The 123954-nt window shown below is 57.5% G+C and overlaps 4 protein-coding genes and 4 long non-coding RNA genes across 9 annotated transcripts; 7 read left to right on the top strand and 1 right to left on the bottom strand.

Annotated features, from left to right (window-relative positions):
• Window positions 1–496: 496 nt before the first annotated feature.
• LOC136017392 (uncharacterized) lies at window positions 497–6009 on the top strand. 2 transcript variants are annotated; one of them, XR_010613926.1, is made up of 4 exons: window positions 497–787; window positions 902–1209; window positions 2002–4122; window positions 4224–6009. It is a non-coding gene; the product is annotated as an uncharacterized LOC136017392 (long non-coding RNA). The 2 variants fall into 2 exon arrangements; XR_010613925.1 differs by having other exon boundaries at window positions 2002–6009.
• Window positions 6010–7765: 1756 nt separating this feature from the next.
• Window positions 7766–18798, top strand: LOC136017218 (ras-related and estrogen-regulated growth inhibitor-like). Its single transcript, XM_065685314.1, has 4 exons — window positions 7766–7946; window positions 14177–14233; window positions 16208–16281; window positions 16911–18798. Exons 1-4 carry the CDS (start codon window positions 7850–7852, stop codon window positions 17394–17396), a joined length of 714 nt encoding a protein of 237 aa, XP_065541386.1. The 5' UTR covers window positions 7766–7849; the 3' UTR covers window positions 17397–18798.
• A 4726-nt stretch (window positions 18799–23524) lies between these two features.
• LOC136016651 (SITS-binding protein-like) lies at window positions 23525–46259 on the top strand. The gene is made up of 13 exons (XM_065684207.1): window positions 23525–23562; window positions 25248–25470; window positions 26200–26321; window positions 27282–27785; window positions 30389–30560; window positions 31317–31524; window positions 31725–31875; window positions 32605–32802; window positions 33255–33523; window positions 35179–35315; window positions 36826–36947; window positions 38172–38351; window positions 45924–46259. The coding sequence occupies exons 4-13, from the start codon at window positions 27327–27329 to the stop codon at window positions 46095–46097; spliced, it is 2070 nt and encodes a 689-aa protein (XP_065540279.1). The 5' UTR covers window positions 23525–23562; window positions 25248–25470; window positions 26200–26321; window positions 27282–27326; the 3' UTR covers window positions 46098–46259.
• A 2561-nt stretch (window positions 46260–48820) lies between these two features.
• On the top strand, window positions 48821–49638 carry LOC136017235 (uncharacterized). Its single transcript, XR_010613866.1, has 3 exons — window positions 48821–49007; window positions 49289–49496; window positions 49587–49638. It is a non-coding gene; the product is annotated as an uncharacterized LOC136017235 (long non-coding RNA).
• A 13272-nt stretch (window positions 49639–62910) lies between these two features.
• On the top strand, window positions 62911–64901 carry LOC136016629 (uncharacterized). The gene is made up of 2 exons (XM_065684151.1): window positions 62911–62939; window positions 63030–64901. The coding sequence occupies exon 2, from the start codon at window positions 63270–63272 to the stop codon at window positions 64899–64901; it is 1632 nt and encodes a 543-aa protein (XP_065540223.1). The 5' UTR covers window positions 62911–62939; window positions 63030–63269.
• Window positions 64902–75546: 10645 nt separating this feature from the next.
• On the top strand, window positions 75547–76639 carry LOC136017163 (uncharacterized). Its single transcript, XR_010613851.1, has 3 exons — window positions 75547–75945; window positions 76227–76434; window positions 76525–76639. It is a non-coding gene; the product is annotated as an uncharacterized LOC136017163 (long non-coding RNA).
• Window positions 76640–78911: 2272 nt separating this feature from the next.
• On the top strand, window positions 78912–80775 carry LOC136016881 (uncharacterized). Its single transcript, XR_010613736.1, has 3 exons — window positions 78912–79564; window positions 79950–80293; window positions 80570–80775. It is a non-coding gene; the product is annotated as an uncharacterized LOC136016881 (long non-coding RNA).
• A 26246-nt stretch (window positions 80776–107021) lies between these two features.
• On the bottom strand, window positions 107022–108455 carry LOC136017096 (protein bassoon-like). Its single transcript, XM_065685099.1, has 2 exons — window positions 107676–108455; window positions 107022–107625 (listed from the first exon to the last, which is right to left on the bottom strand). Exons 1-2 carry the CDS (start codon window positions 108330–108332, stop codon window positions 107395–107397), a joined length of 888 nt encoding a protein of 295 aa, XP_065541171.1. The 5' UTR covers window positions 108333–108455; the 3' UTR covers window positions 107022–107394.
• Between the last annotated feature and the right edge of the window lie 15499 nt (window positions 108456–123954).

Raw genomic sequence — 123954 nt, forward strand, 5'->3', positions numbered from 1 at the left:
CTCAACATAAAAAGGACATGGAACTGTTGGAACAAGTCCAGAGGAGGCCACGAGGATGCTCAGGGGCTGGAGCACCTCCCGTATGAAGACAGGCTGAGGAAGTTGGGGCTGTTCAGCCTGGAGAAGAGAAGGCTGCGTGGGGACCTCAGAGCAGCTTCCAGTACCTGAAGGGGGCCTATAGGGATGCTGGGGAGGGACTCTTCATCAGGGACTGCAGTGACAGGACAAGGGGTAACGGGTTCAAACTGAAACAGGGGAAGTTTAGATTGGATCTAAGGAGGAAATTCTTTCCTGTGAGGGTGCTGAGGCACTGGAATGGGTTGCCCAGGGGGGTTGTGAGTGCTCCATCCCTGGCAGTGTTCAAGGCCAGGTTGGATGAAGCCTTGGGTGGGATGGTTTAGTGTGAGGTGTCCCTGCCCATGGCAGGGGGTTGGAACTGGATGATCTTGAGGTCCTTTCCAACCCAAACCATTCTGTGATTCTATGATTCTACGATACACTGTGTGCGTGGTACCATCAGAACAAGGTGCCAGGGGCTCGGGGCGTTTCAGGCTTCACACACTTGGTGCTTGACCTGCTGAGAGCATTTTCATATCCAGAGCTCAGCCGCTCCTCTCTGCTCGGGAAGCTGAGCACCCGCACTGAGCAGCACGTGTGCGGCCAGGCTGAGCTGAGCGCCACGTGGGCTTGTGGGCTGGGATAAGACCCAGGAATGGTTTCCCAGTAACAACCAGGCAGCTTCCCGGAGCTCTCGCCAGGCTGTTGGAGCCCCTGCAGCTACCCTGAGGTGAGTGCTTCCTGCTCCCCTTGGCACTTCCCAAAGGAACACCTTGCCTCCAATGGGTCGGGGGGAACTGCTCCGTGTGGCTGGCCTTGTGTACCCTCCGTGACTCCTCCACAGGCCCATGATCTGTGCGAAGGGACAGGTTGGTTTGGAACATATCTCCGGGTCTTGTCCTGTCTTCCAAAGCTCGCGCATCCATGCAGACCTTCAGGAGATCACTTCAGGTGATCCAGCACCAGGCTTGGAGGCTGAGGTGCTTTTCCTCTTGCCTGGCTTCAGCTGGAGAGAGATGCGGGCGTGCTTGGGGTAAGGAAGTTCTGCAGGCACTGGGTCATCTGCAGAGCCTGACTCCTCTCTTCCTCTTCAGGATGCTGGGCAGGAGCAGCCCTTGGGCGATGCTGTTCCTTCTGCACTGGCTGTTACTGGTGAGTGGATGCCCGGATTTCCAGCTGCGATGGAATCACGGAGGCAGGGACCCTGATGGTGTGGAGGGGAGGGGATGGGGGCACCCCCAGTCAGGTCACAGATGACACCAGGTTGGGTGTGGGTGTGCTGGAGGGCAGGAGGCTCTGCAGAGGGATCCATGGGATGTGCCAATGGGATGGGGTTCAGCAAGGCAAAGGGCTGGGTCCTGCCCTTGGGCCACAACAACCCCCTGCAACTGAGGGGGTTCAGGTGGAGAAGAGAAGGCTCAGGGGGGACCTGATGGCTCCCTACAAGTGCCTGACAGGAGGATGGAGCCAGGAGGGGCTGGGCTCTGCTCCCAAGGAACAAGGGATGGGACAAGAGGAACCGGCCTCAAGCTGCACCAGGGCAGGTTCAGATGGAGCTGAGGAACAATTCCTGCCCCAGAGGGTGCTCAGGCATTGGAACAGGCTGCCCAGGGCAGGGCTGCAGACACCGGCCCTGCAAGTGCTCACAAACCCTATAGACAAGGCCCTCAGTGCCATGGGTTAGGGGTGGCCTTGGCAGCGCTGGGTACGGTTGGACTGGATGGGCTTGAAGGGCTCTTCCAGCCTGGTTGGTTCCATGGCTCTGTGACCAGCTTGGACCCAAGCCCGTACAGTGAAAGGCAGCGTGGGGATCCCTCCAAAGTCCCCTCCCGGCTCTTCCCCTGCTCCAAGGGTGTCTCCGGTTCCACTCCAGGGCAGTGAATCCCCGCACGCCGCGGGCTGGCGCAGGCGCTGTCCCAGCACATCTCCTGTTCCGCTCCGCAGGGGGATGGCGCTGGAAGCTGCGGGAATTCTGCTGGAAACCTGCGTTTCCCAAGGCACTGAGAGAGCCGGGGCTGCGGAACAGCAGGGGAGCAGCACGGGAGCAGCTCGGCTGGTTGGGGGGTGAGGGGAACGTTCTGTCCTTCCTGGTTACAGGAATGCTTTGCAGAGCCTCAGGACGCAGAATTCCAGCAGGAAGAGCCCAGAGCTGGTTCCAAAGGAAAAGCAAAGGTCTTCGGTTGATGTGTAACAGTGGCCATTGGGTAGGGTGCTCCTAAGGCAAGGTAGGAAGTGAGGGTGGCTCCACAGCAGTTTGGGGGAGAAAAAGGCAGGAAGGAAAAAAGCAGGAAGGAAAAAAGCAGGAAGGAAAAAGGCAGGAAGGAAAAAGGAAGGAAAAAGGCAGGAAGGAAAAAGGCAGGAAGGAAAAAGGCAGGAAGGAAAAAGGCAGGAAGGAAAAAAGCAGGAAGGAAAAAAGCAGGAAGGAAAAAGGCAGGAAGGAAAAAGGCAGGAAGAGCATCAGGAAGTGCTGGGTTTGGTTTGCAAATGGTGCGATACAAAATCAGTGCTGAGCATTCAGGGTGTATTCGGGTGATGCATTGGGACTGAGGCGGTCGGAGCTGACATCTTCTCCGGGGGGATTTACGAGAAAAGCCTTTTGCCATTCCAGGTGGAAGCAGAAATCCCTTAGTCTTTCTCCAGAGGGAAGTCACAAGCCTCCCTTTGGCCTCACGTGTCAGGGGTGGCTGATGGGGATCCCCTCTCTGGCTGCTGGTTTTGCCACACTCGCATACACAGGAGCAGCGCTGCCTCAACAGAGAGGCACTGGTTTTCCCCCCCAGGCACTGATTCGGAGCTGAAGTTCATCCCTTAGGCCAAAACCATGGTGCTGGGCAGCACATCGGGTCCTGGAATGTAAGCGGTGCTTTGCCCAGGTCTGGAGGTTCAGCACCCACACGGCTCAGCCAAGAGCCGGGCTGCAGCCTCGAGCCACCCGTGGGTGCTTGTGCCCCTAACGTCCCTCGGGGCTGTCCCATGCTGTGTAAATCGGGCTCCACTGCCCAGGGGAGAGCAGGAGCGGATGGAGCCGGATTCCAGGGTGCTGAGGCACTGGAATGGGTTGCCCAGGGAGGTTGTGAGTGCTCCATCCCTGGCAGTGTTCAAGGCCAGGTTGGATGAAGCCTTGGGTGGGATGGTTTAGTGTGAGGTGTCCCTGCCCATGGCAGGGGGTTGGAACTGGATGATCTTGAGGTCCTTTCCAACCCTGACTCTTCTTCCAGCGCCTGCTCCCTGCTCCGGACACAAGGGCTCCGGCTGGTGTGGGTCCTCCGAGTGCTGCCGAGGGCGGCCCCAGCACCGTGCTCTTCCCATGGGATGAGGGGCTCTCAGTGCCACCATTCCCTGCAGCAGGACCGGGTTGTCTCATTGCTGGCAAAGCTGAGGAGGGGCTTGTTCAGAGGCCTCACATCACTTCCATGTCCCCCGTTCCGATCACAGGAGCCAGGGAGCAGCAAACCCCATGGATCCCGGGGTGCGGATCCCAGGGCAGCCCTGTCCGGCTCCTGTTCCCTCTCCAGCGGAGCCGGGGGGTGTTTGGTCAATCCCTGATCACGCGCACGCCGCGGCACCGAGCAGGATGTGCTCCTGCACAGCGATCCGTGAGGGTCAGCGCAGCCCCGTCCTCACCCTTTGCAGAGCAATGGACCCTGGCACCTTAACTCATCTGTGGCCTTTAATTCATCCCAGGGCCAGGCTGGATGGGGCTTGGAGCAAGCTGCTCCAGTGGAAGGGGTCCCTGCCTGGGGCAGGGGTTGGAGCTGGAGGAGCTTTAAGGTCCCTTCAACCCAAACCAGGCTGGGGTTCTTGTGTAGTTCTTTTTTCCCTCCCCTTCAGAGGCTTCAAGGGCTGGCTTGGATGGAGGTTTCAACCACCTAAAGGCTCGTGCTGCTCTCCGAAACGGGATGCAGTGATCCTGGCACCACGGGTGCGAAGTCTGCAGCTTCAAGGTGCTGGGATTTGGGTTTCGCATCCCCATGAGCTCAGTCAGAACCAGGAGAGCATCGCTGAGGTTGAAGGGGAACAGCCTGTGCTGATCGCCCTGCAGCGCATCTCCAGAGCTCTGTCTGGGTGAGTTTTAACACCCCCCTCCACCATGGCAGGGCTCCTGGTCCCTGCCTTCAGAAGCCATTCTGTGCCCTGAACCGAGCTCCGTTCCTCGCGGCGTGGAGCTCCCCGCGGTGAGCGGCAGCGTCCGTGCAGCCCGATGGAGCTCGACAGGCGCGGTGAGCGCTGCGGTGCCCTCGCTTCAGCAACCCAGGAGGCCTGAAACCCCCTCCTTGGGACCCGAGGGCCACAAAGGGCTTTGGTGACCTGGCTGTGATCCCTGCTCCACCGGGAGCTGCCGGCGCTCCTCCGGATGAAGGGGCAAAGCAGCTCGAGCGGTTCCTAGGACGCGTTGTTCCGGCCTCCGGGGTGCAAGGGGGCCGCTCTCCATCCCCCCCTTTGCTGTGATTTCACCCCCATCAGCTTTCAAAGGCGTCTTTGGGCTCTGATGTGGGGCCGGATTCGTTGGCTCCGCACGATCCAGCCCCACTCCAGCAACCAGGCAGGGATGGGGCGGAACACCAGGAGCAGACCCGGGCTCGGCTCTGCTGCACCCTTGTCTCTGTGGCTCTCAAAAGCAGCCCCGTTACGAGGAAGAGGAAGGGAAGGTCCCCATGGGGCCGCGCTGAGGCCGCCCGGAGCAGGCAGCAGGCAGCCAGCCCCAGCGCGAGCTGCTCCTATCTGGTTCCTCTCTCCCTATTTATAGAACATGGGAGAAGCGGCCGGGATCGGGATCTGTGTCCCTGCTCCCACCACGGCTCTGCCTGGCTGGAGCCACGGCAGGGGCTGATGTCGGTGGGGTGAGGAAGGAGAGGCCGTGAAGGCTGAGAGCCCTTCTCAGTCGTGTGATGGCTCTGCTATAGCAACCCAAAGCGCGTGCACTGAGGGCAGCGTGACTTCAGCTGTATCCTTGGAGAGCATTCCCTGGTGGCCCCATCCGGCATTAACTCCCAAGAGACCTGCTGGCCACAGAGCTTGAGTCTTGATGGGAGCAACGTTTGCGTGGTCACTAGTGGGTGGTGGTTAAACGGGACGCATGGGTTGGAAAGGGGGATCAGCCCTTTGAGGGGATGCTCAGGAGACGAACTAAACGCTGTGGGACCAAAGCTTTGGAATACCGTGATCCTTTGTGAGAATAGGATGCAGGCTCCAAAGCCAGCTTGAGACTGGGTTGGTTTCCATCAGCGCCCCGCACCTTCAGGTCCTCTAATGGAGAGAAAAGGGAGCAGCTTTCATTTTATCTTCCCTTTCCAAAGGATGAACCAAGCATCGCACTTCCCTCTCAGGAGCAGCGACGTTCGAGTTGTTTTGGGAGCTCTCAAACGAGCCGATGATCCAACAGGGACCCAGTCTGGACCGCGGAGCAGGACTCCGGTGATGCGAGGCTGCACCTGCGCTGATTCGGTTCTTCAGGACAGCGTTTTCCTTCTGCTGGGTTTGCGGCTGCAGGGACGTGATTCATGGGTGCCTTTGGGCTCTTTCCCGGCGCAGGCTCCACGTCTCCAGACACCGGCAAGCAGGGAACGGCCTGACCACAGCTATGTCAACAGAAACCGGTACCTACCCCACCTCTACCAGTACCTACCCCACCTCTTCCCCCGGCACCGCCGCAGGGGCCTGGTTACACTGGAGGGGGCTGATTCAGCGATTGCAGGTGATAAAGTTGTGTCTCCATCACACCCCTTCCACTGGAGCAGGGTGCTCCGAGCCCCTGTGTCCAACCTGCCCTTGGGATGGGGCAGCCACAGCTTCTCTGGGCACCCTGTGCCAGCGCCTCAGCACCCTCCCAGGGAGGTGTCTGCCTAAGAGCTCAGCTCAGTCTCCCCTCGGGCAGGTTCAAGCCATTCCCCTTGTCCGTTCCATGATGAATGTACCCAAAACCGGTATTAAAGAGGAGCAGGCGAGACAGAACTTGACTGCAGCGATCTCATTTCCTTAGGAAATCAGGCTAAAAATAGGACAGGAACATAACGGAGCCTTCTTTCTCCTGTCACTGCCCAGCTGGGAATCAGCTTTTGTCCTGAAAGCTGAGTTTATTGCTCTTATTCCTGCTTCTGGGCTCCAGATGTTGCCAGGCATGGACGTGCCTCCCATCCGTGGTGGGAACACGGTGGTAAGCGGATGATGTGCAGGAGGACCCGCACTGGGGATGGAGGGAGAGCTTCTCTCCCAGTCTCCCATTGGAGATGATGCCCCTGAGGGTGCTGCCTGCGTGCTCAGGCCTCCTGCAGGCACCCACCGCAGGAACGTCTGACACATGATATGGTCTATAAATACCTTTGGTTCCTGTTACCCTGAGCTCCATGCAGGGCGGTGCGGATGCGCTGTGCCCTGCTGTGAGCCAGGGCACCGGAGGTGGTCATTCAGAGCTCCCCGTGCCAGGCAATGAGTGAAGCCCTTGGAAAAGGGGCCAGATCCTGAGGGTAGGCACTGCCTGTGCTGTACCCCTGTGCTGGTACAGGTCTGCGCTGCTGGGTTCGCAGTGCTGGTGCCATCCACGCTGCACAGGCAGGCTCCATCCTGCAGTTTGCTGAGTGCGGTCAGGATGTTCCAGGTCTTTTCTCCTGTTTCCAGCAGGACGTGTCAGTGCCAGCACGCACCCGTTACCTGTGCTCACGCTTGTGTGTGCACACGGACACAGCCCCATGCTCCTGGTGAGAGCACACTGGTATGTAACAGCCTCCCAGTGCTGCTGCTCCAAAGCACGTGTAAAGCGGTGAGGTCTGAGCGCTTGGATATCATAGAACCATGGAGTCAACCAGGCTGGAAAAGAGCTTTAACCTCACCCAGTCCAACCATTCCCAGCGCTGCCAAGGCCACCCCTGCCCCATGGCACTGAGGCCTCGAATCCACGGTGTGTGAGCACTTGCAGGGCCGGTGCCTGCAGCCCTGCCCTGGGCAGCCTGTTCCAATGCCTGAGCACCCTCTGGGGCAGGAATTGTTCCTCAGCTCCATCTAAACCTGCCCTGGGGCAGCTTGAGGCCGGTTCCTCTTGTCCCATCCCTTGTTCCTTGGGAGCAGAGCCCAGCCCCTCCTGGCTCCATCCTCCTGTCAGGCACTTGTAGGGAGCCATCAGGTCCCCCCTGAGCCTTCTCTTCTCCATCTGACCCCCCCAGGTCCCTCAGCCGTTCCCCAGCACCCTTGGGCTCCAGGCCCTGCACCAGCTCCATTGCCCTGCTCTGTCCCCGCTCCAGCCCCCTCAGGGTCTCCCTTGGGGTGAGGGGGTTCAGCCGCCGGTTTGGGCAGAGCCAGGATTCGCTCCTTGCCTTGTGCTGGGTGATGTGCGGAGCGTGCGGAGCGGCTCGGCTGGGTTTGGGACCACGCTGTGCCTGGAACATGGAGCGAGGGAAAGGCTGGGGCCGAGCCAGCTCCTGTCTTGTCCTCATTAACTCCTCTCGCACGCAGGAGCAGCCGAAATCAAGCCGGGATTGCCGGGGGGGGGGGGGGGGGGGAGGCAGCCCCGGGCCGTGCTCCCCCGCCTTGGGGAGCTGGTTTGGGGCCGCTCCGCTCTTCCCTCTCCCTGCCCCGCTCAGGGCAGCAGCTCCTGGGGCTGCCGCTGGCACCCGCCGGAGCTGTTTGCGTGCGGGGAAACTGAGGCACGGAGCCCGCCCCGCCCCGCGGAGGGAGGAGGAGGAGGAGGAGGAGGAGCTGGGGACCGCCCGCACCGACCCGCGGCCGAGCCCGGCCCTCGGGGCGGAGCCGCCGGAGCAGCGCCCGCCGGAGCGGGGAGCGCCGGAGCCGCGGCCCCGGGATGAGCTTCCCGCGGCCCCTCCGCCGCTCCGTGAGCCTCAGCCCGGCCCGGACCCTGCGCCTCGTTGTGCTGGGGCAGAGCGCAGTGGGCAAGACAGGTAGGGAGGGGGCCCGGCATCCCCCCCCCCCCCCCCCGGTATCGCACCCGGTAACCCCCGGTACCCTTCCGGAAACCCTTTCCTGTCACCCGCTGTCCGCTCCGCGTTCCCCTGCCCCAGGTCTCATCGCCGGAGTCGAGCCCCCGGGGCAGCTCGGTCGCGCCGGGATGGGGATGGAGGGATGATCCCTGTGGACCCGGGTCGGTTTAAGGGCATCCGGCTTGCCGGGATCCCTCGGGCTCTGCAGCGGGGGCTCTTCCCGGGGCTCGCAGGAGCCGAGCTCAGGCTTGGGTTTGCGCCGGTGCCTTGAGTCCGGGGCTCGCTTGGAGCGAGGCGAGGTTTGCGGAGCCTCCCGGAGCAGCGCTGGCTTTAGTTTCCCTTTAGGAAAAGTCCCATTCCCAGCGCTTCCCTCGGTGCTCCCACCTGTGGGGATTGGGATGCTGAGCCGGGAGCACCTGAGCTGCCTCCTCCATCCCCCTCCTGCCCAGGAATCTCCCTCCCGTTCCTCCATCCATGTGGTGAAGGCGTCCAATGCTCCCGTTCTGGGCAGCATCCAGCGTTCCAGGAGCAGGGATGAGGGGTGCTGATCACCGAGGGACCAAAGGTGCTGTCCGTGTGGGTCCGCCTTGTTTCCATTGCAGCGGGGCGGGGGAGCAGGGATGCCCGCAGAGCCTGGGGACACGGCTGTGTCCTTGGGCAGGGCAATGTCCCGCTGCCTTCCCTCTCCATAGAGGAATAACCCCGGCAGCGGTGGCACCTCCGCCTGGCTCGTGGCCAGCGGCTCTGGCTGCTGGTGCTGCTGTGTTTCCATATACAGTAACCGGCCAGCTTCCAGCCCGGAGCCACTGGAAAACCAGGATTCCCTGCTTGAATCAAAGCAGGAGACTCCCAGGTCTGGGTAAGAGCCCGGCACTGGGAGCGCGGTCCAGCTCCAGGGGTACCCAGAGCGCAGGGGGGGTCCCTGCACTGTGTTTGGCCTCGAGCAGAGGGAGCTGAGTGATGGTTGCACAGAGCGGAGTGCTCCAGCTCACCCCCTCCAGCCTGAATCCATGAATCCCACCGGCGTGCAGCCGGCATCTGGGAGCTGCGGGTCCCTCCCGCAGGCACACAAGAGGCTGCTGTGCCTCCTCCATAGGGTTGGATCACGCCGAGGGTTTTCCATGGCTCCCGGTGGCCGGGTGTCTGTGGGTCTGCCCTGCAGTGGCTCAGCTCCCTTGTGCCCTCAGCAGTGTGGGTTTTGCTGTCCCTCCGGGCTGTGCTGGTGACACAGACCATGGGATCGGGGCAGAGGGAGGGGATCCATACCCGACTCATGCAGAGAAGAGCTCGGAGCATGCCAGGAACGTGGAGCAGCCCCTTGGAACGGCAGGAACATGATCCCCTGCAGCACTGACACCGGTCTCTGCCCCCTTGGGTGCCTTCCCTGCACGTCCTCCCCTGCAAAGGGACACTGGGGCATCCCCACTGGGTGCTGTGCCCAAGGGCTGGGTCCTTCTGGCTCTGAGCCCCTGCACCCACTGGAGCTGGGGACCAGGACACCTCTGGCTGGGGAGGATGGGCTGCAGGAGGCAGCTGGTCCCCAAGGCAGGGGGAGGAAGGGATGTGGCATATGGGGATCCCCTGTTTTGGGGAGGGGTGCAGGGGGGTGAGGGTGGCTTCCATCCGAACCCATCCCTGAGCCACCAAGCTCCTGGTCCTGGCAGGATGCTCAATGCTGGAGCATCACCCGGGTGAGCTGTTCACATCCATCCCTTGGGAAGCAGAATCCAGGTTGGGAAAGCTGAGGGGGCCGAGATGGGTGAGAATCAAAAGGGGAATTAACATCCGGAGAGCTGCAAAAGTGTGTGTGTGGGGAACCCCAAACCCTCCATTCTCAGCAAAAGAGTTGGATTTTGGAGCAGTTTGGAAATCTTTGTATTTCCCTCCAAGTCTTGGGATCCTCCGAGCAGGTTTGGGTGCAGCCCCATGGCTGAACCCCACCGGTAGTTTAAAGACTTGGTCTGGGTGTAAATCACCTGCGGAGGCTGCAGTTACCTCCACCAGTGTGAACCGTGCCGTGCCTCCGAGGAAAGCTCTGCTTAGGGACCACCAGCTGGAGCTGAATCGATGCTGGTCCAAACGGGATATGAACTTAACCTTTCCGCTTTGGGGGTCACCAAGAAGAGCCCTTGCTGAGGTTACTTATGCTCAAGATGGAGGGGAAAAGGCCCTATACAAGGCTCATGGATGCGCCAATGTCTCTGCCTGCATCCGCGCCTCCGGCTGGCAGCTCCACTCGTGTTCTTGTGCTCCAGCCAGCTTTTAATCAATGTAATTGGCTCCCCTTCTCGCACAGCACCGTGTGCTCCAGGCCTGGTGCTGCCTGGTGCATGACACAGAGTCAGGTGCCTTCTAGAACCCGAGCCTGGCTTCCCTCGTGCTGCCCCTGCTGATGCGGTCACCTCCTTGAAGCTGCTGATAGGAGCCTCCTGCGGGATCCTCGCTTATCTCCATGGAGCGCTTGTGGTAACTGACATGTTTGTTCCATCAGATCCCTGGCTCGGAACCCAGGGGCGGCTTGGAAGGAGAAGGGATGCTGAATGCCCCAGGCAGGAGATGCTGGGGCTGAAGGAGCAAACAGCCCGGCTCTGGCTGGAGCCTGGGATGAACACACAGATCCTGCCTGGCTTGGTGTGGGGGTAGGATGTGGGGGACATAGGAATGGCTCTAACCTGCCTGAGGGGAGACTGAGCTGAGCTCTTAGGCAGAAGCTCTTCCCTGGGAGGGTGCTGAGGCGCTGGCACAGGGTGCCCAGAGAAGCTGTGGCTGCCCCATCCCTGGCAGTGCTCAAGGCCAGGTTGGACACAGGGGCTTGGAGCAAGCTGCTCCAGTGGAAGGGGTCCCTGCCCGGGGCAGGGGTTGGAGCTGGATGGGCTATAAGGTCCCTCTCGCTGTTGTTTTTCCCTGTTCCCACTCATTTTCCACCAATTTCACTCTCTGCTCCCATCACCTTTCCAAGCCCCTTCCAGCCTCTCCGCTGCCTTTCACTCTCTGCACAGCCTGTTCCTTACCGTCAATAACCCCGCTAATGACCCATTACCGTCATTAACACCTTCCAGGGCTCCAGCATCGCTGCCATCAGCTGTGCTCCCCCCAGCCGCCCAACCACGGGGTTCTCCGCCTGCATCTGGGTGCATTTTCCCCGCAGCAGCACTGACCAGATGTGATGCACAAGAGGCCACGCAGAGGGTGTTGCATCGAACCAGCACATCCACAACCTCAGCTCATGGAGCAGCCCCCAGGCACTCTGGATTAGTTTAGAGGTCCAAGCGTGAAGATGAGTTTTGTGGCCTCCCCCTTTCCAAAGGCAGAGCGAGGTGTTCCTGAAACCACCTCTGAGAGGGTGCTTGTGCTGCCGACTGTTGTCCCCAGCAGGCATCTCCCCTTCCTGCTGCGCAGGGAAGAGCTGAGAGCTAGAGGGAAGCTCACTTGGTCTGCAGGGCTGGAGAGATGCTTCTGGGGATGCTTCTGGCCCTTTCCTGGTCCATCTTGTTGTGTCCTAAAGGCAATTCCCTGCAGAAAGGTGTTGCAAAGGGTGGGGATCATAGAACCAACCACGTTGGAAAAGACCTTTAAGATCATCCAGTCCAGCTGTGGATGGTGAAGGTGAGCAGATGAATAAGCCCTTGGCGTGGCTGGGGAGGCCTTCCCCAGCAGAAGGGCTCTCGGCAGATGCAGTGGGTCTCTTCCCCGAACCGGTCACTCCTCCTCCAGTGCAGAAGCTCCTCCAGTGCTTCACTGGGGCAGGACCGGGCCCTGCACCGCCTCCTTTGAGGTGTTCTGGTGCGCGCAGTGTTTGAGCCTCCCGTTGGGATCGCTCCGTTCCTGTTTGAGCTCCGTGGCCCAGGGCTGGTCCCTGCAGCGCTGCCCTTATGGGGCTGCTCCTGAATCATCCCCGGGCAGCCGATGCTTCCAAAGCATCCGACCCAGAGCTTCCCTTTGGTCCAGGCCGAGCTGTGAACCCACATCCCCGCCTGTTCCCTCGGTCTCTGCCAGTTCACCACCACCGTCATTATCCGTGCTGGGCGGGGTGACCCGTTCCAGGCAGGGGCTGTGCTTTGTGCCCTTGTTCTGTTGTTGTTCCTTGGCTTTGCTCTTGTTCCTCCTTCCCTGGGAAAGGCCAGGAATGACCGCTTGCCCTCTGCAGCCCTCGGCTCCAAGCTGTGGGATTCCTTTCCCGGGGAAAAGGAGTTCTCTCTCCGTAAGCCCCTGGTGCACCCTTGGGGGCAAGTTCTCTGCTGCTGCTGAACTGATGCAGCCAAGCACCGCCTCCGGGCTCTCCCCTTCATCCCGAGCATCATCACGGCCTCCTCACAGCTCTCCCGGGGCTGGTCCATGGCGCGCTCGAGGCTTGTGAAAAGCCAAGTTAAAATGTGCCAGCTTTGACTGCGCTGTTTTCCTGCATCTTCCCATGGGATGCTGCCGTGCTCTGCCTGAAATGACGCTGGGAACAGCTTGGTACCATCTCACCTGCTCTGCCCATTTTCATGCGCATCAGTGTCCCCTTGTCAGCTCCTTGTGCCACCCAGGGCGCTGGCATGGGCACCGCAAGGGGCCTGCTGCGGTGCCAGGGAGGCTTCCGCATGCTCCAGAGCAGGAGATGGGATACACCCCAGCACACGCCAGGGACAGACGCGGGTTTGGGTCCCTTTGGACCTCTATCCGAGCTCAGTGCTCTGTTAGCAGCGGTGATGGGAGCGCTCCGGCTGCCTCCCTGCCCCGCTCAGCCCAGCAGGGATTCCAGCACCTTCACTGCTTAGAAAACCTTTGCTTTTCCCCCTGCTTCCCCTTCCTGACCGCTTGCCAGCTGAGCCTCAGCCCTGTCACTTGTCCTCACACCCTATAGAGACCGTGCACCATGGCCAAGGAGCCTCTGGTTTTGGTTTGCAGCCCCAGAGGTCCTGCCCACCTCCAACATGTGCTTGCTCTGGAGCTGGTCTCTGTGTCCTTCGGCCTGCAGCGAGGTGCTGAGCTGCGGCACCCAGTGAGGAGAAGCCGCTGCCGGTTTGATGGAGCTGTTGGGCAAGCCTCCAGCCCCGCACACCTCCAGCAGCCTGGCATTAGGGTGGAATTTGGCCTTCCCATCTCCGGTCTCTGGTGCGGGGATGTGGTAACTGCATAAAGGGGTTGAATTGCCCCCACTGACTTGTGTGGCTGCTCCTGCCATCCCTCGCCCCTGCAAGGAGGAAAAGAGGGGCCAAATGATTCACTCCCTGCGTTGATGCTGTGCCAGCAGATGGAGGATGGTGCCTGCCCCATCCCTGGCAGTGCTCAAGGCCAGGTTGGACACAGGGGCTTGGAGCAAGCTGCTCCAGTGGAAGGGGTCCCTGCCCGGGGCAGGGGTTGGAGCTGGAGGAGCTTTGAGGTCCTTTCATCCCAAACCAGGCTGGGATCCTGTGGCTTTCATAGCAGGGGTTGTTTCATCCCCTGCATGCTGAGAGGTGCCAGGATGCTCCTTGCAAGGATGAAACAATGATCCCAGCTTGTGCCCAGCATCCCTGTGCCGGGAACACCAATTCCTGAGCGCAGGCATAGCAGGAAGCTGATGTGCACCGGGATGGGCTGCTCCTTGCTCAGCTCCTCCTGGTGCCGGGCACCTTCCCAGGGCTGGCTTTGGCAGCACATGGCTGGGGCCAGGGGCACCTCCACATCTGCTGTGTCCGGTGCTCCTCCAGCTTTGGCTTTCTGATGAGCCCCATGGGATCTGGTGCCAGCACCTCCCTCGCTCCCTGCTGTGAGCCTGGGCTGCCTTAAACCAGCAGTGCTGAGGTTCATGGGACCCATCCAGGCAGTTACAGCACCAGCACCAGCAGAGCCTGACCCAGCACCGACGTGCCCCGTGTTGAGCTCATCAGTGAGGGCATCGCTCCCCCGGCATAAACTTCAGCGCGTGCATAAATCAGCGCAGGGTGAGCCAGGAGATGCAGGTTATGAACCCCCCCATGCAGGTGTCTGCTGCTGCCGGCGAGCAGGCAGCTGAGGGCAGAGGCCTCTTCCTCTGCCTGGAGCATCCCATCTTGGTTTTGGTCCTCGATGCCAACGTTTGCAGCGTCGCTGCTGGGAAGCCTGCTCCTGGTGCCCCCCCGGAGCCTTTCCATGAGGCCGGGGCAGGTCTTTGCTCCATCCCTCACCCGCACCAGCTGCTGGTTCTCTGCACTGTGCCCATCACTGGTTTGTTGTGTTTCTTACAGCGCTGACCGTCAGGTTCATCACCAGGAGATTCATTGGAGACTACGACCCAACCCTGGGTAAGTGAATCCTTTCCCCTGTTGCTGCTGCCCCTCGGCAGCCCGGGGACCCTGATGCACCCAGCTCCGGGCAGAGCCCACCCTGCTCCCAAGCTCACCGTGTCCACTGGCTCTTGCAGCCCCTTTTCCTTCTCTGTTGGTTTTGTTAAGGCAAAAACCCGCTGGGGTGAGCCGTTGGCATCGCGAGGAGGCACCGCGTGCTCGGCCATCCTCTGCGGTTTGCTCTGGGGGGGGCTTTAAGGCGAAGGAGGTGTCTGAGCCCCTGGGGCAGTGGGAAGGGGCCGCCTGTCCTCTGGGTTTGAGGTTTTGGGGTACTGAAGCCACAGCCCTGCCGAACGCCCCCAAAGTGCCGGCTCAGGGGCTGCGCATCCTCCTGCCGCATCCGCTGCCACCCACCGGGCTGGGAACTGGGGGCTTCTCTGTTCCAACGCAGCTGGTTCCTGGGGAGCCTGAGGGATGGGGCTGGTTTGAAGCACAACCCCTCAGCCACTGCCCTGTGCGTCTGTTCCATGCCCTCCCCACCTGATGCCATGAGCGATGCTTCCCCTGGAGCACTTTGGTCTTCCTATAGAATCATAGAATGGTTTGGGTTGGAAAGGACCGCAAGATCCTCCAGTTCCAACCCCCTGCCATGGGCAGGGACACCTCACACTAAACCATCCCACACAAGGCTTCATCCAACCTGGCCTTGAACACTGCCAGGGATGGAGCACTCACAACCTCCCTGGGCAACCCATTCCAGTGCCTCAGCACCCTCACAGGAAAGAATTTCCTCCTTAGATCCAATCTAAACTTCCCCTGTTTCAGTTTGAACCCGTTACCCCTTGTCCTGTCACTGCAGTCCCTGATGAAGAGTCCCTCCCCAGCATCCCTATAGGCCCCCTTCAGGTACTGGAAGCTGCTCTGGGGTCCTCTCTGCCTCCATGCAATGTGAGGAACCACAGAGCCCACATGTGCGTGTTCCTGGTGCTGCTTGTGCCAGAGGAGAGGGAAAGTGCCTGTTTATCCCATAGCAGCCAGGCAGGTTCCTGCCCTGCCGTGCCCAGCACATGGGCACGGTGTGAGCGGGCTGCTCCATCTGCCCGAGCACAGCATCCTGTGAGCGTGTGGTTGCCGAGCAGAGGGATGGTGCTTTCGGTGCTGATGATGTTAGTGAAGCTCGAAGGGGTTTTGTGCTCCAGGGCTGCCCACAAACACTTTCATTGCTTGGTTACAAAGGAGCTGCTGCTTCGGAGCAGGAGCTCAGTGCTGGACGGGCAAAGGGCTGGTGAGGAGCGTGAGTCCTCCATGGAGAGGGGCTTTGGGCAAGGGCCTGTAGGGACAGGCCAAGGGGAATGGCTTGAACCTGCCCGAGGGGAGACTGAGCTGAGCTCTTAGGCAGAAGCTCTTCCCTGGGAGGGTGCTGAGGCGCTGGCACAGGGTGCCCAGAGAAGCTGTGGCTGCCCCATCCCTGGCAGTGCTCAAGGCCAGGTTGGACACAGGGGCTTGGAGCAAGCTGCTCCAGTGGAAGGGGTCCCTGCCTGGGGCAGGGGTTGGAGCTGGAGGAGCTTTAAGGTCCCTTCATCCCAAACCAGGCTGGGGTTCTGGGATTCTGTGAAAACAAACCCAGCTTCTCACGCTCTCCTGCTGCTCTCTTCCCTTGCAGGAGCATCACTCCATGACCCCTTTTTGCTCCAGCACTTGGGTTACTGTAAACCTTTCATTTCCAGTAAGGCAAAATCCAGCTGGGCACTGACTGGGGCTCTGTACCCATCAGAGCTGCTGAGCTCAATGCCATGGGCACAGGGTTGCCCTTCCAGGCACAGGGACAGGCTGAGGACCAGCTCAAGACGTGCCCTCACAACAGAGGCCGCACGGGCTGTGGGTCGCAGCAAGCAAGAATCAACTTCTCCAGCACAGCACCGAGTGCGCCCGGGTGCTCACGTCCTACCTGGGGCTCCTCTCACGCAGGCTTCTCTCTCTGTCCCGCTCCAGAGATGATTTACAGGCACGTGGCTGTCATTGATGGGGAGATGGTGCACTTCGAGATCCTCGACACCGCGGGACAGGTGAGCTCCTGCTGCTTTTCGCACCTTTGGTCCGCTGCAGCCAAACGAGCCTGCCCCATCCCTGGCAGTGCTCAAGGCCAGGTTGGACACAGGGGCTTGGAGCAAGCTGCTCCAGTGGAAGGGGTCCCTGCCCATGGATGAGCTTTAAGGTCCCTTCCAACATAAACCAGGCCGTGGGTCTGTGTTTATCTTGGAAGAAGGATGCTTTGGAGAATTCATGTGTCCCTAGCATCAGTCCCAGTGTCTTCAGCTCAGTGTTTCCCCATTCCCGTTCCTGATTGAAGGAGACACCAAGCCCTGAGATTGCAGCAGGGGAGAGCCCTGTGCTGGCTTCCCATGTAGCAGCATCCCTGCCTCTGGGCACCCGCTTTAGCAGCACCAACTCTCCCTTTCCCATATCAGGATGGGATCACTGTCACTGATCACTGTCTCCGTCTTCCACGTTGCTCCCCCCATCGGATCCAGCCCTAGGTTACCCGCGTGCTCTGCACATCACTGCCGTGCGCAAGCCCATGGCCAGAAGCCTTCAGGGAGGTGGTGATGACCCCCCCGGGAGGTTTCTGGGGTCCACCCCGCAGTGCTGGTGCAGGGAGGTGTTTGGTGTTAACAGGAGCTTGTGTGCCCGGCAGGAGGAGGACTCGCTGCAGATAGAGGAGAAGATCAAGTGGGGCGACGGCTTCGCCGTGGTCTACTCGGTGACGGACAGATGCAGCTTCGACGAGGTGATGCGGCTCTGCTTCCTCATCAACCACATCCACTCGAGCCCCCGGCGCAGCAGCGCGAGCGAGCAGCCGCCCGTCGTCATCGTGGCCAACAAGAAGGACCTGCAGTTCGACCGGATGGTGTCCACCGAGGACGGCGAGAGCCTCTCCAAAGCCTTGAAGCTGCCTTTCTATGAGATCTCCACGCGGGACAGCTACGAGGAGCCCGTGGCCGTGTTCAACGCCCTCTACCAGGAGCTCATGAGGCAGGGGCATTTCTCCCCGGGCTCCTTCAAGAGGAGGACGGTGTCGAAGCTGATGGAGAAGATCCCAAAGATGCAGGCGAGCTCCACCTCGCACTCGGCGGGACGGAGCCTCAGCTTTAACTCCTTCAGGGACTACATCCCCGAGTGAGCCGAGGCGCGGACACACGGACAGGTCTTATCCTGCCGCTTCAGCCCCAGGGCCGAGGGGCAGCGCGTGGGGCTGTGCTGGCTCCAGGAGGGAAGGGTTAGAGATGGGGAGGGTGGGATCGGGGTTCAGCAGCCTGTTTGCACAGACAGGCCTTGCGCCAGCAGGGACGATGCTCTTCGCCCATCCGTGGTCCCTCGTCCTCCTCCTGCCTGGCTGCAGTCGGCAGTGAAGCTGGTTCGTGGGGCCTTGAGTGGTGCTGGGTCAGCCCCTGGGGGCTCCGCAGTGTTTCAGCAGGGATCAGACCCTGCACAGACACATCTCTGCGGGATTCCCCTCTCCCCTGACAGAGCTGGGTCTCTTTGTGCCCTGGGGCGTGCACCCACAACACTGGGGTGACCCCAGGGTGGCTCCAGCTCCGGGGCAGCCATCGGCCAGCCCTGCCTTGCTCAGCGGGTGGCGGGGGGAAAGCCACGTCCCCATGGTCCCCACAGGGAGCCCGTTCAGCCTCTGCAGCCACCAGCATCCATCTGTCCAAGCCCAGCACTATGTTCCCATCGCCGTTCTCCCTTGGGCTGTGACCCGAAGCCACTGCAGAGGGGCAGAATCCCCGTCCCCCTGCCTATGGAGGAGCTCTTCCATCCCCACTGCCCATGGGCTGTCACCAAGGGCGTGTTTAAAAGCAAACCAGGGATTTGGGGGGGAAAAGCCTCTTCATCCCTGGCTGGTCTGGAAACCCCGTTCTCGATGTTTCAGGCTCCTTCTCTGACCCTGTAAGTACCGTCCCTGCGTAGGGCAGATGCTGATGCTCCATCGCCAGCTGGAGCCACCACATCCCCAGTGCTTTGCTGGGTGCTGCCTTTGAGCCTGCCCTTGTTTTCCATCTCCACCTCCACCTCACCCAGGCAGCCCTCCTGCGAGGGGAGGCACATGGAACACACTGGATTGCTGATGCACATTGGAACCTTAGGCTGGGATCACGCTTCTGCATCCGAGAGGAGCAGTGTTCCCAGGGCAGCTTCTCCTGTTCCTGCCTTTGCCCTGCACCCCTCTGTGATATGAGCAAACCAATGGGTGCCAATTTGAACCATGGATGCAGGGAGCTGAAAATGATGCTCCGTGCAGGGACCCCTCTTTTCTGCCCCATTCCCACATGGAAATCCACTTGGGCTGGGAGTTTGTCTCTGCTCAGAGCCGGGGCAGTAAAGGTGGAGGGAGCAGGGCTTGCAGACAGCAGCATCTTCTCCCCGCAGCATCCTTTCTCTCCCTCCATCCCACCCGATGCCCAGCGCTGCCACGCGGGGTGCAGGATGACCTGTGGGGTTACACCGTGTCCCCCCATAGTGACCTGTCACACCCTCTGCTGCTGCTCCTGTGACAATAAAAGCCATGTTGGCAACTGCCAGCGATGCCTCGGGCCTGCCAGTGCGGGGTGGGGAGTTTTCTTGTGCTCTGTCCCTTTTGGGGCCACTGTAAAGGGTGCAGGGAGGGGAAATGAAACCTCTATATTAGGGCCGGGCATCTCTGTTGTCATCTCTGTGCCTCCTCTGGAGCCAGGCTGAGAGAGCTGGGCTGGGGCAGCCTGGACAAGAGAAGGCTCCTGAAGGGGAGACCTCAGAGCAGCTCCAGTGCCTAAAGGGGCTGCAGGGAACCTGGAGAGGGGCTTGGGACAAGGGCCTGTAGGGACAGGCCAAGGGGAATGGCTTGAACCTGCCCGAGGGGAGACTGAGCTGAGCTCTTAGGCAGAAGCTCTTCCCTGTGAGGGTGCTGAGGCGCTGGCACAGGGTGCCCAGAGAAGCTGTGGCTGCCCCATCCCTGGCAGTGCTCAAGGCCAGGCTGGACACAGGGGCTTGGAGCAAGCTGCTCCAGTGGAAGGGGTCCCTGCCCGGGGCAGGGGTTGGAGCTGGAGGAGCTTTAAGGCCCCTTCCAGCTCTAACCCACCTGGGATTCTGCTGTGAGTAGTTTATACCAAGTAACACAGGTTTCTGCATGGCCAGCACCGCTCTGGGCTGGAGCCCCAGGCAGCGAGGAAATCCATTGCCTTGGGAACATCAGGGATTTAAGCAATATCCTGAAGACACCAAAACCTCCGTGGCTTGGCAGAAGGCTGGAGCAGACAGTCAGCATCCCAATGGGGTTTAATCCTCTTGAGCCAGGCTGTTATCCCAACCCCACGCTGCTGGGTTTGGGGTCAGAGGCTCTGGCTGCCAAAGCACGACCTGAGCCCTGCAGCAGCGTTCAGCTCGCTTGAAGATGCCATAAACCCCTGAAATGCACCCAGACGAGAGCCCCGCCAGCCCTGGCTTCCCCTTGGACAGATCCCTGAGGATTCAGTGCCCCAAACTGTGCTCTTGTGGTGAGCAAACAGCAGCCGCAGCCGCACCTCCCACTGCTGGCGCCCAGGGCTTTAATTAGGGCGCTGGAAAGGAGCAGTTCTAAACCGGTCCCTTGGCCTGACCCCTCGACAGGGTTCATTTCACCCCACCGGAGGGCTGTGGGTGTGTGAATGGAAGTGGGATTTAACGGAACCCTTGGAGAGCAAGCGCTTGGCTGCACGCAGGCAGCCGCAGGGCTCGTCTGTGGGAGCAGTGAGAGGGGCAGCGGGGTCCGTGTGATTCCAGAGCAGGGAGGGCCGGTGGGATACGCGGCTCCCCAGGCTGGGATGCTCCGGAGGAAGCCCCAGGCACACACCTCAGCTTCACGCCCTGCTGAGAGGTGCAGGAAGGCGGCCGGTGCTGGGGCGGGCAGGGAGGGAGATGACGCTGGTTTGGGATGAAAGGACCTTAAAGCTCCTCCAGCTCCAAGCCCTGCCCCGGGCAGGGACCCCTTCCACTGGAGCAGCTTGCTCCAAGCCCCTGTGTCCAACCTGGCCCGGAGCCCGATGGACCGGAGCAGCATCCTCCCCGGCCCGGCTCCCGGGGGGCAGCGCGGCGCCGCGGGGATCCCCGTCCCGAGCTCGCTCCGGCGCTGGGTTTATCCCACAAGGAATGCAGGGAGGTTTCCCAGCCAGAAGCTCCGTGTGGCCGCTGCTGCTTCCAGGCGCAGCCCCTCGCGGGGCCGGGAGGCAGCTTGGCCCTTGCCCACGGCTGGAAGTAGCCAGGAGCCTCTTTGGGATCAGGCTCAGCTGCATCCAGAGAGGCCGAGGGGCGGCTCAAGCCGCTCAGTGCTAATCGCTGCCTGCCGGGAGCCTGCATTGGTCTCCCGGGGCGTTTCCCCACCCCGGTATAAACCCTGGCCCTCAGGGGTGGCAAAAGGTCAGGTAGGGAGGGGCACCATTGGGGGGGATGGATGGGGATGCCCCCATGAATCCGAAATGCTCGTGGTGGGAATTCTGCAGGGCTCATGCAGAGAGGAGGAGGAACGAAAAGAGGAGGAATGAGGAAAAGAAGAGGGAGGAGGAGGAGGAGGAAGGTCTCTGCCTTCCCTGTAGCTCTGGAGGCTCAGGGAGGCGGGTTAAAGCCAAGTCCCTGGAGAGAAAGGGCTTAGAGCTGTCCTTGGATGTCTTGCAGCCCCTTGGAGGTGTTTGGTTCTGTGCGGCTGCAGCCTTCCCCTGTCTGAGAAGGGCAATGCCACTAAGGTAACATTTAAGGGGATTTGGGGGTGGAAGCCAGGGCTGTGTGGTTTGGTTTGCCCTGGAGATTGCTAATAAACCCCCACCCTTATGGAGGACCAGGCTTCAGGGCTGCTTAATGCCCCACACAGGAAGGAGAGATTGATGGAGCTGGGTATCCTGCACTGATCCTCTGGACCAATGCTCCTGTGTGCGGATGGAAATGTCACCCCTCTGGGGACGTGTGGGTGCCCAGGAGGTTGTCCTGCACCCAGGGGCCATCAGTACTTCGATGTCTGCGCTGTGATGGCTCAGCCCCATGGGGAGAAGCTGGAGAGTTTTGGTCTCCTCATCCCAAAGGCATCTCCAGGGCAGTGATTTAATTTGGCAAGGGCGCAGGCTGCAAATGTGGTTACCAGATTGCTGGGAAGCTTGGAAGAGACAAGTGAGCCAGAAGCATCCTTTCCCCACAGCTCCCTGGCCTGCTGCTCACCACCAGCAGCTCCCTGGCATGCCGAGCCTCCTTGTTATCCCCCCTGAACCCTGTCTGCTCATGCCTGTGCTGGAAAAGCCAGAGGAGGGGATGATGTGTGGGCTGAGACTGGTGCCTATGGCTTTAGCTTCTCCCTGTGTTGCACTTGGGTTGAGCCCTCCTGAGTGACAAGGGGCAGGAGGTCTTTGCACTGATGCTCAAGTCCTCTTGGTACCTGCCGCTCTGCTTGCATACCCTATGTGGGTTTGGGGATCTTCCTTACATATTAAGGCCGCTGCAGGGCTGGGATTCAACTCCAGCAGCCAAAGCCTTGCCCAGAAAGATAAACCTGTGCTTCGATGGGGATGGTAAAGCTGGATTTGGCAGGAGATGGGATCACCTCTTAGCAAGGTGCACAGAGAAAGCCTAAGAGGTGGGATGGAGCTGCACCCTTTATCATCGATCTTGTGCCTTTAGTTGTGTGTATTTGTATGTGAAATAGAGGGTTTGGGCTTTCTGAGGGCTTTTCCTGGAGGAACAGTGTGTGGATCTGGCCTCACTGCAGCCCCAAACCAGTTGTGGGGGGTGATGGGGAAAGCGGAGCTGCTGGCAGCATCTTCCAGGCAGGTCCTGCTTTTAGACACCCAAACCAGAGCAACCTCTCCCTTCACCAAAGCTATTCACTAGGCTCACGGCGCTTGCCCGGGTCATGCAATGCTCCCTCTTGTTGAGGTGCCCATGTTGGGTGCCTGGGGGCTGCTGGGTTTGGGGGTGCCGGAGGGCAAGAGCCCAATGCAGGTGGTTTTCCTTGGCACAGCAGCTCCTCAATCCCGAAGCAGCAGCTTTAGGGCAGTCTCCTGCAGCGAGCGAGGTGGCTCAGGGGCTCAGTCCCTGTCACCTCCTCACCCCCCCTGCCCCCGGTGTTCCCTATAGATCAGGGTTTGCTTGGGGTGAAGGCAGGGACAAAGGGGGCTGTTTCCTGGTGCAGGGGACACGCTGGGGTTGGGAAGGGACAATGCCTGAGCGGCTCTTTCCAACCACTGCTGCTATTTCTGTGCCCGCGTTTTCAATGCGAGTCCCGCTGCTCATTTATTGCTGTTATAAATAGCTGTGGAGCTGCCTGGGAGTTCATGGAAATTCAGGGATGCTTCCAGGGGGAATCTGGGGCTGAGATCTAGGGGGTTTGGAGCTACATCCCCCTTCTTTCTTGCTTGCTTTTAAGCTATTCAATAGCTTAGCTCTAACAAGGAGCAAAGGCTCTGCAAGGCAAAGAGAGTTTTAGCGCAGCCAAAGGCTTTTGCTGGCCCTGAAAGGAAAAGCTGGGAACTGCAATGGGGAGAAAAGCAAGAGGAAACCCCCCTCCACAGCCCAGCAGCTGCCTTGCTCCTGGGTTTCATTTCTAAGGCATCACCCCCCGGTCAGGCAGCAGCAGATGGACCACGGGCAGGTACCACAGTGGAGGTGAAGGCAGGAGGAGGGCGCACAGGATAACAGAGTGGTTTGGGTTGGAACGGACCTTAAAGCCCATCCAGCTCCAACCCCTGCCCCGGGCAGGGACCCCTTCCACTGGAGCAGCTTGCTCCAAGCCCCTGTGTCCAACCTGGCCTTGAGCACTGCCAGGGATGGGGCAGCCACAGCTCCTCTGGCATCCCCGCTGTCAAGCTCCGGGCAGTCTGCTTTGGCTCATGCCGTGTCTCCTGGCCTGTGTGTACAGTGGGGTTTGGGTGCAGGCATTTAAGGTAACGTAGGATCCATTCCCACTGCAAGAGCTTGGCCAGAGCCTGAGGGATGAGGCTGCTCCCTCAGGGAAGATCAAGGAGAGACGCCAAGTCCTGGAGGCTCTTCGCTGCTCCAAGAGTTTCCTTTGTTCTGGGCCAACCACACATCTTTCTTCTTTCCTTCTGCTTTCTCTTTTCTCCTTTCTCTCTTTCTAATGATAACATTTAAACCCATCCAAACCGGGCTCCCCAGTGCAGCCTGGCCCCACCACTGGGGAGCTCTAGCTGCCCTCACTGGGGCTTTGAGGCTGTAGGAAAACACTGATGCTGAGGACTGGTCCTCCCCGAGTGCAGCCGCTGCTCCTCACCTCGCGTGCATGGAGGATCCCTGTGGATGCTGGTGCTCTGCTTTTCCAGGCAGCCTGACAGGTAAGGACAGGGCTTGTTTTCAAAGGATGTGGTATGTGGTGCGCAGGGCATACTGCCAAGGCAGCCGTTCCTATGGGCTGCTCAACCTAAATCCCAGTGGGAATAAGCCTGACTCCCTGTTTTCTGGGTGTTTTGCCACAGTTTTGACTCCTGAGCTCTGCTTATTGATGCTGATGGGTTAAACGTATTCCCAGGCACCCACTGCATCCCTTCCCTGGCACCAGCAGCCTAAGGGAGCTGCATCCACCTACCCAAGCCAAAGCCCTCGAGGCTTGGGATCGAAACCCTTTGGAGGTGGCTCGGATGTTCCCATGGGATGTAAAATGGGAGCCTCGGGGTCTTTTCAGAGCCGCAGAGTCAGGAAGGGGGAAAAAGATTCCCTACTTTGCAGCGGAGGAGACAGAGCTGCAATAAACCCTCAGCAAGGAGAGGGGCTGTTGGCTTGCTGGGGGCCCTGTGAGCCACCTGAAACGTGTTTTCCTGCTGGGGCTGGTCAAGGAGAGATGCTTTCCCTTGGCACTGGGAGGAAGATGAGGTGGGGCTTTGAGCTGTCTGTGGGAGCAGGGTCGTGCTGTGATTTGGGGCGGGCAGGAACACTGGCAACACCATTCCTCCCCTCCAAAGGGTGGGTGGGAAGGGGGCTCAGCCCCAAATCCCCCAGTGCCTCTTTGCAGAGCTGGTGGGGGGCACTTTATTGCGTTGCTGGGATCTCCAGCAGGATTTTCCCTGGTGCAAGGGGGATTCGAGCTGCTCTGAAAGAAAAGCTGTATAAAACCCCACTGTTTCACTGGGATCCCACCCGGGAATTCCACACACCCCCCCCCCCCCAGCCCCTGCATCAGCAAGCACCGCGCTCCCCATCCCTGGGCTCTCTAATCCCACCCTGGAGCGGGTCACGGCCCCTCTGCCGTCCCGTGGATGGGATTTAACGTGTGCCATGTGACGGGGCTTTGCCTGGAGCTGCCGCTGCCAAGCAACCCCCTCGCTCGCCCCCGGCCTCTTCTGGGTGAGGAGTGGGGAAGGGCTGAGCCCTGAGCAGCTCCCGTGGGTTCCCGGGGCTGCTGCCGCATCCCCTCCTCTACCCCGGACAGGAGGATTGCCCCCCCCCCCCCCCGCCATGCAACGAGGACCACAGCCCCATCCCAAAGAGCACCCTGATCTCTACCCCGGCTCTCCCTGCTTTGAGCCGAGCCGTGCCAGATGGGTTTATAAAGCCCATAAATGCCTCACCGGGAACTTGGCATTTCAGGTTTATGCTGCAGCTGAACAGCTCCGAGTCCCGGGGGGGGGTGTGGGGGGTGTGTGTGTGTTATTAACTTCCACTTGTTGCCTTCCTGCAGGCTGTGGGGTGTGTGGGTCCCACAGCCCTGCCCAGGACTTCCCTGCTGGAGGAAGCATCCTTCTTCCTTCTCTTGCAGCGATCTGCCCTGTATTTTAACTCCTTTGAAATAACCCTGACACCTTTTTGGGGAGGATCCCATGGGAATCGTGACCTCTTTCATATGCACCTCACACCCAGCCCTGTCTCCATCCCCTGTAGCTTTGCCATAATCCCTCCTAACCTGGCAGCTTGAGGGAGCCCTTTCCCAGGTGATCCCAGTCCCGGTTTGGACGGACATCATCGTCCCCATCTCCTCTCCAAGCTTGCAGTAAAGCCTCATCCTTCCTCCGTATCCCGCATCCAGCCTTTTCTCCCTGCCCCGGAACCCCTGCCAGTGGCTTGGAGATGCTCGTCCCGATATGATCAACCCATTTTCCCCCTCATTCCATACTGGATATTGCCCCAGCCAAGACCACAAATTAATCCTGTGCGAAAGGCCCCTCCAGGGGCTTACTTGGGCTGCAGGCAAGAATTTTCCCTGTGGATTTGGCTGTCCCGAGACCTTCCCAAAGAGCAGCATCCCCAGGGTGAGTTGTGGGTTTTGTCTTTGGCTTCAGGGCTTGGGGGTGTCCGGGTTTTACCTGGTGCAGGAGGGGGAAACTCTTGGAAGTCTCAGTCTGGGATTTGGCAGCCAACAGATTGCAATATCCCATGTAAAATCCAGGTGGCAGGGGGAGGACTGGTGGGATGAGTGTGAGGGACAGGGAAAAGTGGATGGAAATCCCAGCTTTCCAGTGTTTTCTGCACTGGTGGGGATTGAAACAGTCCCAGGCAGCTGCTTGGCTCTGCAAGGGTGCTCTGCTTTGGGTGCAAGCAGCACCCTGTCCTGCAGCACCCACTTCTGCAGCCCTGGAGGTGACACTGGGACAGGGACGGGACACGGACTTGGGACACAGCAGCTCATTTGGGGTGGGAAAACAGGGAGAAAACCCCACAGATGTGCTAGGAATAACAATCGGGATACAATGCAGAGCAGGGAGGCTGGGTGCTGCCGCTAATGTGTGGATTCTCGGGTGTGTAGGAAGGGCTCAACCGCAGCCATCTCAGTAACTCGGCAAAAAATCCCCTTAGAACGATGCCCCTCTAAATAAATGCTTCTGAACGGGGCATTCCTGGGGTCCTGCCCGTTTTCCATGCCAGTGTTTGGGATCCTGCTGCCCGCAGGGAGGGAGGGAACGCACCGGGTCCCGTCTTGGGTAACGCTCCTGGGTCAGTTGGGATCAAGTTGCCTCAGTGAAGGTGTCTGATGTGGCCAGGAGGAAAAACTACCCTGGGAGAGAGGAGAGGATCCTGACAGGGGGAAAACAGCCGGAGCAGGAGCGCTCGGGCACCGAGGAGCACTCGGGGGCTGCTGAAGCATCTTTAGATCTGCATTGAGGTAAAGGAGAAGCAGCTCCTTCGCTGGGAGATGGGGCTGTGTGAGGGGGGCTGAGCTGAGCGGGGGGAGGCAGGACCCGGCCCTGAAAGGCAGTGAAGTAGTAGGGAAAGCAGCAGCAGTTGGGGCAGCTGGGATGCAGGAGGAGGCAGCAGGGTGGGATGCAGAAGGCATCCCACCTTGTGATGCCATCGCCGTGGTGGTCCCCTGCCTGGGCTGGAGCACTGGGTGCCTGTTCCTTTGAGTGAGGGTTGTGCCCGTGGGTATCTTTTCTCCCTGCTCTGTCCATCATAGAATCCTAGGCTGGTTTGGGTTGGCAGGGACTTAAAGCTCATCCGGCTCCAAACCCCTGCATGGGCAGGGACCCCTTCCACTGGAGCAGCTTGCTCCAAGCCCCTGTGTCCAACCTGGCCTTGAGCACTGCCAGGGATGGGGCATCAAATACCAAATCCGGTGAGATGGAAGGAGGCTGGTGTCGCATCCCCTCTTTCTCCAACCACCCCTGCAGTCCATCTCCTGCACCCCCAAGCTATTCACTGCCTCTTTGCACACCAAGAGGTGAAGCCATGCTGCAGGGACAAGCCAGACCCCAAAGGCCCATGGAGGCTCGAGCACTGCTGTGCCTCCCCTCAGCCACTGTCCCAGGCTCTCTGCCACCCGTGCTCTCCTCCAGCTCCCCTCTGGCATCGCTGAGCCGGTGCTGCCGATCATGCCAAGGGGTTGAGCTGCCACCGGCACCGGGTCTTGTGCTTGAGCTGCATCCACAGCCAGCACCGAGCCTCGCAGCAGGGTTTGCTGCGCAGCAGAGCACACAGGGGGGCTGCAAAGAGAGCTCATCCACCTTCGGGTTGCCGCAAAGGGAAAAGAGTCGGGACTTCAGTTTTTTCTCTTGAAACGTTCCTTTGGAGCAAAACCAGAGGTTTTGGTGCAATCCAAGGGGGTTTCTTTCTTGTGCTGCTGCAGGAGGCGAGAGGAAGAGGAGCTGGGACATCCCCCTGTGCCAGCGCCATGCCCCTCTCCCGCCCCACCGGCCAAATGCCCGAGGCCACTTGGACGCTGGGCTTCAGGGAGATGACGGAGCCCTGGAAAGGCACCGTGGGCTGCCTCGGCGTCGCCGTGTTCTTCGCCATGACCATCGGCATCATCTCGTGGCAGGCGCTGGAGCAGCCGCCGGAGGAGTGGGTGCTGCGGGGCCGGCGGGGGGGCCTGCTCTGGGAGCGCCGGCGCGGGGCCCTGCTGCTGCGGGCGCTGCCGGCGGGGCGCTCGGTGGTGGCGGTGGCGGTGGGGGGGGTGCCGGCCGCGGAGCCCCCCCCGCCCCGTGACCGCTGCTGGCACGATGGTGGCCAGTTCTGCTACGCGTGGGAGGAGGATGCTGAGCTCCGGCTGTCCCTCGAGCCCCCGCCGGCGCCCAGCACCGAGTGCTACAGCGTCCGCTGGACCCCGCTGCGCCCCGACGTGATGCTGAAGGTAACGGGGACCCTGGAGACCTCAGAGCGGCTTCCAGTGTCTGAAGGGGGGTACAAGGGTGCTGGAGAGGGGCTCTTCGTCAGGGAGTGGAGTGATGGGACAAGGGGCGATGGGTTCAGACTGGAACAGGGGAAGCTCAGGTGAGATATAAGGAAGCTCTTCCCTGGGAGGGTGCTGAGGCGCTGGCACAGGGTGCCCAGAGAAGCTGCAGCTGCCCCATCCCTGGCAGTGCTCAAGGCCAGGTTGGACACAGGGGCTTGGGTTGATAGAGTCTAATGTGAGCTGTCCCTGCCCATAGCAGGGGGTTGGAACTGGGTGATCTTCATATGCTTTCCAACATGAACCATTCTGTCATTCTGTGACCCCGTGCGCCGCTCTGAACTGCGGCCTTTGGGGTAAAATGAGCTGAAACGCAGAGGCACTGCCCTGAACACCCCGTTTCCCACCACGCCTGCGGGTCACACCGTGGCTGGGGCTCCCCATCTTCCAACCCTGCATGGTTCTGGGTGGGGAAAGCATTCGGGAAGCCTCATGCCTTGGTGCTGAGCTCCCAAACCACGGAGGAGCCGCTGCCTCCCAGCGCTGTGTTGGTAACCCCGGGGTGGGAGCTCCGTGTTTATGGAGACTGAATAAACACCACTGAGGATCACAATGCTGGCAAGGACCACGAGGAGCGCGGGGGGGTCCCCTCCAACCCCAGCACAAGGCGGCTGCTGCAGAGACTCACGGGGCTCCCTCTCTTCTTGTATCCTGCCCGGTTTTCTCACCCACTGAAATAAAAGCAGATGCCAAAAGCGAGCCTTAGGGAGGGGAAGGAGAAACCCCATCGGAGCGAGGTGCCCTCAGGAGCAGTGAGGGAGCAGATGGGATCCTGTGGGGATGGGGCATTTTGTCCCTTTCGCTGTTGATGCTGGCTTGAGCTGTGGAAGGTGTTGGCCTGAGCGCAGCTGCTGTGGTGGGGCTGGGTTCCCTTTGCTGCCATCACTTTGGGGAGAGGACGAGCAAAGGAGAGGAGGGCTTTTTCCCACTTGTTAGGAAAACCAAGCCCCGGACCACTGGAAAACGCGATGCAGTGAAATGCAAGCGTTAAGAAGGGCCCTTTCCCCCTCCCTTTCCCCCTCCCTTTCCCCCTCCCTTTCCCCCTCCCTTTCCCCCTCCCTTTCCCCCTCCCTTTCCCCCTCCCTTTCCCCCTCCCTTTCCCCCTCCCTTTCCCCGCCTGTGTAACCTGCTCCGCTGACACCCGGCACTGCTGTCCCGAGCCTCCCGGCTTTCCACTTTAATAATTCACATCTCCTCTCCTCCCCCCTTGGCGAGATTCAACCTCCCGCTGCCCCCAGGGCAGAGCCGAGCTCGGGGGCTCCAGGCTGGGGTGAATGAACATGGGTTGTGTCGAGCTGGGTCCTTCTCTGCCCGCCCCAGCACCCCCCCGAAGCCCCATGGGCAGTCATGCGGGATGCTGAGTCCTGCTAATCCCGGTTTAGGCAGAAAGAGGGCAGTTTTGGAGGCTTTGAAGTGAAAACTGATGGTTTCTGAAAGGAGACGGGTTGAGGATAGGGATGTCACTGGGACCGGGAGCTCTTGGGGACGGCTCATGGCTCTGTCCTGTCAGCCCTGTGGGAAGTGCTCCAAATACCCCCCTTGATGTAGTCTCACTGGGGGAATGCACTCATCATTAGTGCCATTATATTCCCATAATACCAGGGAAGTACTTCTTGTCACCAGCCCACAGGGAAGAGCGAGGCTTTGCCTTGGGAGAGAGCAGAAAACCCATAAGGTACCCCAGGGACACTGCGGTGCTATAGAGGTGAATGGCAGGGTTGGAACTGGACGAGCTTTAAGGTTCCTCCCATCCCAAACCATGCAGTGATTCCATGAATTTCAGCGTTAGTTTTGTACCTGGAAGCACAGCTCTTGGTCTCGTGGAAGAAACACTTAGCCCCAGGTGTGCTCTCCCACGAGCACCCACTGCTTTTCATGGAACTGCTGGAACAAGTCCAGAGGAGGCCACGAGGATGCTCAGGGGCTGGAGCACCTCCTGTATGAAGACAGGCTGAGGAAGTTGGGGCTGTTCAGCCTGGAGAAGAGAAGGCTGCGTGGGGACCTCAGAGCAGCCTTCCAGTACCTGAAGGGGGCCTATAGGGATGCTGGGGAGGGACTCTTCATCAGGGACTGCAGTGACAGGACAAGGGGTAACGGGTTCAAACTGAAACAGGGGAAGTTTAGATTGGATCTAAGGAGGAAATTCTTTCCTGTGAGGGTGCTGAGACACTGGAATGGGTTGCCCAGGGAGGTTGTGAGTGCTCCATCCCTGGCAGTGTTCAAGGCCAGGTTGGATGAAGCCTTGGGTGGGATGGTTTAGTGTGAGGTGTCCCTGCCCATGGCAGGGGGTTGGAACTGGATGATCTTGAGGTCCTTTCCAACCCGAACTATTCTGTGATTCTATGACTTGGGATTTCTCTTCCCGGGAAAGGCCCCATCCCACGACCGCTCTGACAGCACTGGAATAACTTGCAGGGGGTTTGCCTCTCAAATGCAACTATTCCCGTGTTCATCCTCACCCCGAGGTGCTTCTCACCCCCCCGATGACTCTCTCTTGGCTGCAGGATTGCTTCTCCATGGCCAACATCTCCTGGTATGGAGGGGTGAGCCTCCCTGCCCAGCGCTGGCCACTCAATGGAGCCCAAAGCCAGGCGCAGCCCTTTGTCAGTGGAGCCTTCAGCAAGAATCCCGCAGGATACGGCCCTGTTCTGGAGAGATACTTCTTGGGCTCCACAGGTAACTGCTTCCTTCCCCATCCGGCTTCCTGTTCCTTCAATCCCTGTGTTTCTCCATCCTCTCCTCATCTATAAAGCAACCGGTTTAGCAGCAGGGTTGATGCCTCGAAGGTTAAAATATCCTTCCAATGCAATGCCAACTGGCAGCGGGACACAAGGGATGGATGCCACATTGCCTCATCCCTATGGAAAAGGCTATGATGCTAAACCTCAGTGCCTGAGAGGATGGGGTTGGCTCAGCTCACCCCAGGGAAGTCCCTGCACTTGGTGTGTCTTTAGGATCTGTTTAAGCAGAGATCTGTGTCCATTGCCAGCTCCTCCAGCACCACTGGAGTGGCTTCATCCTGAGCTCCCAGGTCCCTGACACTGCTCTGGGATGCTGCATGAGAGCTTAGTGGCTGTTGTCATCTCTGGGTGGATATTTGGGTTATTCTGCAGCACTCCCCACTTCAGCCATTGCCCCTCATTAATTGATCTTCAGCTTCCCTGCAGTGATGAAGCTGAAGCTGCTGCCTAAGCCGAATGCAGAGCAAAAAGGCAGGAAACGGAGTAAACCCAGCCCTCGAAAGGCATTTGGGTTTAAAGGGAATAGCGAAAGCAGAGAGCAGGGATTTGCCTGCGTGGCTGGGATCAGTGCAGGAGCTCCTGGCACCAGTTGGCTCTGCCCTGTCCATCCCCATCCCTGTGATCACCAGTGCGAGGACGGACACAGGGCAGGCGCCCGCTGAGACGCCGCCTTGCCCTTCTCTCCCCCAAGGCGTGACTGTGACCGTGCCTCCCGACGTGCCCGTGCTCCTCTCGCTGGAGAGCAACCGGCACTTCTGCCTGGCATCCCCGGTGGGCAGAGCCGCCGAGCCCCTGCACTACACCCTCTGTGCCAGCACCGACATCGCGGCCGCGCACCGGCACGTGGGCACCCAGCTCGGCGCGCAGGAGCGGGCGCTGCCGGATACAGCCCTGATGGGGTAAGGTGTTCCCCCGGGCAGGGGCCCCTTCCACTGGAGCAGCTTGCTCCAAGCCCCTGTGTCCAACCTGGCCTTGAGCACTGCCAGGGATGGGGCAGCCACAGCTTCTCTGGGCACCCTGTGCCAGCGCCTCGGCACCCTCATGGTGAAGCATTTCATGCTGGCACAAGGTGCAGCCACCAGCTCTTTCCACCGCGCAGGTCTCCAGTCTGGAGGTATTCTGGCCCACAGGGTTCAGCGGCCAAAATAAAACGAGGTTTGAGGTCACTGGCGAGGAGGCTGAAGAGGCATCATCTTCAGGAGGGGGTCCTGGTCCTGGGGGAGCACTGCACTGCCATCCTCGCTGCTGCGGTATGTCCTGTCCTGCTGGCCTTTGGGATTGAGAGGGAAATGGAGTGCTGCCATTAGCCCTGCTCTCAGAACATACATTAGATCTTAAATTCATGGAATCCCAGCCTGGTTTGGGTTGAAAGAGCCCTTAAAGCTCCTCCAGCTCCAACCCCTGCCCCGGGCAGGGACCCCTTCCACTGGAGCAGCTTGCTCCAAGCCCCTGTGTCCAACCTGGCCTTGAGCACTGCCAGGGATGGGGCAGCCACAGCTTCTCTGGGCACCCTGTGCCAATGCCTCAGCACCCTCCCAGGGAGGAGCTTCTGCCTAAGAGCTCAGCTCAGTCTCCCCTCGGGCAGGTTCAAGCCATTCCCCTTGGCCTGGCCCTACAGGCCCTTGGCCAAAGCCCCTCTCCAGGTTTCCTGCAGCCCCTTTAGGCACTGGAGCTGCTCTCAGGTCTCCCCTTCAGGAGCCTTCTCTTGTCCAGGCTGCCCCAGCCCAGCTCTCTCAGCCTGGCTCCAGAGCAGAGCTGCTCCAGCCCTCGCAGCAGCTCCGTGGCCTCTCTCCAACAGCTCCATGTCCCTCTGGTGCTGCTGTCCCAGAGCTGGACTCTCCAATCCCTATGCGTAAAACGCCAGAGCACCCATGCTACGGGCTGGGGACTGAGCCATGCGGGTGTCGACACCAGCAGCTGGTGCTCGGTGCCTTTGCCACTCCGACAAAACCCCTTTTCCTGCCTGTCCCTCCCAGCAGGACCAGGCACCCTCAGAGCGGAGGAAGAGGCAGGACCAGCGCCATGCCTGGGACCCCCCTGTGCTGGCCCCGCTGCAGCTCGCTGTGACACTGTCGCCGTACACCAGCATCTCCTCCCCGCTGTTCCTGCGCACGCTACGGGATGGACACGCAGGGACCTACTGGCTGAGCCTGCAGCCCCACGTCCTGGGCAGCCCGGTACGAGACCTTCCTCCAGCCCTGAGCCTGCTCCTCAACCCAAACCCGCTTTAAACCTGAATGAACACCCTCACTAGGGCGACAGCCTGATCCTCCTGCGCTGGGGACCAGCCTGATGCTGCAGAGCGATGCCCAGGGGAGCAACTTTTCTGTTTCTTAAGGAAATAGCTTTCAAATTCCCACTTCCAAGAGATATTTCTAAAAGTTGCTGGTGCTCAGAACATCCCGATTCCCCCTTTTTTTTGCAGTCATTCTAATGACCTGCCCCTTTTCCATCAACTCAAAGGTGGTTTGGGGTTGGTTGACAAAGGGTTGACTCTTTTATGCATGGCACGGTGATGGTGCAGGTTGTGGTGGGGTGGGATGGGGACACAGCAGCCGTCTCCAGCCTTGCAGCCTGGGCTTGCAGGGCATTTGCTGGCTCTGACAGGAATCTCCCTGGTCTCCTGCAGATCCCGCTGCTGACCACATGGAAGGGGCAGCTTTGTGTCCGCCTCAACGTCACCAGCGAGGCGGCACTGACCTGGTACCTGGCACGCGCGCGGCGCCTGCGGCAGGCACTGGGTGCCACGTACATGGTGTTTGAGGGTGCTGAGGGCAATTCCTTCCTGGAGCAAGCTGTGCCCCCTCCCGCTGAGCTGGAGGGAGACCGGTACACCGGGGTGTTGGCAGAGGCACTGGCAACACTGGGAAACGCCACTGTCATCAGTGCCGGTGCCAGGTGGGTACCACTGAGACGATGCTTTGCTGGAGCTGATGGATGTGGGAACTGCTTGGGAGTTGCTGGAGATGATGCTTTAAATGTGCCCTTGGGGTGCTCAGCACCCAGGGAAGCAGGGTGGAGGTGGTCTAGGGTAATGGGTAGAATCATGGAACCAGCCAGGTTGGAAAATACGTTTAAGACCATCAAGTCCAACCATTACCTCAGGACTGCTGAGAGCACCACTAACTCACGTCACTGAGGGCCTCATCTGCATTATGGGAAGGGGCTGCTCTTGTATCTCTCTCTCTTTCTCTCTTTTGGAGCAACTTAACGTTGTTTTTAATGTCTTAAAGGACAAAAATGTTTATTGCATCAGGCATCGATGCATTTAAAGACGCATCTTGTCACTCATGGCCATTCAAGCCCCAGCCTGCCGCCTCTCCTGCAGAAGGAAGGAGGTGAACCTTGCAGTCTTGGCTAAATCCCTGCGTTGGAATTGCTTTGGTATCAAACAACTGCAATTCTCTGACTTCCCATGCTTGTGTAGCACAGAACAGGGTTAATCTATCAATAAGCACTTGTAACACCCCTCGAGACCCTTTGGTTAGGGGCACTGAGAAGCGTTACTTGTCCTTTTACCCATTATGGTTATGCTTGGCAGATGCAAAAGGCCATCAGGCTGTTTGCAACGTGGCTTGTTTCCTGTTGGGGATGAGGCATTGACGGTAAATTGCACGAGAAGGCAACTTCAGAATCGCTCCTTTCCAAAGAACAAGCAACGTTTCACATGCTGAGGTGGTGACAGGCTCTCACTCAGCCGCCTGCCAAACCACAGTGGTGGGGACGGCCCCTTTCCCGACCATCTTCTAGTCCATCCAGGATCGTATCTTCCTGGGGGGCAGCTTCTGTAGCAGAAGTGTTCTAGAAATCACATCAGCCTTAACTCCTCCTAAGATGAAAGTGTCCCTGGAGACCTCAGAGCAGCTTCCAGTACCTGAAAGGGGCCTATAGGGATGCCAGGGAGGGACTCTTCGTCAGGGACTGCAGTGACAGGACAAGGGGTAACGGGTTCAAACTGAAACAGGGGAAGTTTAGATTGGATCTAAGGAGGAAATTCTTTCCTGTGAGGGTGGTGAGGCACTGGAATGGGTTGCCCAGGGAGGGTGTGAATGCTCCATCCCTGGCAGTGTTCAAGGCCAGGTTGGATGAAGCCTTGGGTGGGATGGTTTAGTGTGAGGTGTCCCTGCCCATGGCAGGGGGCTGGAACTGGATGATCTTGAGGTCCTTTTCAACCCTGACTATTCCATGATTCTATGATTCTAAGTTAGCGGGGGGACAAGGAGGAAACCAAACTCCAGGAACAAGAGGTCTTGGACCAAAACCCCCCTTCGCTTCGATCAGCTCCCAACCGTTTTTCAAGCTAAAGCTCATTGTGAAGGTCCATATTTGACCCTTTTTGGCCACCAGAAACAGTCTCCTTCACTGGGCTGCTTGCTCACATGAGCCTCTCCTCCCCTCCAGGTAAACACAAGGCATAGAAACGCTCTTGGACAGGAAAGAAGAGCACTGGGGTGGCAGTGATTTCCCTGCAGTGGAGATGCCAAGTGGCCGAAGAAACCCACACCTCCCATGGGCCCCCTCTAACCGCCAGCTCTGTGCTTGTTCCCCCCCAGATCCAGTCACCTCCCTCTCTTCATCCAGATGAGCCCCCTGCGCTCAGACTGGAGCCATGCTGGGCTGAAGGGGATTATTCCCTCTGTGCTGCACTACAGCCTCTTGGGCTACAACTTCTTCATCCCCGACGCAGTAGGTACGCAGGTTAGCATCCCTTCCCTGCAGAGAGCTCTATGGGAGGTGAGGTGGGAGGGGTGCAGGAGGTAGCTTGCACCATGTGGCTCGGGTGTGCTGTACCGAGGCGTGAAGGGCTTTGCTCTCCATACCCCGTTTTCTGGCTGGATTGGGGTGAATGTTACAGGGAAAAGACTGAGGGATTGAAAACAAAGCCCAACAGGCAGTAAAAGTGAGCAGCCGGCCCTGGAGGCAGGCAGGTCTCTGGGGATGCCCTTTGCATCGCTCCTTAACCACAGGCTGAGGGCAGCTCCCTGCCCCTCGCAGCTTCCCTGGAGCTAAAACCCAGCCAGCAGAAGCCAAAAGGGAGCCCACAGGCAGGGAAGAGCATGCCCAGGCCGCCGGCTGGGAAGCAGCCGCGCTCCAAGGCTGTGTTTGTGCTCCAAAGCGCAATGCTCGAGGAACCCTGAAACAAGAATGTCGGAAGAGGCCAGGACCAGTCCTTCAATGGGAGCCAAGCAGCTCGGCTTTCCCCTCCTCTTGGAGGTGACGGCGTTGTTTGTGCTCAAAGCGTGCCACGAGCACGTGGAGGCTGCACGTGAAGTGTCAGAGGCAGAGGGCAGAGCTGCAGAGAGCCCTGCTAAAGGGGTCAGGGAGCAATCCTTCAATCCTTGGCCTCTATTTTTGGGCAATTTTCCTTAGAAAACAAGGCTTGGGCAATCACAGCGCAGAGAAGCTGAACCCGCTGGTGTGCGGTCCATGGGGCTGCGGAACCTCAGCCCAGGGGCTGCTTGGGATGCAAAGAGCATCCGGAGGGAATGGGGCTCTGTGGGTGCTTTGGGTGAGCCCTTGGCTCCGTTCTATGTGGCATTTCTATGCAAGCTGAGCCAGATTTTCAGAGCGAGGATGCTCCAGCTCCAATGGCTTCATCTCCCTTTCCCTGGCCCTTCCCATCCTCTCCTGTCCTTCCCAAGCCCCTCTATGGTGTTTCAGAGGGCAACTGGAATCCCCTTCCACTGCATATTGCTGACAGCAATACTCTGCTTCTGCACTGCTGTGCACTATGGAATTGAAGGGAGGCAAAGCACGGGAGTATTCTCCCGTGGTGCTTTGTCTCTGCACACCATCGTGGCAGGAAAACCCAGCACCTCCCCAACGCTTTTCTTCGCAGGCAAGAAATCCCTTTTTATATGTTCTGATTAAACGCAGAACTTCCTGAGACACCTGGTCCTGAAACGGCCAACGATCACAGGGTCAGAGCGGTTTGGGTTGGGAGGGAGCTTAAAGCTCCTCCAGCTCCAACCCCTGCCACGGGCAGGGACCCCTTCCACTGGAGCAGCTTGCTCCAAGCCCCTGTGTCCAACCCAGCCTTGACAGGGATGCCTGATATTTGCTGCTGGTAGCCAAGGAAGGAAACCATGGATGGGCAGAACTCGGCCCCTCTCGCAGTGGGGTAACTTGTCCTGCCCTTATGGAGAACCCCTTGACTGAGATGCCCCTGGGTGGCTTCACCGAGCCCTTTGTCCCCGCAGGAGGGAGCCTGGCCGGTGACAGCCCGGGGGACACGGAGCTCTACGTGAGGTGGCTGCAGATTGTGACGTTTCTCCCGGTGATGGCCTTCAGCACCCCGCCCTGGCTCTGCTGCCATGCCGGGGTACGTACCCCCGTGCCCCACGACGAGGCTGCGGTGTCACCGCTGTGACAAACACCCCCCAGGCCGTTAATGTCCCTCTACGGGGGAAAGCCGAGGCTAAAACCCACTGCCCCTGCTCAGCCGTGTCGCTGCGTGTTCTCAGCGGTGGTTTTGCTGTGAAATGAATGTTTTTCATAGAATCATAGAATCATAGAATAGTTCAGGTTGGAAAGGACCTCAAGATCATCCAGTTCCAACCCCCCTGCCATGGGCAGGGACACCTCACACTAAACCATCCCACCCAAGGCTTCATCCAACCTGGCCTTGAGCACTGCCAGGGATGGAGCACTCACAGCCTCCCTGGGCAACCCATTCCAGTGCCTCAGCACCCTCACAGGAAAGAATTTCCTCCTTAGATCCAATCTAAACTTCCCCTGTTTCAGTTTTAACCCATTACCCCTTGTTCTATTACTACAGTCCCTAATGAAGAGTCCCTCCCCAGCATTCTTATAGGCCCCCTTCACGGCTTAGTGCAGCCCTGGGGTCAGTGTCCATAGTGCCCGTAGAAGGGACACTAATAGGCACGTGTGTGTGTCCTTCCCTTTGCTGCTGGGATGGTTTAGTTACAGCTTGACCACATACTGAGTGTCTACAGCAGAGTGAAGAGCACAGATTCCCATTCAAGATCTTTTTAAACAGCTGGAAGCATTTCCATAGAATCCCAGCCTGGTTTGGGTTGGAAGGGACCTTAAAGCTCCTCCAGCTCCAACCCCTGCCACGGGCAGGGACCCCTTCCACTGGAGCAGCTTGCTCCAAGCCCGTGTCCAACCTGGCCTTGAGCACTGCCAGGGACGGGGCAGCCACAGCTTCTTTGGGCACCCTGTGCCTTCCTTTATATCTAGCTTAAATCTCCTGTTTCGGTCTGAACCCATCACCCCTTGTCCTATTGCTCCAGTCCCTGATGAAGAGTCCCTCACAAGCACCCTTGTAGCCCCCTTCAGACACTGGAAGCTGCTCTGAGGTCTCCACGCAGCTCCTCTTCTCCAGGCTGAACAGCCCCAATGTTCTCAGCCTGGCTCCATATAGGAACTGCTCCAGGCCCTGAGCATCCCCGTGGCCTCCTCTGGACTTGCTCCAACAGCTCCGTGTCCTTATGCTGAGGACACCAGAACACAAAAGATTCTTGCTTTGCTCTTTCTTGGGTTAAGCTGGTCACAGGTTTCTCTTTTCTCCCCCATGATGCAGGTCCTGAACCTCACCCGCCGCTGCATCCAGAGGCACCGGGACTTTGTTGTGCCACTGCTCATCAAATACAGCTCGGAATGGCTCAGCTCGGGGTATCCCATCTTCCGGCCTGCCTGGTGGCTCAGCCCCACGGATCCAGCCGCTTTTACCATCGAGGATGAGTTCCTCATTGGAGACGAGGTAAGGAATGTGGGGCTGAATGCTCTCCCAGGGTAAATGGGTAAATAAGGTGCCCCCTGCACTTGCCCATCCACCTCTTTGCATCCTGCCTGAGTACAGCACTGTGGTAGAGGTGGTGGGGAACCATAGGGCTGGTGGGACCCTGTGGCTCCTTCAGCTTCGCAGTGTATTCAAACCGAGTAGTTGGCAAGGCTTCTTTCATAGAATAGTCAGGGTTGGAAAGGACCTCAAGATCATCCAGTTCCAGCCCCCTGCCGTGGGCAGGGACACCTCACACTAAACCATCCCACCCAAGGCTTCATCCAACCTGGCCTTGAACACTGCCAGGGATGGAGCACTCACAACCTCCCTGGGCAACCCATTCCAGTGCCTCAGCACCCTCACAGGAAAGAATTTCCTCCTTAGATCCAATCTAAACTTCCCCTGTTTCAGTTTGAACCCGTTACCCCTTGTCCTGTCACTACCGTCCCTGATGAAGAGTCCCTCCCCAGCATCCCTATAGGCCCCCTTTCCTTTTGGCTTTTAATATCAGGGCATTTTTCAGGCCTTTCTGCTTGAAGACACCCCCTGATTGTCAGCAGCTCTTTCCCCCCTCTTTTCAGGCTGTTCATCCCATTACTTGAAGCTACAGCTTGGTAGTTTCATGCTGGAAATGCTCCCTGCAAGTCTGGTGTGCTCACACTCTGGTCACGTAGCGGGAGTCTGTCCCTGCAGATGTGTCCATCCCACTGCTGCTCCTGAGGTGCTCCTTTAGATGGCCTGATAGTTGATGTGGCCTGTGCTGCTTCAAACCAAAAAGGTCTTGGAAAAGCAACTCAGGCCTTTGGAAAAGACTTTCCTTAAAGGAAACCGTGCCTCATCCTCCCATGGCTGTAAGGAGCCTCCACGCTGGGCAATGGCATCACTTTATCTGCATCCCTTCTGCTTTGCCTGGGTGCAGGATCCCAACAGCTCAAGACTTTGGCAGCTCCTACTGGGTTTTTTTAGTCCATTTTCAAGAAGGGGAAAGTGGAAGCCCAGGGAGGTTGTGAGCGCTCCATCCCTGGCAGTGTTCAAGGCCAGGTTGGACGAAGCCTTGGGTGGGATGGTTTAGTGTGAGGTGTCCCTGCCCATGGCAGGGGGTTGGAACTGGATGATCTTGAGGTCCTTTCCAACCCGAACTATTCTATGATTCTATGATTCTATGATAATGCTCAGTTCATACCACTGAATTCATTCTGCAGGGACGCATTGGGCTGTCTTTACACAGGGATGCTGCTAATCATGGGGCTATCACCTCCATAAAATAAGTCTCCTCAGTCCCAAAGCACAGCTCAGGAGGAGTTTGTTCCTTGTTTTAATAGGAAAGCAGCTTGTGCTGCAGAGGTACCTTTCGAGGCTCTGCCTGCAGCCTCCAACAGATGCTGCAATACCCGATGGCCACATAGGAGTTTCTGGTCATAAAATACGTGAATTCATTTATAGATTTTCTTATTTATTACTATTACGATGGAAACTTTCACTGCAGAAGATCAGCTTTTTGAGAAGGAGCAGAAAGGCCTTTAGCAAAGAGCTCGGATAGAATCATAGAGTCAACCAAGTTGGAAATGACCTTTAAAATCAAGCCTGTCCTACGTTGGGAAGCTTTTAGAACACAAACCGTTGGCACAAAGGAATTCTAGAGCAGCACTGCGTGAGTGCAGAGCTCACAGGGAGCTGAGCCTTGCCCCCGTCCCGAGGCTGTTTGGGCACTAACGGGGGTATTAGTTTGAACAGAGCAAGCTTAAACTTAGTCCCTTCCCCTAGAACCTCTTGATCGATGCAGTTCAGTCAGCCAGGGCAGGTGTGTGCTCCGTGGTAGCTGACATTCCCCGTTGAACACTGCAGGCTCAGGGAGGAAAGGCATTAAGGCTCAGAGCAGCTTCAGGCTTCTCTCCCCTGCGAGGTGCAAAGCTTTGGCTTGGCTGAACGCTCCTGAAGTACGGTAAAACGTGGTGTCTGCTCTGCAGGGCTGTCAGGGCCAGGCAGCTGTGACAGAGCAGGAGGCGAGGCTGGCAAGAAGCTGCCCTGGCTTCAGGTTTTAATCGCTGTTGCTGTTATTTTCCAAGAGAGCCTGAGCCTGTGTGTGGGGAGCCCAGACGGGGACGGTTTGATTCCAAAGAAGCTGCAAGAATAGAAACACGCTTCCAAACTTAGCTTTGGTGCGATGTGGAGCATCATCAGCTATGAGCTCCTGGGGAATACACAGTGGGGCTCTGTGCTGGTACGGTCTGAGGCAGGACTAAGCACAGGACACTGGGATAAACCCTCTGAGCATCACCGCTCAGTGCACGCAGCTGCCGCAAGTGCTGATGAGCGCAGCTCTGGTGTCCCTGCAGATGACAGAGGGTTGGAAGCGGATGAGCTCTAAGGTCCCTTCCGACACAAACCAGTCTGGGACTCTATTCCTGATGCCTTCCTGCTTCTGAGTCGCACCTGAGGTGTTTTGGGGGGGTCACTCTGGGCTGGGATAGCCCTGCTCTGAAAGCTGATTGCCAGGCTGTGATTTGTACCTTCATCACTTCCAGATCCCTTGGCACGGTCAACCTGAATGAGGCCGGGCACTCTCTCTGTTAAATGTGCTAGAATGCTCCATAAGCAGGTTTTAGGTCAGATTTTTGCTGACTGTGAAGGGAAATAAGCATCACCTCCCCTTGAGCAGACAGACAGCAATGCCTTTGGGTGTCTGCAAGCAGCTTTGGATGAAGCGGTGGACTGCAGTGGTCAGGGTGGTTTTGATCCTTGAGGTCTTGAGGCTGGATTTAACCCTGCACAGCCACATTCCAGCATTACTCACGAGCAAACTTCACTCCTGGGAAGGGAATTGGAGCAGACTGAGATCCTTCCAGCAAAGCATGTTGAAATACAATCGCAAAGAGCCAAGCTGTGCTGGTTTGCCAAAAGCATCGCCTCGTGTGGTGGTTTGTGGCTGCTTGTCAGTGCCATCTGCCTGGCGCAAGGGATGCTGCAGGAGGTGGGAAAGCCAAGCGCGGCTGCCAAATACATTTATGAAGGCCGGAAGGGTTCAAAAGCATCCCCCCAGATGTTCCAAACGCCAGGACTTCTCCCTGGGATGCTGCTGCCGTGCAGCTCAAGAAGCATCACTAAGGGGTGCAGGGATGAATCCTTAGCACTTGCTCTTTGCTGTTGACCAAGACTTCCAAAAATAGGGTTTAAGAGGGGGATTGATCCATGAATTTCATATCCAGTTTTCACTATTCAGCCTTTTTCCCCCCCTCCTTTAATGGCCTTTCTAGAGTTTCAATCTTTTCCTTATCACCTCTTTATTCATCATCACATGGCAGGGGGTTGGAATGAGATGATCTTTAAGCTCCCTTCCAACCCAAACCATTCTCTGATTTAGAACCCCGTTGTGCACAAAAGCAAATCAAAGCCTCACTGTTCAATCAGGTCTAAACTGAACCAGAGCTTTGCTCTTCTTGCAAAACCTCTTCCAGTTTCTGAAGTGATTTATCAGGAATAGTCTCAGGATGCTGGAAACTGCTTTTCCCATAAAGCAAGGGGAGAAAGGATCCCTAAAGTCCTTTGGGACTGGATTGCTTTGGCTAAGTCACTGGGAAGGAGTGAGCAGAGAGAGCACACCTCTCCTTATGCCTCTAGTCCGAATGGGGCTCACTGTTTTGTGACCCAAGAGCAACTTCATGCTTTTACATCTATGTACTTATAGAATCATAGAATAGTTTGGGTTGGAAAGGACCTCAAGATCATCCAGTTCCAACCCACTGCCATGGGCAGGGACACCTCACACTAAACCATCCCACCCAAGGCTTCATCCAACCTGGCCTTGAACACTGCCAGGGATGGAGCACTCACAACCTCCCTGGGCAACCCATTCCAGTGCCTCACCACCCTAACAGGAAAGAATTTCCTCCTTAGATCCAATCTAAACTTCCCCTGTTTCAGTTTGAACCCGTTACCCCTTGTCCTGTCACTACAGTCCCTGACGAAGAGTCCCTCCCCAGCATCCCTATAGGCCCCCTTCAGGTACTGGAAGCTGCTCTGAGGTCCCCACACAGCCTTCTCTTCTCCAGGCTGAACAGCCCCAACTTCCTCAGCCTGTCTTCATACGGGAGGTGCTCCAGCCCCTGAGCATCCTCGTGGCCTCCCCTGGACTTGTTCCAGCAGTTCCATGGCCTTTTCATGTTGAGGACACCAGAACTGCACACAATGCTCCAGGTGAGGTCTCACAAGAGCAGAGCAGAGGGGCAGGATCACCTCCTTCGCCCTGCTGGTCACGCTGCTTTGGATGCAGCCCAGGATCCGGTTGGTTTCTGGGCTGCGAGCGCACACTGCAGCCGGCTCATGTTCATTTTCTCATCGACCAGCACCCCCAAGTCCTTCTCTGCAGGGCCGCTCTGAATCTCTTCTCTGCCCAACCTGTAGCTGTGCCTGGGATTGCTCCGACCCAGGTGTAGGACCTTGCACTTGGCAGGGTTGAACTTCATAAGGCTGGCATTAGCCCACCTCACAAGCGTGTCGAGGTCCCTCTGGATGGCATCCCTTCCCTCCAGCAGATCATCCCTATGCCAAGGCCACTGGCTGGATTTTGATGAACATTTGAGGGTGCTGGGAAGCTAAATCCTTTGAGTCTCCCAAAGGAGCCTTGAGTCCACAAAGTGATAAATGTGCCTCCGTTGCTTGGGGTGGTATAGATCACATTGCGTATTTTGAGCATCACCTTTTCCTGGGGTTTAATCCTCCCTCACCTCTAACCTGGAACACTCGAGTGGTCTGAGAGGTGGAAACAAATCCTTCGCCTAGATGCGGGAGAGGAAAGGTGGGAAGGGAGGTGGGAAGAAAGTGTTAAGTTGCCTGGAGAGCAGCTCCAACCAGAGAGCTTTTGAAGTCCTTCTGAGCAGCGTGGAGCTAAAGCTCTTTTCCTATCGGTTTTCCTATCTTTTTCGGGTATAACATGCTCAACATCTCCCTGAAATACAAGTTTCTACTTGCTTTCATACCGGATTATACTTGGTTTCATTGACTAAGTTGTATCAAAGAGTCAGCCTGAATCAAATCCTCCCAAGCACGGGAGGAAAGGGAAATTCCCAACTCTGCCACAGATGCCTTGGGGATGTCTCTCACCCTGACTCGGTGCCACCAATTCCTATTGCTATGCCATAAAACCTTCTCAGAAGCTGCTTTGTGGGAGCCTGAACCCACCTGCCTGTGGCTCTGGGCAACCTGACCTCGGTCATGGTGGCCCTGCTCATTGCAGGGGGTTGGACTAGGTGAGCTTTGAAGGTCCCTTCCAACCCAAACCATCCCGTGATTCTCTGGTCTTTGCTTGGCACAGCTCACAGAATCACAGAATCACAGAATCACAGAATCCCAAGGGTTGGAAGGGACCTAAAAAGATCATCTAGTCCAACCCCCCTGCAAGAGCAGGGTAACCTACAGTACATCACACAGGAACTTGTCCAGGCGGGCCTTGAATATCTCCAGTGTAGGAGACTCCACAACCCCCCTGGGCAACCTGTTCCAGTGCTCTGTCACTCTTACAGTAAAGAAGTTCTTCCTGATGTTAACGTGGAACCTCCTATGTTCCAGTTTACACCCATTGCCCCTTGTCCTATCACTGGATATCACTGAAAAAAGCCTAGCTCCATCATCCTGACAACTACCCTTTACATATTTGTAAACATTGATGAGGTCACCCCTCAGTCTCCTCTTCTCCAAGCTAAAGAGACCCAGCTCCCTCAGCCTCTCCTCATAAGGGAGATGTTCCACTCCCTTAATCATCTTTGTGGCTCTGCGCTGGACTCCTTCAAGCAATTCCCTGTCCTTCTTGAACAGAGGGGCCCAGAACTGGACGCAATATTCCAGATGCGGCCTCACCAAGGCTGAGTAGAGGGGGAGGAGAACCTCTCTTGACCTACTAACCACTCCCTTTCTAATGCACCCTAAGATGCCATTTGCCTTCTTGGCCACAAGAGCACATTGCTGGCTCATGGTCATCCTCCTATCCACCAGGACCCCCAGGTCCCTTTCCCCTTCACTACTTTCCAGCAGGTCAACCCCCAATCTGTGCTGGTCCATGGGGTTGTTCTTCCCCAGATGCAAGACTCTACACTTGCCCTTGTTAAATTTCATCAAGTTTCTCCCCGCCCAACTCTCCAGCCTGTCCAGGTCTCGCTGAATGGCAGCACAGTCCTCTGGTGTGTCAGCCACTCCTCCCAGTTTTGTGTCATCAGCAAACTTGCTGAGGGTGCACTCAGTTCCCTCATCCAGGTCATTGATGAAAATATTAAACAGCACCGGTCCCAGCACCGACCCCTGAGGAACTCCACTAGTCACAGACCTCCAGCTAGATTCTGCGCCATTGACCACAACTCTCTGCCTTCTTCCTTTCAACCAGTTCTCGATCCACCTCACTACTTGATCGTCAAGCCCACACTTCCTCAGCTTATCTATGAGGATGCTGTGGGAGACAGTATCAAATGCCTTACTGAAATCAAGAAAAACTACATCTACCGCTCTACCATCATCCCTCCACCTAGTCACTTCCTCATAGAAGGCTATAAGGTTGGTCATACATGACTTCCCCCTCATAAAACCATGTTGGCTGTTCTTAATGACCCCCTCATCCTTGATATGCCTAGTGATGGAGTCAAGAATAAGTTGTTCCATCATCTTTCCAGGGATGGAGGTAAGGCTGACCGGTCTATAATTACCCGGGTCCTCCTTCTTGCCCTTCTTATAGATTGGTGTGACCTTTGCCATCCGCCAATCCTCAGGCACCTCGCCCGTTTCCCACGACTTACCAAAGATGATGGAAAGTGGCCTAGCAATGACCTCCGCCAGCTCCCTCAGCACCCGTGGGTGCATTCCATCCGGACCCATCGATTTACAGATGTCCAGTTTGCATAGCTGATCCCTAACCCAATCCTCATCTACCAAAGCAAACTCCTCCTTTGTCCTGACTCCTTCTGGGGCTATAGAAATCCGGGGCCCTCGGGGAGAGTCTGCAGGAGTAAAGACAGAGGCAAAGAAGGCATTCAGCACCTCTGCCTTCTTTATATCCTCTGTCTCCAGGGTACCCACTTCGTTCAGCAGTGGGCCTATATTGCCTCTTGTTTTAGTTTTATTTGCTATGTATTTGAAGAAGCCCTTTCTATTGTCTTTAACCCGACTAGCAAGATTGAGTTCCAAGGAGGCCTTAGCTGTCCTAATTGCCTCCCTACATCCTCTAACAACTGTCCTATATTCCTCCCAAGCGGCCAGCCCCTCCTTCCATAATCCATAGATTCGCCTTTTCCACTTGAGTTTGCCCAGCAGCTCCTTGTTTAACCACGCCGGTCTCCTAGATCCCTTACTTGACTTCCTACTCATTGGGACGCTCCGATCCTGAGCTTGGAAGAAGCGGTCCTTTGTGCTTACCTCTGCTATGGCACGGATGGACACCCTTTTGCAGTTGAGAGCCAGACCTCCTGACCTCCTCTGGTGTTGCTTGTCCCTTCAGCCTCGTGGTTGGCTTGGTGCACGTCCCGGCTAATGCTCCAAGTGCTACGGTTCTCTTTTCCTTATCCACTGCAGGTCCTGATTGCCCCAATAACAGACAAAGGGCAGACGTGGAGGGACATCTACCTGCCCGGAGAGGGGCACCTCTGGATGGACACCAACACTGCCCGCGTGTTCGATGGAGGCACCATCCTCAGGAACTACTCTGCTGGCCTTGCAGAGGTGCCGGTCTTTGTGAAGACCTCCTAACTCCAGCCTGAGCTCTGGGGCCTCTCTCAGAGCAGCGCTGCCCACACGCGCTCGCTCTTCCCTGAGGCTCTTCCAGCCTATTTGCACGGTTCCAAGAACCTTTGTTACCACTGTTATCTTAGCAAAAGCCCTTTGAATCTTTCCTTACTTGCTGTTGTTCTACGAGAGGAGATGCAGCTTTGGCACAAAGACACGCTCGTGTGCAGTGCTGAGCTCTGTGTTCCCAGGGTTTGCCCAGGGCTGTGGCTGTGTGTGAGCTCAGGTGGGCACATCCGGCATTTCCAGGTCCCTGGCACCGCGCTCAAAGATGCTGCCTTGGCCAGAGGGTGCATTTCCCAGACCAGGAGGTAAATGAACATCAGCTTATACCCGATGGGATGCTTTGTGTTTGAAGACAAAAGCATACGCGGAGAAAACTGACTGTGAGAGCTCTCTTCACGCTCATGGGCATCACGTGTGCTAAAGCACTACCTGCTTCTCTCAGCTGATGCTGGGTGTACGGTCCCCCAGGGCAGTCTTTGGTAGCAAGAGCCTGACTTTCAGGATAACCAGGAAAATTGGGTGAATTCCAGGTCTATTGGCAGCAGGTTTCTGTTGAACAGAAGTAAACTTGGCCAGGCAAAGAAGTGGATCTAATTGGTGTGGCCAGACAGGATCGTCATCCACCTTGGAATACAATCGCTGGTGCTCAGCACTGAACTCCTGTGGGCCCCAAAGAGGGCTCTTCATCATCTGAAGATGATGGTGGTGGTTCTTTTTCCTCTCAATTATTCCCTGCAGTGCAACATGGATCCGGCATGACCGGCCTTCTTCCACCCAGCAGAAACCATTCCATAGGCAATCCAGACACCCCACATGCTGAATGTACATTTAGGGAGACGACTAGCCTCTCTGATAGCCCGAGTTATGGATTCATGGGACGTTAACATGTACGTTAATGGGGTGAGTTCAAAGGCTGGTGTTTGAGGGCAGGAGGAGGTGGTAGCTGGGACTGAAGTGGAGAGCAAGGCTGTGATGCTGGGCTTGGGCACATCCAGCCCCAGCGATGGACTGCATCAGCACCTTGGATTGGTGTGGAAATGCTGCTCTATCAAGCTGTGGCTGCTGGAGAATGCAATTCAAGGTGTACCAGGTCCTCCCAAGCCCTTTTCCCCTGAAAACACCTGGAGTGAAGGCAGGAGATGAATAACGTTGATCCAGGTGTGGAAGCCAGAGAAGTGAGAGGGGCAAAGGCCGGGATGTGGGAAGCCCCTCAGCTCCTTGTCTGGTCCATGGAGGTACAGGATGGGGCCAGGGCGATCACCCAGAGAAGGAGGAGGAGGCTTGATGGGGCAACCCAAGGCACGCCTGGAAATGTCAACGTACCCATGACGGCTTCTGAGATGTATGAGGAGGCACAGACTGACCACAGGAACCTCTTGCCAACTGTAATAGAGAACTTATTTGGAGAGCAGTCAAGCGCTGGAACGGGCTCTTCAGAGGGGACGTGGAGGCTGCATCCTTGGACATCACCGAATCCCGGCTGGACGCAGCCGGCTCCAGCAGCGGCTGCTGGGGTCAAACGGTCCAGCGCCGGGCACGGCTGCGCTGGCCCTGCCAGGACCGCCTCCGGCTCCTGGAGGGGCCTCTCCGCTGCCGGCGCTCTCCTCGCCTGGGGGGGACCGGGGAGTCCAGGGGGGGGTGCAGAGCCTGCTGCTCGGACCGGGCCCTCCTCCTCTGCCCCCGGGCCTGGCCCCTGTGCCTGCGGATCCGGTGCCTCACCCCGGGCTGCCGCCGGCTCCTCCTCCTCGAGTTGCCCAGGACGGCCCCCTCGGGCGGTAGACCTGGCCCCGCGTTGTGGTCAATGTCCCAGGCCCTGCTCCGGAGCCGCCTCGCGGCCCGCAGCGATCTCCAGCCCCGCCGCGACCATCGGCGGTTGTTGCGGTGCCACCTCCGGGACCTGCTCCTGCTCCTCGCCAAGCCCCGGCCGTGACCACGGGCACGGGCTCTTGCGGAAGAGCCGACACTCCCGCGGCCGGCCGGACACGGCCGCCTCCCGTCCGACCGGCGGCGCAAGGCTCTCCCGCTGCCCCCTTCGTGGTCCTCATGGAAGCGGCCGTCCCGCATGGGGAAGATGTGTTTAACGGGCCCCCGGCACCTTGGGCACACGGCTCTCCTGCGGGCCCACTCCTGGATGCAGGGCAAGCAGAAGCAGTGCCTGCAGGAGCTCAGGCAGGCTTCGCTGTCGGGGGGTTCCTGGCCCCTCGGATCCTCAGACGCATCCATCGGCGCCGCCCGGGCCCCCGCCTGCTGTTGGCAGGGGAAGAGCTGCCCCTGCCCGGGTGCTCCCCGTCCGCCTCCTCCCTGCAGACCAAAGCCATGCGGAGCTCAGCCCTGCCCGGGGGGCACCCCCGGCCCGAGGCAGGGAAGCCCCAGGAGGTGCCCGCGCTGCCTGGAGCGAGCCAGGGCCCATCCCGGGGCAGGCGAGCGGCACCGAGGGCACCTCCGAGCGCTCCCTGGACTCACCTCTCCGGCAGGAGCAGGGGGCAGGAAAGCGGCTCCCGGCCCGGCCGAGAGGGCAGCGCAGGGGCTGGGGGGGGGCCAGGTCGGGACCGGTGCCCCGGGCCCTGTCCGGCGGGTGCCCAGGGGCCGGGATCCTTCGTCCCCCCGCAGCGGCCCTGGGACAGCGCCGGGGTCCCCGGGGCTGCCCCGCGCCTCCAAAGAGGCGATGTCGGCAGCGTCACAGTGGCCCCAGTGACATCACCGGGCTCCGGCCTTCAAAAGCAGACGCAGGCTCCAGGGCAGAAGGCTCCCGTTGCCGAGCGCCCCGTGCCGGGCTCCCCAGGGAGAGATGCAGTCTTGGCAGAGGGAGAGACTTGGACCCGTGGCACAGGGCCACGATGCCCATGGGGCTGACTGGAGCTGCTCCCCGTGAGTAAAGGCTGGGAGGCTGCACAGGGGCGCGCAACCTTGCACAGTTTTCCCTCAGGTCTCTTAATGGCCAGGCTGATGGGGAAGGGGAAAGGGAAGGGGGAGAGGAGGAGAAAAGGGCGCAGCACACAACTCTAGAGCAGTTCCATTGGAAGGGGCGGGCAGCAATCCCCGTGTCCAACAGCCGACCACATCGGGGCTTGTCCAGAAGTGAAAGCACATTCCATTGTAGCTCTTTCTCTTGGATGTGATGCTCCTGCTCAAACCTTTGCTCTTCCCAGGGGACGACAGTGCCTGACCCCTCCGAAACAGGCAGGCAGGAACTGGGAGCAGGGGAGCAGCGTCCCTGTAATGCACACAGCCTGCTGTGCCCTGCAGTTCGTCTGTGTCAGGCCCTGCACAGCGGCTGACGCCGACTGCTTCCTCCGCCTCAGCATCCTGATCCTGGCTGTGGGGGCCATCCTGTTCATCACCACCCGACAGCGAAAGGTAGGGGCTGCTCAGAGCCAGGGGTCACTCGGGGTGGGTGCTGATGAGGTCCCACCCAGCAGGCCCCTGCGCTCTGCTCTGTTCCCACAGGGTGACAAATGGAGCTGGCAATGGTGGCAGCGAGCGGCAGCACCGGAGACACAAAAGAGCCCCGCGGGTCTTCCCTGTGACCCAAGGGATACCTGGGCATGGCCCCAGTGCTGGACGGGGCAGAGCAGGGCCCCTTGGGGCAGCCTGGCCCCAGTGCAGGCAGGCAGCCCCTGGGGGCCCTGGTGTCCCCAGCCCCATGGCTCAGGGCCCCCTCCCTGTTTCACCTGTGACAAGTGTGGGATGCTCCCCAACTGCGTGCGCTGCACCGAGGCTGCCCTGGAGCTGCAGCGAGGGATGCTGTCACCGCCGCTGGGGATGGGCTCAGTGCCTGCACAGGACCACGGCACCTGGCAGGCAGTGGGGGGGGACCTGTGGGCACCGCGGAAGCGGGGCTGCCTCTCCTGCCACAATCACAGCTCCTCCAGCTTCTCCACGAGCCTTGGCAGCCCTGAGAGCCTGACGGATGTCCGCCTGAGCCTGGGCACGGGGACCCCCGTGCCGCGGGGCTCTGCCTCCTCCCGTGGGTCCTTGCGTGCCAATGGAGTCCGGTCAGCACTGAAGATGCACGTGGCCAGGAAAAGCTTGGAAGTGAAGCTGGAGGCCCTGCCCGTGCCGGTGCAACTCTCCCAGGAGCAGGCAGTGCAGCAGCGGGGCCGCCGTGTCCTGCCAAAGCTCATCCGGCCAGGGCAGAGCCAGCCCTTGCCACGCTACAGGACGTGCCCCTGGATGCAGGCAAAGGCAGATGCCATCGAGGACACCATCGAAGACGAGGAAGTCCAGAGGCTGTGGGAGGACTCCAACTGCACCGAGGAGCTCCTGGATCTGCTGAAGCCGTGCCCTCCAGCACAGCTCCCTCAGGAGCACAGCACGTGGGGAGCCCGGGTCTTGGGTCAGGCCGGCACCATGGGGCAGCCCACGGAGGGACGGCAGGAGCTGCCCAGCCAGCACAGCCCGAAGCCGCGTCTGCACACTGCTGGTGCTGCCGTCTGCTTCTCCAGCCAAGCTCCAGCCTCAAAGACCGGCACAAGCGAGAGCCTCCTTCACCCGCATGGGCAGCTACCGCAGCGGGAGCCGTTCCCGTGGCCTCTTGGCTCATCCTCAGCCCAGCCAGCCATTCCCAAGCCAGACCACAGGGAAGGGGAACCCGCAAAAGGACCAGCATCAGCTTCAGTCCCGCGAAAGAGAGATGTCAGCCTTCAGACCAACCTCACCACCACCCAAGGCAGGCGGGAAGCCAGCCCTGTGGACGAGAGCCAGCCTACTGCTTCGACGGCTACTGTCATCTCCCGGCTGGTGCTGAGCAAGGAGGTGCACAGCAAACTCGAGGCACACGTCGCAAGGAAATGCCTGGAGATGGAGCAGCGCCAGCCCCCGGCAGCTGCGCGGGACTCCACGGCCACGCACCGGTCCCTGCCCAAACGCCTTTGGGACGGGGCTCGTGGCGGCGACCCCTGCCTCAAACCGCGGTGCCAGACAGCCCAGGTCGCACCGCAGCAGCACCGGGCACCCCTCGCCTCCCGCCCGGTGCCCAGGTCCGCGCCCCAGCAGCAGGAGGTGACCCCGGCGCCGCACTCCCGTGCCCCGAGGCTGCAGCGCTACCGGGGCCAGCGCGGCACAGAGCGGCCATGGGCGCAGTCGGCGCCCGCGAAGGAGCCAGGTGGGGCAGGGCTGCAGGCCAGCAGCCAGCCCCTCGCACCCATCGCAGACCCCCCAGCACCCAGCACCTCCATGAGCCCTGGCAGGAACGCACCCAGCTGCCCTGAGGCACCGAGCTGGAGCAGGAGGCACATCCTGCCCGAGCTGTTTTTGAGCATGAAGGAGAAGGCCGAGAGCTGGAGCAAGAAGACAGATGTGCGAGAGAAGAAGGGTTAGATCCTGGCGAGGGATCCCACCGCGACCAACATGCCCAGGGACACAGAAGGCCCTCAAGGTGGTTTCTGTGTGCATGATGAGGGGCAGTGGGACGGTCCCAGCAAACAGCATCGAGCCCGTTCCACTGCTCCAGCTGAATCCACAGCAGACAGCCCTCAGGTGGGGCCTTCAAAGTGGCCCTGGGAGGGACAAGGATGCGAAGATGAAGGGCAGGGACCGCGGTTACGCACCCAGAGTCCAAATAAATCCTCGTTCTAGCCCGAATGTGGGAGCTGCTTTTCGGGACCTCTGAGCGGGATGTGACTGCGGGCTGGGCAGGGCAGGAGGGGAAGGTGTGGTAGTTAGGGTTCGGCGGTCGGAAGATGTCGCGCTGCACGGAAAGCTAAGAAGATAAAGCCCCTCTCCCTAGAGCCAGTAACGCTTGGTTTGTGATGTAAGCAGACGGAAACGACGTTGTAAACTCAGGGTATATAACGCCGTATTACCCACCAATAAACGCCATTTGCCGTCCACCACATTGGTGTCTGTGAGCAGATGGCCCGAGCGGCCTGGATTTGGTCGCCGTGCCGTTCCTGAGATAGGTCATCAAGTGAACGAAGGCAACAAGGGGTGCCGAAACCCGGGAACGGGGTTTCGGGAATCACCTGGACGGGTGAACGGCGGCCGGAGCGGCAGGACCAGCCCGGCGGGGGGGACGCCCTCGGACCAACAAGGAGGATGGAAGCCCTTGGGAAGGTCGTATCGCAGTTACACCGTCAGTGGGGTATTGATTGCAAACCTAAAGATTTTACTCTCGCAGTTGCGAGGCTTTTGCAAACTGGGGTTATTGCCCAGCCCATGGATATTCTCCACCCCGAAGTGTGGGATAAATGCACTAAAGCGCTGGCCGAAGAAACGGTGTCTTCGGGTGGTGGGAAAAATCCTAAGTCATGGGGGAAAGCCGTGCGGGCTCTGAAAAAGGCCGTGCAAGAGCAGAGACCTGGAAGGCGGCAGAGAACTGTTTGTTGGCCACCCCGAGACTGGGAGTCGGGGCGGCCACGCAGAGAACTCGGGGGGTACCCGGGAAAGGGAGGAGAGCGCGAGCGAGGGGCAGAGAGCCGATCGGAGCGGCTGCCTGGAAAAATACCCTCCTACGGCAAACAGCCCCCCGAGGAGGGGGGGGGCGAATCGAGAGGGAGGGAGCGGCCGCCCACAAGAAAAGCGGGCGGGGCCGGAGCCCGGCAGAAAGGCACAGGGAGCCGGCAGTGAGCAGTCAGGCGAGCTCTGACTCTGAATCAGGCACCGGCTGGGACGAGTGGGTCGCAACCGATTCAAGCCTAGAGGAGGAGGAAACGAAGATGGACAAAGGGGAGGACTCTCCCTCACGGACCCGAGGAAAATAAAGACTGCTTGCGCCGCCTGGACCCCATCACCCAAATCAGCGTTCCCGGTGCGGGTGACAGATGGGGGGCAGAGGGTCTACTCGCCAATAAATCCAAAAGATATACAAGTGATTGTTAAGGCAATCGCAGATAAAGGGCTTAATTCTGCCATGGTCTCCACCCTCAGAGATGGTGTTTTTGGGGGAGATGACATGCTCCCGTTCGATATAAAACAAACTTGTAAAATGATTCTTGACGGGGCAGGGATGATTGTTTTTAATCAAGAATGGGAATACAACTGTATAGCACAACTTGCTCAAGTAACCGGGGCGGATCATCCAGTACACGGCTCCAGCCTGCAGCGATTAACAGGTACAGATCCGGCAATGATCACCCCCCAGGCACAGGCCCAGGCCCTATGAAGTAATGACAACTACCCGTGCAGCCAGAGTAGCTATTCATGAAGCTTCTAGAGTCGTTGCCAAGCCATCGCCATGGTCTACAATAAAACAAAATGAAAGTGAGAGTTTTACACAATTTGTAGACCACCTCCAGGCAGCGGTCGACTCCTCGTCCCTGCCTGCGGAAGCGAAAGGCGCAGTTGTCACAGAATGCTTACATCAGCAATGCAATTCCACAACCAAAGAAATTGTACGATCATTGCCGGCGGGGTCAAGCATTGCGGACATAGAATCATAGAATGGTTCAGGTTGGAAAGGACCTCAAGAACATCTAGTTCCAACCCCCCTGCCACGGACAGGGACACCTCTCACTAAACCATCCAACACAAGGCTTCATCCAACCTGGCCTTGAACACTGCCAGGGATGGAGCACTCACAACCTCCCTGGGCAACCCATTCCAGTGCCTCAGCACCCTCACAGGAAAGAATTTCCTCCTTAGATCCAATCTAAACTTCCCCTGTTTCAGTTTTAACCCGTTACCCCTTGTCCTGTCACTGCAGTCCCTGATGAAGAGTCCTTCCCCAGCATCCCTATAGGCCCCCTTCAGCTACTGGAAGGCTGCTATGAGGTCTCCACGCAGCCTTCTCTTCTTCAGGCTGAAAAGCCCCAACTTCCTCAGCCTGTCTTCATACGGGAGATGTTCCAGTCCCCTGATCATCCTCGTGGCCCTCCTCTGGACTTGTTCCAGCAGTTCCATGTCCTTTTTATGTTGAGGACACCAGAACTGCACACACTGCTCCAGGTGAGGGCTCACCAGAGCAGAGCAGAGGGGCAGGATCACCTCCTTTGCCCTGCTGGTCACACTCCTTTTGATGCAGCCCAGGATACGGTTGGCTTTCTGGGCTGCGAGCGCACACTGAAGCCGGCTCATGTTCATTTTCTCATCGACCAGCACCCCCAAGTCCTTCTCTGCAGGGCTGCTCTGAATCTCTTCTTTGCCCAGTCTGTAGCCGTGCCTGGGATTGCTCCGACCCAGGTGTAGGACCTTGCACTTGTCGTGGTTGAACTTCATAAGGTTGGCATCAGCCCACCTCACAAGCGTGTCAAGGTCCCTCTGGATGGCATCCCTTCCCTCCAGCGTATCAACCGGACCACACAGCTTGGTGTCATCGGCAAACTTGCTGAGGGCGCACTCAATCCCACTGTCCATGTCAGCGATGAAGATGTTAAACAAGACCGGTCCCAACACCGATCCCTGAGGGACACCACTCGTTACCGGTCTCCAGCCGGACATGGAGCCATTGACCACAACTCTTTGTGTGCGGCCGTCCAGCCAGTTCTTTATCCACCGAGTGGTCCATCCATCAAATTGATGTCTCTCCAATTTAGAGAGAAGGATGTCGTGTGGGACAGTGTCAAACGCTTTGCACAAGTCCAGGTAGATGACGTCAACTGCTTTACCCTTATCCATCAATTCTGTAGCCCCATCATAGAAGGCCACCAAATTGGTCAGGCAGGATTTCCCCTTAGTGAAGCCATGCTGGCTGTCACCAAGCACATTGTTGTTCTTCATGTGCCTTAGCATGCTGTCCAGGAGAATGTGCTCCAAGATTTTACCAGGCACAGAGGTGAGACTGACTGGTCTGTAATTCCCCAGGTCTTCCATTTTCCCCTTCTTGAAAATGGGGGTTATATTTCCCTTTTTCCAGTCGTCGGGAACTTCACTGACTGCCATGATTTTTCAAATACGATGGCCAGTGGCTTAGCAACTTCATTCGCCAGCTCCTTCAGGACCCGCGGATGGATTCCATCAGGTCCCACGGATTTGTGTGCGTTCAGATTTTGAAGATGGTCACGAACCAGATCCTCTCCTACAGTGGGCCCAAGGTCTTCATTCTCACAGCCCCTGCATCTACTTTCTAAGAACTGGGTGGTGCAGTCAGAGCCTTTGCCAGTGAAGACCGAGGCGAAGAAGTCATTCAGAACCTCAGCCTTCTCCAAATCCTGCGTAGCCAGTTCTCCCAAAAGCTTCCTCAGGGGGCCTATTTTGTCCCTAGTCTGTTTTTTGTTTGCTACGTACCTGTAGAATCCCTTCCTATTATCCTTAACATCCCTGGCTATGCTTAATTCTAACTGGGCCTTAGCCTTCCTAACCTGGTCCCTAGCTTCCCAGACAACATCCCTGTACTCTACCCAGGCCACCTGTCCTTGCTTCCATTTCATATAAGCCTCTTTTTTCCTTTGAATTTTCCTCAGCAGCTCCTTATCCATCCAAGGAGGTCTCCTGGCCCTTCTGCCGCGCTTCCTTCTAGTTGGGATGCAGCACTCCTGAGCTTGTAGCAGGTGATCTTTGAATATAAACCAACAGTCTTGGGCACCCCTGCCCTCCAGGGCTATATCCCATGGAACCTTACTAAGCAGGCTCCTGAAGAGGCCAAAGTCTGCTCTTTTGAAGTCCAGGGCAGTGAGCTTTCTCACTGTCCTGGGGATCTCAAATTCGACCATCTCATGATCGCTGCATCCCAGGCTTCCCTGTAGTACCACATTCTCAACAAGCCCTTCCCTGTTGGTGAGCACAAGGTCAAGCATGGCACCTCTCCTTGTCGGCTCCTCTATTACTTGCAGAAGGAAGTTGTCTTCCACACAATCGAGGAACCTCCTGGATGGCTTGTGCCGTGCAGTGCCATTGTTCCAACAGATGTCAGGGTGGTTGAAATCCCCCATGAGAACAAGGGCCTGCGAGCGCGAGGCTTTTCCTACCTGTCTGTAGAGTGCTTCATCCCCAGGTTCTCCTTGATCAGGTGGCCTGTAACAGATCCCCACAGTAATGTCTCCCACGGCTGTTTTCCCTTTAACCCTGACCCACAAACTCTCTGTAAACTACTCACCTGTCCCCAGACAGAGTTCCATACTCTCCAGCCTATCCCTAACATAAAGGGCAACTCCCCCTCCCCGCCTGCCAGGCCTGTCCTTTCTAAAGAGCCTGTAACCTTCCATTCCAGCACTCCAGTCATAGGAGCCATCCCACCATGTTTCTGTGATGCCTATTATATCATACCCCCGTAGATGTGCACACATCTCTAATTCCTCTTGTTTGTTCCCCATGCTATGGGCATTTGTATAGAGGCATCTGAGCCGAGCTCCAATTGAAGCCGGCTCGTTGGCTGGAGCAGCTGGCATATATCTACATTGTTCCGAGCATTTATTATAGGTGCTGGCAACTGACTGGGTGTGTTGGGATGTAATGATGCCCCCCTCCCCCAACACATCAAGTTTAAAGCCTCCTTGACCAGTCTGGCAAGCCTCCTACCAAAACTGTTCTTCCCCTTCTTTCCTAGAGCAGCTCCACCAGCCCCCAGTAGACCTGGCCTACTAACTTCAGTCTTATGTTCAAGACACCCAAACCCCTGACTATGACACCACCCTTTTAACCATCTATTGACCTGGCCAATCCTCCTAGCTTTTTCTTGGTCCTCCCCTGTGTCCTGGAGAATTGATGAAAAGACTATCTGAGCACCGGAGCCCCTAACCACCTCTCCCAGGGCTCTGTAGTCTTTCTTTATGGTCCCCAGTCTACTACTACCTATATCCCTAGCACCCACATGGATCACCAGGAGCGGGTAATAGTCCATGGAACTTACCAAATCAGGTAGCCTCTCTGTAACATCCCTGATCCGTGCCCCTGGTAGGCAGCACACCTCCCTCGAGACGCGGTCAGGCCGACAGACGAGTGCTTCCGTCCCTTTCAAAGTAGAGTCCCCTATTACTACAACCAGCCGCTTTTTCTTTGTAGCGCCAGTAGAGATCTTAACCCGTGCATAATCCGGCTGTTTGTGGTGCAAGTTTGTTTCCTCATTAGTCTCCTGCAGGACAGCAAAGCGGTTCTGTGTGGGGACAACAGATTTAGGAAGAAGCTCCTTGCTTTTAATTGTCCTTTTCCTCCTTCTTTTGTTATTTTTCTTTGTCACCAATTCCCAATTTCCCGAGTTGGTGGCCTCCTTCTTTTCTTCATGAGTTGGAGGGGAAGCTGGAGACCCCCGCACAGTATGGGGCTGGAGCAAGCAGCCCTGCTTCCTCTCAGCGACTCTGACATCTTGAAGCCCGCTAATAGCATGCCGCAGCTCAGCCACCTGCTGCAGGAGGACCTCCACCAGGGAGCACCGAGCACAGCCCTGCCCGTCGTACTCCTTGCCCTCACCAGACCAGTGCAGGCACCCTCTACACTGCGAGCTCTGCCCTGCAGCCTCCCCTCTCCTCGGCTCTGTCTGGTGCCTAAGCTGGGCACCGCTGGGGCAGCCAGAGCAGAGCTCCCAGCGCAGGCCCTACCCATACGACGGGTGCTCACCATCCCGCTCGCCTGCCCGCGCCAACTGCCTCGCCGCGCTCCCTGTCGCTCGCGCTCCCTGGGGCAGGTTTTTAACCACTCAGGGTTGGTGCTGCTGATCCTGGCTCCGCCCCCTGTGAGTCAGCGGCTCTCGTCTGCGGAGCTGCCGGCTCCTGGGCAGGTCCTGTCGAGAACTTGAAGCTCCCTCGGTAGCTCTGGCTGCTCTGAGTTGAGGCTCCTGGACGCTGATCTCTCCCCCGCTCCGGTGTTAAAGGAGTCCTCTCTCGAGCTACTCACCTCAGCAATTGGCTGACAACGGTTGGGTGTCCTCCCCAGCATCCCTATAGGCCCCCTTCAGGTACTGGAAGCTGCTCTGAGGTCTCCACGCAGCCTTCTCTTCTCCAGGCTGAACAGCCCCAACTTCCTCAGCCTGTCTTCATACGGGAGGTGCTCCAGCCCCTGAGCATCCTCGTGGCCTCCCCTGGACTTGTTCCAGCAGTTCCATGGCCTTTTCATGTTGAGGACACCAGAACTGCACACAATGCTCCAGGTGAGGGCTCAGGAGAGCAGAGCAGAGGGGCAGGATCACCTCCTTCGCCCTGCTGGTCACGCTCCTTTGGATGCAGCCCAGGATCCGGTTGGTTTCTGGGCTGCGAGCGCACACTGCAGCCGGCTCATGTTCATTTTCTCATCGACCAGCACCCCCAAGTCCTTCTCCGCAGGGCCGCTCTGAATCTCTTCTCTGCCCAACCTGTAGCTGTACCTGGGATTGCTCCGACCCAGGTGTAGGACCTTGCACTTGGCAGGGTTGAACTTCATAAGGTTGGCATTAGCCCACCTCACAAGCGTGTCGAGGTCCCTCTGGATGGCATCCCTTCCCTCCAGCAGATCATCCCTATGCCAAGGCCACTGGCTGGATTTTGATGAACATTTGAGGGTGCTGGGAAGCTAAATCCTTTGAGTCTCCCAAAGGAGCCTTGAGTCCACAAAGTGATAAATGTGCCTCCGTTGCTTGGGGTGGTATAGATCACATTGCGTATTTTGAGCATCACCTTTTCCTGGGGTTTAATCCTCCCTCACCTCTAACCTGGAACACTCGAGTGGTCTGAGAGGTGGAAACAAATCCTTCGCCTACATGCAGGAGAGGAAAGGTGGGAAGGGAGGTGGGAAGAGAGTGTTAAGTTGCCTGGAGAGCAGCTCCAACCAGAGAGCTTTTGAAGTCCTTCTGAGCAGCGTGGAGCTAAAGCTCTTTTCCTATCGGTTTTCCTATCTTTTTCGGGTATAACATGCTCAACATCTCCCTGAAATACAAGTTTCTACTTGCTTTCATACCGGATTATACTTGGTTTCATTGACTAAGTTGTATCAAAGAGTCAGCCTGAATCAAATCCTCCCAAGCACAGGAGGAAAGGGAAATTCCCAACTCTGCCACAGATGCCTTGGGGATGTCTCTCACCCTGACTCGGTGCCACCAATTCCTATTGCAATGCCATAAAACCTTCTCAGAAGCTGCTTTGTGGGAGCCTGAACCCACCTGCCTGTGGCTCTGGGCAACCTGACCTCGGTCATGGTGGCCCTGCTCATTGCAGGGGGTTGGACTAGGTGAGCTTTGAAGGTCCCTTCCAACCCAAACCATCCCGTGATTCTCCGGTCTTTGCTTGGCACAGCTCAGGGAGCTTTGTGCTTACCTCTGCTATGGCACGGATGGACACCCTTTTGCAGTTGAGAGCCAGACCTCCTGACCTCCTCTGGGGTTGCTTGTCCCTTCAGCCTCGTGGTTGGCTTGGTGCACGTCCCGGCTAATGCTCCAAGTGCTACGGTTCTCTTTTCCTTATCCACTGCAGGTCCTGGTTGCCCCAATAACAGACAAAGGGCAGACGTGGAGGGACATCTACCTGCCCGGAGAGGGGCACCTCTGGATGGACACCAACACTGCCCGTGTGTTCGATGGAGGCACCATCCTCAGGAACTACTCTGCTGGCCTTGCAGAGGTGCCGGTCTTTGTGAAGACCTCCTAACTCCAGCCTGAGCTCTGGGGCCTCTCTCAGAGCAGCGCTGCCCACACGCGCTCGCTCTTCCCTGAGGCTCTTCCAGCCTATTTGCACGGTTCCAAGAACCTTTGTTACCACTGTTATCTTAGCAAAAGCCCTTTGAATCTTTCCTTACTTGCTGTTGTTCTACGAGAGGAGATGCAGCTTTGGCACAAAGACACGCTCGTGTGCAGTGCTGACCTCTGTGTTCCCAGGGTTTGCCCAGGGCTGTGGCTGTGTGTGAGCTCAGGTGGGCACATCCGGCATTTCCAGGTCCCTGGCACCGCGCTCAAAGATGCTGCCTTGGCCAGAGGGTGCATTTCCCAGACCAGGAGGTAAATGAACATCAGCTTATACCCGATGGGATGCTTTGTGTTTGAAGACAAAAGCATACGCGGAGAAAACTGACTGTGAGAGCTCTCTTCACGCTCATGGGTATCACGTGTGCTAAAGCACTACCTGCTTCTCTCAGCTGATGCTGGGTGTACGGTCCCCCAGGGCAGTCTTTGGTAGCAAGAGCCTGACTTTCAGGATAACCAGGAAAATTGGGTGAATTCCAGGTCTATTGGCAGCAGGTTTCTGTTGAACAGAAGTAAACTTGGCCAGGCAAAGAAGTGGCTCTAATTGGTGTGGCCAGACAGGATCGTCATCCACCTTGGAATTCAATCGCTGGTGCTCAGCACTGAACTCCTGTGGGCCCCAAAGAGGGCTCTTCATCATCTGAAGATGATGGTGGTGGTTCTTTTTCCTCTCAATTATTCCCTGCAGTGCAACATGGATCCGGCATGACCGGCCTTCTTCCACCCAGCAGAAACCATTCCATAGGCAATCCAAACATCCCACATGCTGAATGTACATTTAGGGAGACGACTAGCCTCTCTGATAGCCCGAGTTATGGATTCATGGGACGTTAACATGTACGTTAATGGGGTGAGTTCAAAGGCTGGTGTTTGAGGGCAGGAGGAGGTGGTAGCTGGGACTGAAGTGGAGAGCAAGGCTGTGATGCTGGGCTTGGGCACATCCAGCCCCAGCGATGGACTGCATCAGCACCTTGGATTGGTGTGGAAATGCTGCTCTACCAAGCTGTGGCTGCTGGAGAATGCAATTCAAGGTGTACCAGGTCCTCCCAAGCCCTTTTCCCCTGAAAACACCTGGAGTGAAGGCAGGAGATGAATAACGTTGATCCAGGTGTGGAAGCCAGAGAAGTGAGAGGGGCAAAGGCCGGGATGTGGGAAGCCCCTCAGCTCCTTGTCTGGTCCATGGAGGTACAGGATGGGGCCAGGGCGATCACCCAGAGGAGGAGGAGGAGGCTTGATGGGGCAACCCAAGGCACGCCTGGAAATGTCAACGTACCCATGACGGCTTCTGAGATGTATGAGGAGGCACAGACTGACCACAGGAACCTCTTGCCAACTGTAATAGAGAACTTATTTGGAGAGCAGTCAAGCGCTGGAACGGGCTCTTCAGAGGGGACGTGGAGGCTGCATCCTTGGACATCACCGAATCCCGGCTGGACGCAGCCGGCTCCAGCAGCGGCTGCTGGGGTCAAACGGTCCAGCGCCGGGCACGGCTGCGCTGGCCCTGCCAGGACCGCCTCCGGTTCCTGGAGGGGCCTCTCCGCTGCCGGCGCTCTCCTCGCCTGGTGGGGAACCGGGGGGTCCAGGGTGGGGTGCAGAGCCTGCTGCTCGGACCGGGCCCTCCTCCTCTGCCCCCGGGCCTGGCCCCTGTGCCTGCGGATCCGGTGCCTCACCCCCGGCTGCCGCCGGCTTCTCCTCCTCGAGTTGCCCAGGACGGCCCCCTCGGGCGGTAGACCTGGCCCCGCGTTGTGGTCAATGTCCCAGGCCCTGCTCCGGAGCCGCCTCGCGGACCGCAGCGATCTCCAGCCCCGCCGCGACCATCGGCGGTTGTTGCGGTGCCACCTCCGGGACCTGCTCCTGCTCCTCGCCGAGCCCCGGCCCTGACCACGGGCACGGGCTCTTGCGGAAGAGCCGACACTCCCGCGGCCGGCCGGACACGGCCGCCTCCCGTCCGACCGGCGGCGCAAGGCTCTCCCGCTGCCCCCTTCGTGGTCCTCATGGAAGCGGCCGTCCCGCATGGGGAAGATGTGTTTAACGGGCCCCCGGCACCTTGGGCACACGGCTCTCCTGCGGGCCCACTCCTGGATGCAGGGCAAGCAGAAGCAGTGCCTGCAGGAGCTCAGGCAGGCTTCGCTGTCGGGGGGTTCCTGGCCCCTCGGCTCCATCGGCGCCGCCCGGGCCCCCGCCTGCTGTTGGCAGGGGAAGAGCTGCCCCTGCCCGAGTGCTCCCCGTCCGCCTCCTCCCTGCAGACCAAAGCCATGCGGAGCTCAGCCCTGCCCGGGGGGCACCCCCGGCCCGAGGCAGGGAAGCCCCAGGAGGTGCCCGCGCTGCCTGGAGCGAGCCAGGGCCCATCCCGGGGCAGGCGAGCGGCACCGAGGGCACCTCCGAGCGCTCCCGGGACTCACCTCTCCGGCAGGAGCAGGGGGCAGGAAAGCGGCTCCCGGCCCGGCCGAGAGGGCAGCGCAGGGGCTGGGGGGGGGCCAGGTCGGGAGCGGTGCCCCGGGCCCTGTCCGGCGGGTGCCCAGGGGCCGGGATCCTTCGTCCCCCCGCAGCGGCCCTGGGACAGCGCCGGGGCCCCCGGGGCTGCCCCGCGCCTCCAAAGGGGCGATGTCGGCAGCGTCACAGTGGCCCCAGTGACATCACCGGGCTCCGGCCTTCAAAAGCAGACGCAGGCTCCAGGGCAGAAGGCTCCCGTTGCCGAGCGCCCCGTGCCGGGCTCCCCAGGGAGAGATGCAGTCTTGGCAGAGGGAGAGACTTGGACCCGTGGCACAGGGCCACGATGCCCATGGGGCTGACTGGAGCTGCTCCCCGTGAGTAAAGGCTGGGAGGCTGCACAGGGGCGCGCAACCTTGCACAGTTTTCCCTCAGGTCCCTTAATGGCCAGGCTGATGGGGAAGGGGAAGAGGAGGAGAAAAGGGCGCAGCACACAACTCTAGAGCAGTTCCATTGGAAGGGGCGTGCAGCAATCCCCGTGTCCAACAGCCGACCACATCGGGGCTTGTCCAGAAGTGAAAGCAGATTCCATTGCAGCTCCTTCTCTTGTATGTGATGCTCCTGCTCAAACCTTTGCTCTTCCCAGGGGACGACAGTGCCTGACCCCTCCGAAACAGGCAGGCAGGAACTGGGAGCAGGGGAGCAGCGTCCCTGTAATGCACACACCCTGCTGTGCCCTGCAGTTCGTCTGTGTCAGGCCCTGCACAGCGGCTGACGCCGACTGTTTCCTCCGCCTCAGCATCCTGATCCTGGCTGTGGGGACCATCCTGTTCATCACCACCCGACAGCGAAAGGTAGGGGCTGCTCAGAGCCAGGGGTCACTCGGGGTGGGTGCTGATGAGGTCCCACCCAGCAGGCCCCTGTGCTCTGCTCTGTTCCCACAGGGTGACAAATGGAGCTGGCAATGGTGGCAGCGAGCGGCAGCACCGGAGACACCAAAGAGCCCCGCGGGTCTTCCCTGTGACCCAAGGGATACCTGGGCATGGCCCCAGTGCTGGACGGGGCAGAGCAGGGCCCCTTGGGGCAGCCTGGCCCCAGTGCAGGCAGGCAGCCCCTGGGGGCCCTGGTGTCCCCAGCCCCATGGCTCAGGGCCCCCTCCCTGTTTCACCTGTGACAAGTGTGGGATGCTCCCCAACTGCGTGCGCTGCACCGAGGCTGCCCTGGAGCTGCAGCGAGGGATGCTGTCACCGCCGCTGGGGATGGGCTCAGTGCCTGCACAGGACCACGGCACCTGGCAGGCAGTGGGGGGGGACCTGTGGGCGCCGCGGAAGCGGGGCTGCCTCTCCTGCCACAATCACAGCTCCTCCAGCTTCTCCACGAGCCTTGGCAGCCCTGAGAGCCTGACGGATGTCCGCCTGAGCCTGGGCACGGGGACCCCCGTGCCGCGGGGCTCTGCCTCCTCCCGTGGGTCCTTGCGTGCCAATGGAGTCCGGTCAGCACTGAAGATGCACGTGGCCAGGAAAAGCTTGGAAGTGAAGCTGGAGGCCCTGCCCGTGCCGGTGCAACTCTCCCAGGAGCAGGCAGTGCAGCAGCGGGGCCGCCGTGTCCTGCCAAAGCTCATCCGGCCCGGGCAGAGCCAGCCCTTGCCACGCTACAGGACGTGCCCCTGGATGCAGGCAAAGGCAGATGCCATCGAGGACACCATCGAAGACGAGGAAGTCCAGAGGCTGTGGGAGGACTCCAACTGCACCGAGGAGCTCCTGGATCTGCTGAAGCCGTGCCCTCCAGCACAGCTCCCTCAGGAGCACAGCACGTGGGGAGCCCGGGTCTTGGGTCAGGCCGGCACCATGGGGCAGCCCACGGAGGGACGGCAGGAGCTGCCCAGCCAGCACAGCCCGAAGCCGCGTCTGCACACTGCTGGTGCTGCCGTCTGCTTCTCCAGCCAAGCTCCAGCCTCAAAGACCGGCACAAGCGAGAGTCTCCTTCACCCGCATGGGCAGCTACCGCAGCGGGAGCCGTTCCCGTGGCCTCTTGGCTCATCCTCAGCCCAGCCAGCCCTTCCCAAGCCAGACCACAGGGACGGGGAACCCGTAAAAGGACCAGCATCAGCTTCAGTCCCGCGAAAGAGAGATGTCAGCCTTCAGACCAACCTCACCACCACCCAAGGCAGGCGGGAGGCCAGCCCTGTGGACGAGAGCCAGCCTACTGCTTCGACGGCTACTGTCATCTCCCGGCTGGTGCTGAGCAAGGAGGTGCACAGCAAACTCGAGGCACACGTCGCAAGGAAATGCCTGGAGATGGAGCAGCGCCAGCCCCCGGCAGCTGCGCGGGACTCCACGGCCACGCACCGGTCCCTGCCCAAACGCCTTTGGGACGGGGCTCGTGGCGGCGACCCCTGCCTCAAACCGCGGTGCCAGACAGCCCAGGTCGCACCGCAGCAGCACCGGGCACCCCTCGCCTCCCGCCCGGTGCCCAGGTCCGCGCCCCAGCAGCAGGAGGTGACCCCGGCGCCGCACTCCCGTGCCCCGAGGCTGCAGCGCTACCGGGGCCAGCGCGGCACAGAGCGGCCATGGGCGCAGTCGGCGCCCGCGAAGGAGCCAGGTGGGGCAGGGCTGCAGGCCAGCAGCCAGCCCCTCGCACCCATCGCAGACCCCCCAGCACCCAGCACCTCCATGAGCCCTGGCAGGAACGCACCCAGCTGCCCTGAGGCACCGAGCTGGAGCAGGAGGCACATCCTGCCCGAGCTGTTTTTGAGCATGAAGGAGAAGGCCGAGAGCTGGAGCAAGAAGACAGATGTGCGAGAGAAGAAGGGTTAGATCCTGGCGAGGGATCCCACCGCGACCAACATGCCCAGGGACACAGAAGGCCCTCAAGGTGGTTTCTGTGTGCATGATGAGGGGCAGTGGGACGGTCCCAGCAAACAGCATCGAGCCCGTTCCACTGCTCCAGCTGAATCCACAGCAGACAGCCCTCAGGTGGGGCCTTCAAAGTGGCCCTGGGAGGGACAAGGATGCGAAGATGAAGGGCAGGGACCGCGGTTACGCACCCAGAGTCCAAATAAATCCTCGTTCTAGCCCGAATGTGGGAGCTGCTTTTCGGGACCTCTGAGCGGGATGTGACTGCGGGCTGGGCAGGGCAGGAGGGGAAGGTGTGGTAGTTAGGGTTCGGCGGTCGGAAGATGTCGCGCTGCACGGAAAGCTAAGAAGATAAAGCCCCTCTCCCTAGAGCCAGTAACGCTTGGTTTGTGATGTAAGCAGACGGAAACGATGTTGTAAACTCAGGGTATATAACGCCGTATTACCCACCAATAAACACCATTTGCCGTCCACCACATTGGTGTCTGTGAGCAGATGGCCCGAGCGGCCTGGATTTGGTCGCCGTGCCGTTCCTGAGATAGGTCGTCAAGTGAACGAAGGCAACAAGTGGTGCCGAAACCCAGGAACGGGGTTTCGGGAATCGCCTGGACGGGTGAACGGCGGCCGGAGCGGCAGGACCAGCCCGGCGGGGGGGACGCCCTCGGACCAACAAGGAGGATGGAAGCCCTTGTAAAGGTCGTATCGCAGTTACACCGTCAGTGGGGTATTGATTGCAAACCTAAAGATTTTGCTCTCGCAGTTGCGAGGCTTTTGCAAACTGGGGTTATTGCCCAGCCCATGGATATTCTCCACCCCGAAGTGTGGGATAAATGCACTAAAGCGCTGGCCGAAGAAACGGTGTCTTCGGGTGGTGGGAAAAATCCTAAGTCATGGGGGAAAGCCGTGCGGGCTCTGAAAAAGGCCGTGCAAGAGCAGAGACCTGGAAGGCGGCAGAGAGCTGTTTGTTGGCCACCCCGAGACTGGGAGTCGGGGCGGCCACGCAGAGAACTCGGGGGGTACCCGGGAAAGGGAGGAGAGCGCGAGCGAGGGGCAGAGAGCCGATCGGAGCGGCTACCTGGAAAAATACCCTCCTACGGCAAACAGCCCCCCGAGGAGAGGGGGGGGCGAATCGAGAGGGAGGGAGCGGCCGCCCACAGGAAAAGCGGGCGGGGCCGGAGCCCGGCAGAAAGGCACAGGGAGCCGGCAGTGAGCAGTCAGGCGAGCTCTGACTCTGAATCAGGCACCGGCTGGGACGAGTGGGTCGCAACCGATTCAAGCCTAGAGGAGGAGGAAACGGAGATGGACAAAGGGGGAGGACTCCCCCTCACGGACCCGAGGAAAATAAAGACTGCTTGCGCCGCCTGGACCCCATCACCCAAATCAGCGTTCCCGGTCCGGGTGACAGATGGGGGGCAGAGGGTCTACTCGCCAATAAATCCAAAAGATATACAAGCGATTGTTAAGGCAGTCGCAGATAAAGGGCTTAATTCTGCCATGGTCTCCACCCTCAGAGATGGTGTTTTTGGGGGAGATGACATGCTCCCGTTCGATATAAAACAAACTTGTAAAATGATTCTTGACGGGGCAGGGATGATTGTTTTTAATCAAGAATGGGAATACAACTGTATAGCACAACTAGCTCAAGTAACCAGGGCGGGTCATCCACTACACGGCTCCAGCCTGCAGCGATTAACAGGTACAGATCTGGCAATGATCACCCCCCAGGCAAAGGCCCAGGGCCTGCGGCCCTATGAAGCAATGACAACTACCCGTGCAGCCAGAGAAGCTATTCGTGAAGCTTCTAGAGTCGTTGCCAAGCCATCGCCATGGTCTACAGTAAAACAAAATGAAAGTGAGAGTTTTACACAATTTGTAGACCGCCTCCAGGCAGCGGTCGACTCCTCGTCCCTGCCTGCGGAAGCGAAAGGCGCAGTTGTCACAGAATGCCTACGTCAGCAATGCAATTCCACAACCAAAGAAATTGTACGATCATTGCCGGCGAGGTCAAGCATTGCGGACATAGAATCATAGAATCATAGAAGGGTTCGGGTTGGAAAGGACCTCAAGATCATCCAGTTCCAACCCCCCTGCCATGGACAGGGACACCTCTCACTAAACCATCCAAGACAAGGCTTCATCCAACCTGGCCTTGAACACTGCCAGGGATGGAGCACTCACAACCTCCCTGGGCAACCCATTCCAGTGCCTCACCACCCTCACAGGAAAGAATTTCCTCCTTATATCCAATCTAAACTTCCCCTGTTTCAGTTTGAACCCGTTACCCCTTGTCCTGTCACTGCAGTCCCTGACAAAGAGTCCCTCCCCAGCATCCCTATAGGCCCCCTTCAGGTACTGGAAGGCTGCTATGAGGTCTCCATGCAGCCTTCTCTTCTCCAGGCTGAAAAGCCCCAACTTCCTCAGCCTGTCTTCATATGGGAGATGTTCCAGTCCCCTGATCATCCTCGTGGCCCTCCTCTGGACTTGTTCCAGCAGTTCCATGTCCTTTTTATGTTGAGGACACCAGAACTGCACACAATGCTCCAGGTGAGGTCTCAGGAGAGCAGAGCAGAGGGGCAGGATCACCTCCTTTGCCCTGCTGGTCACACTCCTTTTGATGCAGCCCAGGATCCGGTTGGTTTCTGGGCTGCAAGCGCACACTGCAGCCGGCTCATGTTTATTTTCTCATCAACCAGCACCCCCAAGTCCTTCTCTGCAGGGCCGCTCTGAATCTCTTCCTTGCCCAGTCTGTAGCCGTGCCTGGGATTGCTCCGACCCAGGTGTAGGACCCTGCACTTGTCGTGGTTGAACTTCATAAGGTTGGCATCAGCCCACCTCACAAGCGTGTCAAGGTCCCTCTGGATGGCATCCCTTCCCTCCAGCGTATCAACCGGACCACACAGCTTGGTGTCATCGGCAAACTTGCTGAGGGCGCACTCAATCCCACTGTCCATGTCAGCGATGAAGATGTTAAACAAGACCGGTCCCAACACCGATCCCTGAGGGACACCACTCGTTACCGGTCTCCAGCCAGACATCGAGCCATTGACCGCAACTCTTTGTGTGCGGCCGTCCAGCCAGTTCTTTATCCACCGAGTGGTCCATCCATCAAATTGATATCTCTCCAATTTAGAGAGAAGGATGTCATGTGGGACAGTGTCAAACGCTTTGCACAAGTCCAGGTAGATGACGTCAACTGCTTTACCCTTATCCATCAATTCTGTAGCCCCATCATAGAAGGCCACCAAACTGGTCAGGCAGGATTTCCCCTTAGTGAAGCCATGCTGGCTGTCACCAAGCACCTTGTTGTTTTTCATGTGCGTTTGCATGCCATCCAGGAGAATGTGCTCCAAGATTTTACCAGGCACAGAGGTGAGACTGACTGCTCTGTAATTCCCCAGGTCTTCCATTTTCCCCTTCTTGAAAATGGGGGTTATATTTCCCTTTTTCCAGTCGTCGGGAACTTCACCTGACTGCCATGATTTTTCAAATACGATGGCCAGTGGCTTAGCAACTTCATTCGCCAGCTCCTTCAGGACCCGCGGATGGATTCCATCAGGTCCCACGGATTTGTGTGCGTTCAGATTTTGAAGATGGTCACGAACCAGATCCTCTCCTACAGTGGGCCCAAGGTCTTCATTCTCACAGCCCCTGCATCTACTTTCTAAGAACTGGGTGGTGCAGTCAGAGCCTTTGCCAGTGAAGACCGAGGCGAAGAAGTCATTCAGAACCTCAGCCTTCTCCAAATCCTGTGTAGCCAGTTCTCCTGAAAGCTTCCTCAGGGGGCCTATTTTGTCCCTAGTCTGTTTTTTGTTTGCTATGTACCTGTAGAATCCCTTCCTATTATCCTTAACATCCCTGGCTATGCTTAATTCTAACTGGGCCTTAGCCTTCCTAACCTGGTCCCTAGCTTCCCGGACAACATCCCTGTACTCTACCCAGGCCACCTGTCCTTGCTTCCATTTTATATAAGCCTCTTTTTTCCTTTGAATTTTCCTCAGCAGCTCCTTATCCATCCAAGGAGGTCTCCTGGCCCTCCTGCTGCACTTCCTTCTAGTTGGGATGCAGCACTCCTGAGCTTGCAGCAGGTGATCTTTGAATATAAACCAACAGTCTTGGGCCCCCCTGCCCTCCAGGGCTATATCCCATGGAACCTTACTAAGCAGGCTCCTGAAGAGGCCAAAGTCTGCTCTTTTGAAGTCCAGGGCAGTGAGCTTGCTACACGCTCTTCTCACTCTCCTGGGGATCTCAAATTCGACCATCTCATGATCGCTGCATCCCAGGCTTCCCTGTAGTACCACATTCTCAACAAGCCCTTCCCTGTTGGTGAGCACAAGGTCAAGCATGGCACCTCTCCTTGTCGCCTCCTCTATTACTTGCAGAAGGAAGTTGTCTTCCACACAATCGAGGAACCTCCTGGATGGCTTGTGCCGTGCAGTGCCATTGTTCCAACAGATGTCAGGGTGGTTGAAATCCCCCATGAGAACAAGGGCCTGCGAGCGTGAGGCTTTTCCTATCTGTCTGTAGAGTGCTTCAACCCCAGGTTCTCCTTGATCAGGCGGCCTGTAACAGATCCCCACAGTAATGTCTCCCACGGCTGTTCTCCCTTTAACCCTGACCCACAAACTCTCTGTAAACTACTCACCTGTCCCCAGACAGAGTTCCATACTCTCCAGCCTATCCCTAACATAAAGGGCAACTCCCCCTCCCCGCCTGCCAGGCCTGTCCTTTCTAAAGAGCCTGTAACCTTCCATTCCAACACTCCAGTCATAGGAGCCATCCCACCATGTTTCTGTGATGCCTATTATATCATACCCCCGTAGATGTGCACACATCTCTAATTCCTCTTGTTTGTTCCCCATGCTATGGGCGTTTGTATAGAGGCATCTGAGCCGAGCTCCAATTGAAGCCGGCTCGTTGGCTGGAGCAGCTGGAATATATCTACATTGTTCCGAGCATTTATTATAGGTGCTGGCAACTGACTGGGTGTGTTGGGATGGAATGATGCCCCCCTCCCCCAACACATCAAGTTTAAAGCCTCCTTGACCAGTCTGGCAAGCCTCCTACCAAAACTGTTCTTCCCCTTCTTTACCAGAGCAGCTCCACCAGCCCCCAGTAGACCTGGCCTACTAACTTCAGTCTTATGTTCAAGACACCCAAACCCCTGACTATGACACCACCCTTTTAACCATCTATTGACCTGGCCAATCCTCCTAGCTTTTTCTTGGTCCTCCCCTGTGTCCTGGAGAACTGACGAAAAGACTATCTGAGCACCGGAGCCCCTAACCACCTCTCCCAGGGCTCTGTAGTCTTTCTTTATGGTCCCCAGTCTACTACTACCTATATCCCTAGCACCCACATGGATCACCAGGAGCGGGTAATAGTCCATGGAACTTACCAGAGCAGGTAGCCTCTCTGTAACATCCCTGATCCGTGCCCCTGGTAGGCAGCACACCTCCCTCGAGACGCAGTCAGGCCGACAGACGAGTGCTTCCGTCCCTTTCAAAGTAGAGTCCCCTATTACTACAACCAGACGCTTTTTCTTTGTAGCGCCAGTAGAGATCTTAACCCGTGCATAATCCGGCTGTTTGTGGTGCAAGTTTGTTTCCTCATTAGTCTCCTGCAGGACAGCAAAGCGGTTCTGTGTGGGGACAACAGATTTAGGAGGAAGCTCCTTGCTTTTAATTGTCCTTTTCCTCCTTCTTTTATTATTTTTCTTTGTCACCAATTCCCAATTTCCCGAGTTGGTGGCCTCCTTCTTTTCTTCATGAGTTGGAGGGGAAGCTGGAGACCCCCACACAGTATGGGGCTGGAGCAAGCAGCCCCGCTTCCTCTCAGCGACTCTGACATCTTGAAGCCCGCTAATAGCACCCCGCAGCTCAGCCACCTGCTGCAGGAGGACCTCCACCAGGGAGCACTGAGCACAGCCCTGCCCGTCGTGCTCCTTGCCCTCACCAGACCAGTGCAGGCACCCTCTACACTGCGAGCTCTGCCCTGCAGCCTCCCCTCTCCTCGGCTCTGTCTGGTGCCTACGCTGGGCACCGCCGGGGCAGCCGGAGCAGAGCTCCCAGCGCAGGCCCTACCCATACGACGGGTGCTCACCATCCCGCTCGCCTGCCCGCGCCAACTGCCTCGCCGCGCTCCCTGTCGCTCGCGCTCCCTGGGGCAGGTTTTTAACCACTCAGGGTTGGTGCTGCTGATCCTGGCTCCGCCCCCTGTGAGTCAGCGGCTCTCGTCCGCGGAGCTGCCGGCTCCTGGGCAGGTCCTGTCGGGAACTTGAAGCTCCCTCGGTGGCTCTGGCTGCTCTGAGTTGAGGCTCCTGGACGCTGATCTCTCCCCCGCTCCGGTGTTAAAGGCGTCCTCTCTCGAGCTACTCACCTCAGCAATTGGCCGACAACGGTTGGGTGTCCTCCCCAGCATCCCTATAGGCCCCCTTCAGGTACTGGAAGCTGCTCTGAGGTCTCCACGCAGCCTTCTCTTCTCCAGGCTGAACAGCCCCAACTTCCTCAGCCTGTCTTCATACGGGAGGTGCTCCAGCCCCTGAGCATCCTCGTGGCCTCCCCTGGACTTGTTCCAGCAGTTCCATGGCCTTTTCATGTTGAGGACACCAGAACTGCACACAATGCTCCAGGTGAGGTCTCAGGAGAGCAGAGCAGAGGGGCAGGATCACCTCCTTCGCCCTGCTGGTCACGCTCCTTTTGATGCAGCCCAGGATCCGGTTGGTTTCTGGGCTGCGAGCGCACACTGCAGCCGGCTCATGCTCATTTTCTCACCGACCAGCACCCCCAAGTCCTTCTCGGCAGGGCCGCTCTGAATCTCTTCTCTGCCCAACCTGTAGCTGTACCTGGGATTGCTCCGACCCAGGTGTAGGACCCTGCACTTGGCAGGGTTGAACTTCATAAGGTTGGCATCAGCCCACCTCACAAGCGTGTCGAGGTCCCTCTGGATGGCATCCCTTCCCTCCAGCAGGTCATCCCTATGCCAAGGCCACTGGCTGGATTTTGATGAACATTTGAGGGTGCTGGGAAGCTAAATCCTTTGAGTCTCCCAAAGGAGCCTTGAGTCCACAAAGTGATAAATGTGCCTCCGTTGCTTGGGGTGGTATAGATCACATTGCGTATTTTGAGCATCACCTTTTCCTGGGGTTTAATCCTCCCTCACCTCTAACCTGGAACACTCGAGTGGTCTGAGAGGTGGAAACAAATCCTTCGCCTAGATGCAGGAGAGGAAAGGTGGGAAGGGAGGTGGGAAGAGAGTGTTAAGTTGCCTGGAGAGCAGCTCCAACCAGAGAGCTTTTGAAGTCCTTCTGAGCAGCGTGGAGCTAAAGCTCTTTTCCTATCGGTTTTCCTATCTTTTTCGGGTATAACATGCTCAACATCTCCCTGAAATACAAGTTTCTACTTGCTTTCATACCGGATTATACTTGGTTTCATTGACTAAGTTGTATCAAAGAGTCAGCCTGAATCAAATCCTCCCAAGCACAGGAGGAAAGGGAAATTCCCAACTCTGCCACAGATGCCTTGGGGATGTCTCTCACCCTGACTCGGTGCCACCAATTCCTATTGCAATGCCATAAAACCTTCTCAGAAGCTGCTTTGTGGGAGCCTGAACCCACCTGCCTGTGGCTCTGGGCAACCTGACCTCGGTCATGGTGGCCCTGCTCATTGCAGGGGGTTGGACTAGGTGAGCTTTGAAGGTCCCTTCCAACCCAAACCATCCCGTGATTCTCCGGTCTTTGCTTGGCACAGCTCAGGGAGCTTTGTGCTTACCTCTGCTATGGCACGGATGGACACCCTTTTGCAGTTGAGAGCCAGACCTCCTGACCTCCTCTGGGGTTGCTTGTCCCTTCAGCCTCGTGGTTGGCTTGGTGCACGTCCCGGCTAATGCTCCAAGTGCTACGGTTCTCTTTTCCTTATCCACTGCAGGTCCTGATTGCCCCAATAACAGACAAAGGGCAGACGTGGAGGGACATCTACCTGCCCGGAGAGGGGCACCTCTGGATGGACACCAACACTGCCCGTGTGTTCGATGGAGGCACCGTCCTCAGGAACTACTCTGCTGGCCTTGCAGAGGTGCCGGTCTTTGTGAAGACCTCCTAACTCCAGCCTGAGCTCTGGGGCCTCTCTCAGAGCAGCGCTGCCCACACGCGCTCGCTCTTCCCTGAGGCTCTTCCAGCCTATTTGCACGGTTCCAAGAACCTTTGTTACCACTGTTATCTTAGCAAAAGCCCTTTGAATCTTTCCTTACTTGCTGTTGTTCTACGAGAGGAGATGCAGCTTTGGCACAAAGACACGCTCGTGTGCAGTGCTGACCTCTGTGTTCCCAGGGTTTGCCCAGGGCTGTGGCTGTGTGTGAGCTCAGGTGGGCACATCCGGCATTTCCAGGTCCCTGGCACCGCGCTCAAAGATGCTGCCTTGGCCAGAGGGTGCATTTCCCAGACCAGGAGGTAAATGAACATCAGCTTATACCCGATGGGATGCTTTGTGTTTGAAGACAAAAGCATACGCGGAGAAAACTGACTGTGAGAGCTCTCTTCACGCTCATGGGCATCACGTGTGCTAAAGCACTACCTGCTTCTCTCAGCTGATGCTGGGTGTACGGTCCCCCAGGGCAGTCTTTGGTAGCAAGAGCCTGACTTTCAGGATAACCAGGAAAATTGGGTGAATTCCAGGTCTATTGGCAGCAGGTTTCTGTTGAACAGAAGTAAACTTGGCCAGGCAAAGAAGTGGCTCTAATTGGTGTGGCCAGACAGGATCGTCATCCACCTTGGAATACAATCGCTGGTGCTCAGCACTGAACTCCTGTGGGCCCCAAAGAGGGCTCTTCATCATCTGAAGATGATGGTGGTGGTTCTTTTTCCTCTCAATTATTCCCTGCAGTGCAACATGGATCCGGCATGACCGGCCTTCTTCCACCCAGCAGAAACCATTCCATAGGCAATCCAGACATCCCACATGCTGAATGTACATTTAGGGAGACGACTAGCCTCTCTGATAGCCCGAGTTATGGATTCATGGGACGTTAACATGTACGTTAATGGGGTGAGTTCAAAGGCTGGTGTTTGAGGGCAGGAGGAGGTGGTAGCTGGGACTGAAGTGGAGAGCAAGGCTGTGATGCTGGGCTTGGGCACATCCAGCCCCAGCGATGGACTGCATCAGCACCTTGGATTGGTGTGGAAATGCTGCTCTACCAAGCTGTGGCTGCTGGAGAATGCAATTCAAGGTGTACCAGGTCCTCCCAAGCCCTTTTCCCCTGAAAACACCCGGAGTGAGGGCAGGAGATGAATAACGTTGATCCAGGTGTGGAAGCCAGAGAAGTGAGAGGGGCAAAGGCCGGGATGTGGGAAGCCCCTCAGCTCCTTGTCTGGTCCATGGAGGTACAGGATGGGGCCAGGGCGATCACCCAGAGGAGGAGGAGGAGGCTTGATGGGGCAACCCAAGGCACGCCTGGAAATGTCAACGTACCCATGACGGCTTCTGAGATGTATGAGGAGGCACAGACTGACCACAGGAACCTCTTGCCAACTGTAATAGAGAACTTATTTGGAGAGCAGTCAAGCGCTGGAACGGGCTCTTCAGAGGGGACGTGGAGGCTGCATCCTTGGACATCACCGAATCCCGGCTGGACGCAGCCGGCTCCAGCAGCGGCTGCTGGGGTCAAACGGTCCAGCGCCGGGCACGGCTGCGCTGGCCCTGCCAGGACCGCCTCCGGCTCCTGGAGGGGCCTCTCCGCTGCCGGCGCTCTCCTCGCCAGGGGGGGACCGGGGAGTCCAGGGGGGGGTGCAGAGCCTGCTGCTCGGACCGGGCCCTCCTCCTCTGCCCCCGGGCCTGGCCCCTGTGCCTGCGGATCCGGTGCCTCACCCCGGGCTGCCGCCGGCTCCTCCTCCTCGAGTTGCCCAGGACGGCCCCCTCGGGCGGTAGACCTGGCCCCGCGTTGTGGTCAATGTCCCAGGCCCTGCTCCGGAGCCGCCTCGCGGCCCGCAGCGATCTCCAGCCCCGCCGCGACCATCGGCGGTTGTTGCGGTGCCACCTCCGGGACCTGCTCCTGTTCCTCGCCAAGCCCCGGCCCTGACCACGGGCACGGGCTCTTGCGGAAGAGCCGACACTCCCGCGGCCGGCCGGACACGGCCGCCTCCCGTCCGACCGGCGGCGCAAGGCTCTCCCGCTGCCCCCTTCGTGGTCCTCATGGAAGCGGCCGTCCCGCATGGGGAAGATGTGTTTAACGGGCCCCCGCCACCTTGGGCACACGGCTCTCCTGCGGGCCCACTCCTGGATGCAGGGCAAGCAGAAGCAGTGCCTGCAGGAGCTCAGGCAGGCTTCGCTGTCGGGGGGTTCCTGGCCCCTCGTCTCCTCAGACGCATCCATCGGCGCCGCCCGGGCCCCCGCCTGCTGTTGGCAGGGGAAGAGCTGCCCCTGCCCGAGTGCTCCCCGTCCGCCTCCTCCCTGCAGACCAAAGCCATGCGGAGCTCAGCCCTGCCCGGGGGGCACCCCCGGCCCGAGGCAGGGAAGCCCCAGGAGGTGCCCGCGCTGCCTGGAGCGAGCCAGGGCCCATCCCGGGGCAGGCGAGCGGCACCGAGGGCACCTCCGAGCGCTCCCGGGACTCACCTCTCCGGCAGGAGCAGGGGGCAGGAAAGCGGCTCCCGGCCTGGCCGAGAGGGCAGCGCAGGGGCTGGGGGGGGCCAGGTCGGGAGCGGTGCCCCGGGCCCTGTCCGGCGGGTGCCCAGGGGCCGGGATCCTTCGTCCCCCCGCAGCGGCCCTGGGACAGCGCCGGGGCCCCCGGGGCTGCCCCGCGCCTCCAAAGGGGCGATGTCGGCAGCGTCACAGTGGCCCCAGTGACATCACCGGGCTCCGGCCTTCAAAAGCAGACGCAGGCTCCAGGGCAGAAGGCTCCCGTTGCCGAGCGCCCCGTGCCGGGCTCCCCAGGGAGAGATGCAGTCTTGGCAGAGGGAGAGACTTGGACCCGTGGCACAGGGCCACGATGCCCATGGGGCTGACTGGAGCTGCTCCCCGTGAGTAAAGGCTGGGAGGCTGCACAGGGGCGCGCAACCTTGCACAGTTTTCCCTCAGGTCTCTTAATGGCCAGGCTGATGGGGAAGGGGAAAGGGAAGGAGGAGAGGAGGAGAAAAGGGCGCAGCACACAACTCTAGAGCAGTTCCATTGGAAGGGGCGGGCAGCAATCCCCGTGTCCAACAGCCGACCACATCGGGGCTTGTCCAGAAGTGAAAGCACATTCCATTGCAGCTCTTTCTCTTGGATGTGATGCTCCTGCTCAAACCTTTGCTCTTCCCAGGGGACGACAGTGCCTGACCCCTCCGAAACAGGCAGGCAGGAACTGGGAGCAGGGGAGCAGCGTCCCTGTAATGCACACACCCTGCTGTGCCCTGCAGTTCGTCTGTGTCAGGCCCTGCACAGCGGCTGACGCCGACTGCTTCCTCCGCCTCAGCATCCTGATCCTGGCTGTGGGGGCCATCCTGTTCATCACCACCCGACAGCGAAAGGTAGGGGCTGCTCAGAGCCAGGGGTCACTCGGGGTGGGTGCTGATGAGGTCCCACCCAGCAGGCCCCTGTGCTCTGCTCTGTTCCCACAGGGTGACAAATGGAGCTGGCAATGGTGGCAGCGAGCGGCAGCACCGGAGACACCAAAGAGCCCCGCGGGTCTTCCCTGTGACCCAAGGGATACCTGGGCATGGCCCCAGTGCTGGACGGGGCAGAGCAGGGCCCCTTGGGGCAGCCTGGCCCCAGTGCAGGCAGGCAGCCCCTGGGGGCCCTGGTGTCCCCAGCCCCATGGCTCAGGGCCCCCTCCCTGTTTCGCCTGTGACAAGTGTGGGATGCTCCCCAACTGTGTGCGCTGCACCGAGGCTGCCCTGGAGCTGCAGCGAGGGATGCTGTCACCGCCGCTGGGGATGGGCTCAGTGCCTGCACAGGACCACGGCACCTGGCAGGCAGTGGGGGGGGACCTGTGGGCGCCGCGGAAGCGGGGCTGCCTCTCCTGCCACCATCACAGCTCCTCCAGCTTCTCCACGAGCCTTGGCAGCCCTGAGAGCCTGACGGATGTCCGCCTGAGCCTGGACACGGGGACCCCCGTGCCGCGGGGCTCTGCCTCCTCCCGTGGGTCCTTGCGTGCTGATGGAGTCCGGTCAGCACTGAAGATGCACGTGGCCAGGAAAAGCTTGGAAGTGAAGCTGGAGGCCCTGCCCGTGCCAGTGCAGCTCTCCCAGGAGCAGGCAGTGCAGCAGCGGGGCCGCCGTGTCCTGCCAAAGCTCATCCGGCCCGGGCAGAGCCAGCCCTTGCCACGCTACAGGACGTGCCCCTGGATGCAGGCAAAGGCAGATGCCATCGAGGACACCATCGAAGACGAGGAAGTCCAGAGGCTGTGGGAGGACTCCAACTGCACCGAGGAGCTCCTGGATCTGCTGAAGCCGTGCCCTCCAGCACAGCTCCCTCAGGAGCACAGCACGTGGGGAGCCCGGGTCTTGGGTCAGGCCGGCACCATGGGGCAGCCCACGGAGGGACGGCAGGAGCTGCCCAGCCAGCACAGCCTGAAGCCGCGTCTGCACACTGCTGGTGCTGCCGTCTGCTTCTCCAGCCAAGCTCCAGCCCCAAGGACCGGCACAAGTGAGAGCCTCCTTCACCCGCATGGGCAGCTACCGCAGCGGGAGCCGTTCCCGTGGCCTCTTGGCTCATCCTCAGCCCAGCCAGCCCTTCCCAAGCCAGACCACAGGGAAGGGGAACCCGCAAAAGGACCAGCATCAGCTTCAGTCCCGCGAAAGAGAGATGTCAGCCTTCAGACCAACCTCACCACCACCCAAGGCAGGCGGGAGGCCAGCCCTGTGGAGGCGAGCCAGCCTACTGCTTCGGTGGCTACTGTCATCTCCCGGCTGGTGCTGAGCAAGGAGGTGCACAGCAAACTCGAGGCACACGTCGCAAGGAAATGCCTGGAGATGGAGCAGCGCCAGCCCCCGGCAGCTGCGCGGGACTCCACGGCCATGCACCAGTCCCTGCCCAAACGCCTTTGGGACAGGGCTCGTGGCGGCGGCCCCTGCCTCAAACCGCGGTGCCAGACAGCCCAGGTCGCACCGCAGCAGCACCGGGCACCCCTCGCCTCCCGCCCGGTGCCCAGGTCCGCGCCCCAGCAGCAGGAGGTGACCCCGGCGCCGCACTCCCGTGCCCCGAGGCTGCAGCGCTACCGGGGCCAGCGCGGCACAGAGCGGCCATGGGCGCAGTCGGCGCCCGCGAAGGAGCCAGGTGGGGCAGGGCTGCAGGCCAGCAGCCAGCCCCTCGCACCCATCGCAGCCCCCCCAGCACCCAGCACCTCCCTGAGCCCTGGCAGGAACGCACCCAGCTGCCCTGAGGCACCGAGCTGGAGCAGGAGGCACATCCTGCCCGAGCTGTTTTTGAGCATGATGGAGAAGGCCGATAGCTGGAGCAAGAAGACAGATGTGCGAGAGAAGAAGGGTTAGATCCTGGCGAGGGATCCCACCGCGACCAACATGCCCAGGGACACAGAAGGCCCTCAAGGTGGTTTCTGTGTGCATGATGAGGGGCAGTGGGACGGTCCCAGCAAACAGCATTGAGCCCGTTCCACTGCTCCAGCTGAATCCACAGCAGAAAGCCCTCAGGTGGGGCCTTCAAAGTGGCCCTGGGAGGGACAAGGATGGGAAGACGAAGGGCAGGGACTGCGGTTACGCACCCAGAGTCCAAATAAATCCTCGTTCTAGCCCGAATGTGGGAGCTGCTTTCCGGGCCCTCTGAGCGGGATGTGACTGCGGGCTGGGCAGGGCAGGAGGGGAAGGTGTGGTAGTTAGGGTTCGGCGGTCGGAAGATGTCGCGCTGCACGGAAAGCTAAGAAGATAAAGCCCCTCTCCCTAGAGCCAGTAACGCTTGGTTTGTGATGTAAGCAGACGGAAACGACGTTGTAAACTCAGGATATATAACGCTGTATTACCCACCAATAAACACCATTTGCCATCCACCACATTGGTGTCTGTGAGCAGATGGCCCGAGCGGCCTGGATTTGGTCGCCGTGCCGTTCCTGAGATAGGTCGTCAAGTGAACGAAGGCAACAAGGGGTGCCGAAACCCGGGAACGGGGTTTCGGGAATCGCCTGGACGGGTGAACGGCGGCCGGAGCGGCAGGACCAGCCCGGCGGGGGGGACGCCCTCGGACCAACAAGGAGGATGGAAGCCCTTGGGAAGGTCGTATCGCAGTTACACCGTCAGTGGGGTATTGATTGCAAACCTAAAGATTTTACTCTCGCAGTTGCGAGGCTTTTGCAAACTGGGGTTATTGCCCAGCCGGTGGATATTCTCCACCCCGAAGTGTGGGATAAATGTACTAAAGCGTTGGCCGAAGAAACGGTGTCTTCGGGTGGTGGGTGTTATAAATTGAGACCACAACGGATCATAATCCAATTAAAATTTTATTAATTATAGCAAGTAGAATATGAGCAAAGACAGCGCTGGACGACAGGGGAGTCTGCGCTCCGCCAACTGCCGCTTTAAATATTTCAAACAGCCCCTTTTTATACATCTTTACTTCTTTGTTCATGAAATAGTGGAAGTACTCTGCGCATGCTTCAGTGGTTGTTAGGGGGTAGTTTCCTGCCTCCTGGTGATCGATGAGACCAAGGTGAGAAGTCTTCCTCCTTTGATCCTTCATCCATATGTCTTTGCAGGGAGTTGTTAGTCTTATCTCTGCCAGTTCCTGGGACATCTTGCGGCTATCTTATCTTGGCCAGCTGTGTTTTATCTCTGTCAGTTCCTTTACATTTGGCTTAACATATATCTTAATAAACAATACACTAGTCTATAGTTTCTCACACGGAACATCTTATAGCTATCTTTAGGCAACATCTACTATGTTTGCATAAGCGATAAGCGATTGCGGTTGGCGACTGTTAGTCTATGTAAGCTGTGTCCGGGGACTGTTTGAGTAAGCAATTTCATACTTTTTATTGCCTAACCTTTACATTGGGCTTAACATAAATCCTAATAAACAATATCCTAATTTATAGTTTCTCACAGCGGCAGAGAACTGTTTGTTGGCCACCCCGAGACTGGGAGTCGGGGCGGCCACGCAGACTTTGCACCCCCCAGACGGTGCTGGCTGTCTTGAGCCCAAAGATCACCAAGAGGGCGACCCGCCCCCTCGGCCGGGCCCCGCCACGTTAACGGGGAGGCAGAATCGAGAGAAATCCCTCTGGGCCGGGCTGGCCGAAGAAGCCAGGGGCGCCGCGGGGAGAGCGGGGTCTGAGGCAGCCTGGGCTGGGCCGCCGCCATAGGGCCCCAAGATGGCGCCGAGCAGAGAGGCGGAGGGCGGGGCGAAAACGCCCGTGGCGGGAAAAAGGAGAAAGCGCCGGTATCATCAAGGGCACGGCACGGGGAGGGGGAGGGGAGCGGGGAGGGGAGAAGGAACGGGGGGGGGGAGGGAAAGAACGGGGGGGAGGGAAGGAACGGGGGGGGGGAGAGAAGGAACGGGGGGGGGGAGGGAAAGAACGGGGGGGGGGGGGAGAAGGAACGGGGGGGGAGAAGGAACGGGGGGGAGAGAACGCGGGGGGCACCCCGATAAGGGAGGAGAGCGCGAGTGAGGGGCAGAGAGCGATCGGAGCGGGCACCTGGAAAAATACCCTCGTAGGGAGGAAACGGCGATGGACAAAGGGGGAGGACTCCCCCTCACGGAGCCGAGGAAAATAAAGACTGCTTGCGCCGCCTGGACCCCATCGCCCAAATCAGCGTTCCCGGTGCGGGTGACAGATGGGGGGCAGGGGGTCTACTCGCCAATAAATCCAAAAGATATACAAGCGATTGTTAAGGCAGTCGCAGATAAAGGGCTTAATTCTGCCATGGTCTCCACCCTCAGAGATGGTGTTTTTGGGGGAGATGACATGCTCCCGTTCGATATAAAACAAACTTGTAAAATGATTCTTGACGGGGCAGGGATGATTGTTTTTAATCAAGAATGGGAATACAACTGTATAGCACAACTAGCTCAAGTAACCGGGGCGGGTCATCCACTACACGGCTCCAGCCTGCAGTGATTAATGGGTATAGACCCAACAATGATCACCCCCCAGGCACAGGCCCAGGGCCTGCGGCCCTATGAAGCAATGACAACTACCCGTGCAGCCAGAGAAGCTATTCGTGAAGCTTCTAGAGTCGTTGCCAAGCCATCGCCATGGTCTACAATAAAACAGAATGAAAGTGAGAGTTTTACACAATTTGCAGACCGCCTCCAGGCAGCGGTCGACTCCTCGTCCCTGCCTGCGGAAGCGAAAGGCGCAGTTGTCACAGAATGCTTACGTCAGCAATGCAATTCCACAACCAAAGAAATTGTACGATCATTGCCGGCGAGGTCAAGCATTGCGGACATGATTAAACGTGTCGCAAAAGAAGAGCAACTGTCCCCGATCCAGGCGGCTGTCCACACCACGATGGCTAATATGATGGTATGTTTTAAGTGTGGCTGGGTGGGTCACATTGCACCAAACTGTCCTCAGTCGGAAATGCCACCAACAGCGCCCCCCCCCACGTCGGAACCAGCCCAGAGGATCGTGATGGGCCTGCGGAAAGAAAGGGCATTTTGCTAAGGAATGTAGATCTAAAACCTAGGGAAACGGGGCGGGGAGAGGACATTTGGGCCGCGCACAGTCCTCTCCCATTTGGGACATGAGGTGCCCCAACTGTGCCAACCCCAGATGGGGCGAGGCACTCCCAAACCCATTACCCCCTCAAGAAACAACCAGCTTTATGGTCCAACCGACGGTTCAGCCAAATCTGTCCCTACCCCAGGGTCAACAAGGACCAACCCCTGGGAGCGGGACCCCAGGGTGGCCCTGGCAGTGAACTGTGATAACCCCCCAGTGGTGTGGGGGGTCTGTTCCCTCCATAATGTCTTATCTGGTACCACCATCAGTGTCCCTTTCCTGATTGATACTGGGGCAGATGTCACCGTTATCCGTGAGACGAACTGGCCCCCGTGTTGGAAATAGAAAGACGCCCCTATGGTGGGTGGAGTGGGGGGATTATCCCGAGCTCGGAAGAGCGCCCAACTGATAGCAATCACGCTTCATACTGAAAAAGGACCGGGGAAAACAATTACCCTTTTTCCATATGTCAGGAGTCCCACCCCTGTTGGGGAGGGGAGCTTTAGCCCTATTAAAAGCCAAGGTGACAAATTTATAGCAAGGGCCACTGCCACACACCCGCTTACGCCAATTAGATTGTCATGGAAATCATCCGATCCAGTGTGGGTCGAGCAGTGGCCCCTGTCTAAGCCTCAAATGGATGCTCTTCTTGAGCTAGTTGACCGCGAACTACAACAAGGTCATATAGAACCTTCCACCAGCCCATGGAATACCCCGGTCTTTGTTACACCCAAGCGGAATGGTAAGGGATTTCGCCTCCTTCATGATCTGCGTGAAGTAAACAAAAAATTCGAGCCAACGGGTCCTGTCCAAACGCTGTTGCCCATGAACTCTATGATACCAGAAGGACAACCTTGTGCTGTCCTTGATATTAAGGACTGTTTCTTTTCGATACCTCTGCATGAGGAAGACAAGGACCAGTTTGCTTTTTCTGTTGTATTCCCAAACAGCCAACGCCCCAACCTACGTTTCCAATGGAAAGTGTTGCCTCAAGGAATGACCACTTGCCCACTATTTGCCAGATTACAGTGGACCGGGCGTTGATACTGGTTCGGCACAGTGATCCAACCACGACCATCATTCAATATATGGACGATATCCTGATTGCCGCACCGTCAGGAAATCAGGTGGACCAGCTAGTATCAATGGTTTCGGAGACTTTGAAAGTAAGCGGGTTCAATGTGTTTGTAGCACATACACCTGGGAATACCTGACCCAGCATATCTTCAATCTGACTTCTCCCTCGACATGATTAGTGATCAAAATTAAGCTTTAACATCTCTATATACTGTTGGTCCTTTACTTTTAAAGCGATCTCGCCTCCTTTGGAAGTACCAAATCTCTTCCCAAAAGAGCTTTTGGGGAGTTAGGCATATGGATGCCCCATTGTTTTCCCAATTGATATTTTAATAGTTTGCAAAAATAAGCCTTTTCACCTTGGCCAGTCTCCCCTTTTATCATCATATTATCATCTCCAGAGGCATTAAAGCTTTGTTTAAAACTGAATACGTTGCGCCCGTATCAACCAAAAATTCCATTTCCCTTTTTTTTTTTCTCTTTTGTCCCCTAGCTCCATTGTAACCAGTGGATCTGCTAGGGAAGATTCCCCTGGTCCTGTCAGCCTAGTTCCAATTCAGTCACCCGAGCCACCCCATGGCACTCCCACCAGGGCAGTCTCCCTCCCGGCGTCCAAACTCCTCATAGCACTCACACCGATCCGGTTCCACAGAAGAGGAGGTCACTCCCCCACTTCTGTCCGACGTTCGTCCTCCACCAGTTTCAAAGCAACCAGCGCAGCCGTGGCTGTAGCACGACCCAGCTTTTTCTTTTCTACCTGTTTCCAATTAATATACACTCGCCATGCTTCCTCCTTCACTCCCATCCACATTTATTCATCAACCCTTCAATCCCGTCTGTCAACATGTCTGTCTGCCCCAGCACCCATCCCATGCTCAAACACAGGAACTTCGGGAGCTCCCCTCCTTTCCCCCTTAGTATTTTTCACAGGTGCTCACCCTGCTCTGCAGGGGTTACAGATGCCTGCCTCTGCAACAGCACTTCTGGTTTAACCCCTTCTTAACTCTGAATGTGAACGTGCTGCTTGTTGCCAGTGACAGCAATTTCCTCCTCCTTATCAATACCTGACAGGACAGAGGCAGAGGGTGCTCCTCTCGGGGGTACCTGCGATACATACTTTTCTTGATTACTGTCCCAATATCACAGGCTGAACAACATCTCTCCAGCTTAGATTTTTGGTTTTCCCTGTTCTTTTCCAAAACCAAAATTAGGGATCTGGCAGAGTTGTATTAATTTCACATTCTGTCTGCCACTCCAGGTGCGTTCTTAAAGTGAAACATATCTGCATCATCGCATTTTCTTGGCCACCTCAAAACCAACATAAATTGTAAAAAAAATGTATTCGAATTCAGAGTTCCAATTTTAAGCCATTTTCCTGATTTTCCAAAGTATATAAAGGCCACCATTGGTTACAGTATTTTACCAATGTTTTCTTGTTTACCGAGCCCCAGAAGAACCTCCCAGTTCTTTCCAATGTGCCAAAATGTAACCCAATGGGCTTTTCTTCAGAATTCCCTTGTTTTGACCAGCTCCCATTTCAAACAATCTCTTACAAATCTCTATAGCTTCTCTTTCCCAGTGCTCTGCAAATGCACTTAAAATATGAGAGCACCTACACACAAGTTTTATGATATTCTCAGGGGATTCAGTAAGATAGTATCTCTGGGTTCTGCAGATCAACTCCCCTGTCGTTAGAACATGGTTTCAGTTCCAGCAAAATTTACACTGCCTGTCCTGGTTTTGAGCAGCAGCAGTCATTTTTCTCCTTCTTAGGAGCTAGTACAGTGCTGTGTTTTGATCTTTTGGCCTTGGAGCAGTGGTGATAACGCCGATGTTTTCAGTTGCTGCTCGAATGTTTGGTGTGGCCAAGGACTTTCTGAGCCTCATGCTCTGCCAGGGAGGAGGGGAGGCTGGGAGGGAGCAGAGACAGGACACCTGACCCAAACTGACCAAAGAGGTATTCCATACCACAGCACAGCATGGCCAGGGTGTAACGGGGAGTTACCCGGAAGGGGTAGAGGGACTGCAGGGTTGGAGGAGGTATCGGTCGGTGCTTGGCTGGGGGGAGTGGGGTGAGTTATTGGTCGGCTGGTGTTGAGGTGTTGTATTCTTTCCTCTTGTTATTTCCTTTAGCACTATTATTATTGGTGGTAGCAGTAGTGATCTGTGTTATACCTTAGTTACTAAACTGTTCTTATCTCAACCCGTGGGAGTTGCATTCTTTTCGATTCTCCTCTCTGTCCCTCCAGTAGCAGGGGGAGGGCAAGAAGGGGGGGGGAGTGAATGGACGAGGTTTGTGGTTGGGTTTAAACCACGACAGTTCTTTTTGGCGCCCAACGTGGGGCACGAAGGGTTGAGATAACGACGGAGATGATCAGATTAATAGTCGTCACAGTGCTGATTTATTGGCTCTCAAAGTTGTTTCTCTTGCTCTCAGCGCTTCAGAATGTAGTACATTACATAGAGCCGGTATTCCCTGTGTTCGTGTTTATCAAGTGTGGGGCTTGGGCTAAGGTTTTTGTTTCACTGTACTTTATGGCAATGACTTGTAATACGGTTGGGCTCCAGCAGCAGGGAGAGATGGACGTGGCCGTGGACTTGTACCAGGCCGTCCCGCTGCTCTTCACCGCCCTGGCCCTTGTCCTCGCCTCCGTCTTTGTGAGGCTGCGGGGAGCCGAGGGGGAGCGGCCCCGGGAGCCGGCGGCGGCCGAAGCGGCCCGGGAGAGCGGCCCCGGGGACCAGGCGGCGGCGGGGGCGGGGCCGGAGGCCGGGAAGGAGGCGGCTGCTGAGCAGCGGGAGGAGGCGGCCGAGGAGCCGAGCCCCGCGGAGGAGCCGAGCCCCGCGGAGGAGCCGAGCCCCGCGGCCGAGCCCAGTCCCGCGGCGGCCGAGAGCGTCCCCCGGCAGCCGCCCGCCGAGCCGCAGGAGGATGCAGGAGCCCAGGCAGGATTTCCCAGCAGGGCAGAGGAGGAAGAGCTGCACCCGGGAAAAGAGAAGCAGGTGGTGGGAGAGCCGGCAAGCACAGCAGCTGCACCAGCCCCAGGGACAAGTACAGCAGCGTCGTTGGAGAGTTCTGAAGGGTTCGAATGGCCTGTGGGTACCCTTGGGACCTGCCTGCTGGTTGTGATGGCGATCAGCATGTTGGCACACACACAGAGGGTGTTCTACCCACGGCCATTTTGTCTGATCTCAGAAGTCAAGCAAAGTCAGGTTTGGGTCTTGTCTGGGGTTAGACCACAATATGGGAGGACTAAGAGATCTTCCCCAAGGCTGGACAGCCATGAGTGGCAGGGTGTGTGGGACAGTATGAGCGGGCATCTGGTCCACTGGGCCCCTCCAGTGCTTTGGAAGCATTGGAGATGGAAGGCGGCTGTATGGAGTCCCCAGCAACAAGCTGCAGAAACTGCTGAAGGGAACAGTGAATTATTTGGAGCCTGGTGGGCCATGACACTTCAGGCCATCAGGGCAGAGATGCAACATAGAGATGGACTCATGATCGAGGGGTGGACTTAGCAATGGACACTACTGCCCAGGTTATTCATGAGTGTGAACACTGCACACAGCCTCTCCTGCTCTGAGAGACTGTAACAAGAGATGGAGCCTGACATCGTGGACCAGATGGACTCAGCAGCTTTATAGGTCCATGCACTAAGAAATGAGGTTTTTCTCTGTGTATATGTAGATGTATATATATATGTAAGAGCGATGGGATATTGAAGATGTGGGATCTGAGCATGACGTGAATGGTATGGAATAAGGGGTGGATAATGTCCTGGTTTTGAGCAGCAGCAGTCATTTTTCTCCTTCTTAGGAGCTAGTACAGTGCTGTGTTTTGATCTTTTGGCCTTGGAGCAGAGCTGATAACGCCGATGTTTTCAGTTGCTGCTCGAATGTTTGGTGTGGCCAAGGACTTTCTGAGCCTCCTGCTCTGCCAGGGAGGAGGGGAGGCTGGGAGGGAGCAGAGACAGGACACCTGACCCAAACTGACCAAAGAGGTATCCATACCACAGCACGGCATGCCCAGGATGTAACGGGGAGTTACCCGGAAGGGGTAGAGGGACTGCAGGGTTGGAGGAGGTATCGGTCGGTGCTTGGCTGGGGGGAGTGGGGCGAGTTATCTGTTGGCTGGTGCTGAGGTGTTGTATTCTTTCCTCTTGTTATTTCCTTTAGCACTATTATTATTGGTGGTAGCAGCAGTGATTTGTGTTATACCTTAGTTACTAAACTGTTCTTATCTCAACCCATGGGAGTTGCATTCTTTTCGATTCTCCTCTCCGTCCCTCCAGTAGCAGGGGGAGGGCAAGAAGGGGGGGGGAGTGAATGGACGAGGTTTGTGGTTGGGTTTAAACCACGACACTGCCCTAATATCCACAGCAGGTTCCACTGTTCAAAACTTATTATGCACTCATATGTCAGGTTACGAAGGTTTTCCTAATATCCCCCGTTGATTGTCCCAAAAAGAGAAACATTAATTGTTGTATTCCCACTTTATTTTTTTCCTTTGTAACCACATCTTCTCAAATTTTCTTTGATACCTTTTATAAACCCTTTCTCAGTTTTCCATTCTAACTTCCCGGAAGTCCGCCAGGATTTTGTGGCTTTTCTCCACAAAGTAATCTTTTATTTCTGGTCACCGATTAGATAATTATAATTTTCTACCTGCCAGTGTTTTGTAGACACCCCGAGCCGTATCTGCCCCACTGGTGTCCTGAGTGGCAATATCCACATGAAATGCCACCCGTCACATACAGTTACACTCCTACAAGGCACATACTCTCACAGGGCACATAGGGAATTCCCTTGCCCTTGTATTTCGTAAAGCTATCCACTGTGGGAGGGGTAGCCGGACCTTCCCCGCTTTCTGAACTGCTTGATGGTTATACACAGACAAGACACAGGACAGAAAAACATAAACGCTTCGTCCGTCTCCGGCCGCTCCCCTCGCGGAGACACGGAACCGCGAATTAGGACTCCACACTCGCTTCGTAGCTACGCTACGTCTCAGTCACACAGAAACACATGGGCTCCCACACACTCACGCTATGGTTCCGCTTACCCTTCTCCTGCTTCCTACATGGTCATTAGCAGGTCCGTCCTGGCTCCCAAAACCTGGGAGGCAGTGGAGACCTGGCGGGTTCGCCTACCCTTCTCCTGCTTCCTACACGGTCATTAGCAGGTCCGTCCTGTGTTGCCTTCGTTGACTTGACGACCTATCTCAGGAACGGCACGGCGACCAACCCCAGGCCGCTCGGGCCATCAGCTCACAGACACCAATGTGGTGGATGGCAAATGGCTTTTATTGACGGGTAACACGGTGTTATATACCCTGAGTTTACAACGTCACTTCCGTCTGCTTACGTCACAAACCAAGTGTTACTGGCTCTAGGGAGAGGGGTCTTATCTTCTTATCTTTCCGTACAACACGACATCTTCCGACCGCCGAACCCTAGCTACCACATTTCCCCCCTCCCTATGCTTAACTAAATAGGCTAAAGTATAAAAGTATAAAAACATGCATTATATTTTCATAATAACAATAAAATTGGCTAAAATCTAATAAGTTCTAAAAGAGGTATATCATTATCCACTTATCTTGAGGTATATATAAGGCATGTAGAGAAAGAGGTACCCAGGGGGCAACTAGGATCAGTGAGGTATAATTGGAGATGGCAAAAGGAGACTTCGAATAAGAACGTTTCTAAAGCAGTTGTTGGCGTTCTACCAACATAATGTCAACTCGTTCTAGCCGGCTCCTGACGAACGATATAAGCTTGTTCAGGACGCAGGGTCCAAAGATCAGTGCCATCATGATCATTGCAACTGGCCCCACCAGGGTAGATATCAGGGTGGTTAGCCATGGTGAATGGTTAAACCATGTTTCATACCACCCTTGTTGGGCTTCTCTGTCCCTTTTTCTTTTTTCTAGACCTTCTCTAAGTTTGGTCATGGTATCTCTGACAACTCCAGTGTGATCTGCATACACACAACATTCCTCTCTAAGCGCTACACACACTCCTCCTTGCTGTAAAAACATTAAATCTAATCCTCTCCGGTTTTGCAACACTACTTCGGAGAGTGATCTGACGGATTTTTCTAAAGCAGTTATTGATTGCTCAGTTCTTACCAGGTCCTCGTCTACGGCTGTCCTTAGTGCTTTGAATTCTTTGCTCTGTTGTACTAGCAAGGCTACTCCTGCACCCACTCCCACACCTCCTAGAATCATTAATGTGGCTACTGCTAATGCTGTGAAGGGTTCTCGTTTGGACAAGTGATGTTCTGAGGTGATCTGTGAGTGATAAACAAACTCTTCAGAATGATAGAAGATTCTGGGGACTATTGCCACTTGTATGCAATAATCTGAAGATTCATTAAAAAGTTTCAATGACAAACAAGGTGTGACTCCTATAGTGGAACAGACCCACTTGGCGTTACTAGCCGGTAGTAACCATCTTACTGGTCTTTTAGATGGTAATGGTCTCTTTTCCTTAACACACAACCGTCTTTTGTGTTCAGGAACTTTCCCTACACACATGCCTCTTCCTGTCACTTGAGTTAATGTAATTCCTTGTTTTTCTGAGCCCCATGTACACTGCGCTGGGTTAATGGCATTTGAGAGTCTGGGTTTTTTAGTGACTCCCACAGCCTCATAAAAGGGCGGTCTTATTCCATAACACAACCAGCAATGTTCAGTAAGACTCGGGTTAGTTCTGTTCAATACCAGGTAACTGACTTGCATCAGTTTCCAAAGGGAGTTACCCCCAAGGTATTCGTTGGGGTTTTTGACAGTTTGAGTGGGGGTGAGTGTATTTGTGGTATCGGTCGTTTCAGGAGCTGTTGTTACGTCATCCGGTGTCTCTCTGGCTAAACCATCAGTCTACCAGGTTGGGGCCTACTGGTAATGGATCATTTGGAACTGTTTCCTTTTTGATGAGAAATAGTCCACCTCTATCCTCTCCTGGTTCCCAATACCTAATTCCCCAAGTTCTACCTATTACCCATCCTGGGTCCTCTGGCTGTAAGATGTCAAGTCTTATACGCTGACAATTGGTGTCACTGTTAGTACACCGACGCCATGCCAATTGCAAGCCTCCACTAGAATCATGACTAGGTGGCTTGCATCCATCAGGTCCCCAACTTGTTTTTAGGAACTTGTTTTCTGTCGAAGGAGACCATGAGGAGGCGATTGTTTCACAACCCCAATAGGCACAATAGTACGGATTTGGTTGATTGCAGTATCCTTTCCCAGGGTTGGAAGCAGGGCATATGTAGTAGCCTTTTAAGTTTAGACATAGCGGTATAGGTACTAGCTGACACAGGGTGGCATTAAAACTGGGAGCCCCTGGAGTTATGATAGTTTGTATAACCTTAGCACTTTAGCACTTTCCCATTGCTATAATGCCCATTTAAATGGCTGGTGAGCCTGGTGACTTATTTCGCCCCCTGTTCGTGGCGACACCCAAAACAAAATAATCAGGATGCACCGGAAAGGGTGCAGCTTCCTTCCCTGTCCCAAGGCAACCTGGCTCGTACTTATTTTCTGTCCAAAACCTTGAGGTCGTTTCAACCGGGAGGTCCCCAAATCGTTCCGTGTCCTGGCATATTGCCCTTCTCTGGATTCTGCCGAGCTGTCGTTCTTTATTGCCAGCGGGGACTACGGGTTACGGGGGCAGCCGATGACGAGATCCTGCGGATAAAAACTCACAGTTTTCGTTAGTTTTATTTTTGAGGTCTGGTTTGATGGACTTAAGCAGACACCACTTAACTCTGCCATCCTTTTTAACTGCAGCATACCCTCGCCCTGTGAGGACTAGCCTCCATCCTTGCTCCCATTCTCCCAACTCATTTCTAATCATGACTGACGGGCCCTCATCTAGTACTCGAGTGGCCCAGTGTTTTTGGGAGGGGCTATTTACCTCGTCCCCCCCGGGGAATTGATTTAATGCTAACAGAGCAGTCGCTAGCAGGGGCGCTTGGTCTCCCGAGGGAATGGTGTTGACAAAACCTTCTGTCTTTGCCAATACCTCTAACTTAGATTTCAAAGTTTGATTCGCTCGTTCAACTATGGCTTGCCCGGTGCTATTATACGGGATCCCATGTGTTAGAGTGATACTCCATTTAGAAGCAAATGCCCGTACTGATTTGGAGACAAAATTCGGACAGTTGTCTGTTTTAATCTGACTGGGGACACCAAGCCACGCCATGGCCATCAGCCAATGTTGGATGGTCGCTTTAGAGTCAGCTCTGAGGTGTTGCGTAGCTATGATCACTCCATTATATGTATCTACAGTTACTGCCAACCACGCCCGAGGTTTCAACAGCTGACAAAGCGTAAAGTCCGTCTGCCACACCTCAGAGGCCTTAAGACCTCTGGGATTAACTCCACTGGACCACAGTGGTGTTTTCTGACAGTGGGGACACGTGGCGACTATGTGCTTCGCGTCAGCAACCGAAATCCCACATTTCTTTGCTAGTGCTTTGGCTCCAATATGGAGAGACTCATGTAGGTGACGGGCATCTCTTAGCGTCCACAGTCCTTTTGCGGCAATGTCTGCTTTGTCGTTGCCGGTTTGGAAGAAACCTTTGATTGGGTCATGACTGTTAACATGGATGACCGATATGGTGCCCTTTCGGGAAAATAGTGCTTCCTCTAGCATCAAAGCTACTGTAGATGTTGACACACCGGGACCTGACATGGCCAAGCAAAGCTTGGCCACGAACATCGAGTCGGTCACTATGTTAAGGTGTTCCATTGGGAACAGTCCGCACGCCAGTGCCACTGCCCTCGCTTCTAGCTGTTGGACTGAAAGCGTGTGGTCAGTCATTTTAATGCAGGGCCATTCCCCTTCCAATTGCCATACCACCGCTGCGGTTGAAGTCACTGAGGATGCATCTCTGACATCGCCACTGATTGTGTTGGAAGCTGCTTGCGGAAGGGTAGAAATATCCTGGCGGGTTCGATGCCCAGGTGTCTTAGGGTGAGTTTCCTGCCTTTCATGATTAAGTTACCAAGGCACTCAATTCCTGGAGAAAATGCACGAGACGGTTTTCCCAGGACTATCCATTGTATTGGGTGGGCCTTTTCAGGGGGGCCCTGGGCTAATGCTCCTACTCCCCCTCCTTTAGTAAAGTGTACGTACAGATCGAGCAGTATATTCGGATTCCACCTGGTGAGCGTACTTGACGATATCTGCTGCTCGATAAAATCGAGAGGGTTTATTGCCTCCGGCGTTAGAGTTTTTGGTTCCCATGGGTTCTTCCCTTTTAGAAGGTCATGCAAGGGGTTCATGGTTTCAGGAGGGATCAGGACAATATTGGGGAGCCATTGTAAGGACCCTACTAACTGTTGTACATCATGGGGCCTCTTGATGTGCCGACGGATTTTTACTAGGGGAGGGGTTATGTACGAACTTGTGATCCCCACTCCTAAAAAAATCACACATGGTCCTCTTTTAATTTTCATGCTTGCAATTTAAAACTCGCTTACTTTCAAAGTCTCCGAAACCATTGATACTAGCTGGTCCACCTGATTTCCTGACGGTGCGGCAATCAGGATATCGTCCATATATTGAATGATGGTCGCGGTTGGATCACTGCGCCGAACCGACCCCCCGCACCACTGGTGGGTTATCACAGTTCACTGCCAGGGCCACCCAGGGGTCCCGCTCCCAGGGGTTGGTCCTTGTTGACCCTGGGGTAGGGACAGATCTGGCTGAACCGTCGGTTCGACCATAAAGCTGGTTGCTTCTTGAGGGGGTAATGGGTTCGGGAGTGTCTCGCCCCATCTGGGGTTGGCACAGTTGGGCCGCCTCATGTCCCAAATGGGAGAGGACTGTGCGCGGCCCAAGTGTCCTCTCCCCGCCCCATTTCCCTGGGTTTTAGATCTACATTCCTTAGCAAAATGCCCTTTCTTTCCGCAGGCCCATCACGATCCTCTGGGCTGGTTCCGACGTGGGGGGGGCGCTGTTGGTGGCTTTTCCGACTGAGGACAGTTTGGTGCAATGTGACCCAGCCGGCCACACTTAAAACATACCATCATATTAGCCATCGTGGTGTGGACAGCCGCCTGGATCGGGGACAGCTGCTCTTCTTTTGCGACACATTTAATCATGTCCGCAATGCTTGACCTCGCCGGCAATGATCGTACAATTTCTTTGGTTGTGGAATTGCATTGCTGACGTAAGCATTCTGTGACAACCGCGCCTTTCGCTTCCGCAGGCAGGGACGAGGAGCCGACCGCTGCCTGGAGGCGGTCTACAAATTGTGTAAAACTCTCACTTTCATTTTGTTTTATTGTAGACCATGGCGATGGCTTGGCAGCGACTCTAGAAGCTTCACGAATAGCTTCTCTGGCTGCACGGGTAGTTGTCATTGCTTCATAGGGCCGCAGGCCCTGGGCCTGTGCCTGGGGGGTGATCATTGTTGGGTCTATACCCATTAATCGCTGCAGGCTGGAGCCGTGTAGTGGATGACCCGCCCCGGTTACTTGAGCAAGTTGTGCTATACAGTTGTATTCCCATTCTTGATTAAAAGCAATCATCCCTGCCCCGTCAAGAATCATTTTACAAGTTTGTTTTATATCGAACGGGAGCATGTCATCTCCCCCAAAAACACCATCTCTGAGGGTGGAGACCATGGCAGAATTAAGCCCTTTATCTGCGACTGCCTTAACAATCACTTGTATATCTTTTGGATTTATTGGCGAGTAGACCCCCTGCCCCCCATCTGTCACCCGGACCGGGAACGCTGATTTGGGTGATGGGGTCCAGGCGGCGCAAGCAGTCTTTATTTTCCTCGGCTCCGTGAGGGGGAGTCCTCCCCCTTTGTCCATCGCCGTTTCCTCCCTACGAGGATATTTTTCCAGGTGCCCGCTCCGATCGCTCTCTGCCCCTCACTCGCGCTCTCCTCCCTTATCGGGGTGCCCCCCGCGTTCTCTCCCCCCCGTTCCTTCTCCCCCCGCCGTTCCTTCCCTCCCCCCCCCCGTTCCTTCCCTCCCCCCGTTCCTTCCCTCCCCCCCTCCCCCCCGTTCCTTCCCTCCCCCCCCCGTTCCTTCTCTCCCCCCCGTTCCTTCCCTCCCCCCCCCGTTCCTTCCCCCCCCCCGTTCCTTCCCTCCCCCTCCGTTCCTTCCCCCCCCCCGTTCCTTCCCTCCCCCTCCGTTCCTTCCCTCCCCCCCGTTCCTTCTCCCCCCCCCCGTTCCTTCCCTCCCCCCCCCCGTTCCTTCTCCCCTCCCCCTCCCCGTGCCGTGCCCATGATGATACCGGCGCTTTCTCCTTTTTCCCGCCACGGGCCTCTTCGCCCCGCCCTCCGCCTCTCTGCTCGGCGCCATCTTGGGGCCCTATGGCGGCGGCCCAGCCCAGGCTGCCTCAGACCCCGCTCTCCCCGCGGCGCCCCTGGCTTCTTCGGCCAGCCCGGCCCAGAGGGATTTCTCTCGATTCTGCCCCCCCGTTAACGTGGCGGGGCCCGGCCGAGGGGGCGGGTCGCCCTCTTGCTGATCTTTGGGCTCAGGACAACCAGCACCGTCTGGGGGGTGCAAAGTCTGCGTGGCCGCCCCGACTCCCAGGCTCGGGGTGGCCAACAAACAGTTCTCTGCCGCCTTCCAGGTCTCTGCTCTTGCACGGCCTTTTTCAGAGCCCGCACGGCTTTCCCCCATGACTTAGGATTTTTCCCACCACCCGAAGACACCGTTTCTTCGGCCAGCGCTTTAGTGCATTTATCCCACACTTCGGGGTGGAGAATATCCATGGGCTGGGCAATAACCCCAGTTTGCAAAAGCCTCGCAACTGCGAGAGTAAAATCTTTAGGTTTGCAATCAATACCCCACTGACGGTGTAACTGCAATACGACCTTCCCAAGGGCTTCCGTCCTCCTTGTTGGTCCGAGGGCGTCCCCCCCGCCAGGCTGGTCCTGCCGCTCCGGCCGCCGTTCACCCGTCCAGGCGATTCCCGAAACCCCGTTCCCGGGTTTCGGCACCCCTTGTTGCCTTCGTTCACTTGACGACCTATCTCAGGAACGGCACGGCGACCAAATCCAGGCCGCTCGGGCCATCTGCTCACAGACACCAATGTGGTGGACGGCAAATGGCGTTTATTGGTGGGTAATACGGCGTTATATACCCTGAGTTTACAACGTCGTTTCCGTCTGCTTACATCACAAACCAAGCGTTACTGGCTCTAGGGAGAGGGGCTTTATCTTCTTAGCTTTCCGTGCAGCGCGACATCTTCCGACCGCCGAACCCGAACTACCACACCTTCCCCTCCTGCCCTGCCCAGCCCGCAGTCACATCCCGCTCAGAGGTCCCGAAAAGCAGCTCCCACATTCGGGCTAGAACGAGGATTTATTTGGACTCTGGGTGCGTAACTGCGGTCCCTGCCCTTCGTCTTCGCATCCTTGTCCCTCCCAGGGCCACTTTGAAGGCCCCACCTGAGGGCTTTCTGCTGTGGATTCAGCTGGAGCAGTGGAACGGGCTCGATGCTGTTTGCTGGGACCGTCCCACTGCCCCTCATCATGCACACAGAAACCACCTTGAGGGCCTTCTGTGTCCCTGGGCATGTTGGTCGCGGTGGGATCCCTCGCCAGGATCTAACCCTTCTTCTCTCGCACATCTGTCTTCTTGCTCCAGCTCTCGGCCTTCTCCTTCATGCTCAAAAACAGCTCGGGCAGGATGTGCCTCCTGCTCCAGCTCGGTGCCTCAGGGCAGCTGGGTGCGTTCCTGCCAGGGCTCATGGAGGTGCTGGGTGCTGGGGAGTCTGCGATGGGTGCGAGGGGCTGGCTGCTGGCCTGCAGCCCTGCCCCACCTGGCTCCTTCGCGGGCGCCGACTGCGCCCATGGCCGCTCTGTGCCGCGCTGGCCCCGGTAGAGCTGCAGCCTCGGGGCACGGGAGTGCGGCGCCGGGGTCACCTCCTGCTGCTGGGGCGCGGACCTGGGCACCGGGTGGGAGGCGAGGGGTGCCCGGTGCTGCTGCGGTGCGACCTGGGCTGTCTGGCACCGCGGTTTGAGGCAGGGGTCGCCGCCACGAGCCCCGTCCCAAAGGCGTTTGGGCAGGGACCGGTGCGTGGCCGTGGAGTCCCGCGCAGCTGCCGGGGGCTGGCGCTGCTCCATCTCCAGGCATTTCCTTGCGACGTGTGCCTCGAGTTTGCTGTGCACCTCCTTGCTCAGCACCAGCCGGGAGATGACAGTAGCCGCCGAAGCAGTAGGCTGGCTCTCGACCACAGGGCTGGCCTCCCGCCTGCCTTGGGTGGTGGTGAGGTTGGTCTGAAGGCTGACATCTCTCTTTCGCGGGACTGAAGCTGATGCTGGTCCTTTTGCCGGTTCCCCGTCCCTGTGGTCTGGCTTGGGAAGGGCTGGCTGGGCTGAGGATGAGCCAAGAGGCCACGGGAACGGCTCCCGCTGCGGTAGCTGCCCATGCGGGTGAAGGAGGCTCTCGCTTGTGCCGGTCTTTGAGGCTGGAGCTTGGCTGGAGAAGCAGACGGCAGCACCAGCAGTGTGCAGACGCGGCTTCGGGCTGTGCTGGCTGGGCAGCTCCTGCCGTCCCTCCGTGGGCTGCCCCATGGTGCCGGCCTGACCCACGACCCGGGCTCCCCACGTGCTGTGCTCCTGAGGGAGCTGCGGGGCCAGAGGAAGGAGCAGTGCTGGAGGGCACGGCTTCAGCAGATCCAGGAGCTCCTCGGTGCGGTTGGAGTCCTCCCACAGCCTCTGGACTTCCTCGTCTTCGATGGTGTTCTCGATGGCATCTGCCTTTGCCTGCATCCAGGGGCACGTCCTGCAGCGTGGCAAGGGCTGGCTCTGCCCGGGCCGGATGAGCTTTGGCAGGACACGGCAGCCCCGCTGCTGCACTGCCTGCTCCTGGGAGAGTTGCACCGGCACGGGCAGGGCCTCCAGCTTCACTTCCAAGCTTTTCCTGGCCACGTGCATCTTCAGTGCTGACCGGACTCCATTGGCACGCAAGGACCCACGGGAGGAGGCAGAGCCCCGCGGCACGGGGGTCCCCGTGTCCAGGCTCAGGCGGACATCCGTCAGGCTCTCAGGGCTGCCAAGGCTCGTGGAGAAGCTGGAGGAGCTGTGATGGTGGCAGGAGAGGCAGCCCCGCTTCCGCGGCGCCCACAGGTCCCCCCCCACTGCCTGCCAGGTGCCGTGGTCCTGTGCAGGCACTGAGTCCATCCCCAGCGGCGGTGACAGCATCCCTCGCTGCAGCTCCAGGGCAGCCTCGGTGCAGCGCACGCAGTTGGGGAGCATCCCACACTTGTCACAGGTGAAACAGGGAGGGGGCCCTGAGCCATGGGGCTGGGGACACCAGGGCCCCCAGGGGCTGCCTGCCTGCACTGGGGCCAGGCTGCCCCAAGGGGCCCTGCTCTGCCCCGTCCAGCACTGGGGCCATGCCCAGGTATCCCTTGGGTCACAGGGAAGACCCGTGGGGCTCTTTGGTGTCTCCAGTGCTGCCGCTCGCTGCCACCATTGCCAGCTCCATTTGTCACCCTGTGGGAACAGAGCAGAGCACAGGGGCCTGCTGGGTGGGACCTCATCAGCACCCACCCCGAGTGACCCCTGGCTCTGAGCAGCCCCTACCTTTCGCTGTCGGGTGGTGATGAACAGGATGGTCCCCACAGCCAGGATCAGGATGCTGAGGCGGAGGAAGCAGTCGGCGTCAGCCGCTGTGCAGGGCCTGACACAGACGAACTGCAGGGCACAGCAGGGTGTGTGCATTACAGGGACGCTGCTCCCCTGCTCCCAGTTCCTGCCTGCCTGTTTCGGAGGGGTCAGGCACTGTCGTCCCCTGGGAAGAGCAAAGGTTTGAGCAGGAGCATCACATCCAAGAGAAAGAGCTACAATGGAATGTGCTTTCACTTCTGACAAGCCCCGACGTGGTTGGCTGTTGGACGCGGGGATTGCTGCACGCCCCTTCCAATGGAACTGCTCTAGAGTTGTGTGCTGCGCCCTTTTCTCCTCCTCTCCCCCTTCCCTTTCCCCTTCCCCATCAGCCTGGCCATTAAGAGACCTGAGGGAAAACTGTGCAAGGTTGCGCGCCCCTGTGCAGCCTCCCAGCCTTTACTCACGGGGAGCAGCTCCAGTCAGCCCCATGGGCATCGTGGCCCTGTGCCACGGGTCCAAGTCTCTCCCTCTGCCAAGACTGCATCTCTCCCTGGGGAGCCCGGCACGGGGCGCTCGGCAACGGGAGCCTTCTGCCCTGGAGACTGCGTCTGCTTTTGAAGGCCGGAGCCCGGTGATGTCACTGGGGCCACTGTGACGCTGCCGACATCGCCCCTTTGGAGGCGCGGGGCAGCCCCGGGGGCCCCGGCGCTGTCCCAGGGCCGCTGCGGGGGGACGAAGGATCCCGGCCCCTGGGCACCCGCCGGACAGGGCCCGGGGCACCGCTCCCGACCTGCCCCCCCCCCCCCCAGCCCCTGCGCTGCCCTCTCGGCCGGGCCGGGAGCCGCTTTCCTGCCCCCTGCTCCTGCCGGAGAGGTGAGTCCCGGGGGCGCTCGGAGGTGCCCTCGGTGCCGCTCGCCTGCCCCGGGATGGGCCCTGGCTCGCTCCAGGCAGCGCGGGCACCTCCTGGGGCTTCCCTGCCTCGGGCCGGGGGTGCCCCCCGGGCAGGGCTGAGCTCCGCATGGCTTTGGTCTGCAGGGAGGAGGCGGACGGGGAGCACCCGGGCAGGGGCAGCTCTTCCCCGGCCAACAGCAGGCGGGGTCCCGGGCGGCGCCGATGGAGCCGAGGGGCCAGGAACCCCCCGACAGCGAAGCCTGCCTGAGCTCCTGCAGGCACTGCTTCTGCTTGCCCTGCATCCAGGAGTGGGCCCGCAGGAGAGCCGTGTGCCCAAGGTGCCGGGGGCCCGTTAAACACATCTTCCCCATGCGGGACGGCCGCTTCCATGAGGACCATGAACGGGGTGATACAGGGTTAATGAAATGTACAATGTATATCAAAATCACTTTGTAAATCGATAGAAAGAACATGGATAACTCTGTCATAAATAATATACTAAAAGAATTTACTTATTTTATAGAAAAGGGGGGATTGATACAGGGTTAATGAAATGTACAAAGGAAAAATACAGGGGATTGTATAAGAGAGTTAGAAAAATCCCTTGCTTAAACAAAAGTGTTGTCTGCTGTAAACACCTATCATGCTTACTACTGATATGGGTTGGAGACAGAGGCCTGATTCTACTGGTAAGCAACTATTGACAAGGAAATGGGAATGTCTGGGCCTATTGATAAGGGGGAGAAGATGATGATTTATGGATGAGGTACCGACTAAACCCTAAAGCCATGCGCAAAGATTAAAATGTGAAAAGTTTAAGAAGAGGAAGACTCATTTACTTCATCTTGAGACCCCTGCCCATGACCAGAGGGGGCACTGCGCAGGCGCAAAGGACCTTCTAGCTCATTATAATACGAAGTGCGGACAGATACTAAATATGTATAGGCGTAAGGGAATAAATGTAAAGGAAAAACGACCCTGGGTGTGCATACTTTGGAGGAACGATCCCCATGCACCTCAGCGCTGAATAAAGCATACCTACTTTACAACTTTAACGAGTTGTGGAGTCAATCCACGTATCAATTTGGCGAGCCAGGCAGGAGGCCTCTGTTCGGCTGCAGGATCGGCTGAGGAGCGGACATCCTAGGCGCCCCAGGCCGCTTGCCTGGAGGAGCTCCGCTTCTCATCCGCTCACTGCGGTGACAGACAACAACCTGTGCCGGCTGCGGAGAAACGGCATGCTTGTAATTGAGGTACTTTAGGGGGCCTGTAAGGCGTACGCGTGGCCGGGGGCTGCTGGTAAGGCGTGCAGAGACGTCTGGCGCACAGCGGAGTTCCCCTTGGCAGGTAGGGCTCGCAAGCTGGGGGCTCGTCGACCGATAGCGCGGCTGCGAGCGATCCTGGAGGCGGATCGGGTTTTCGCTGCATCCCAAGTTTTGGGAGCCAGGGCGGACCTGCTAATGACCGTGTAGGAAGCAGGAGAAGGGCAAGCGGAACCCTAGTGTGAGTGTGTGGGAGCGCATGTGTTTCTGTGTGACTTGAGACATAGCGAAGCTACGAAGCGAGTGTGGAGTCCTAATCCGCGGTTCCGTGTCTCCGCGAGGGGAGCGGCTGGAGACGGACGAAGCGTTTATGTTTTTCTGTCCTGTGTCTTGTCTGTGTATAACCATCAAGCAGCTCAGAAAGCTGGGTGCCCTGTGTGCCTTGTAGGAGTGTAACTGTATGTGACGGATGGCATTTCACGTGGATATTGTGGCTGGGTGCCCTGTGAGATTACGGCGTGGATATTGTGGATGGGTGCCCTGTGAAAGTATGTGCCTTGTAGGAGTGTAACTGTATGGGACGGGTGGCATTTCATGTGGATATTGCCACTCAGGACACCGGTGGGGCAGATACGGTTCGGGGTGTCTACAAAACACTGGCAGGTAGAAAATTATAATTATCTAATCGGTGACCAGAAATAAAAGATTACTTTGTGGAGAAAAGCCACAAAATCCTGGCGGACTTCCGGGAAGTTAGAATGGAAAACTGAGAAAGGGTTTATAAAAGGTATCAAAGAAAATTTGAGAAGATGTTACAAAGGAGAAAATAAAATGGGAATACAACAATTAATGTGTCTCTTTCTGGGACAATCAACGGGGGATATTAGGAAAACCTTCGTAACCTGACATATGAGTGCATAATAAGTTTTGAACAGTGGAACCTGCTGTAGATATTAGGGCAGTGTAAATTTTGCTGGAACTGAAACCATGTTCTAACGACAGGGGAGTTGATCTGCAGAACCCAGAGATACTATCTTACTGAATTCCCTGAGAATATCATAAAACTTGTGTGTAGGTGCTCTCATATTTTAAGTGCATTTGCAGAGCACTGGGAAAGAGAAGCTATAGAGATTTGTAAGAGATTGTTTGAAATGGGAGCTGGTCAAAACAAGGGAATTGTGAAGAAAAGCCCATTGGGTTACATTTTGGCACATTGGAAATAACTGGGAGGTGCTTCTGGGGGCTCGGTAAACAAGAAAACATTGGTAAAATATTGTAACCAATGGTGGCCTTTACATACTTTGGAAAATCAGGAAAAATGGCCTAAAAATGAAACTCTGAATTCTAATACATTTTTTTTACAATTTATGTTTGTTTTGAGGTGGCCAAGAAAATGCGATGAAGTAATGTATGCAGATATGTTTCACTTTAAGAAAGCACCTGGAGTGGCAGACAGAATGTGAAATTAATATAACTCTGCCAGATCCCTAATTTTGGTTTTGGAAAAGAACAGGGAAAACCAGAAAGCTAAGATTGAGAGATGTTGTTCAGCCTGTGATATTGGGACAGAAATCAAGAAACGTATGTATCGCAGGTACCCCCGAGAGGAGCACCCTCTGCCTCTGTCCTGTCAGGTATTGATAAGGAGGAGGAAATTGCTGTCACTGGCAACAAGCAGCATGTTCACATTCAGAGTTAAGAAGGGGTTAAACCAGAAGTGCTGTTGCAGAGGCAGGCATCTGTAACCCCTGCAGAGCAGGGTGAGCACCTGTGAAAAATACTAAGGGGGAAAGGAGGGGAGCTCCCGCAGTTCCTGTGTTTGAGCATGAGATGGGTGCTGGGGCAGGCAGACAGACATGTTGACACACGGGGTTGAAGGGTTGATGAATAAATGTGGATGGGAGTGAAGGAGGAAGCATGGCGAGTGCATAGGAATTGGAAACAGGTAGAAAAGAAAAAGCTGGGTCGTGCTACAGCCACGGCTGCGCTGGTTGCTTTGAAACTGGTGGAGGACGAACGTCGGACAGAAGTGGAGGAGTGACCTCCTCTTCTGTGGAACCGGATCGGTGTGAGTGCTATGAGGAGTTTGGACGCCGGGAGGGAGACTACCCTAGTGGGAGTGCCATGGGGTGGCTCGGGTGACTGAATTGGAACTAGGCTGACAGGACCAGGGGAATCTTCCCTAGCAGATCCACTGGTTACAATGGAGCTAGGGGACAAAAGAGAAAAAAAAAAAAAGGGGGGGGGGGAACGGAATTTTTGGTTGATACGGGTGCAACGTATTCAGTTTTAAATAAAGCTTTAATGCCTTTGGAGACGATTATATGATGATAAAAGGGGAGACTGGCCAAGGTGAAAAGGCTTATTTTTGTAAACTACTAAAATATCAATTGGGAAAACAATGGGGCATCCATAAGTTTTTGTATATGCCTAACTCCCCAAAAGCTCTTTTGGGGAGAAATTTGTTAGAACACTTGGGAGCGACCATTACTTTCAAAGGAGGCGAGATCACTTTAAAAGTAAAGGACCAACAGTCTATAGAGATGTTAAAAGCTTAATTTTGATCACTAATCATGTCGAGGGAGAAGTCAGGTTGAAGATATACTGGGTCAGGTATTCCCAGGGGTATGGGCTACAAACATACCTGGAAGGGCCAAAAATGCACCCCCGATACAGATAAGCTCAAGGAGAGAAAACAGCCAATCAGGATTAAACAATACCCCCTGAAGAGGGAAGATAGGAAAGGAATTTTTTTCCAAATGACTGAGAATTTCCTACAGCTAGGACTGCTAAAAGAGTGCCAATCTGATTTTAACACCCCTATTTTACCTATTTGTAAACCTTATGGGTAATACCGGGTGGTACAGGACTTATGGGCTGTTAACAAAATAACTACCCTGTAATAGTAAATTCATACACTTTGCTAACATGCTTAACATCAGAGCTAACTTGATTTACTGTTCTAGATTTGAAGGATGCTTTCTTTTGCCTCCCTCTCCATGAAGCCAGCCAGAAAATCTTTGCATTTGAAAGGAAAAGCCCTAAGAGTGGGTGCAAAATCCAGCTCATGTGGATGGTGTTGCCGCAGGGATTTCCCACCCTGTTTGGAGAACAACTTTCAAAAGACTTTAAGAGTCCTGGGAAGCCCCACCGGAAGAAGAGAAGTTACTGCAGTACATAGATGACATCCTAATAGCTACCCAGACAGAAGAGTCCTGTGTGGCCTGGACAGTATGACAGGATGGTGTAGATTGTGGATCTACCATCATGGACTAATTGTTAAGCCTCTATATGCACTACAACAAGAATCTTCAGTGACAAGAGAAGCAACTTGAGCCTTCCACCAATTAAAAATGCCTTGAGGTTGGCACCAGCCTTAGGACTCCCAGATGTGAGTAAACCATTCTTTCTTTTCTCCCATAAGAAACAAGAAATTGCCTTAGGAATACTAGCACAGGATTTGGGCCTGTAAGCAATTGGACTCTGCAGCTGAAGGATGGCCTGGATGCCTCAGGGCCGTTGCAGCAGTTGTACTAAACATGCAAGATTTACCTTGGGCCAGAAAATGACTGTGCTGGTGTCCCATACAGTGTCTGCAGTGCTGAAAGTGAAAGGCGGGCACTGGCTTTCCCCACAAGGGTTTCTGAAATATCAAGCCATCATGGTGGAGCAAGCCTCAGCAGACTACTGAGGCCACATATTCCAGTCGTCCGGATCTGAAAGATACCCCTTTAGATGACGTAGAAACCTGGTTTACTGGGAACAGCTATGTCATCAGTGGAAAAAGTAATAGAATCCAGACCGCTACCCATAAACACCTCTGCACAGAAGGTGGAATTGATTGCTCTGACTAGAGCTCTGGAACTGGCAAAAGGAAAAAAACATAAATGTCTATACAGACTCAAGATATGTATTCGGAGTTGTGCATGCACATGGTGCCATTTGGAAGGAGAGGACTGTTGAATTCACAAGGAAAAACATTAAACATGCACAAGAAATACTGAGACTGTTGGAAGTGGTCCAACTACCTGAGAAGGTGGCAATTATGCACATCAAGGCACACCAGAAGGTGAGCTCAGAATTGGAGGAGGGAAATGAGCTGGCGGACAGAGAGGCAAAAGAAGCTGCAAAAGGCGAGATAACAATTGAAGGAGCTTTAATTCCTGATGGGAAAAATTTCTCTAAAAGGTAAGCCAAACTATAATAAAGAAGATCAGAAATTAATTATAGGTCAAGATGAAGGGTGGGCTAGTACACCACAGGGAAAGATAATTGTGCCCTCATCTTCGTTATGGTCCTTAGTAAAGAATGCACATCAAATCAACTGGGGAGTCGATATAAATATTTGGTAAGCAAAATTATGGCCAGAAGTCTGTATGCTATTATTCAACAGGTAACTCACCAGTGTAATCTCTGCCTCCAAACAAACCCCAAAAGTAATCCTAAACCCAAAATGGGTCAAACTGGGAGGGACAACAAACCAGGACAACAGTGGCAGATCAGCTTTACAGAACTGCCAAGAAAAGGGGGGTATAGATATTTGTTGGCACTAACGGATATCTATTCAGATTGACCAGAAGCCTTTCCAACTAGAACAGTGAAGGCCTGAGAAGAAACGCAGTTGATACTAAGAACATATGCCTTGATACAGAACAAGGCACTTATCATTTTGAAATCCATCCAGATTTCAAAGGACTCAAAGGACTGTACTTGTATATATTGTACTTGTATATATTGTGTATGTGTGTGCTTAAGAAACGCTTGTGCTTTTGTGAGGATAATGATAATGAAATCATGAATCATTCTAATTTTGTTTTTATAATTTTACTAAGATCACTGGGTGTGACTTTGCATATTCAGCACCAGTTATATCCCACCAACTGATAAAATCCAGAACTGATAAGAGGGGTCCAGAAAAACAGGCATCCATCATAATCACAGAATCACAGAATCCCAAGGGTTGGAAGGGACCTAAAAAGATCATCTAGTCCAACCCCCCTGCAAGAGCAGGGTAACCTACAGTACATCACACAGGAACTTGTCCAGGCGGGCCTTGAATATCTCCAGTGTAGGAGACTCCACAACCCCCCTGGGCAGCCTGTTCCTGTGCTCTGTCACTCTTACAGTAAAGAAGTTCTTCCTGATGTTAACGTGGAACTTCCTATGTTCCAGTTTACACCCATTGCCCCTTGTCCTATCACTGGATATCACTGAAAAAAGCCTAGCTCCATCATCCTGACACCTACCCTTCACATATTTGTAAACATTGATGAGGTCACCCCTCAGTCTCCTCTTCTCCAAGCTAAAGAGACCCAGCTCCCTCAGCCTCTCCTCATAAGGGAGATGTTCCACTCCCTTAATCATCTTTGTGGCTCTGCGCTGGACTCCTTCAAGCAATTCCCTGTCCTTCTTGAACAGAGGGGCCCAGAACTGGACGCAATATTCCAGATGCGGCCTCACCAAGGCTGAGTAGAGGGGGAGGAGAACCTCTCTTGACCTACTAACCACTCCCTTTCTAATGCACCCTAAGATGCCATTTGCCTTCTTGGCCACAAGAGCACATTGCTGGCTCATGGTCATCCTCCTATCCACCAGGACCCCCAGGTCCCTTTCCCCTTCACTACTTTCCAGCAGGTCAACCCCCAACCTGTACTGGTACATGGGGTTGTTCTTCCCCAGATGCAAGACTCTACACTTGCCCTTGTTAAATTTCATCAAGTTTCTCCCCGCCCAACTCTCCAGCCTGTCCAGGTCTCACTGAAGGGCAGCACAGTCCTCTGGTGTGTCAGCCACTCCTCCCAGTTTTGTGTCATCAGCAAACTTGCTGAGGGTGCACTCAGTTCCCTCATCCAGGTCATTGATGAAAATATTAAACAGCACCGGTCCCAGCACCGACCCCTGAGGAACTCCACTAGTCACAGACCTCCAGCTAGATTCTGCGCCATTGACCACAACTCTCTGCCTTCTTCCTTTCAACCAGTTCTCGATCCACCTCACTACTTGATCGTCAAGCCCACACTTCCTCAGCTTATCTATGAGGATGCTGTGGGAGACAGTATCAAATGCCTTACTGAAATCAAGAAAAACCACGTCTACCGCTCTACCATCATCCCTCCACCTAGTCACTTCCTCATAGAAGGCTATAAGGTTGGTCATACATGACTTCCCCCTCATAAAACCATGTTGGCTGTTCTTAATGACCCCCTCATCCTTGATATGCCTAGTGATGGAGTCAAGAATAAGTTGTTCCATCACCTTTCCAGGGATGGAGGTAAGGCTGACCGGTCTATAATTACCCGGGTCCTCCTTCTTGCCCTTCTTATAGATTGGTGTGACCTTTGCCATCCGCCAATCCTCAGGCACCTCGCCCATTTCCCACGACTTACCAAAGATGATGGAAGATAATATGGAAGAAATAAGCAGAGTCCTACTAAGGGTAGGACCAGATACAAGCCACCACTGGTGAAATGTACCTTTGGGATGACCACCAACTGCAACTGGCATACTGAATACATTGTGTCACCCCATTATTGTTCTTCTAATGTTAGTTAGTATTAGTTTCATATTGTCTATTGAATTATTTGTTTGGAACTGGCGAATGTTACGATACATAATGATTTTGAACTCTCTATCAAATATACATAATAAGGTGCTGAGAGATACCTTCCGCAAGAATTGGTTGAAAGAGGAACTTGTCTGAAGAGTAAAAGAATTTACATACTTTATAGAAAAGGGGGGATGATACAGGGTTAATGAATTGTACAATGTATATCAAAATCACTTTGTAAATCGATAGAAAGAACATGGATAACTCTGTCATAAATAATATACTAAAAGAATTTACTTACTTTATAGAAAAGGGGGGATTGATACAGGGTTAATGAAATGTACAAAGGAAAAATACAGGGGATTGTATAAGAGAGTTAGAAAAATCCCTTGCTTAAACAAAAGTGTTGTCTGCTGTAAACACCTATCATGCTTACTACTGATATGGGTTGGAGACAGAGGCCTGATTCTACTGGTAAGCAACTATTGACAAGGAAATGGGAATGTCTGGGCCTATTGATAAGGGGGAGAAGATGATGATTTATGGATGAGGTACCAACTAAACCCTAAAGCCATGCCCAAAGAGCAAAAGGTGAAAAGTTTAAGAAGAGGAAGACTCATTTACTTCATCTTGAGACCCCTGCCCATGACCAGAGGGGGCACTGCGCAGGCGCAAAGGACCTTCTAGCTCATTATAATACGAAGCGGGGACAGATACTAACATATGCATAGGCGTAAGGGAATAAATGTAAAGGAAGAACGACCTTGGGTGTGCATACTTTGGAGGAACGATCCCCATGCACCTCAGCGCTGAATAAAGCATACCTACTTTACAACTTTAACGAGTTGTGGAGTCAATCCGCGTATCAATACGGCGTTATATACCCTGAGTTTACAACGTCATTTCCGTCTGCTTACATCACAAACCAAGCGTTACTGGCTCTAGGGAGAGGGGCTTTATCTTCTTAGCTTTCCGTGCAGCGCGACATCTTCCGACCGCCGAACCCTAACTACCACACCTTCCCCTCCTGCCCTGCCCAGCCCGCAGTCACATCCCGCTCAGAGGGCCCGGAAAGCAGCTCCCACATTCGGGCTAGAACGAGGATTTATTTGGACTCTGGGTGCGTAACCGCAGTCCCTGCCCTTCGTCTTCGCATCCTTGTCCCTCCCAGGGCCACTTTGAAGGCCCCACCTGAGGGCTGTCTGCTGTGGATTCAGCTGGAGCAGTGGAACGGGCTCGATGCTGTTTGCTGGGACCGTCCCACTGCCCCTCATCATGCACACAGAAACCACCTTGAGGGCCTTCTGTGTCCCTGGGCATGTTGGTCGCGGTGGGATCCCTCGCCAGGATCTAACCCTTCTTCTCTCGCACATCTGTCTTCTTGCTCCAGCTCTCGGCCTTCTCCTTCATGCTCAAAAACAGCTCGGGCAGGATGTGCCTCCTGCTCCAGCTCGGTGCCTCAGGGCAGCTGGGTGCGTTCCTGCCAGGGCTCATGGAGGTGCTGGGTGCTAGGGGGACTGCGATGGGTGCGAGGGGCTGGCTGCTGGCCTGCAGCCCTGCCCCACCTGGCTCCTTCGCGGGCGCCGACTGCGCCCATGGCCGCTCTGTGCCGCGCTGGCCCCGGTAGCGCTGCAGCCTCGGGGCACGGGAGTGCGGCGCCGGGGTCACCTCCTGCTGCTGGGGCGCGGACCTGGGCACCGGGCGGGAGGCGAGGGGTGCCCGGTGCTGCTGCGGTGCGACCTGGGCTGTCTGGCACCGCGGTTTGAGGCAGGGGTCGCCGCCACGAGCCCCGTCCCAAAGGCGTTTGGGCAGGGACCGGTGCGTGGCCGTGGAGTCCCGCGCAGCTGCCGGGGGCTGGCGCTGCTCCATCTCCAGGCATTTCCTTGCGATGTGTGCCTCGAGTTTGCTGTGCACCTCCTTGCTCAGCACCAGCCGGGAGATGACAGTAGCCGCCGAAGCAGTAGGCTGGCTCTCGTCCACAGGGCTGGCCTCCCGCCTGCCTTGGGTGGTGGTGAGGTTGGTCTGAAGGCTGACATCTCTCTTTCGCGGGACTGAAGCTGATGCTGGTCCTTTTGCGGGTTCCCCTTCCCTGTGGTCTGGCTTGGGAAGGGCTGGCTGGGCTGAGGATGAGCCAAGAGGCCACGGGAACGGCTCCCGCTGCGGTAGCTGCCCATGCGGGTGAAGGAGACTCTCGCTTGTGCCGGTCTTTGAGGCTGGAGCTTGGCTGGAGAAGCAGACGGCAGCACCAGCAGTGTGCAGACGCGGCTTCGGGCTGTGCTGGCTGGGCAGCTCCTGCCGTCCCTCCGTGGGCTGCCCCATGGTGCCGGCCGTGGCGGCTCCCGGCCGCTGCCCTGACCTCCTTCTCCGACGCCTTCTCGCCGACGCCGAGCAGTCCATACAGGTCCAGCTGCAGCAGGTCCTTGCCGACCGCCATCTCGGCGCTCTCCGCCGGCAAACACAACCTCCACCGACCACCGCACCCGCTGCAACGGCAGCACCGCGACTACATATCCCAGGATGCACCGCCGCGCCACCGCCGCCGCGGTGCTTGCTGGGGATGTAGTTTCCTGGCGGCAGCTTCCAGCGAAAGGGAGCGGCCGAGGGACTACAACTCCCGTCGTGCTTTGCGCCGCGCGGTGAGGGCAGGCGCAGCGCGGTGTTGTCGGGGCTGCGGCGGTGTGGAGGGACCCGGAGCTCCGGCGTGGACCACAGCGATGCGCTGGTCCCGGGGAGGGCCGGGCGTCCCTCGGGCAGCGTGTCCTGGGGGCAGGTCGCTGGCGCTGTGAGCCCCACTGCGGTCCCTTCCGAGCCATCCCGAACGAGGATCCTCCGGGGAAAGGGCTCATCCTTGCTGAGTGATGGCGTTCAGACACCTGGTGATGGGTGGGAACCTACCCAAGAGCTGATCCCCGCTCGTGGCAGTGGGAAACGTAACAGCACGGGTTTGACGGTCGGTGAGGAAATGAACACGAGCCGGCTGCAGTGTGCGCTCGCAGCCCAGAAACCAACCGGATCCTGGGCTGCATCCAAAGCAGCGTGACCAGCAGGGCGAAGGAGGTGATCCTGCCCCTCTGCTCTGCTCTTGTGAGCCCTCACCTGGAGCATTGTGTGCAGTTCTGGTGTCCTCAGCATAAAAAGGACATGGAACTGCTGGAACAAGTCCAGAGGAGGCCACGAGGATGATCAGGGGCTGGAGCACCTCCCATATGAAGACAGGCTGAGGAAGTTGGGGCTGTTCAGCCTGGAGAAGAGAAGGCTGCGTGGGGACCTCAGAGCAGCCTTCCAGTACCTGAAGTGGGGCCTATAGGGATGCTGGGGAGGGACTCTTCATCAGGGACTGCAGTGACAGGACAAGGGGTAACGGGTTCAAACTGAAACAGGGGAAGTTTAGATTGGATCTAAGGAGGAAATTCTTTCCTGTGAGGGTGCTGAGGCACTGGAATGGGTTGCCCAGGGAGGTTGTGAGTGCTCCATCCCTGGCAGTGTTCAAGGCCAGGTTGGATGAAGCCTTGGGTGGGATGGTTTAGTGTGAGGTGTCCCTGCCCATGGCAGGGGGTTGGAACTGGATGATCTTGAGGCCCTTTCCAACCCAAACTATTCTATGGTTCTATGACAGAGTGCACTCAATAATATTTCTATATTTATGTGCATTGTGACTGTTTGTTGGAAAGAGGCAAGAAAACAGGAGGATGCTGTTGTTCTGTGACCTGCACATTGACCATTCACACCTGGCCAGCGCTCTCCGCATGGACAGCAGTGAGACCATGAGAAACTGCATGGCCACACGAGTGAACACTGACAGAGCTGGCGTAAAGCCCCTTGTGTTTCTAAGGGTATAAAAGCAGGAGCCTCTTGCAGCCGAATCCAAAACCTCACCTATGGGTGGATATGCTGTGTAGGAATCTTCCCAGTTATCTGGGACTCCTGGCATCAGCTGCAACAGGGCTTCCCAAAGGAAGTGTGGGCCTGGATGATGATTTGGTGGTGACTGGTGATGCATTTCTTCTTAATCTCTGTTCTCTCTATGCAGTAATGACTTGATGCCTTGCTAATTTTCTTCTATGCTATATGTATAGACCTGATTTGCTTTATTGTGCTCATTTACTATATATGTACAGATAGAGACCTGATTTGTGAGTATGCTTGCTTGCTTTAGTGTGCTTGTATAATCAACTGTGCATGTTGTATGGCTGGTGTGTGATTGTTCTGTGGAGTACCTGCCTGTCAGCAGAACACCTTCGTGCCCTTTCCACAGCTGTAACTACAGGGAGAGTGCTGTAGAAGGAAGTATATGGCTCTTCATCGGGGACTGTAGCGACAGGACAAGGGATGATGGGTTCAAACTGAAGATAAGGCAGAAGCTCTTCCCTGGGAGGGTGCTGAGGCGCTGGCACAGGGTGCCCAGAGAAGCTGTGGCTGCCCCATCCCTGGCAGTGCTCAAGGCCAGGTTGGACACAGGGGCTTGGAGCAAGCTGCTCCAGCCGAAGGGGTCCCTGCCCGTGGCAGGGGTTGGAGCTGGATGGGCTTTAAGGTCCCTTCCAATACAAACCATTCCATGACTCTATGATTCTATGATATCCATTTAATCCAATCTATAGGGGAAGGAACACTCCTCATCAGGACCCCGGCTCCCCCACCACCTCCCTGAGGTGCCAGGGTGCCCCATGCAGCCCCCCATGGCCTCACCTGGACGATGTTCTCCATGGTCTCTCCAAGGCATGGGACGCTCCCTGTCCCTGCTCCCTCCCCAGTGTCTGCTGCCGTGGCTCCAGGAGCGCTCCTGCCATGCTAAGCCCCTGCTCCTATGGAACCTGTGCTGGGATCGGCTCCCTGTTGCCTGGAGCCCCAGCCTGGCTGCTGCTGCTGGTTTCTCCTCCTCAAAGAGCCTGGGATGCCCCATTCCAGCCTCACTGTAATCAGCATCCCAAGCCCTGCTCCGCTGCTGTCTCCTGCTTCTCGAGGAGTCGTATCCCCACCCACCCTCAGGCCATCGCTGCCCATCATGGTACCACCTCCAGGACCTGCTCCGGCCCCGGCGTGGCCACGGGCAGGGACTCTTCTGGAAGCTCTGCTGTGCCGGTGGCCCTCGGGACATGGCTGCCTCCTCTCTGCCCAGCGGGGTGCGGATCTCCCCCTGCTCTGGATGCTCCCCACGTCGTGCACCTCGAGGCCGTGGGGTCCCAGCTTGCGCAGGATCCAGCGGCGGGGCAGCCAGCACAGCGGGCACACGGCTCTGCTGCGGGCCCCCTCCCGCATGCAGGGGAAGCAGAAGCAGCGCCTGCAGGAGCTTATGCGGGCTTCATGGCAGAGGGTGTCCAGGGGCTCCTCAGGAGCATCCATGGGCGCTGCCACGGGCCCCCGGCTGGGGCTGGCGGCAGGGGCAGAGGTGCCCTGCTCTGCTCAGTGCCCCTCCAGCGCCATCCCCCCCCCGGCAGCCAAAGGCTCACGGAGCTCAGGCGCTGCCCTGGAGGCACAAGGGGCCCGAGGCAGCAGAGCGGGGCAGGGGAGCCCCGGGAGGCGCCTGCGCTGCCGCACGGGAGCCGGAGCCCGTCCCGGGGGCACCGGGGGCATCCGGCAGGGGGGCAGGAGAGGGGCTCCCGGCCCGGCCGCGAGGGCAGCGCAGGGGCGGGGGGGGGGCAGGTCGGGAGCGGTGCCCCTGTCCCCAAGGACAGCGCTGGGGCCCTTCGGGGCTGCCGTGCGCCCCAGTGAGCGAGGTCACGGGTGGCACAGGGACTCTGGTGACATCACGGGTGACATCACGGTGTCACCAGGACTCTGGTGACATCATGGGTGACATCACGGTGTCACAAGGACTCTGGTGACATCACGGGAGGCACAGGTTGTGACAGGGACTCTGGTGACATCATGGGTGACATCACGGTGTCACAGGGACTCTGGTGACATCCCAGGTGGCACAGGTTGTGACAGGGACTCTGGTGACATCACAGGTGACATCATGGGTGTCACAGGGACTCTGGTGACATCACAGGTGGCACAGGGACTCTGGTGACATCACAGGTGACATCATGGGTGGCACAGGGTGTGACAGGGACTCTGGTGACATCACGGGTGACATCACGGGGCCACGGTGGGCAATGGGGAAAGGCAGGAGGAGGAGCTGAGGCTCTGTGCTGCTCGTGCTGGGGTACTGAGAGCTCCGGCTTTGTGTCGTGGGGGGAGTGCGAGGGAGACCCCTCCGCAAAGCCCTTCCTCCCCTGAGCCCCGCGCAGGGCAGAGGCCGCACAGGAACTGCACTTTCTTCAGGCTGGGCAAGGCGATGACCTCAGGACACGCTTCCATCTCCAAAGCAGAGGAATAACCATGAGCAGAGGGTTCAGCATCACGGGAAAGGAGCCTCGTCCTCGAGACAAGGCGGGGCCTCGAGTCTCCTCCCCAGGCACATCCTGACCTCGGACTCTTCGCAAGGTCTTCGTCCTTCCTGAGCCGCCTCCCGAGACAAGCTCAAGGGGTGATTTCTGACATAGGCCGGTTTCCATGCTGTGAGCCAGGCCGTGCCGTACGTCACAGGAACTGAAGGGGCGGGAGCATCTCTCCTACAAGGAAGGGATGAGAGAGCCCGTTCCCCTCCTGCCCTGCCCAGCCCGCAGTCACATCCCGCTCAGAGGTCCCGGAAAGCAGCTCCCACATTCGGGCTAGAACGAGGATTTATTTGGACTCTGGGTGCGTAACCGCAGTCCCTGCCCTTCATCTTCCTATCCTTGTCCCTCCCAGGGCCACTTTGAAGGCCCCACCTGAGGGCTTTCTGCTGTGGATTCAGCTGGAGCAGTGGAACGGGCTCGATGCTGTTTGCTGGGACCGTCCCACTGCCCCTCATCATGCACACAGAAACCACCTTGAGGGCCTTCTGTGTCCCTGGGCATGTTGGTCGCGGTGGGATCCCTCGCCAGGATCTAACCCTTCTTCTCTCGCACATCTGTCTTCTTGCTCCAGCTCTCGGCCTTCTCCTTCATGCTCAAAAACAGCTCGGGCAGGATGTGCCTCCTGCTCCAGCTCGGTGCCTCAGGGCAGCTGGGTGCGTTCCTGCCAGGGCTCAGGGAGGTGCTGGGTGCTGGGGGGTCTGCGATGGGTGCGAGGGGCTGGCTGCTGGCCTGCAGCCCTGCCCCACCTGGCTCCTTCGCGGGCGCCGACTGCGCCCATGGCCGCTCTGTGCCGCGCTGGCCCCGGTAGCGCTGCAGCCTCGGGGCACGGGAGTGCGGCGCCGGGGTCACCTCCTGCTGCTGGGGCGCGGACCTGGGCACCGGGCGGGAGGCGAGGGGTGCCCGGTGCTGCTGCGGTGCGACCTGGGCTGTCTGGCACCGCGGTTTGAGGCAGGGGCCGCCGCCACGAGCCCCGTCCCAAAGGCGTTTGGGCAGGGACCGGTGCGTGGCCGTGGAGTCCCGCGCAGCTGCCGGGGGCTGGCGCTGCTCCATCTCCAGGCATTTCCTTGCGATGTGTGCCTCGAGTTTGCTGTGCACCTCCTTGCTCAGCACCAGCCGGGAGATGACAGTAGCCACCGAAGCAGTAGGCTGGCTCTCGTCCACAGGGCTGGCCTCCCGCCTGCCTTGGGTGGTGGTGAGGTTGGTCTGAAGGCTGACATCTCTCTTTCGCGGGACTGAAGCTGATGCTGGTCCTTTTGCGGGTTCCCCTTCCCTGTGGTCTGGCTTGGGAAGGGCTGGCTGGGCTGAGGATGAGCCAAGAGGCCACGGGAACGGCTCCCGCTGCGGTAGCTGCCCATGCGGGTGAAGGAGGCTCTCGCTTGTGCCGGTCCTTGGGGCTGGAGCTTGACTGGAGAAGCAGACGGCAGCACCAGCAGTGTGCAGACGCGGCTTCGGGCTGTGCTGGCTGGGCAGCTCCTGCCGTCCCTCCGTGGGCTGCCCCATGGCGCCGGCCTGACCCACGACACGGGCTCCCCACGTGCTGTGCTCCTGAGGGAGCTGCGGGGCCAGAGGAAGGAGCAGTGCTGGAGGGCACGGCTTCAGCAGATCCAGGGACTCCTCGGTGCGGTTGGAGTCCCCCCACAGCCTCTGGACTTCCTCGTCTTCGATGGTGTCCTCGATGGCATCTGCCTTTGCCTGCATTCAGGGGCACGTCCTGCAGCGTGGCAAGGGCTGGCTCTGCCCGGTCCGGATGAGCTTTGGCAAGACACGGCGGCCCCGCTGCAGCACTGCCTGCTCCTGGGAGAGCTGCACTGGCACGGGCAGGGCCTCCAGCTTCACTTCCAAGCTTTTCCTGGCCACGTGCATCTTCAGTGCTGACCGGACTCCATCGGCACGCAAGGACCCACGGGAGGAGGCAGAGCCCCGTGGCACGGGGGTCCCCGTGTCCAGGCTCAGGCGGACATCCGTCAGGCTCTCAGGGCTGCCAAGGCTCATAGAGAAGCTGGAGGAGCTGTGATGGTGGCAGGAGAGGCAGCCCCGCTTCCGCGGCGCCCACAGGTCCCCCCCCACTGCCTGCCAGGTGCCGTGGTCCTGTGCAGGCACTGAGCCCATCCCCAGCGGCGGTGACAGCATCCCTCGCTGCAGCTCCAGGGCAGCCTCGGTGCAGCGCACGCAGTTGGGGAGCATCCCACACTTGTGACAGGCAAAACAGGGAGGGGGCCCTGAGCCATGGGGCTGGGGACACCAGGGCCCCCAGGGGCTGCCTGCCTGCACTGGGGCCAGGCTGCCCCAAGGGGCCCTGCTCTGCCCCGTCCAGCACTGGGGCCATGCCCAGGTATCCCTTGGGTCACAGGGAAGACCCGCGGGGCTCTTTGGTGTCTCCGGTGCTGCCGCTCGCTGCCACCATTGCCAGCTCCATTTGTCACCCTGTGGGAACAGAGCAGAGCACAGGGGCCTGCTGGGTGGGACCTCATCAGCACCCACCCCGAGTGACCCCTGGCTCTGAGCAGCCCCTACCTTTCGCTGTCGGGTGGTGATGAACAGGATGGTCCCCACAGCCAGGATCAGGATGCTGAGGCGGAGGAAGCAGTCGGCGTCAGCCGCTGTGCAGGGCCTGACACAGACGAACTGCAGGGCACAGCAGGGTGTGTGCATTGCAGGGACGCTGCTCCCCTGCTCCCAGTTCCTGCCTGCCTGTTTCGGAGGGGTCAGGCACTGTCGTCCCCTGGGAAGAGCAAAGGTTTGAGCAGGAGCATCACATCCAAGAGAAAGAGCTACAATGGAATCTGCTTTCACTTCTGGACAAGCCCCGACGTGGTTGGCTGTTGGACACGGGGATTGCTGCACGCCCCTTCCAATGGAACTGCTCTAGAGTTGTGTGCTGCGCCCTTTTCTCCTCCTCTCCCCCTTCCCTTTCCCCTTCCCCATCAGCCTGGCCATTAAGAGACCTGAGGGAAAACTGTGCAAGGTTGCGCGCCCCTGTGCAGCCTCCCAGCCTTTACTCACGGGGAGCAGCTCCAGTCAGCCCCATGGGCATCGTGGCCCTGTGCCACGGGTCCAAGTCTCTCCCTCTGCCAAGACTGCATCTCTCCCTGGGGAGCCCGGCACGGGGCGCTCGGCACCGGGAGCCTTCTGCCCTGGAGCCTGCGTCTGCTTTTGAAGGCCGGAGCCCGGTGATGTCACTGGGGCCACTGTGACGCTGCCGACATCGCCCCTTTGGAGGCGCGGGGCAGCCCCGGGGGCCCCGGCGCTGTCCCAGGGCCGCTGCGGGGGGACGAAGGATCCCGGCCCCTGGGCACCCGCCGGACAGGGCCCGGGGCACCGCTCCCGACCTGGCCCCCCCCAGCCCCTGCGCTGCCCTCTCGGCCAGGTCGGGAGCCGCTTTCCTGCCCCCTGCTCCTGCCGGAGAGGTGAGTCCCGGGAGCGCTCGGAGGTGCCCTCGGTGCCGCTCGCCTGCCCCGGGATGGGCCCTGGCTCGCTCCAGGCAGCGCGGGCACCTCCTGGGGCTTCCCTGCCTCGGGCCGGGGGTGCCCCCCGGGCAGGGCTGAGCTCCGCATGGCTTTGGTCTGCAGGGAGGAGGCGGACGGGGAGCACTCGGGCAGGGGCAGCTCTTCCCCTGCCAACAGCAGGCGGGGGCCCGGGCGGCGCCGATGGAGCCGAGGGGCCAGGAACCCCCCGACAGCGAAGCCTGCCTGAGCTCCTGCAGGCACTGCTTCTGCTTGCCCTGCATCCAGGAGTGGGCCCGCAGGAGAGCCGTGTGCCCAAGGTGCCGGGGGCCCGTTAAACACATCTTCCCCATGCGGGACGGCCGCTTCCATGAGGACCACGAAGGGGGCAGCGGGAGAGCCTTGCGCCGCCGGTCGGACGGGAGGCGGCCGTGTCCGGCCGGCCGCGGGAGTGTCGGCTCTTCCGCAAGAGCCCGTGCCCGTGGTCAGGGCCGGGGCTTGGCGAGGAACAGGAGCAGGTCCCGGAGGTGGCACCGCAACAACCGCCGATGGTCGCGGCGGGGCTGGAGATCGCTGCGGGCCGCGAGGCGGCTCCGGAGCAGGGCCTGGGACATTGACCACAACGCGGGGCCAGGTCTACCGCCCGAGGGGGCCGTCCTGGGCAACTCGAGGAGGAGGAGCCGGCGGCAGCCCGGGGTGAGGCACCGGATCCGCAGGCACAGGGGCCAGGCCCGGGGGCAGAGGAGGAGGGCCCGGTCCGAGCAGCAGGCTCTGCACCCCCCCCTGGACCCCCCGGTCCCCCCCAGGCGAGGAGAGCGCCGGCAGGGAGAGGCCCCTCCAGGAGCCGGAGGCGGTCCTGGCAGGGCCAGCGCAGCCATGCCCGGCGCTGGACCGTGTGACCCCAGCAGCCGCTGCTGGAGCCGGCTGCGTCCAGCCGGGATTCGGTGATGTCCAAGGATGCAGCCTCCACGTCCCCTCTGAAGAGCCCGTTCCAGCGCTTGACTGCTCTCCAAATAAGTTCTCTATTACAGTTGGCAAGAGGTTCCTGTGGTCAGTCTGTGCCTCCTCATACATCTCAGAAGCCGTCATGGGTACGTTGACATTTCCAGGCGTGCCTTGGGTTGCCCCATCAAGCCTCCTCCTCCTCCTCTGGGTGATCGCCCTGGCCCCATCCTGTACCTCCATGGACCAGACAAGGAGCTGAGGGGCTTCCCACATCCCGGCCTTTGCCCCTCTCACTTCTCTGGCTTCCACACCTGGATCAACGTTATTCATCTCCTGCCTTCACTCCAGGTGTTTTCAGGGGAAAAGGGCTTGGAAGGACCTGGTACACCTTGAATTGCATTCTCCAGCAGCCACAGCTTGATAGAGCAGCATTTACACACCAATCCAAGGTGCTGATGCAGTCCATCGCTGGGGCTGGATGTGCCCAAGCCCAGCATCACAGCCTTCCTCTCCACTTCAGTCCCAGCTACCACCTCCTCCTGCCCTCAAACACCAGCCTTTGAACTCACCCCATTAACGTACATGTTAACGTCCCATGAATCCATAACTCGGGCTATCAGAGAGGCTAGTCGTCTCCCTAAATGTACATTCAGCATGTGGGATGTCTGGATTGCCTATGGAATGGTTTCTGCTGGGTGGAAGAAGGCCGGTCATGCCGGATCCATGTTGCACTGCAGGGAATAATTGAGAGGAAAAAGAACCACCACCATCATCTTCAGATGATGAAGAGCCCTCTTTGGGGCCCACAGGAGTTCAGTGCTGAGCACCAGCGATTGTATTCCAAGGTGGATGACGATCCTGTCTGGCCACACCAATTAGAGCCACTTCTTTGCCTGGCCAAGTTTACTTCTGTTCCACAGAAACCTGCTGCCAATAGACCTGGAATTCACCCAATTTTCCTGGTTATCCTGAAAGTCAGGCTCTTGCTACCAAAGACTGCCCTGGGGGACCGTACACCCAGCATCAGCTGAGAGAAGCAGGTAGTGCTTTAGCACACGTGATGCCCATGAGCGTGAAGAGAGCTCTCACAGTTTTCTCCGCGTATGCTTTTGTCTTCAAACACAAAGCATCCCATCGGGTATAAGCTGATGTTCATTTACCTCCTGGTCTGGGAAATGCACCCTCTGGCCAAGGCAGCATCTTTGAGCACGGTGCCAGGGACCTGGAAATGCTGGATGTGCCCACCTGAGCTCACACACAGCCACAGCCCTGGGCAAACCCTGGGAACACGGAGGTCAGCACTGCACACGAGCGTGTCTTTGTGCCAAAGCTGCATCTCCTCTCATAGAACAACAGCAAGTAAGGAAAGATTCAAAGGGCTTTTGCTAAGATAACAGTGGTAACAAAGGTTCTTGGAACCGTGCAAATAGGCTGGAAGAGCCTCAGGGAAGAGCGAGCGCATGTGGGCAGCGCTGCTCTGAGAGAGGCCCCAGAGCTCAGGCTGGAGTTAGGAGGTCTTCACAAAGACCGGCACCTCTGCAAGGCCAGCAGAGTAGTTCCTGAGGACGGTGCCTCCATCGAACACACGGGCAGTGTTGGGGTCCATCCAGAGGTGCCCCTCTCCGGGCAGGTAGATGTCCCTCCACGTCTGCCCTTTGTCTGTTATTGGGGCAATCAGGACCTGCAGTGGATAAGGAAAAGAGAACCGTAGCACTTGGAGCATTAGCCGGGACGTGCACCAAGCCAACCACGAGGCTGAAGGGACAAGCAACACCAGAGGAGGTCAGGAGGTCTGGCTCTCAACTGCAAAAGGGTGTCCATCCGTGCCATAGCAGAGGTAAGCACAAAGCTCCCTGAGCTGTGCCAAGCAAAGAGCAGAGAATCACGGGATGCTTTGGGTTGGAAGGGACCTTCAAAGCTCACCTAATCCAACCCCCTGCAATGAGCAGGGCCACCATGACCGAGGTCAGGTTGCCCAGAGCCACAGGCAGGTGGGTTCAGGCTCCCACAAAGCAGCTTCTGAGAAGGTTTTATGGCATTGCAATGGGAATTGGTGGCACCGAGTCAGGGTGAGAGACATCCCCAAGCCGTCTGTGGCAGAGTTGGGAATTTCCCTTTCCTCCCGTGCTTGGGAGGATTTGATTCAGGCTGACTCTTTGATACAACTTAGTCAATGAAACCAAGTATAATCCGGTATGAAAGCAAGTAGAAACTTGTATTTCAGGGGGATGTGAGCATGTTATACCCGAAAAAGATAGGAAAACCGATAGGAAAAGAGCTTTAGCTCCACGCTGCTCAGAAGGACTTCAAAAGCTCTCTGGTTGGAGCTGCTCTCCAGGCAACTTAACACTCTCTTCCCACCTCCCTTCCCACCTTTCCTCTCCTGCATCTAGGCGAAGGATTTGTTTCCACCTCTCAGACCACTCGAGTGTTCCAGGTTAGAGGTGAGGGAGGATTAAACCCCAGGAAAAGGTGATGCTCAAAATACGCAATGTGATCTATACCACCCCAAGCAACGGAGGCACATTTATCACTTTGTGGACTCAAGGCTCCTTTGGGAGACTCAAAGGATTTAGCTTCCCAGCACCCTCAGATGTTCATCAAAATCCAGCCAGTGGCCTTGGCATAGGGATGATCTGCTGGAGGGAAGGGATGCCATCCAAAGGGACCTCGACACGCTTGTGAGGTGGGCTGATGCCAACCTTATGAAGTTCAACCATGACAAGTGCAAGGTCCTACACCTGGGTCGGAGCAATCCCAGGTACAGCTACAGGTTGGGCAGAGAAGAGATTCAGAGCGGCCCTGCGGAGAAGGACTTGGGGGTGCTGGTCGGTGAGAAAATGAACATGAGCCGGCTGCAGTGTGCGCTCGCAGCCCAGAAACCAACCGGATCCTGGGCTGCATCCAAAGGAGCGTAACCAGCAGGGCGAAGGAGGTGATCCTGCCCCTCTGCTCTGCTCTTGTGAGACCTCACCTGGAGCATTGTGTGCAGTTCTGGTGTCCTCAACATAAAAAGGACATGGAACTGCTGGAACAAGTCCAGAGGAGGCCATGAGGATGCTCAGGGGCTGGAGCACCTCCCGTATGAAGACAGGCTGAGGAAGTTGGGGCTGTTCAGCCTGGAGAAGAGAAGGCTGCGTGGGGACCTCAGAGCAGCTTCCAGTGTTGGAAGGGGGCCTATAGGGATGCTGGGGAGCATTCTAGCACATTTAACAGAGAGAGTGCCCGGCCTCATTCAGGTTGAACGTGCCAAGGGATCTGGAAGTGATGAAGGTACAAATCACAGCCTGGCAATCAGCTTTCAGAGCAGGGCTGTCCCAGCCCAGAGTGACCCCCCCAAAACACCTCAGGTGCAACTCAGAAGCAGGAAGGCATCAGGAATAGAGTCCCAGACTGGTTTGTGTCGGAAGGGACCTTAGAGCTCATCCGCTTCCAACCCGCTGTCATCTGCAGGGACACCAGAGCTGCGCTCATCAGCACTTGCGGCAGCTGCGTGCACTGAGCGGTGATGCTCAGAGGGTTTATCCCAGTGTCCTGTGCTTAGTCCTGCCTCAGACCGTGTCAGCACAGAGCCCCACTGTGTATTCCCCAGGAGCTCATAGCTGATGATGCTCCACATCGCACCAAAGCTAAGTTTGGAAGCGTGTTTCTATTCTTGCAGCTTCTTTGGAATCAAACCGTCCCCGTCTGGGCTCCCCACACACAGGCTCAGGCTCTCTTGGAAAATAACGGCAACAGCGATTAAAGCCTGAAGCCAGGGCAGCTTCTTGCCAGCCTCGCCTCCTGCTCTGTCACAGCTGCCTGGCCCTGACAGCCCTGCAGAGCAGACACCACGTTTTACCGTACTTCAGGAGCGTTCAGCCAAGCCAAAGCTTTGCACCTCGCAGGGGAGAGAAGCCTGAAGCTGCTCTTAGCCTTAATGCCTTTCCTCCCTGAGCCTGCAGTGTTCAACGGGGAATGTCAGCTACCACGGAGCACACGCCTGCCCTGGCTGACTGAACTGCATCGATCAAGAGGTTCTAGGGGAAGGGACTAAGTTTAAGCTTGCTCTGTTCAAACTAATACCCCCGTTAGTGCCCAAACAGCCTCGGGACGGGGGCAAGGCTCAGCTCCCTGTGAGCTCTGCACTCACGCAGTGCTGCTCTAGAATTCCTTTGTGCCAACGGTTTGTGTTCTAAAAGCTTCCCAACGTAGGACAGGCTTGATTTTAAAGGTCATTTCCAACTTGGTTGACTCTATGATTCTATCCGAGCTCTTTGCTAAAGGCCTTTCTGCTCCTTCTCAAAAAGCTGATCTCCTGCAGTGAAAGTTTCCATCGTAATAGTAATAAATAAGAAAATCTATAAATGAATTCACATATTTTATGACCAGAAACTCCTATGTGGCCATCGGGTATTGCAGCATCTGTTGGAGGCTGCAGGCAGAGCCTCGAAAGGTACCTCTGCAGCACAAGCTGCTTTCTTATTAAAACAAGGAATAAACTCCTCCTGAGCTGTGCTTTGGGGCTGAGGAGACTTTATTTTATGGAGGTGATAGCCCCATGATTAGCAGCATCCCTGTGTAAAGACAGCCCAATGCGTCCCTGCAGAATGAATTCAATGGTATGAACTGAGCATTATCATAGAATCATAGAATCACAGAATAGTTCGGGTTGGAAAGGACCTCAAGATCATCCAGTTCCAACCCCCTGCCATGGGCAGGGACACCTCACACTAAACCATCCCACCCAAACCTGTCGGGGGGATCCTGGCACCTCGGATCCTCAGACGCATCCATCGGCGCCGCCCGGGCCCCCGCCTGCTGTTGGCCGGGGAAGAGCTGCCCCTGCCCGGGTGCTCCCCGTCCGCCTCCTCCCTGCAGACCAAAGCCATGCGGAGCTCAGCCCTGCCCGGGGGGCACCCCCGGCCCGAGGCAGGGAAGCCCCAGGAGGTGCCCGCGCTGCCTGGAGCGAGCCAGGGCCCATCCCGGGGCAGGCGAGCGGCACCGAGGGCACCTCCGAGCGCTCCCGGGACTCACCTCTCCGGCAGGAGCAGGGGGCAGGAAAGCGGCTCCCGGCCTGGCCGAGAGGGCAGCGCAGGGGCTGGGGGGGGGGCAGGTCGGGAGCGGTGCCCCGGGCCCTGTCCGGCGGGTGCCCAGGGGCCGGGATCCTTCGTCCCCCCGCAGCGGCCCTGGGACAGCGCCGGGGCCCCCGGGGCTGCCCCGCGTCTCCAAAGGGGCGATGTCGGCAGCGTCACAGTGGCCCCAGTGACATCACCGGGCTCCGGCCTTCAAAAGCAGACGCAGGCTCCAGGGCAGAAGGCTCCCGGTGCCGAGCGCCCCGTGCCGGGCTCCCCAGGGAGAGATGCAGTCTTGGCAGAGGGAGAGACTTGGACCCGTGGCACAGGGCCACGATGCCCATGGGGCTGACTGGAGCTGCTCCCCGTGAGTAAAGGCTGGGAGGCTGCACAGGGGCGCGCAACCTTGCACAGTTTTCCCTCAGGTCTCTTAATGGCCAGGCTGATGGGGAAGGGGAAAGGGAAGGGGGAGAGGAGGAGAAAAGGGCGCAGCACACAACTCTAGAGCAGTTCCATTGGAAGGGGCGTGCAGCAATCCCCGCGTCCAACAGCCAACCACGTCGGGGCTTGTCCAGAAGTGAAAGCAGATTCCATTGCAGCTCCTTCTCTTGTATGTGATGCTCCTGCTCAAACCTTTGCTCTTCCCAGGGGACGACAGTGCCTGACCCCTCCGAAACAGGCAGGCAGGAACTGGGAGCAGGGGAGCAGCGTCCCTGTAATGCACACACCCTGCTGTGCCCTGCAGTTCGTCTGTGTCAGGCCCTGCACAGCGGCTGACGCCGACTGCTTCCTCCGCCTCAGCATCCTGATCCTGGCTGTGGGGACCATCCTGTTCATCACCACCCGACAGCGAAAGGTAGGGGCTGCTCAGAGCCAGGGGTCACTCGGGGTGGGTGCTGATGAGGTCCCACCCAGCAGGCCCCTGTGCTCTGCTCTGTTCCCACAGGGTGACAAATGGAGCTGGCAATGGTGGCAGCGAGCGGCAGCACCGGAGACACCAAAGAGCCCCGCGGGTCTTCCCTGTGACCCAAGGGATACCTGGGCATGGCCCCAGTGCTGGATGGGGCAGAGCAGGGCCCCTTGGGGCAGCCTGGCCCCAGTGCAGGCAGGCAGCCCCTGGGGGCCCTGGTGTCCCCAGCCCCATGGCTCAGGGCCCCCTCCCTGTTTCGCCTGTGACAAGTGTGGGATGCTCCCCAACTGCGTGCGCTGCACCGAGGCTGCCCTGGAGCTGCAGCGAGGGATGCTGTCACCGCCGCTGGGGATGGGCTCAGTGCCTGCACAGGACCACGGCACCTGGCAGGCAGTGGGGGGGGACCTGTGGGCGCCGCGGAAGCGGGGCTGCCTCTCCTACCACCATCACAGCTCCTCCAGCTTCTCCATGAGCCTTGGCAGCCCTGAGAGCCTGACGGATGTCCGCCTGAGCCTGGGCACGAGGACCCCCGTGCCGCGGGGCTCTGCCTCCTCCCGTGGGTCCTTGCGTGCCGATGGAGTCCGGTCAGCACTGAAGATGCACGTGGCCAGGAAAAGCTTGGAAGTGAAGCTGGAGGCCCTGCCCGTGCCGGTGCAACTCTCCCAGGAGCAGGCAGTGCAGCAGCGGGGCCGCCGTGTCCTGCCAAAGCTCATCCGGCCCGGGCAGAGCCAGCCCTTGCCACGCTGCAGGACGTGCCCCTGAATGCAGGCAAAGGCAGATGCCATCGAGGACACCATCGAAGACGAGGAAGTCCAGAGGCTGTGGGGGGACTCCAACCGCACCGAGGAGTCCCTGGATCTGCTGAAGCCGTGCCCTCCAGCACAGCTCCCTCAGGAGCATAGCACGTGGGGAGCCCGGGTCGTGGGTCAGGCCGGCACCATGGGGCAGCCCACGGAGGGACGGCAGGAGCTGCCCAGCCAGCACAGCCCGAAGCCGCGTCTGCACACTGCTGGTGCTGCCGTCTGCTTCTCCAGCCAAGCTCCAGCCTCAAAGACCGGCACAAGCGAGAGCCTCCTTCACCCGCATGGGCAGCTACCGCAGCGGGAGCCGTTCCCGTGGCCTCTTGGCTCATCCTCAGCCCAGCCAGCCATTCCCAAGCCAGACCACAGGGACGGGGAACCGGCAAAAGGACCAGCATCAGCTTCAGTCCCGCGAAAGAGAGATGTCAGCCTTCAGACCAACCTCACCACCACCCAAGGCAGGCGGGAGGCCAGCCCTGTGGACGAG

Source organism: Lathamus discolor, chromosome 6 (assembly GCF_037157495.1).
Source record: "Lathamus discolor isolate bLatDis1 chromosome 6, bLatDis1.hap1, whole genome shotgun sequence".
Taxonomy (NCBI): Eukaryota; Metazoa; Chordata; class Aves; order Psittaciformes; family Psittacidae; genus Lathamus; species Lathamus discolor.

Coding starts and splice junctions, on each gene's coding strand:
- LOC136016651 (XM_065684207.1), top strand. CDS start 27,327: ATGCCCCTCTCCCGCCCCACCGGCCAAATGCCCGAGGCCACTTGGACG. Junction 30,561..31,316: donor ATACTTCTTGGGCTCCACAG/GTAACTGCTTCC, acceptor CTCTCCCCCAAG/GCGTGACTGTGACCGTGCCT. Junction 35,316..36,825: donor CTTCATCCCCGACGCAGTAG/GTACGCAGGTTA, acceptor TTGTCCCCGCAG/GAGGGAGCCTGGCCGGTGAC.
- LOC136016629 (XM_065684151.1), top strand. CDS start 63,270: ATGCTCCCCAACTGCGTGCGCTGCACCGAGGCTGCCCTGGAGCTGCAG.
- LOC136017096 (XM_065685099.1), bottom strand. CDS start 108,332: ATGGACTGCTCGGCGTCGGCGAGAAGGCGTCGGAGAAGGAGGTCAGGG. Junction 107,626..107,675: donor CGCGGTGCCAGACAGCCCAG/GTCGCACCGCAG, acceptor CCCGGTGCCCAG/GTCCGCGCCCCAGCAGCAGG.
- LOC136017218 (XM_065685314.1), top strand. CDS start 7,850: ATGAGCTTCCCGCGGCCCCTCCGCCGCTCCGTGAGCCTCAGCCCGGCC. Junction 14,234..16,207: donor AGACTACGACCCAACCCTGG/GTAAGTGAATCC, acceptor GTCCCGCTCCAG/AGATGATTTACAGGCACGTG. Junction 16,282..16,910: donor TCCTCGACACCGCGGGACAG/GTGAGCTCCTGC, acceptor TGTGCCCGGCAG/GAGGAGGACTCGCTGCAGAT.